This window comes from Syzygium oleosum, unplaced genomic scaffold (assembly GCF_021117445.2).
Source record: "Syzygium oleosum isolate NSW1041296 unplaced genomic scaffold, Sole_v2.1 Sole_v2.27, whole genome shotgun sequence".
NCBI lineage: Eukaryota > Viridiplantae > Streptophyta > Magnoliopsida > Myrtales > Myrtaceae > Syzygium > Syzygium oleosum.
The window spans coordinates 3,627,653-3,755,576 of record NW_026607511.1 but is presented as its reverse complement, the minus strand read 5'-3'; the positions used below and the strand labels follow the sequence as shown (position 1 = coordinate 3,755,576).

General features: G+C 40.1%; 5 protein-coding genes, 1 long non-coding RNA gene and 1 pseudogene across 6 annotated transcripts; 4 read left to right on the top strand and 3 right to left on the bottom strand.

Moving 5' to 3' along the window:
- The first annotated feature begins 21,397 nt into the window (after positions 1-21,397).
- On the top strand, positions 21,398-105,623 carry LOC115693170 (uncharacterized). Its single transcript, XM_056303332.1, is given in 25 exon segments — positions 21,398-22,116; positions 22,119-24,547; positions 28,572-28,824; positions 28,931-28,995; positions 31,477-32,065; positions 32,175-32,239; positions 33,137-33,389; positions 33,498-33,562; positions 89,135-89,387; positions 89,496-89,560; positions 91,537-91,789; positions 91,898-91,962; positions 92,933-93,185; positions 93,292-93,356; positions 94,806-94,873; positions 94,955-95,330; positions 96,038-96,760; positions 96,868-97,584; positions 99,297-99,782; positions 100,727-101,581; positions 101,717-102,042; positions 102,679-102,837; positions 104,387-104,901; positions 105,312-105,451; positions 105,582-105,623. Coding segments are annotated over 20 exon segments (8,331 nt in total). The 5' UTR covers positions 21,398-21,662; the 3' UTR covers positions 101,561-101,581; positions 101,717-102,042; positions 102,679-102,837; positions 104,387-104,901; positions 105,312-105,451; positions 105,582-105,623.
- Positions 52,094-53,495, bottom strand: LOC130135079 (uncharacterized; annotated as a pseudogene).
- On the top strand, positions 54,300-111,549 carry LOC130135061 (septin and tuftelin-interacting protein 1 homolog 1-like). Its single transcript, XM_056303308.1, has 2 exons — positions 54,300-54,337; positions 110,778-111,549. Exon 2 carries the CDS (start codon positions 111,004-111,006, stop codon positions 111,547-111,549), a length of 546 nt encoding a protein of 181 aa, XP_056159283.1. The 5' UTR covers positions 54,300-54,337; positions 110,778-111,003.
- LOC130135078 (probable disease resistance protein At4g27220) lies at positions 83,786-88,206 on the top strand. Its single transcript, XM_056303333.1, has 2 exons — positions 83,786-86,690; positions 87,365-88,206. Exons 1-2 carry the CDS (start codon positions 83,802-83,804, stop codon positions 87,383-87,385), a joined length of 2,910 nt encoding a protein of 969 aa, XP_056159308.1. The 5' UTR covers positions 83,786-83,801; the 3' UTR covers positions 87,386-88,206.
- An 838-nt stretch (positions 111,550-112,387) lies between the features above and the next one.
- Positions 112,388-113,948, bottom strand: LOC115668791 (uncharacterized). The gene has a single exon (XM_030590180.2). It carries the CDS (start codon positions 113,579-113,581, stop codon positions 112,547-112,549), a length of 1,035 nt encoding a protein of 344 aa, XP_030446040.2. The 5' UTR covers positions 113,582-113,948; the 3' UTR covers positions 112,388-112,546.
- A 1,490-nt stretch (positions 113,949-115,438) lies between these two features.
- On the top strand, positions 115,439-116,343 carry LOC115693174 (septin and tuftelin-interacting protein 1 homolog 1-like). Its single transcript, XM_056303307.1, has 2 exons — positions 115,439-115,513; positions 115,562-116,343. The coding sequence occupies exon 2, from the start codon at positions 115,585-115,587 to the stop codon at positions 116,341-116,343; it is 759 nt and encodes a 252-aa protein (XP_056159282.1). The 5' UTR covers positions 115,439-115,513; positions 115,562-115,584.
- A 1,131-nt stretch (positions 116,344-117,474) lies between these two features.
- Positions 117,475-119,370, bottom strand: LOC130135080 (uncharacterized). Its single transcript, XR_008814546.1, has 2 exons — positions 117,978-119,370; positions 117,475-117,807 (listed from the first exon to the last, which is right to left on the bottom strand). It is a non-coding gene; the product is annotated as an uncharacterized LOC130135080 (long non-coding RNA).
- Between the last annotated feature and the right edge of the window lie 8,554 nt (positions 119,371-127,924).

Genomic DNA, 127,924 nt, shown 5'->3' with positions numbered 1-127,924 from the left:
ACGCGGATTGAAGGCATAGACCGTTGGAGTTTCAAGTTGGCGACCATGTATTTCTTAAGGTCTCGCCGATGAGAGGACTATCTAGGTTTGGCAAGAAAGGGAAACTAAGTCCAAGGTATATAGGCCCGTTCGAGATTTTGGAAAGGATTGGGACGTTGGCCTATCGTCTCGCCTTGCCGCCGAATTTGTCGCAGGTTCATAACGTCTTCCACGTGTCGATGTTGAGGAAATACGAACCGGACCCGACCCACGTGCTAAATCATAAGGTGGTAGACGTGGACGACAGGGTGTCGTACGTGGAAAAGCCAGTGCGAATCGAGGACAGAAAGGAGCAAGTTTTGAGAAACAAGACGATCTCGTTAGTCAAAGTTGTCTGGGAACATCACGGGACGGAAGACGCCGCATGGGAAAGCGAGGAAGTGATGCGACACCAATACCCCCATTTGTTCGAGTAGTCGGGTTTGGATTGTAAATTTCGAGGACGAAATTTTTATAAGGGGGGAAGAGTTGTGACATCCCAAATTTCGGCCCATTTTTGGGATTTATAAAACGCGTAATTTGTCAGTGTGCTTATAGTAAAATCTCGCCCGGGAACTGATCACTCCCGGTTATCATTTTAAATTAGAGATTTCGCTAGAATCGCACTCGATCAAATTTGGCCGTTATTTGGATCCCGAACTTGGCAGTCGATTTCCGGGAGTTTCGGGACAAAATAAATTGGACGGTGTCAATATTATGGTAGCCAACGTTGAGATTGTCAGGAATGATGGAAAAATGGGAGTTTTTGACCACGTGCGAATTTGGACTAGTAGACCTCCCTCGTTATGATTTGGTCTAATTAATTTGGCCTTTGTCCCTTTTTATGTGCGATGCTTATTTTGGACCGGTAGACCACTTTCGGTTTTTAATTTGGGCCATCGGATTGCAAATAATAGTTGAATGTTAAAATAATTTTCTTTTATTTTCTCTCTCTCTCTCTCTCCTCCCTCTGCCGTGTCTGCGCACGTCTGCCCATGCCTCAGACACCCCCCTCCCCTACTTTTCGCTCACGTTTCCTTCTCTCTCTCTCTTCTTTTCTTTTCTTTCTTTCTTTTTCCTTTCTTCCTCTGTTCTTCTTCTTCTTCTTCCTCCTTCTTCGCCCGCGACTGGTTCTGCTCCGTTCTACCCAGTCGCCGTCCGCCGCTCGGCCGCCCTCCGCCTCCGCCCGACGCTGCTCCGCCAGTCGCCGCCGCCAGCAAGCCCGACCACTGTCGCGTTGACCCTCAGCCGCACCACCCGTCTCAGCCCACTTCTTCTCCTCCCCTGTTCTGGCCGAATCTTCGTCGCCCTAGCTCGCCGCTGCCGGTGCCACCGCCCCACGCCTCACCACCATCACCACTCCGTCTCCTTCCCTCTCCCTCTTGCCGTGTCTCTCCCCCTCCTGCTTTCTCTCTTTCTCGGCCGCTCTAGGGCTTCGCCGGAGCCACCGCTCGCCTTTACTGTTCCGGCGCGGATCCGCCGCTGTCCAGCCGCCATTGCCACTTGCTCGGCCCTATTTGGAGCCTAGGAATCCAGGTGAGTACAACCCTAAACCCTAATTAGACTAATGTGTGTTTCTAGATGGGTTTTAGGGTTTAATTAGGTTAATTTGGGGGTTAAATTGTGGAGGTGATTAGGGGTTGTCATTGTGGCGGATTCGGTGAATTAGTGTGATGAATTAATGGAGGCTTAGTGGCCCGAGAGGCGCTGTACATTGGCTGGACAGGTTTTGTGACATCCCGAATTTCGGCCCATTTTTGGGATTTATAAAACGCGTAATTTGTCAGTGTGCTTATAGTAAAATCTCGCCCGGGAACTGATCACTCCCGGTTATCATTTTAAATTAGAGATTTCGCTAGAATCACACTCGATCAAATTTGGCCGTTATTTAGACCTCGAACTTGGCAGTCGATTTTCGGGAGTTTCAGGACGAAATAAATTGTACGATGTCAATATTATCGTAGCCAGCATTGAGATTTGCCAGGAATAGTGGAAAATTGAAATTTCGACCGGGTGCGGATTTGGACTAGCAGACCTCTCTCGTAGTGTGTTTTGAGTTATTTTATTTTGACCAATTGCCCTATAATATTAATTAGGCTTTTTGTGGGCCGTTAGATTGTTTTTGGGTTCGAACCGTGTCCGTTGGATCGCATTCGAGTGCGTGGACTTTCTTTTTTCTCTCTCTTTCTCTCTCTTCCCCTTTTTCCCGCTCGCGTTCCCCCGTCCCGTCTACTCTCTCTCTCTCTCTCTCTCCCCTCGTCGCGCCGAGCCCCGGACCGCACGTTTCCTTTTCCCGTGCGTCGCCCTCTCTCTCCTTCCTTCTCTCTCTCTCTCTCTCTTTTTCCCCCTTGCATGCACACGTCCATCACGCATGCACGCACGCCCATTCCCCCCTCTGACACCCCACCCTCTCTCTCTCTCTCCTCTTCCTTCTTCTTATCTTTCTTCTTCCTTCTCTTCTCTTCTGCTCTTCTTCTTTAGTCTTCTTTCTTCCTCCCCCGACGAGCCTGCGTGTGGCCCTGCTCCGCCCAGCCCGACCCAGCTAACCAATCGCCGCTCGCCGGACTGACCTCCGTCGCTCGTCACCACCGCACACCATCCGACCGCCACCTCCGCCTAGCCGCCCCGACGCTGCCTTCCTCCCCTCCCGAGCGCGCGAGCTCGGCTCGCCGCCGTGCTCGACGAGTCCCGGCCGCTGTCCAGCCAGCTCCCCAGCATCGCCCCGACGCCTGAGCGTCTACGTCGCCGCCGCCGCCGAACGCCCCCAGCCGCGCCACCCGCCTCGGCCACCTTCCTCTTCTTCTTCCTTCGTTCCCATCGTCGTCGGGGAGCAGCTCGCCGCTGCCTGCCTCCGTCGCTACCTCGTCCACCACCACCCGGCGTCCCTTTTGCCACCGACCACCGCCATGCCGCCCGAGCATCGCCGGCTCCGAGCCCTCACCGCCCCAGCTCTCTCTCTCCCTCGCCACCCCACTCCGGCCGACTCTCTTCTCTCCCTCCGAGCTGGTCGTCGGAGAGCCGCCCTGCTAGCCGTCGCGTCGCCGCTACCGCCAGCTGCCGGAGCAAGCCCAGCCGGCTAGCCGACCAGCCATTGCCCGCGCCCGTGCCCTTGCCCACGCCCGCGCCCGCGCCCGTGCCCGTGCCGCGCCTTGTGCCCGTGGCCGAGAGTGCCCATGGCCGAGCCTCGCGCCCGTCGCGCCCTTGCCCGTGCCGAGTGAGACACTGTTCACCCGGGCCATTTTAGGCCCGAGCCGACTTTTCCCGGGCCAAACTTAGGTAAGTAACTTCCTAAACCCTACCTAGTACTTTGGATATTTTTAGACTTGTTTAGGATGTGATTAGTATCGGGTTAGGAATTAATTTAGGCGTGGGCTAATTAGATTGAGTGTGCCCGATTTATGAATTATTGTGGTGATAATTGTGTGGCTAATTTAGTGATTGACTGAGGTAAATAGCATGACTGAATTGTCGTGGCGCTTGTGGGTGAATTGGAATCAATTGAATGTGTTGACTTGAATGTCGGAATCGTGAGCTTGTGATTTGGAATTGAGATGATTGTAAGTGCATAATTATGGCTATTGTTGGTGGGTCAATGATTGGCCTATCGTGGCGTTTGTGAGTGGAGTTGATAGCTGAATGTGACCGACTTGAAGGTTGGATTGATGGAATATTGTGGTGAGCATGCCTTGAGTTTGATTGGTACGATTTGTGAGAATTGCGAATTGTGTTGTGGTGCATGTGCATGAGAAAAGCCTGGATTGATCGGAGGGCTGCCAACCTGAGGCGTAGGTTACGCGGGTGTGGCGAGAAAGGCATGACCAGACCTGAGGCGTAGGTTACGCGGGTCAATGGAAGGGGAAAAATGTCCTGAGGCGTGGTTACGCGGGACCGAGCCCGGCTTGATCTGAGGGCTGAGCCTGAGGCGCAGTGGCGCGGGCAGTGTGAAAGGACCTGGGAGGTCGTGGAAAGTTGTTCGACCACGCATGCGAGTTGTGTGTGATTGAATTGATTGAACTGATTGGACTGGCTAATTGAATGTGTGATTGAATTGGTGTGATTGATTGAGTGTCAGTATGGTTGGCGTTTGATTGATCGTGATATGTTATTGAGTTAGTATTATTGTCTTGTCGCGATTTGACTAACGTGCAGAGTTTACATGGGTTCGATGGTGAGGTAAGTATAAGGATGCGATTTTATTTTATATGTTATGGGGTAGATTGCATGTACGACTTGTCTGGGTACGCATTGGCCTACGTGGGATTTAGGGTGTTGCTTATTGAGACTCGTTCTCACGGTTATTATATAACCATTTCAGATTCGCAACCGTGAGTGATTGGAGACACTGCAAGGGTATCTCGGAGATCGAGGACGGGTCAAGTATATTGTATTTTGAGTCCCCCTTTGTAGAGGAGTTAAGTTTGTAAACCTTTGTCCCTTTTGAGGAATGTGGTTCTGTTGTTGTGGCCTAGCTTAGGAATTGTCTTTTTGTAGACGTCGTATGTATCGCAAGTGTAGGAATTACGATTATTGTTTTGTGCTATTGTTACCCCTTGTCATTATTAATTGTCCGGGTTGTTTCTATTTGTTTCCGCACGTGCCTAATCTCCGATGTTTGGGTTGGGTCGGCGACGTGTCTGGGACGTCGCATTCAATGATCGACCATCGCGGGATGATCGCGCGCTCGTAGGGTGCGGGGCGTGACATCCCCGTTGATTTGGTATCAGAGCAAGGTCAGCTCGAACCAAGATGGTCGAAGCCTGGAGTGATAAGGAGCGATGACTTTGGGGTAGCCAGTTAGGGAGATTTGTGTGCCATGCGTACCTCAGACTGTGTGATTGTGATTTGCTAAGTGATTTTTATGCAATAATGTGTGAAGTGCAGATGCGTCTGGACTTGAGGTAAGTGCGCAATACCTGTTGTGATCGAGTGATGTTGGTGACTTGCTGGCTGCTTTGTGAATTGTGGTTGTGATTTGGTGTCATGGATGATTGGCTATCTGCTAAGTGAATTGTTGTGATTCACTGCCTAGGGCTTTAGACTGGTATAGTTGGCCTAGGTCTCTAATTCCTGAGTGGAATTATAGCAGGTAAGTGGGTGGTGTGAACCCTGTGAGTATGAGTAGTCAAGGAAGAGGTCGAGGTCGAGGTCGAGGTCGTGTAGGTCCGCAAGTTGGAGTTGCAGAGGATCCCAGAGTGAATGGAATTTTGAGGGCACTCGAGGAAGTTGGAATTTTAATGGGAAGGTAGACTGAGGAGCGAAATGCGACTGTTGCTACTGATGTTGAGGCCGCTGTTGCCGCCGCTAATGGAAATGACGAGAATCATGGGTATAATGGAAATGTCGGGGATCAAGGTCAATGGCAAGTTAATGCAGTCAGATAGATGCGTCAGCTGGTTAGAAAATTTTTGAAATTTAAACCTGCAAGGTTCGATGGGAAAAGTGACCCTGAGGGTACATCACTTTGGATAAAAGAGTTGGAAAAAGGCTCTAAGGTATTGGGGTGCCTTGGTCGAGGCTTTCAATGAGAAGTACATTCAGAGAGTGCGCGATGACAGAAAATGATATAGTTTCTTTGGCTTCGCTAGATTCGGATGTAATCGATCAATACGAGGTCGAGTTTATAAGGTTGCCTAAGTACGAACCAAGGATGGTCAAGGACCATGTGGATAGGACAAGGAGGTTTCGGGATGGATTGGAACTGGAATTCCGCAATCAGTTAGTACTTTTGAGTCTTAAGGGATGGTAATAAGCTATATGACAAGGCTTAAACGGTTGAAAGGGATATGAATGAGAGGGTTAACGTATATGGATCGCGGTACACGCCAGCTAGGGACAATGGGAACTTTGGGAAGAAGCTTATGACCGAGAACAAGAAACTTGTCCCTTCGTTAAGAAAGAACTTTAGAAAGCCGAACTACTACTCCAACGCCACATGTCGGTCTTGTGGAAAGGGGCATAGGAATGACTATTGCCGAGGTAGAAGTGGAACATGTTGTGGATGTGGTCAGCAAGGTCATTAAGTGAGAAATTGCGGAGCCGACGGGTTAGACCACTAATGCAATCATAGCGATCGCAAGTAGGATATTAAGCGGGAGCTTCCTCGCAGAATAATCAGAATTGACCATTGACGTAAGGAAAGATGTACGCTGTGGTGGGGAAGGAATCAGAGGATGTGCCGCGAAAGTCTAAAGGCGTTACGTGTTGATATTGGGTGCAATAGGCAATGATTTTGAAGTTATAACTCTAATGGTCATGTACGACTTATAATTACTTATGGTGGATAGGCGCAATCGATTTATGGACTTCTGATTTACTAATGACATTCTTGGACAAGTTTGGAAGGATGAGTAATGCTTGGAAATTTCAGATTTTATAAAGAACCGGGGTGATTTGTTTTGGGAGACTGTGGGATTGAAATTGGATGGATTGAGCTTGTCTTTGAGGTGTATAAAGATAATTAAATTGTGGCTGATTAGTTGGTTGAGGAATCAAGGCTAAAGGGACATAGCCGAGGTGTGTAATCTTCTCGATGTCTTTCCTTAGGAAATTGCCGGGATTGCCACCTAATAGGAGAGTCGAGGTTGTGGTTGAGTTGGCCCCAGGGACAAAACCGACTTTGGGAGTACTCTACAAGATGTCACTGTCGGAATTGAAGTAATCGAAAGTCCAAATGCGGGAGTTATTGGATGAAGGTTTTATTCGTCTATGTAAGTCTCCATGGGGAGCGCCGGTTTTATTCGTGATGAAGAAGGACAGATCGTTAAGGTTATGTAGTGACTACAAACAGTTGAATCAGGTGACTATTAAGGATAAACGCCTGTTGCCAAGGGTAAATGACCTGTTCGACCAGTTATAAGGGACATCAATATTTTCTAAGATTGACTTGAGGACTGGTTTCTACCAATTGAGGATCAAGAAGGAGGACGTGCCGAAGTCGGCATTTAGGACGAGGTATGGACACTATGAGTTTACGGTGATGCCGTTTGGACTGACGAACGCCCCTGCAGCCTTTATGGATTTAATGAATCGGGTATTTAAGGAATTTATGGATCAATTCGTAATCGTATTCATAGATGGTATTTTGGTGTATACAAAGAGTCCCGCTAAGCATGAGTTACATTGGAAAAGGGTTCTACGGGCTTTAAAAAGGAACATGCACTCTACGCCAAGTTTAGTAAGTGCGAATTCTAACTTTACCGAGTAGCGTTCTTAGGACATGTGGTATCTGGTGAAGGGATCGCAGTGGATCCGGTAAAGATTGAAACCGTCATAAATTGGCCAAGACTGACAACGGTAATCGAGGTTCGGAGCTTCTTAGATCTGGCAGGTTATTACAGACGTTTCATGGAAAGTTTTTAGCGTTAGCGACGCCGTGGACGCGTTTGCTAAAGAAGGAAACGAAATTTAAGTAGACGGATGAGTGAAAAAGGAGTTTTCAGAAATTAAAACAGAGTTTGGCGACCACGTCAGTGTTAACGATCCCGTCAGGTTCAGGAGGACATGAGATTTACAGTGATGCGTCGTTAAGGGGGATTGGGATGCGTGTTAATGCAACACGGGAAAGTAGTGGCATACGCATCGCGGCAATTGAGGCCACATGAGCAGAATTATCCGACGCATGACTTGAAGTTAGCCGCGATTATTTTCGCTCTTAAGATTTGGAGACATTACCTGTGTGGGGAGAAATTTCAGATTTATACGGACCATCAAAGTCTATGGTACTTGTTTTCTCAAAAGGAATTAAACATGAGACAGCACCGTTAGATGGAACTCCTTAAGGACTACGATTGCGATATTTATATTACCCCGGAAAGGCTAATAAGGTAGCGGATGCACTGAGTGGGAAATCGAGCATCGTGCATATGATGGTCAAAGAATGGACCTTGTTGGAGGGAGTCCGGGATTTAGAGTTTAAGTTTGAAGTGAGCCATGTTTTAAAGTCTACTTGCCGCATTGAGGATTGAACCAAAAATTCAGACTAAAATTAAGACTTTACAATATACGGACCCGGAGATTCAGAAGATTTTGATGTATGGATGCCACAAAAAGGAAATCGGATTTTCAGATATCCGAGGATGGGATTCTAAAGTTCCGTGGATGGTTATGTGTGCCAAGTGATACAGAACTGAAGGAAGAGATTCTGTTTGAAGCACACCGTAGTACGTATAGTATTCACCCGGGGAGTACAAAAATGTATCAGAATTTACAGCAGCATTATTGGTGGAAAGGCAAGAAAGTAGATGTAGCCAAGCACGTGACCGAGTATCTAACATGCCAACAAGTGAAGGCACGGCATTGTAAGCCGGGTGGATTGTTGCAGTCATTGGAAATCACCGAATAGAAATGAGAGCATAACGCGATGGACTTTGTTATGAAACTACCAAGAAGCCAAATGGGCCATGATTCAATTTGGGTTATAGTAGATCGGCTGATAAGATCAGCACATTTTCTGGCAATGCGAAAGGACTTCGCGTTAGGAAGGTACGCAAGATGGTGCGTGCAACAGATAGTTCATCTTCATGGAGTACTAGTGACGATCACTTCAGACCGTGATCCTAAGTTTACTGCCGTTTATTGGAAAAGTCTTTATACGGCATTAGGAACAAGGTTACAATTTAGCACAGCCTATTAGTCGCAGACGAATGGCTAGTCTGAGAGGACGATTCAGACTTTGGAAGATATGCTGCGACCATGTGCATTGGATTTTAGGGGAAGTTGGAAAGAATAATTGCCCTTGGTTGAGTTTGCCTATAACAATAGCTATCAGCAGAGTTTTAGAATGGCACCGTTTGGGGCATGGTATGGCAGGGTTTGCAGAACACCGGTTTGTTGGGATGAGTGGGTGAGAGGAGCATCACGGGTCCCAAGTTGGTTCAAGATCAATTGAAACATGTCAGTGATTTGGGAACACCATGGAACCGAAGGTGCGACGTGGGAAAGTGAAGAGTTGATGCGACACCAATACCCCAATTTGTTTGAATAGTTGGGTTGGATTGTAAATTTCGAGGACGAAATTTTTGTAAGGGGGGAAGAGTTGTGACATCCCGAATTTCGGCCCATTTTTGGGATTTATAAAACGCGTAATTTGTCAGTGTGCTTATAGTAAAATCTCGCCCGGGAACTGATCACTCCCGGTTATCATTTTAAATTAGAGATTTCGCTAGAATCGCACTCGATCAAATTTTGCCGTTATTTAGACCTCGAACTTGGCAGTCGATTTTCGGGAGTTTCAGGACGAAATAAATTAGACGGTGTCAATATTATCGTAGCCAGCGTTGAGATTTGCCAGGACTAGTGGAAAAGTGAAATTTCGACCGGGTGCGGATTTGGACTAGCAGACCTCTCTCGTAGTGTGTTTTGAGTTATTTTTTTTTTACCAATTGCCCTATAATATTAATTAGGCTTTTTGTGGGCCGTTAGATTGTTTTTGGGTTCGAACCGTGTCCGTTGGATCGCATTCGAGTGCGTGGACTTTCTTTTTTCTCTCTCTTTCTCTCTCCTCCCCTTTTTCTCGCTTGCGTTCCCCCTGTCCCGTCTACTCTCTCTCTCTCTTTTCTCTCTCTCCCCTCTGTCGCGCCGAGCCCCAGACCTGCACGTTTCCTTTTCCCGTGCGTTTGCCCCTCTCTCCTTCCTTCTCTCTCTCTCTCTCTCTCTCTCTCTCTTTTTCCCCCTTGCATGCACACGTCCATCACGCATGCACGCACGCCCATTCCCCCCTCTAACACCCCACCCTCTCTCTCTCTCTCTCTCTCTCCTTCTTCTTCTCTTTCTTCTTCCTTCTCTTCTCTTCCTCGCTCTTCTTCTTCGCCTTCTTTCTTCCTCCCCCGACTAGCCTGCGTGTGGCCCTGCTCCGCCCAGCGCCGACCCAGCTCGCCAATCGCCGCTCGCCGGACCGACCTCCGTCGCTCGTCACCACCGCACACCATCCGACCGCCACCTCCGCCTAACCGCCCCGACGCTGCCTTCCTCCCCTCCCTAGCGCGCGAGCTCGGCTCGCCGCCGTGCTCGACGAGTCCCGGCCGCTGTCCAGCCAGCTCCCCAGCATCGCCCCGACGCCTGAGCGTCTACATCGCCGCCGCCGCCGAACGCCCCCAGCCGCGCCACCCGCCTCGGCCACCTTTCTCTTTTTCTTCCTTCATTCCCATCGTCGTCGGGGAGCAGCTCGCCGCTGCCTGCCTCCGTCGCTACCTCGTCCACCACCACCCGGCATCCCTTCTGCCACCGACCACCGCCATGCCGCCCGAGCATTGCCGGCTCCGAGCCCTCACCGCCCCAGCTCTCTCTCTCCCTCGCCACCCCACTCCGGCCGACTCTCTTCTCTCCCTCCGAGCTGGTCGTCGGAGAGCCGCCCTGCTCGCCGCCGCATCGCCGCCATCGCAAATTGCCGGAGCAAGCCCAAGCTAGGCCAACCCGGCCAGCCATTGCCCGCGCCCGTGCCCTTGCCCGCGCCCGCGCCCGCGCCGTGCCGTGCCGTGCCGCGCCTTGTGCCCGTGGCCGAGGGCTGTGCCCATGGCCGAGCGCCATGGCCGAGCCCCCGCGCCCGTCGCGCCCTTGCCCGTGCCGAGTGAGACACTGTTCACCCGGGCCATTTTAGGCCCGAGCCGACTTTTCCCGGGCCAAACTTAGGTAAGTAACTTCCTAAACCCTACCTAGTACTTTGGGTATTTTTAGACTTGTTTAGGATGTGATTAGTATCGGGTTAGGAATTAATTTAGGCGTGGGCTAATTAGATTGAGTGTGCCCGATTTATGAATTATTGTGGTGATAATTGTGTGGCTAATTTAGTGATTGACTGAGGTAAATAGCATGACTGAATTGTCGTGGCGCTTGTGGGTGAATTGGAATCAATTGAATGTGTTGACTTGAATGTCGGAATCGTGAGCTTGTGATTTGGAATTGAGATGATTGTAAGTGCATAATTGTGGCTATTGTTGGTGGGTCAATGATTGGCCTATCGTGGTGTTTGTGAGTGGAGTTGATAGCTGAATGTGACCGACTTGAAGGTCGGATTGATGGAATATTGTGGTGAGCATGCCTTGAGTTTGATTGGTACGATTTGTGAGAATTGCGAATTGTGTTGTGGTGCATGTGCATGAGAAAAGCCCGGATTGATCGGAGGGCTGCCAACCTGAGGCGTAGGTTACGCGGGTGTGGCGAGAAAGGCATGACCAGACCTGAGGCGTAGGTTACGCGGGTCAATGGAAGGGGAAAAATGTCCTGAGGCGTGGTTACGCGGGACCGAGCCCGGCTTGATTTGAGGGCGAGCTTTGGCGCAATGGCGCGCGGCCGTGAGATTGGGCCCGAGCGCGCGTGGCGCGGGCAGTGTGAAAGGACCGGGAGGTCGTGGAAAGTTGTTCGACCACGCATGCGAGTTGTGTGTGATTGAATTGATTGAACCGATTGGGTGGCTAATTGAATGTGTGATTGAATTGGTGTGATTGATTGAGTGCCAGTGTGGTTGGCGTTTGATTGATCGTGATATGTTATTGAGTTAGTATTATTGTCTTGTCGCGATTTGACTAACGTGCAGAGTTTACATGGGTTCGATGGTGAGGTAAGTATAAGGATGCGATTTTATTTTATATGTTATGGGGTAGATTGCATGTAAGACTTGTCTGGGTACGCATTGGCCTACGTGGGGTTTAGGGTGTTGCTTATTGAGACTCGTTCTCACGGTTATTATATAACCATTTCAGATTCGCAACCGTGAGTGATTGGAGACACTGCAAGGGTATCTCGGAGATCGAGGACGGGTCAAGTATATTGTATTTTGAGTCCCCCTTTGTAGAGGAGTTAAGTTTGTAAACCTTTGTCCCTTTTGAGGAATGTGGTTCTGTTGTTGTGGCCTAGCTTAGGAATTGTCTTTTTGTAGACGTCGTATGTATCTGCCAAGTGTAGGAATTACAGTTATTGTTTTGTGCTATTGTTACCCCTTGTCATTATTAATTGTCCGGGTTGTTTCTATTTGTTTCCGCGCGTGCCTAATCTCTGATGTTTGGGTTGGGTCGGCGGCGTGTCTAGGACGTCACATTCAATGATCGACCATCGCGGGATGATCGCGCGCTCGCAGGGTGCGGGGCGTGACAGGTTTGAATCGGAATGGCCCGAGTTCGGGAAAGTTCGGGTTTGAAATGGGGATTATAGTACGCACCTTATTCGATCTTGTGGTGGCTGACTAGAATGGTGTTTTGGGGAGTCTAATGGAGCAGTTTGAGGATATTTAGTGGCCTAGAGTGATTGGTGTGGGGGCTGTCCATATCGGGTTTGAATCGGACAAGGCGCGATCAATTTGGGGGTTAGTTTGTGGAGGCTGTTAAGGGCTGATGTTGTGGCGCATTCGGTGGGTTAGCATGATGTTCTAATCGAGGTTTAGTGGTCTGTGGTGTGCTGGATAGTGGCTGAGCGTTGACGCCTTGGTTCGGGTACAAATTGTAAATTTGGCGGGTGTAAATTGAAGACCGAATAGCGGGTGTTTTCATGGCGGTTTTGGTGGTCTAACGGGATCATTTTAATGAGGTGTAATGACTTGGAATGTGCTGCATGAAGGCTGAACGTATTGGAATGATTCGGCCCGAGTTTGGGGTTAATTTCGGGTTCAAATGTGGATTATAGTGCACGCCTCATTTGGTCCTCATGGTGGCTGATTTGAGTGATATTTTGGGAAGTCAAATGGAGTGTTTTGAGAACATTTGTTGGCCTAGGACAATTTGTTTGGTGGCTGTCCATACCGGGTTTGAATTGGTCTATGAGCGATCAATTTGGAGGTTAATTGTGTGATTATCGGGAATGTTTAGGTTGGCGGGCTAAGTGGCTGATTTGTACTGGGTTGTGATCAATTTTGTGGTGCCGTGTCACGTGCCTAGTGTGACTAAGAATAGAGTCTCTTGCCGGGCCTCGAGTGCGTGAATTGATGTTGACTCAATTGTGTGATTTGTATGCGTAAATTATGTGCCAAGTTTGTGCCATGGCTGGAATGGATGGTTGATTACTTGGGCTTGTGATTTATTGAATTGAGCATATTATGTGGTGAATTGAATAAGCGGCGTTGTACAATTGAATGCTCATTGTGAAAATCGTGAATGCCCGAGTGTGAGGTTTATGGCCATGAGTTTGCATCACGAGCATTGGCACGGCATGTGCATTTACAAGTGTGCTCGAGTGACATGTGCATTGTGATTACCTAAAATGCCTTGATGCGTTTAACGCGGGGTTCAGATGAAAATTGGTGCTTGTGAATGTGTGATCACAATAAACCCTGATGCGTTTTACGCGGGGTTGTGAACCCGTCCTGAGGCGTGTTACGTTGGACGATACCCGGTCTACCGGAAGATGGCCAAACCTGATGCGTTTTACGCGGGTGTTGTGCCATGAGCCTGATGCGTTTTACGCGGGCTAGAGATCGATCTCGAAGTGATGGACCTGATGCGTTTTACGCGGGTCGGACCTGATGCGTTTAACGCGGGTCGGAGGAGAAATTGATAAATGGCAAGTGTGCTGAGTGCAAGCGTGCGAAAATGCATTGATGAGGCGTGAGCACGCGTATGAGCACGAGCATAAGCATGACATGCGTTGTGACCAAGTAATGTGCGCATGTGTTGCGTTTGGGTCCTATGTTTTATTCTTGAATTGTAAGTGCCTAACTTGCTGGGCAAGGTGAGTATTGGATTTGGGCCCGAGGGCCTAAGTCATTTATAGTTTGATTGGTGTGTTGATTAGTGCTCGTCAGGAGGTGCATGTTAGCCTAGCTTAGGTTTAGGGAACCTACTCTCTGAGATTTATTCTCACTGTTGTTGAAAACCAATTTTTCAGACCCCCGGCCTTGAGGATGGCAAGTGTACTGATATGCTTTGGGAGATGCCCCGGTTAGATATAGCACTTGATCGCCGAGCCACGTACCCCCCCTTTTTGACGTTGGTGGCTATTGACCCGCTTTTGATTTTTTGAGGTTCATGTTGTATATGAATACTGTAAAGGTTCTCCCTGGCAATGCAAGTATGTATTTGTTTATACTGATGGGGGTGTGGCTATCCTTGGTTATGTGAGTTATTGTTCGGGTGTTTGCTATTTCTGCTGTGCTTTAAATCTCTGTGTTGTGTGTTGGGTCGGCGACGCGTCCTGGGACGTCGCACACGAATCGACCTTTGCGAGAGATGTGGCGCGCCGAGGAGTGCGGGGCGTGACAAGTAATAAAGTAGAAAAACCATCCATTTCTAGAAGAGGGACTTGTCGCGTTAAAGGCGATATCTCTACTCCCACAGCTATCCTCAATTGCTCTCTCTTTCTCTCTCTCCCTGTCCCTCTCCCACAACTACCCTCAATCAAAGCAATCTCTCGGATATTTTAGACGGTAGTTGTCCATGAGCGGTGGAAGAAAGGATGTGGAGACTTGGACATTAGCGATGGCGGCTGATTAAGGAATAGTCAAATGCAAAAAAATAGACTATTTAAAAGTCATCGTTCTTATCTTGATGGAGGCAACCATAGTCTTCTTGTATTTTAATTTTAGGCCAGTGACGGCGTGGGGCAGTCTGCTCGCCATTCAATTCCCCAAGTGTAGCTCCATCCATACGCTATCTCCTCTTTCTTCCTTGCAGTTTGTGAGTCATTCTCAAATTTTTAAATAGCTGAATAGCTAGTATTAAAACTCAACCGTTTATAATAAACTTTTCCAGCAAAATGCCCCAGAAGTCTGTATTATGGAGTCCACCATGCATTATTGTTGTGAGACTCATTCTTTCTTTCTTGGAAGAAAAGTCAAAGAAAATTGTGGGATCCATGTTGCAGTTTGAGAATAATAGGAAAAATTACATTAAACTCATATCAATAAGTAATTTTGTAAAAGGGAAAGAATAGAGAGACATTAACAAAATTCCAACCATATCATCATATAGCAATTTTATGATAATTATTTCACATTCTAATCTAATAATTATGGTTGGCATAAAATATTAAACAACTTCAATTTTATTTAGTGAATCGAGTTTTTTCATTTTTCACATAAAGGGATGCCTAGACACACTTTCTGTCGACACATCTGCGAAACATAGTACATGAAAGGTCAAGACTTGTTTTCAGTTAATGGTTAATATTAGTTAGACATAAGGGTCTAAGTTAGCCCAAATCAAATATTTCAATAAGGAGAACATTATCAAAAACCGCTATTCAATATATAATCTCTACAATGGCAAATCATCTAGATTGCCCATCTCTTAAACTTTTAATGGGACATCACAACTCCTCACGCAATTAAGGGTTAATTGAAGTGAAGGGAAAGTTTGTTCATTTGGGCCTCATCAAGAGAGTTTTTCAGTTCGACCTTGACAATTGAAGAATTTTTTTACTTAATTGATCGTTGCCTCGGGAGGGGTGAAGTGGGAAAGCACCCGGTCAATTGTCTTACATTCATGAAGATGCCTAAATGTTTGTCCAGTAGCAATGGACGAAAGGATGTGGATATAGACATTGGTGATGGTGACAGGTCAAGTAAACGAATAGTAATAATATGGAAAAACCATCCATTTCTAGAAGTGGGACTTGTCGCGTTAAAGGCGATATCTCTGCTCCCGCAGCTATCCTCAATTGCTCTCTCGTTCTCTCCCCATCCCTCTCCCACAACTACCAACAATCAAAGCAATCTCTCAGATATTCTAGACGGTAGTTGTCCATGAGCGGTGGAAGAAGGGACGTGGAGACTTGGACATTAGCGATGGCGGTTGACCAAGGAACAATCAAATGCAGAAAAGTAGATTGTTTAAAAGTCATCGTTCTTATCTTGATGGAGGCTACCGTTGTCTTCTTGTATTTTAATTTTAGGCCAGTGATGGCGTGGCGCAGTATGCTTGCTATTCAATTCCCCTAGTGTAGCTCCATCCATACCCTATCTGCTCTTTCTTCCTTGGGGTTTGTGAGTCATTCTCAAATTTTTAAATAGCTGAATAGCTAATATTAAAACTCAACCGTTTATAATAAACTTTTCCAGCAAAATGCCCCATAAGTCTGTATTATGGAGTCCACCATGCATTGTTGGTGTAAGACTCATTCTTTCTTTCTTAGAAGAAAAGTCAAAGAAAATTGTGGGATCCATGTTGCAGTTTGAGAATAATAAGAAAAATTACATTAAACTCATATCAATAAGTAATTTTGTAAAAGAGAAAGAACATAGAGACATTAACAAAATTCCAACCATATCATCGTATGGCAATTTTATGATAGTTATTTCACAGTCTAATCTAATAATTATGATTGGCATAAATATTAAACAACTTCAATTTTATTTAGTGAATCGAGTTTTTTTCATTTTTCACATAAAGGGACGCCTAGACACGCTTTCTATCGACACATCTGCTTAAGATAGTACATGAAAGGTCAAGACTTGTTTTCAATTAATGGTTAATATTAGTTAGACATAAGGGTCTAAGTTAACCCAAATCAAATGTTTCGATAAAGAGAACATTATCAAAAACCGCTATTCAAAATATAATCTCTACTATGGCAAATCATCGAGATTGCCCATTTCTTAAACTCTTAATGGGACATCACAACTCCCCACGCAACTAAGGGTTAATTGAAGTGAAGGGAAGCTTGTTTATTTGGGCCTCATCAAGAGAGTCAATAATTGGCGACTTTTTTACTTAATTGATCATTGCCTCGGGAGGGGTGAAGTGGGAAAGCACCCGGTCAATTGTCATACATTCATGAAGATGCCTAAATGTTTGTCGAGTAGCAATGGACGAAAGGATCTGGATGTAGACATTGGTGATGGTGACAGGTCAAGTAAATGAACAATAATAATGCAGAAAAACCATCCATTTCTAGAAGAGGGACTTGTCGCGCAAAAGGCGATATCTCTGCTCCCACAGCTATCCTCCATTGCTCTCTCTTTCTCTCCCCATCCCTCTCCCACGACTACCCTCAATCAAAGCAATCTCTCAGATATTTTAGACAGTGGTTGTCCATGAGCGGTGGAATAAAGGACGTGGAGACTTGGACATTAGCGATGGCGGCTGATCAAGGAACAGTCAAATACAGAAAAATAGATTGTTTAAAAGTCATTGTTCTTATCTTGATGAAGGTGACCGTTGTCTTCTTGTATTTTAATTTTAGGCCAGTGACGACGTGGCGCAGTCTGCTCGCCATTCAATTCCCCAAGTGTAGCTCCATCCATACCCATCTCCTCTTTCTTCCTTGGGGTTTGTGAGTCATTCTCAAATTTTTAAATAGCTGGATAGCTAGTATTAAAACTCAGCCGTTTATTATAAACTTTTCCAGCAAAATGTTGCTGTTTTTCGATGCTCCGTCCTTCGGAAAAAGGTAGAAGTGAAACAAAAATTAGGTTTACAAATTATGAAAACCCACATAACTTTACTCGTCAATAATCGTATGTTTTTGAAAAATTTTAAAAATCGATTTGTGATAACCCCAACATTTGAAAAATATAATGTTAAAAAAAGAAGACTCTAAACCGAACCAAGCATTTGAAAGAAAAGGGAAAAACTCCAATCGAAATGAGAGACCACAAAACAATGTTGGTGGTGACTCGGAATCGTTTTGTATATAAATTTTGTCCCGTAAGAGTAGCGGTATTCAAGAAAGTAAACTGGTTTAAAATGTTAATAAAGAATGGCGAAAGTTTAATTTAATTAGAAGTTGAGGTCTAACAATTCTATATGAAGTTACATCTAATGTAAAAATTGTAGATGACATTCTAATTTAACAATTTGCTTGCTTATAATGTTGTTGTATATTTTAAACATGATTTCATTGATCCACACAAAGAGCGGATTTTGGACTAGTACCTAATCGGTGTTTGTCCATTAACGTAGGAGGAAAGGATGAAAGGATGGTTAAGGACTAGGACATTAAATGTGGAAAAGGATGAAAGGACCATTTAAGGTGGCAAAGGATGAAAGGATGGATAACTCATCAATATCTTACCATTAGCGGCGGAGGAAAGGATGGAGATGTGGACATTGGTGACGGTGATTGGTCCAATGAAGGAACAATAATGCAGAAAACCATCCATTTCTATGCCCAAGGAATTGACCGGTGTTTTGTCGAGGCCTAGCTAAGCTTAGGTTAGCGAGCTCCATAGTCTGTACCCATCTTCTCCGTTTTCCTCGTGGTTTTGGTCTTTGCTGAAAAATCATCTACTTTTTATGTCTATTGGCTGGCCTCTCCATCTAAAAAATATAGACTTGAATATAAATTTTTTAAGACTTTCATCTCAATTACTAAAAATCTGCTATGGCATGGTATTTGAGATGAATATTTTTAAAAAGTTACGATGTTAAAGTGATCGATATAAATTCATGGTACGTAAGTGATTACCATATAAAAGTTATAATATTTGTGATGTTATTTTTTTTAGATCTTTAGCAGCAAAATATGAAAGAAATCATGAAAGTTTGATTGTTAGGTCCAGCATGCCTCATGCAACGTGCAACCACTCAGACTAATTATCAACTTTTCCCGCAAAAAGTTGCTATGTTTTGATGCTACCCTTCCTTCATCCTCGTTTGCACTTAAATCTCTTCACCTTCTTCGTCTCTCATCGTTCTTGCTTTGTTTCGCTCTTTCTTCTCTTTGGCACAACCATTCTTCCTCTTCCCCCGCCTCTTCTATCATTTTCTCATTCTTTCTTTCTTAGAAGAAAAATCAAAGAAATTAATCAACCGATGCTGCCACTGAGAATAATAGGGGAAATTACATTAAACTCATATCAATAAGTAATTTTTAAAAGAGCAAGAACAAAGGGACATCAACAAAATCCCAACCATATAAACATATGGCAGTTTTACGATAATTATTCTACTTGGACTATGAGTACATCTACCTCAAACAATCCATCTCTCTTTGGGTTCCATCAATTTGTCTTTTGAGTGGAAGACTTGATGTTTTTTTCTTGGGTTGCTACAAAATTTAACAGTGAGTAGAGTTGGCCTCTGACACATAATCAATGATGATATTTATATTTATCTCTAATCTTCCATTCAATTACTTCATTGGATGGACAGCTAAAACTTACTAGACTATAAAAGAAAATTTACCTCTAGTGGGCCTTCTATTTCACCTGAACCTTTGAAAATTAGTTAGGAAGATCAAGTCATTGTGACTATCTAGAAAACAAATTTGTGTTGAGTAAAGATAAGTCAACATTTTCCAGAATATGTATTTTATATATTAAAAAAAATGTTGCCACCTAGGCTCCCCCTATGCTAATGTTATGCACTACTAACTAGATAGATTACTCATATAAGATGATATTCTTATATCAGCTAATTCCTTATTAACTAGATAAAGCTTCTACTCTATCTAATTACAAGGAGAGTGTCCCTCATTACTTTAATTTGTTTTTGTTAGTCAGAATTTTCAAACTCTCGTAATGCATATAGGGATGTAGGGGTAGATTGACATATCCAACCTAACAATTTTGATAGGTAAGTTTGTCATGTGGAACTAAGAGAGAGAGAGAGAGAGAGAGAGAGAGAGAGAGAGAGAGAGAGAGAGAGAGAGAGAGAGAGAGAGAGAGAGAGAGAGAGAGAGAGAGAGAGAGAGAGAGAGAGAGAGAGAGAGAGAGAGATTTAGACAGCTTAATATTCAAAGTAGATTTGAGGCCAATACTATTAATATCTAGCATATGATACTATAATTATAACGTTATATTACTTAGCATCTCTATCTTGCAATTATTGAATATTAATAATGTGATAATTTTATGTTAACGTTGTCATTTCTTAAGTAATGACACTGTATGAAAAATACACTTACTCCCTATAAAACAAAATTATGCTTATTTAACTCCATAATTTGCGCAATTGATAGGGGCATAGGGGATAGCTCATGAATTGGAGTTGCTTGTTCGAATCCTAAACACTAAGTGCGTACTATTCTGCTATCTTCTCGGTCTAGAAGCCTGAGCAGTCCACAACGTCCCAAGAATCGGTTAGATTAAATTATTCAGATGACTCAACCGGTCTAACACTTAAATATAATGATGATGCAATAGCCTTTAATTTACTTAGGCCAGCCACAAATTTTGAACATTATGGTTTTCACACGAGATCAAAATAATCAAACTGTGAGATTCGATCAATCCAAGCAAGTAACTTGCCTAGTAAAAGATCTTAACATACTTTAGAAAAGCAATTTCTCAGGTAGAGAATATTATTGTATTGCATTTTAGTCAAAAAGAATTGTCAATCCGTCCATCTTCCCTATCACTAAAAACACAAGTGACATAATTGTGGAGGATGTTCCTAAAAAGTCCCTACAAGGAGTCACTTTTTTGGTAGTATGCATGCTCTAAAGGGGCAACTGTTGGGCTCGGAGAATTTGCACACCAATAATGTCGAGAGTAACATCTGTAGAACCATCCATATTAAATCATATTTCGTCTTATTCAAGTGTTCTGATATATGACATTTAGTAGCATGAGAAAACACAATTTATTGGACCTAATTTCATAACAAAAAACCCCAACTTTAAATTTAGTCCCAATTCTACCTTGAATTTTTTTTATTTTAAAAAAACTCCAACTTTTACTCTAATCCCAAATCTGCTCAAGCGTCCAAAAATCGTCACTAGTTTCTTCAAAATTATGAATATTAGGGCCAATTAGAGGTCATTATCAGAACTTGCGTATTCATCAACACCCTCACTTTCATATAGAACAATATTAGTCTTTTGATGTTGATAATTTTGAAGAAATCAATAGGGATTTTTGGACACAAGAGCAAATTCGGGATTAGAATGAAAGTTGGGGATTTTTAGATAAAAAAATTCGGAGCAAAATTGAGATTTTTAAGAAATTTAAGTTGGGTTTTTTTTTTTAAGAAATTAGCCTCAATTTAGCACGAGTTGTATGTATATATTTGAAACAATCTAGACCTTAGTTTGTCTGAAGTTATGGTAATGCTACTAGCACCAATCAGAATTTCTATTGCTAAACGCTTTCATGTTTGATCAACCAGGTATTACAATTAGTCGTCGTAGGTGTTATATACATCTCAAAATCAAATTCAAAATCACGCAAGCGAGCACATGCTGATATCGAAGAAAAATGTTAATATTATGAGAAAGAATAAAGATGCCTCTTCATGTTTTTTATCGAGTACTCTGAGAGTTCCAAGGGTCCACTTGTGCTTTTCTGCCTTGGTATTGTGGTCCACATTAAAAATTGAGTTAATGGCAGACCGTTCAAAGTTACATGTCACGTGTTCTCTTTGTCAAAACAGTACAATGTGGTGGTAAGTGTTGGAGCTCCATGTCACGTGGGTGTGGCCAGTCCTTGTCTCTTTAACCATTACCTTTTATTATATTATATTCTAGATATTCCGAGGGCGATGGTTTAAGTCGAACCGTTGTTGTTTACTTTAAGAGCCGATAGTCATCTCTTTCGTTCTGCATTGATTGTGCTATTCGTCACTCCCCTCCGACTTCATCCTTTTTTTGTGCACTCAAATCTCTTGGCCTTGTTCGTCTCTCGTCTGTTTCGCTCTTTCTTCTCCTCGGCTCAACCATTCTTCTTCCTCCTCCTCCTCCTCCTCTTCTTCTTCAGCATCTGCTCCTCCTTTTCATCATTCTCCCTCTTTTTCTCTCTTTTTTCTCGCTCCTTCTTTTTCGGGATAAAAAAAAATCAAAGAAAAATGTCGGCAGATTCTGTCGTTGCTATTGCGTGGGATGTCTTCAAGAGATGTGTACTTGTTCCCATCGAGCGTGGGTTCGGATACGTGATCTCCTCCAAGAGCTTCGCCGACGGTCTTCGGGAGGAAGTCCGGACTCTGGAGAACGAGGATCGGAGGGTCAAAGTTCTTGTGGAACGGGCCAGAAACAATGTTCGGAACTTCCACGATGTCTTCACGACGTGGCAGCAAAATGCTGACGAGGCCTTGGAGGAGGCGCGAGAGCTGTTGGACGTCTTCGAAAAGGCGACCAAGACTTGCTGCTATGGGACTCTTCCCGACCCCAAATGTCGCTATCAGTTCAGCACGAAGGCCGAGGGCAAGATCAAGGTCATTAAGCAACTCGCTCATGAATGCAGCGGATTCAAGGAATTGAACGACATCTCCTTCAGCGATTCTGCTCCAGGAAATGTCACTGCTCCGAACCTGGCCAAGAAGGCAAAGAAGTCGTCCAGTCGACCACCGCGATGGCTTCCATTTTTTCTGCCTCAATGTCGATTAAGCTTAGGGATGATGGCATCTTCGAATCCAGAGCTCAAATCATACAGGACATCATGGACGCTCTTGCCGATAACAGCAATAGCGTAGTCGGGGTTTACGGGATGGGTGGGGTCGGCAAGTCCACCCTTTTGGTGGAAGTCAAAAGGATTATAAGCAAAGAGAAGTCGTTTGATTGGGTCGCTAAGGCCGACGTGTCGGAAAATCCAGACATCAAGATGATTCAAGGAGAGATTGCCGATGCGTTGGGCCATAGTGAGATTAAGGACAAAGAGTCCATCAGCGGGCGAGCGGAACTTCTACACAGGAGGTTGGATGAAGAGGAGAGGAGCAAAAAGAAGGTCCTCATAATACTGGACAACCTGTGGAAGGGGCTCGACTTAAAATCAGTCGGCATTCCTTGCAGATATGACAACAAAGTCATAGGATGCAAGTTGTTGTTGACGTCAAGATTTCAAGATGTTTTGCGAAGGGAAATGGGCTGCGACAAGGACTTCCATCTTGATGCGCTGAAGGAGGAAGAGGCAAAAAGATTGTTTGAGAGGACGGTGGGAGACAAAGTTCACGATGTCACGTTCAAATCCTTGGTGGATGAAGCACTCCACAAATGTGCAGGTTTGCCTTTTCTAATTGTCAATTTGGCAAAACATTATAAACACGCTGGTTTATCCGAATGGAAGAATGTTTTGAAACAAATCAAGTTGTCTAAAAACGAAGGACTCGGTGAGGTGATAAATAACATGTTGCAGTTGCGTTATGATCATTTAAAAGACGCAGATAGGTCATTGTTAGCACTCTGTGTTGCTTATGGCATCTCTCAGCCCTCTCTTGAAAACTTGGTGAGGTTCGGTGTGGGTTGGGGGTTATTTCGAGAAGATAACAACATGGAAGACGCTAGAGATAGTTTGAGATCAGGGATTCGTGCTCTTCAAGCCTCCTCCCTCTTGTTAGAGGATGGAGGCGCTTATGGTTTCAAGATACATGACTTGGTTCGTGAGTTTGTTGCCTCGGTCGCTTCAAGTGATCATCCGCTTCTCGTGTTGAAAGATAATGATAAGTCGGTAACAAAGTTGCAGCTCAAAAGTTGTAAGGCGATATGCTTTCCCTATGTTGACGTGGAGGATTTTCTCCAAGAATTAGATTGCCCTGAATTGCAGATCCTTTTGTTGTTCACAAACAATGAATCTCTTGAGATCCCAGATTCATTATTTTACTCAATGAGGAAACTCATGGTCTTAAATCTTGTTGGGATACATCTCGCTCCTTTGCCATCGCTGTTTCAGTTCCAAAAGAACTTACAAACTTTGTGTCTTCATAGTTGTTTATTAGAGGATGCAGCCATTCTTGGGGAGCTAAAAGGGCTACGAATTCTCAGCCTTGTGAACTCCAATATTCAGCGATTGCCGAAAGAAATTGGGCAATTAGTAGAGCTGAGGTTGTTAGACTTGAATTATTGTTCCAATCTTCAGATAATTGAACCAGGTGTGCTTGGAAGCTTGATCAAATTGGAGGAGTTGTACATGGAGGGTAGCTTTGATCGATGGAATGCCGTGGATCAAACTCCACGAACTAATGCCAGTCTGATTGAGTTGAATCACATGAAGAATCTTTGCACTTTGCATGTTTCCATTCCCGACCAGAGCGTGCTCCCAGGGGATCTAAATATCGAGAAATTGACCAAGTACAAACTCAAAATCGGTCATCTTTATGACTTCAATGACTGGCGCTGGTTAAACAAGTACGAACGATCAAGGACATTGGAGCTCAAGTTGAATCCAACAAGTAATATTCTTCAAAAAGGATGCATACGAACTACTTTACACATAATTGACGATTTGTGGTTGGATGGGTTGAGCGGAATAGAGCAAAGCATTTGCCAGTTATCCCTAGAAGGTTTTCCACAATTAAAGCGTTTACATGTTCAGGAAAGTCCTTCCATCCGTTACATCCTCAAACGGTCTTCCCTTCCCACTTTTAATACATTGGAGTTTTTATTTCTAGGGAATTTGATCAACTTGGAGAAGTTATGCCACAATGATATCTCCTCCAAGTCCTTCAGTGCATTAAAAGTCCTACGAGTTGATAGATGTGACAAGATGAAACATCTGTTTCCCCTTTCATTACTAAGAGAACTTCCACAGCTAAAAGAGATCGAAGTCATCGGATGCAAGGTAATGAAGGGGATTGTAAAAGATGATGATTGTGGTCAAGTTGAGTTGCATAACTTGCACGTATTGAAATTGCGTGACTTGCCAAGTATCAAGAACTTTGTTGCTGTCCGGACAGCTCCTTCGAGCAGTACATCGGACGACCAAGTTGGCACTCAAGTTGCGTTCTTCAATAGGCAACAGGTAACTTTCTATCAAAGGAAATTATAATTATCTTTCCTTCTTTTGCTAATTAGATGTGACATGGATTATAATGCTTAATCATTTCTTTATTTTCGGTTCATTTTCTTCCTAAGTACCTTATCCGATGATGCCTTCTCTGCGATCATGTGAAGCAATCTTCCGTTATTATCCAACTAATTGTATGAAATCCATGCAAATTTAGATTGTGATAGGTTCTGAGTTATTTTCAACTTACATGCTGAAAGCATATTTTATATTAATAGGGTTCGATAAAGCAACTTTAAAGGGAATTTTGGCATTAAAGTAATTCCGTAATAAAGTAATTTTGAATCTTGTGAAATGGATTCCATTGAATTTAGTCATTGAACTTTGTTATTATCCATCAAAGTATATACTATAGGTGACTCATAAAAACCAATATGAAGAATGGGAAGGAGGACCGGGTCTATAGATAAAAGCAACTATATCAACCTAATTGATGCGCGTCTTTCATGCGTCGTGTTTAAATAAGCACTTAATCATTTTATAGGCCCCATAATTATAAGAGTGCAGAATTTTGTGCATGTTCATGCACGCGTACAATACATATAGGTATATTTGTGCACACTTTTGGCATCACAAGCGCCCCCAATTTATGTTTAATATCTCGTGGTTGTAGGCATTAGTGAGCAACTTTTAGGAAATATTACACGAAATCCCCCATGGAAGTTTTAGAGCGGTACACATTTACTCTTGGACTTTCAACCTTCACCCAAAATCCCTTGAGCCATCAACCCTTCGTCAATTTTTCCGTTTGCGAGTGCCCATTATGTGATTTTTCAAGGGTAGAATTGTAATCTTCTCTATTTTTTAGATGACTCTTTCGCTGGGTTCAAAAGGAAATTACTCTTTCGCCCCCAGCTTGAGGCACTTGTTGAGAAACTAATTAAGAAAAATTTACAGTTTCCAATCAATTAATCGTCTTCATGTTATGCAAAATTTGTGCCTTGAAAACTGAATTATTCAGTTACGCGGTGCCCTAGGAGTACTTATTAACATAATAACTACTACTACAACTATCATCATCATCATTTAATTATTATTTCTTGTCGTCATACTATTTTTTAGATCTACATCTTTTCAATTCTAGGAAAAGAATAGTATGATGACAAAAAAATAGCAATCCTTCATTTATTTTCTATTTTTTTGTCGAGTTTAATTAGTTTGCTTTAATAGAGCTGTTTATCTTGTTTCGCATTTTTTTATTGAAAATACCCCACGGCCCTGGCAAAGTGGGTGTTGCTCGCCTTGGTAACTTGTGGTTTGATTTATCCATGTTATGTAAATTATTTTCTTCTTAATTGAATAAAAGCCCAATTTGATTTTTTTTGTGATTTCCCGTTTTCTAGTTACTTAAGCCCTCATTTAATTATTTAGTTTTTTCTTAACTCTTCTTTTTTTAAATTTTCTTTTCCGTTTAGATAAATTATGGTACTTGTTGTTGAAGATTACGATAGAGCATATATAGCTATGTGGTTTTATCATCCATGGTCCTTTTAAATAGCTAATTGTGGAGGCCCATATGCAAAATGAAATACAATATTTTGACATTTCTATGATAGTTTTAAATGCTTGGGATATATTTGAAAGCCTACTAAAATTTTAGCTCTTCATGAAGTCAACCATATTATTATAAATTTTTGTCTTAATTTTTTTAAGATTGTTACTTTTCTTTTACCTTATTTTTCTGTATATATTTTGGACTTTAACTAATTAAGCGCATTGGGAGGCCAAAGCGTGATTTGACTAATACAAATACAGAAGAATTGCAACTTTACTGGTTAAAAATCACATGTAAAGCACATACCAATGGTAAAATGCACAAAGGGTTGACATCCACAATAAAATCAAAGTTTAAGGAATTTATGTAATAAGTAAAAGTTTAGGAGTAACAGTGTATTGAAATTGCCTGACTTGCCAAACATCAAGAATTTTTTCACGACTGGGTCGGCTCCTTCGGGTAGTACATCAGACGACCAAGTTGCCACTCAAATTGCATTCTTCAATGGACAACAAGTAACTTTCTATTAAAAGAGTATTAATTATTTATTTCCTTTGCTAATTGGATGTAACACAGATTATGTTGCTTATTCAATTTATTATTTTCTATTTATTTTCTTCCTCATTGCATGGTCCATTCATGCCTTCCCTGTAATTAAAAGAAGCAATCTCCTGTTTCTGCTAATTGAGTAGAAATCCAACTAATTGTATGAAATCCTTGTAAATTTAGTTTGTGATAGGTTCCAAGCTACTTTAAATTTACATTCTGCAAGTATATCTATATTGATAGGGCTTCATAAAGCAAAATTGAAGGGAATTTTTTGGCATTAAAGTAATATCATAAGTAAAGTTATTTCTAATCTTTTAAAATGGATTCCATTGAATTTAGTTATGAAACTTAGTTATTATCCCCAAAATGTGCAATATAGGTGACTCTTAAAAACCAGTGCCAAAAATGGGAAGGACGATCGGGTTTTGAAATAAAATCAACTATGCTAATCTAATTGATGCACGTTTTTGTGTATCATGCTTAAAGAAGCACTTAGTCATTGCATATACCTCATAATTATAACAGTACATAGTTGTGTGCATGTTCGTGCACCCATATAGTATGTATAGATATATTTGTAAGTACATTTGGCGTCACAAACACAAAATCCACAAAGTTGTGTTTGATATCCTGTTAAATTGGTTATTGAGAGTGATTTACTAACATTAAAGAGAAGTTTGTAAACTATAGGCAAACAATTGCGCAGTTAAGGAAAGCGCACGACTATTTTGTCCAGCAAAAATTGCCACGGCTATTTCGTTGACTAGACAAGATTATCCTTTTCTATGTCGTGATTATCACTGAAGTTGACGGTGAATCTCAAGACTCCTGCAATATGGTAGGTTCTCCATCAATCAATAAAGGGTCGTCGACATATAAGTTGTGGGTCCCATAAGTTAATGTGTCTAAGTATGACTTTCTTCTTCCCAGTTGTGGCTCGCTTCCGAAGATAATAGAACTAGATTGGGGAAATTTTGCAAAGCGCCTTTGCAGCTTTACTTTCTTTTTTTTTTTTTTGTCGTAATCTTGTTGGAGATGACAATAGTCCAATGAATGAAATACAAAAAAGTTAAAACTTGTTGTATCGATGGTAGCGATGGGTGATGGCGAGGTAGATGGTTGATCAACTTTGCAGATGAAGGATTTTCTTAAGAGTTGTAGCAATGAAATTTTGGAAAAAGCTATCGACTCTTTATAAAAAAATATATATATATAAAAAACAAAAAATAAACCTTTCCATTGTAATCAGGGACAATTGGGTCTTTTTACCTAAAATGTTATGGTCTGCGGATTTAGACTCGCCCTTCTATAATGACGCGGTTGTCACTAAAGTTCATGGTGGGGCCCAAGACGCATGCAATATCACAGTTTCCTCCCGTCAGTCAAGGGATCGTGGACCATAAGTTGTGGATCCCACGAGGTAGTGAGTCTGAGTATGTCTGTTCCTCTTCCCAGTCTTTGGGGCTTTTTAAACTTTCGCCTTGGTTCTCCTTAGACAGAGGCCTTGCATATTGTTTGAACTTTTGGGCGTCAAAAGTTAAGGTTGAAAAGTATTGTTGGGTTTGCTTTATCATATACAGAGAGAGATAAGTAATGTACCACTTGCTAGCCCATTTCTGAAGGAGAAAATCTTCAGATTGAATAAAATTGGTTCACTAATCAAATTAACCTCTACAATTCAAAGTTATTTGCCCAAGAAAAGACTGGAGAAATATTTCGTATCTTTTTTTTAGTGTTTACTTATGGATAACTTCCTGTAATTCTATGAAATACTCTAGGAAATTAGAAACGGTATTTAATATGGAGATTTTTTTACTCCTTTTTTTACCTTTTGCGCAACTTAATAATCGCCATCTCTTCTTCTCACTCATCTATATTTACATCTTGGAAGTTCATGGATTCGAGATTTAACAGAATTACCAATTCCGTGAGCAGGTTGCCTTGCCGAGATTGGAGACATTAGAAATCACTCGCTTGGATAACCTTGGGTTTATGTTTTCCCCATCCATGGTTGAATCTCTTGCACAACTAAAAAAAATAACAATAGGGTATTGCAAGAAGATGGAGGCAATCATTACGGAGGAAGAAGGGTTGGGAATGGAAACATTAGGAACTCTGGCATTCCCGATGTTAACTGATCTATCCTTAACATATTTGGAAAGTTTGACGTGCTTCTCTCGCGTAAAGTGTGAGATTATTTGTTGTTTTCATCAATTAAGTTCTTATTGTAGACAGATTCATCCCTACAATACAAATGGTGACATTTTTTTCATCCAATGAAAAATCGATGACAGGTTACCGAGAAGCTCAGAGTCAGAACCGCATCAAATCACCCTCCACTACACTCTTCAATCGAGAGGTACGCGGTTAACATTACGTCAAAATATTAAACATAGCCAAAATAAAAACTAAATCACTTACGAAGTATACTTTGGATAAAATATCTTAAAAGAAAATAAGTGTTCACAGTTGCCTACATGCACGAATTGCAATTTTTTACTTTTAATTTCTCTGGAAGTAGTTTCCATAAAAGATGGCCAAACATCTCTTATGGTACCTGTACAAAGCTTGAACGGGTAATTCAAATGCGGAACAGGATTTCTAAAAGCTTTCCGATTCTCACAAGAAACTTAAAACTCTCAGCAACCTCACATGTACGGCTCAAGACATTGCACGCATGAAGATTGAAAGAAAATGAAAAAACAATTGAGAGGAAAGTGAGCACTAAGGTTCAAGAGGCTGGAGATGAAGGGCCTTTGAGACGTGCACTTGACTTAATTCGCACTCACAAGATCTCACTTTTTTTTCTTGATCGAAGGGAGCTTTACTCTCTCTTAATTGCACCAGCAAAAGGAATCTGAGCCCTCTCCATCGCCAAACTGAGCGACATCTCTAGGGTCCAGGGCTTCGGAAATCACCCTTTATAGTTTTTACATGAATTGCTTGACTATTTAATGAGATATTGAGGACTATCTTCGACAATTTGGCTCGAGTAAATGTATGATTTATGGTTTTTAAATTAAACAATATTGGATCATCCGGCACTCTTACGAAAAATTAATGAATCTTAGAAAGAAAATTTCATCAATTTAAGTATGCTCAATTCTTTCAAGTGTGGAATGATGTAAATAAGAATTGTTCATTTGACCCAGGCAATCCCCTTTTCAAGTGCTTTCTCTTAGCCCAACTTTTTAATTGCTTTAGAGTGATATAATATTGATTTGAGGCCCTCGGCAGTAGATAAAATCACACCTCCTTCTGTAGTGGGCCATTTGATGGTTGATTGGGTCGCCTCTCTTTAATCTCAATCTCTCCATCATCTTCTTTCTCTTAGCTGCACTTTTCTTCATCAATTTACTAGCTATTTGATTCTTGGGCTGGGAAAAAAAGCACAAAGTGTGATTTGATTATTTTAGGAAATGAACTAAATTGAAGAGAGGAAGAGATTTTATTTACGTTTGGGATTAATGAGAGACTAATGTGGTGATTATAAAATTGTTATTTGAGCATATCCAAATTACCATTTTGCCCATTGTCAACATAATCAAGTCAGAATTCCTACTTTTTATTTTGTCTCTAGTAATACCAATAGCCTTCTCGTCCTAGAGTCATCGACATAAGTATGGAGATTTTTTTTACTAACTTTTCCTATTTTATTCTTTTTATTTCCTTTAATGCAACTTAAGAAAAAAACACCAATTCCGTAAATTCATAATTTACATCTTGGCACTCATCAATATTTGCATCTTGAAAGTTCATGAATTCGTAATTTAATAGAATCACCAATTCTATGAAAGGTTAAAATGAAACAATTTTTCCGGCGAATGCTTGGAGCCCTTAGCAAAATCTCAATCCACAGTTAGAAGCATCATGCCAATATGCAGTCGAGACTAGATAAGATTGCCCTTTTTATAATGGCACGATTATCATTGGAGTTGATGGTGGGGCCCAAGACTCTTGCAATATGTTAGTTTCCCCTGCCAATAAAGAGCCGTGGAAATTTAAGCAGTGGGTCCCACATGCCAGTGAGTCTGAGAACGACTTATCTTCTTCCCATGCTTTGAGCTTCCATGAAGAGAGCTCGCTTTCAGAGATAATGGAACTAGATCGAGGAAACTTTGCAAAGAGCCTTTGCTGCTTTGCTCTTTTTATTTTTTTTCATCATAATATAGCTGGGGATGACAATAGTCCAAATGAACGAAACAAAAAAAAAAATTAAAACTTGTTGTATGTATGGGAGCGATGGGTGATGTCGCGGTAGATGGGGACATTGCGAGCAACTTTGCAGATGAAGGATATTCTAGAGTTATAACAATGAGCTTTTGGAAAAGACTAATTACTCTTTACAAAAAAAAAGAAAAAGAAAAACAGAAAGTAAAACTTTCCCCCGTTCTTAGGGACAATTGCGTCTTTTCACCGAAAATTTTATGGTTGATATGTAGGCTGCGGATTTCGACTCACCCTTAAGGAAATTACAACAAGAAGGACGATTAATTGGGGATAGGTTATATGAGCTTACCTTACAGGAAGTGATTTAGCTTGAAAGTACTTTTTGATTTATGGGTAACTAATTTCATTGTCATGAGTAAACTGAATGAGTGCTAATTCTTGGTGACTATAATTTCCCTCATTGTTAGGTAACTACAAATAAAATCTAATCGGTACATCCCTTGTTACATTGTAAATAAATGGTAAAGTCCACTAGTTGCCTTTTGGGGTCGTAAAATTCCCTTTTTGTATTGTAAACAAGCTTTTGTTTATCATAACCCACTATAGCATGTAAATTTCCTACCCGTCCTTTGTAATTGTAAATTCTGTAGCTAATGGTTTTGTCTGTCAGGTTTCAATCCCATCCTTGGAGTCCTTGACAATTGAAGGACTTCCCAATCTGAAAGAGATATGGAGCGATGAATCTCCATTGGAGCTGAGCAATCTCCAATCTCTCAAAGTGGTGCGGTGCGAATCTCTTTTGAAGGTTGTCAGCTCCAGGTCGCTGGTAAAACTACATAAGTTGCACACTTTAACTGTCGAAGATTGCATCTCGGTGCAAGATATTTTTGACCTTGACGGAGCAAGTGGTAGTGGAAATGTTGAGACTGTCTCTGAGTTAACCACCTTGGAATTAAATAAAATGCGGAGCTTGAGGCGCATATGGAACAAGAGTCCTTGTGGAATAGTGAGTTTCCATTATTTAAAGAAGTTAAAGGTGGATCTCTGTGACAACCTCAGGTTTATGTTTTTCCCATCCATGATTAAAACTCTCACACAATTGAGAGATCTAACGGTGCGACATTGTGATAATATGGAGGCGATCATCACAGAGGAAGAAGGGTTTGGAATGGAAATATTAGAAACTTTGGCATTCCCGATGTTAACCGATTTGTGCTTAGAATGGTTGAAAAGTCTAACGTGCTTCTCTCGCGAAAAGTGTAAGATTGATTTTTTTGTTTTCATTGGCGAAGATCTTCGTGTAGATAGAAATCATCCCTACAATACAAATGATGACTTTTTTTTCATCCAATGACATACTAATGACAGGTTCACGAGAAGCTCAGAGTCCAGACCACGTCCAATCACGCTCCGCTATACTCTTCAATCAAGAGGTACGTAAAATGTCAAAATATTAAATATAACAGAGATAAAGCATAGCCAAAATAAATAAATAAAAACTAACCAAATTGCTTAGAGAGTATACTTTGTTTAAAAAACTTTAAAAGAAAATGAGCGGGGTACAAGGCATTAGTGTTCAGAGTTGCCGACATGCAGGAGTTGCAATTTCTTACTTTTAATTTCTCTAGAAATAGTTTGCACAAAGATGATTGAACGTCTCTTATGGTTCCTACACGAAGCATGAACCAAAATTGGCCAGTCATGGAAAACGCACGGCTATTTTGTCCAGCAAAAATTGCCGCAGCTATTTCGTTGACCTGACAAAATTGCCCTCCTATAATGACGCGGTTGTCACTAAAGTTTATGGTGGGGCCCAAGACGCATGCAATATCTTAGTTTCCCCATCAGTCAAGGGACCATAAGTTGTGGGTCCCACGAGGTAGTGAGTCTGAGTACGTCTGTTCCTCTTCCCAGTCTTTGGCCCAAAAAGTTAAGGTTGAAACTATTATTGGGTTTGCTTTATTATATATAGAGAGAGATAAGTAATGCACCACTTGCTAACGCATTTTTGAAGGAGAAATCTTCAAATTGGCTGGCTCACTAATTAGATTAAGCTTTGCAATTCAAAGTTATTTGCCCAACAAAAGACTGGAGAAAGATTTCTTATCTTTGTTTTAGTGATTAATTTAGATAACTTTCTGTTGTTCTATAAAAAATATTGTAGGAAATTAGAAATGGTATTAGTATGGAGATTTTCTAAGTCCTTTTTTTTTCCTTTTGTGCAACTTAATAATCCCCCTCTCCCCTTCGCACTCATCTATATTTACATCTCGAAAGTTCGTGGATTCGAGATTTAACCAAATCACCGATTCCGTGGGCGAATTCCGCAGGTTGCCTTTCCGAGATTGGAGACATTAGAAATCACTCAATTGGATAATCTCGGGTTTATGTTTTTCCCATCCATGGTTAAATCTCTCGAACAACTAAAAAAACTAAGTGTACAGTCCTGCAAGAAGATGGAGGCGATCATCACGGAGGAAGAAGGGTTGGGAATGGAAACATCAGAAACTTTGTTATTCCCGATGTTAACCGATTTAAGCTTAGAATGGTTGGAGAGTCTGACGTGCTTCTCTCGCGGAAAGTGTAAGATTGATTTTTTGTTTTTATCAGTGAAAATTTTTGTGTAGATAGAAATCACCCCTACAATACAAATGGTGACATTCTTTTCATCCAATGACAAACTGATGATAGATTCACGAGAAGCTCGGAGTCAGGATCGCGTCCAATCATGCTCCACTGTACTCTTCAATCGAGAGGTACGTGAAATGTCAAATTATTAAATACAACGGAGACAAAACATAGCCAAAATAAAAACGGACCAAATTAATTATACAGTATAGTTTGGTTAAAAATTTTTAGAAGAAAATGAGTGGCATGCAAGCATAAGTGTTTTAGAGTTGCTGACATGTATGAGTTCGCAATTTCTTACTTTTAATTTCTTCAGAAATAGTTTCCATAAAGATGGTTGAAAATTTGTCAGGATAGCTGCACAAAGCCGTAACAGAGATTGGGCACTTAAGGATAGGGCACGGCTATTTTGTCCAACAAAAATTGCCGCAGCTATTTCGTTGACCATACAAGATTGCCCTTCATATGTGGGGATTGTCACTTAAGTTCATGGTGGGGCCCAAGACGGATGCAATGTTTAGTTTCCCCGTTATTCTAGGGATCTTGGACTATATAAGCTGTGGGTCCCACGACCTTGTTTGTTTGACTACGTCTATTCCTCCTCCTAGTCTTTGGGGCTTTTAACTTTCCCTGTAGTTCTCATTGGACACTGGCCTTGCATATTATTTGAGCTTTTGGGGTCAAAAGTTAAGGTTGAAAAGTAGTGTTGGGTTTGCTTTATTATATACAGAGAGAGATAAGTAATGCATCACTTGCTAGCCCATTTCTGAAGGAGAAAATCTTCAGATTGAATAAAATTGGTTCACTAATCAAATTAACCTCTACAATTCAAAGTTATTTGCCCAAGAAAAGACTGAAGAAATATTTCGTATCTTTTTTCTAGTGATTACTGTAGATAACTTTAGAAATATTTCTCTTACAGTACCTGCACGAAGCATGAACGGGTAATATAGCTGCGGAACAGGATTTCTAGAAGGCTTTCCGATATTCACAAGAAACTTAAAACTCTCAGCGACCTGGCATGTACGGCTTAGACATTGCACGCATGTAGATTGAAAGCAATTGAAAATCCAATAGAGTGGAAAGTGAGCTGTAAGGTTCAAGAGGCTGGAGATGAAGGGCCTTTAAGACGCGCACTCGACTTAATTCGCACTTACAAGATCTCACTTTTTTTTCTTAATCGAAGGAAGCTTTACTCTCTCTTAATTGCACCATCAAAAGGAATCCGAGCCCTCTCCATCGCCAAACTGAGCAAGATCTCTTGCGTCCAGGGCTTTAGAAATCACCCTTTTTAGTTTTTACACGAATTGCTTGACTATTTAGTGAGATATTGAGGACTATCTTCGACAATTTGGCTCGAGTAAATGTATGATTTATGGTTTTTAAATTAAACAATTGGATCATCCGGCACTGTTACAAAAAATTAACGAATCTTAAAAAGAAAATTTCATCAATTTAAGTATATTCAATTCTTTCAAAGTGTGGAATGATGTAAATAAGAATTGCTCATTTGACCCAGGCAATTCCCTTTTTAAGTGCTTTCTCTTAGCCCAACTTTTTAATTGCTTTAGAGTGATATAATATTGATTTGAGGCCCTCGGCAGTAGATAAAATCACACCTCCTTCTGTAGTGGGCCATTTGATGGTTGATTGGGTCGCCTCTCTTTAATCTCAATCTCTCCATCATCTTCTTTCTCTTAGCTGCACTTTTCTTCATCAATTTACTAGCTATTTGATTCTTGGGCTGGCAAGAAAAGCACAAAGTGTGATTTGATTATTTTAGGAAATGAACTAAATTGAAGAGAGGAAGAGATTTTATTTACGTTCGGGATTAATGAGAGACTACTGTGGTGATTATAAAATTGTTATTTGAGCATATCCAAATTACCATTTTGCCCATTGTCAACAGAATCAAGTCAGAATTCCTACTTTTTATTTTGTCTCTAGTAATACCAATAGCCTTCTCGTCCTAGAGTCATCGACGTAAGTATGGAGATTTTTTTTGCTAACTTTTCCTATTTTATTCTTTTTATTTCCTTTAATGCAACTTAAGACAAAAACACCAATTCCGTGAATTCATAATTTACATCTTGGCACTCATCAATATTTGCATCTTGAAAGTTCATGAATTCGTAATTTAACAGAATCACCAATTCTATGAAAGGTTAAAATGAAACAATTTTCAGGCGAATGCTTGGAGCCTTTAGCAAAATTTCAACCCACAGTCAGAAGCATCATGCTAAGATGCAGTCGAGACTAGACAAGATTGCCCTTTTTATAATGGCGCGATTATCATTGAAGTTGATGGTGGGGCCCAAGACTCTTGCAATATGTTAGTTTTCCCCTGCCAATAAAGGGCCGTGGAAATTTAAGTAGCGGGTCCCACATGCCAGTGAGTCTGAGTACGACTTTATCTTCTTCCCATGCTTTGAGCTTCCATGAAGAGAGCTCGCTTTCAAAGATAATGGAACTAGATCGAGGAAACTTTGCAAAGAGCCTTTGCTGCTTTGCTTTTTTTTTTTTTTCATCGTAATATAGCTAGGGATGACAATAGTCCAAATGAACGAAACATAAAAAAATTAAAACTTGTTGTATGGATGAGAGCGATGGGTGATGGCGAGGTAGACGGGGACATTGCGAGCAACTTTACAGATGAAGGATATTCTAGAGTTATAAAAATGAGCTTTTGGAAAAGACTAGTTACTCTTTACAAAAAAAAAAGAAAGAAAAGAAAAAAAGAAAAACAGAAAGTAAAACTTTCCATTGTAATTAGGGATACATGCAATGTCTTAGTTTCCCCGTCAGTTGGATTATAAGTTGTGGGTCCCATGACGTAGTGTGTTTGAGTACATCTGTTCCTCTTCCGAGTTGTGTGGCAAAGATAATGGAACTAGAACGGGAAATTTTCATAAAGAGCCCTTGCTGCTTCGCTTTTTCTTAATCGCCCTAGTCTTTAGGGCTTTTAACTTTAGCCGTAGTTCTCGTTAGACAGTGGCCTTGAATCATATTATTTGAACTTTTGGGGCCAAAAGTTAAGGTCGAAAGTATTGTTGAGTTTGCTTTATTATATGCAGAGAGAGAGAGATAAGTAATGCACCGCTCGCTAACCCATTTCTGAAGGAGAAAATCTTCAGATTGAATAAAACTGGTTCACTAATCAAAATAAGCTCTGCTAATTCAAAGTTATTTGCCCAAGAAAAGACTAGAGAAAGATTCCTTATCCTTTTTTTTAGTGATTACTTTATATAGATAACTTTCTGTAATTCTATGAAATACTCTTGGAAACTAGAAACAGTATTTAGTATGGAGATTTTTTTTTACTTCCTTTTTTTTTTCCTTTTGTGCAACTTAATAATCCCCCTCTCCCCTTCACACTCATCTATATTTACATCTTGGAAATTCATGGATTCGAGATTTAACAAAATTACCAATTCCGTGAGTGAATTCCGCAGGTTGCCTTCCCGAGATTGGAGACGTTAGAAATCACTCGCTTGGATAACCTCGGGTTTATGTTTTCCCCATCCATGGTTGAATCTCTCGCACAACTAAAGAAAATAACGGTAGGGTATTGCAAGAAGATGGAGGCAATCATTACGGAGGAAGAAGGGTTGGGAATGGAAACATTAGGAACTCTGGCATTCCCGATGTTAACTGATTTATCCTTAACATATTTGAAAAGTTTGACATGCTTCTCTCGCGTAAAGTGTGAGAATGGATACACTTTGATGTTCCCTCTCCTGGAAGATGTCATTGTGACCGGATGTTTCCACATGAATTTCTTCTCTATAGGACCAATAGAGGCGCCAAAGCTAAAGAGAGTACGAGTAGCTAGAGATGCAGCAGCAGCGTGGTTTTGGAACGAAGACCTCAACATCACCATCCAAAATATGTTTGAAGAAATGGTACGCATCGTTGACCAAATTCTGTGCAATTGAATGGTTTTGACCATGAATAGAATAATCGATTTTTGCTAACCAGAAGTTTACGTTTAATGATGCAATTTTTTGACAGGGTATGTTTGCTGGAGTAAAGAAAATGCTGCTATCTGAGCTCCCCGATCTAATTGGAAAATGGCATAGCGAACTTAATCCCATCAAGTCATCTTGGCAATTAGAATCATTGACGGTGGATAAATGTCCATCATTTATTAAGGCAATTCCATCCAAATTGATGCTCGTTTTAGACAATTTGCGCTTTTTGCAAGTGCGCGATTGCAAGTCACTAGAAGAAATATTCAATCAGGAAGGGCTAGAGGCTATGGAAAGCACTTGGGTGCTGCCTCGGCTACGGGAATTGAACTTGGTCAATCTACCAAAGTTGAGGCGACTATGGAACAAAGATCTTCAAGAATGGTTGCGCTTCGATTCTCTACATGTTCTCAAGATTTATAATTGCAGCAACTTGGGACATGCTTTCACTCCATCGATGGCTCGGTGCCTTGCCCATCTATGGAGAATTGAAATAAAGGAGTGTGGTCAGATGGAAGGAGTGATCACAGACGGAGAAGGGCAGGGAAGCGCCGTGGAGAAGATTACATTCCCGAATTTGGAATACTTGACGCTGGAATGCTTGCCCAATTTGACTGGTTTCCTCTTGGGAAAGAATCATACGCTGGAATGTCCCGAATTGGAAGAGTTGACCATTGCCCACTGCCCCAAGATAAAAAGTTTGACTTGGCAATCTTTGATGGAGATTGGCCACGGCACCCCTTCGCTTTTCACTCCACAGGTCAGTTTTTTCAAGCTAATGCATTTTTGGCATTTCATATGTAACATATTCTCGTAGAATTGGACAAAAATGATAGATATAAATGTTCGTAATATCAGTCATCGGTGCTTTGCTCAAATTTAGTCGGGACTCGTGTTTTGTACCTGAACAAAGACGTATAGAATATTTACCTCCCCACAGGAGTCCATGATCACATCCGTAAATTTTTAATGCCAAACAATTCAGACATTTGGTACATATCTACGGATTCAAAATCATCTAATTATAAGTAAATGTCTAATAACTAGCAGCATTCCCGTGCTTTCTACGGATTTATGTACATAATCTTTAAATCTTTAGTACATAGATAAACAATTCTCTTATCCTCAGCAAATATAACTATTAATTGTACATCTCCATATCTTTTTTAGAAGTGTTAGTCTTGTGTCGGCTCATAAAATCATATCGTGCGCAATACTCTAGAATTAATTAACGAGGTTCTTATAAAGCTATCACAATAACCACATAAAAACATTTACATTTTACAATTTGAACTATAAAGTACTGAACATAGAATAGCATCTAAAAATGGCAAAAAAAGATGTCCGTATTGCCACTTCGTATTTTCTTGCGCAGAAGCGAACTCGCGTCGTTCTATCGAACATGAAGAAAGGGGGAAAAGAAAGCTTCATAACTGTAAAAACCCAGTTTCACAAATTGCTTAGCTATTACAGCTCATTGTACCATAATCATCTTCCCAATCGATAAATTTGGAGGAATTAGAGAGAGTGGCTCTTTTTAATTGGAGTGCTCTAGACTTCGATAATGATCGATGCAATCAACTTTTTATTTCTTAATATTCACCCATGCTTGACCGGGTCTTGATAAATAAAATAAATAAATAAAAAAGGTCGATATGCGTGAAGCACTTCGTCTTTTACATTCGTAAATCGTACTTGAATCACTGTACTTGAATAGCCTATCAAATTATGAAACTGTGTTTTACAATAATTAGTAATTCTGGATTATTGTATTTAGTGATAATTAGTGTGATAATGCGGACAATCTATGTTTGGGAAGAGAAAAGGCAGATTACTTTTTCTAGAAAAGTAAAAAGGAAAAAATAAAAGAGAGAAAATGACAGCTGGATAATATTTAGTAGACATTCAGTGGGCGGTTCAACACTACCATTCTGTCTCACAAATACTAAACGCAATAAATGACGACCCCTCAAGCACCTGAAATGCATGATATTAACCTAAGTTGTTAATAAGGATTGTTAATCGAGACACTTGTTAAATATATTGTATGATAATTTCTTTATAAAATAAATACAATTTTAAAATCCTATGATTAATAGGCATCCCCACATTTTGAGGATATTTCAAAAAGTCATCATAATCTCAATCAAGAATACTAATGAATTTGGGAAGGTATGAAAATAGTCATCTGATTTTTTGGTCGTGACAAGTTGTCATAGCGTTAATTTCGTTTTGTGTCAAATATGAGCCGTCATGTAATAAGAGATATCTCCCACATGGTTAGATAATTTCAAAAACTCATCAAAATCCTCAATTAAGAACATTAATAAATTTAGGCTCCGTTCGTTTGGCGGAAAATATTCTCCCGGAAAATATTTTCCGGGTTTTCCGGTGTTTGGGGGGCGGAAAACGTTTTCCGTGGGAAAATATTTTCCTTCCCCCCTCACAAAATAGCTTAAGTCTATGGAAAATGACTTCCGCTTCTTCAAAAGCGGAAATCATTTTCCGGAGTTTCTTCTTCTTTTTCTTCACTAAGGTCGTCGACCGCCGTTGGTCGCCGGCCGCCGCCGCCGGTCGCCCGTCGGCCGCCGGCCGCCGACGCCGCCGGTCACCCGCCGCCGACGCCGCCGGCCGACGCCGCCGCCGCGCCGGCCGGCCACGCACCGCCACCGCCACGGCCGCTTGGCAAAAAATATTTTCCAAAACTTTTTCATATTGGTCGCCGAATACCGGAAAATTATGTTCCGGAAAAACATTTTCCAGGAAAATGATTTCCGGGAAAATATTTTCCAAAAGAAAAATATTTTCCGCCAAACGAACAGAGCCTTAGGGAAGTGTGGAAAGTCATTCTGTTTTTTCGGTTGTGACAAATCGTAACTGCGTTAATATTATTGTAACCAAATGAATAATATCAATACTTGCTTCTCAATGGACATTTCGTCAAGGCCATTACACGGTAAAAAAAGCAGAGTTGGTTTTCTCCAAACAAGCATAATATGGTCATCCACTTTCGTTTTTTCTTTCTTCTGGTTTTGCCTCCACGCAAATTGGTTACCTATTATGCACCCACTTTTTGCCAGCAGTTGGATCACTGGCCCACCGTAAGATTCTGTTTTCACTTTTCCACCCCAAAAATGAATAAATATTATTTCAAGCAAGTTATTAATTTGCTTTTCCTGAGACCTTAACATACGTTATTTATTGAAGTCATTACGTTGTCCGTGCCTCTTACGAATTTATTTTCTTTCAATACAAAAATTCAGTACATAATAAAGAAAAAACTTGTAAAATCTTGTAAACAATTGAAGTTAGTTTTGTTTTTACTCTTGTTTGCCATCAAATTTGCAAGACGCTTCTCATTAGTGAACTTGACTGATTAGAAGATTTGTAAGTAATGTTCGCAATTAGTATTAGTGTTGAATAAGTAGCGGTGCTCCTAGTAAATAGAGGAAATAATGTGGAGCCGTGCTTTGGTTTCATTCATTCCTTCATCAATATATACGCTGCTTAAATTCTCTGCACACGTTATTCATGGCTCGTCATCACCTTGCCCTTGCTTTTTCTCCATTTGTGATGCATGTTCACCTTGAAGCAATTAAATCTAATAGATTCTCACCTTATCTAATGTTGAATTATCAAAAGTCAGTTCAAGCAACTTTAAAAATGACCGCTCCAAACAAATCTGACAAATTGGATGTTCATCTAGGAGTGCTCTAAACTTTGATAATGATCAGTGCAAGCACCTTTCTATTTCTTAATATTCACCTAAGCACTCAAGTAAAATGGCCTTCTTCTATTTGTGATTGGCAAACATGAAAGTTCGAGAATCCAAGAAGTCATCATGGCAACTTTCCGAGAATTAAAGGGATAACTGATAAGGCATTGCTAGTATTAAATGTCAATCAAGCCACTCAAAAGCTAATGCTCAATGTACTATTGATTATAAATGCATTTATCATTTCATGCTTGTTGTAATGCAATATACTTGGCCTTATTCATCAATCAACTGAATGAAATGAAAGCATCAATTAGCCCCTCCTTGTTTATATCACTAAGAAGCTCTTGCATTCTCATGTTTTGTGAGAGCGAGGAAAGTTTTGAAAATTCCTTCTTTGAGGTCATAACTCAATGTAATCACATTCATTGTGTCATTTTTTTCAATATGGCAGGTACAATTTCCTCAACTTAAGTCAATGGTTCTCTCCCACATGGACAATTTAAGCAAAATATGGACCGACGGTCCTCAAGAAACTCTCACTTTTGACTTTTTAGGGGAAGTGGAGGTTCAAAATTGTAAGAGCCTTGAAAATTTGTTTCCGCATTGGGTGGCTACAAGTCTTACCCAACTTAAGAAACTTCGAGTGGAGTGTTGTGGGATCGAGGAAATGGTCGCTAGTGGAGATGACACTCCACACTCCAATATTGCTCAAGTTCTTTTCCCAAAACTAATCTCTCTAGTGTTACACGATATGTCACGGCTCAAGAGCTTTTGCCCTAATTTGCCCACTTTGAATTGGCCATTCATGGAGGAATTGCGAGTGACTCACTGTGACAAACTAAACACGTTGTCCTTTGTAGCATCCATGAACAATTGGGCTCAAAGAGATGATCAACAGGACCTTTCATACCGAGAAGCAGAGTATTCATTGGAGAGGGTATGTTTACAGTTGCTCTCCCTCAGTTTCTACTTTGTTCTTTAAATTGCTCACTAATCTTATATCCACTGCATAATCATGTCACGTTATAATGCTATAGAAAATATGATCTCCCTTGCTTATTAGTTTGTCGACAACATTAAGATATTATTAATATCTTAAGTATACTTTTCATTTGCAGACACCCATAAGATATTCCATTACCTAGAATTACAAACATATTTACAAATTTTTGTTGACAACACAATATATTCCTAATCTAATCTAATGGTGCTCCTTAGGCAAATCAATGAGAATTTGACATGAGGTCCTCCCCATTGTTGACACGTGTTTCTTCTCTAATTCATCTTCTACAAACTCTAAAAAATCAATTCAAACAATTTTTTCAAAACAAAAATAACATTAGTACCTTAATGCACTATTTTCTATTGTTTTCGTTAATTCCCCTGTCCACTGCATAGTCGTCATATTATAATACTATAGAAAACCTGAAACCCCTTACCTATGAGTTTGAAGACAACATAAGACATGTCTTATATCTTAAGCACATTTTTCAGTTTATGGACCTTATATGTTTTAGAAACATTATGAGTGCGTCCCATTACATAAAGTTCCAAAGATGACAAATTTTTGTTGACAAGATGCGATATTTCTAATAAAAGATAAATTTGATGAGTTGGAGGGCTCTTGAATTTAGATTTACTCTACCAACATAGCCATACCAACCTCTACTTGAGACTTGTATGCAAGGATCTTTAGATTTGATGAAATGTAAAAGACGGCCACCTTCCATGCAAATCATTTGAATTAGGTTTACCTTTTATTAACACATGATTTATGGCCCAATCTTTGCTGAATTTACTTCTCTGGTTGTATTGGCAATTTGACAGGACTTTCCCAACTTAGAGAGACTTTTATTAGTCAATAAAGATGTTCAGATGATACAGGATGGAAAACTTCCCGATGACATCTTTGGCAAGCCAAAAGCATTAACATTGGCATGCTTTCATGATGAAAAGGCCGTCTTTCCTCTCATGTTCCTCCTAGAGAAATTTCAGAATTTACTAAGTCTTGAGGTCTTTTGTAGCTCCTTTGAACATATATTCCCCGATGAAGGGCTTGTTGACGAGGGAAAACATCTGGTGTTTGAAAATCTAAGAGAACTTAAGTTGAGCAAGTTGCATAATCTAAAACGTGTATGGAGAGAAGACTATTTAATGGCAAAAATTCTTCAGAGTATCAAAACATTTGAGGTTTGGGATTGTCCTTGTTTGACAACAATATTTCCAACCGCGATATCCTTCCAGAATTTGACAAAGTTAGTGGTGAAGAATTCTTCTGGATTGATACATCTGGTAACAGTTTCAGTGATTACAAATTTGGTGCATCTCACTGATATGACTATAATAGGATGTGAAAGAATGAAAGAAGTAGTGGCAAACGATGAAAATGGAGAAGGAAAAGTGATATCTCTTGGGAAGTTATTTAGTTTGACACTCCAAAATCTGCCAAGCCTAGAATGCTTCTCCTCCGCCACAAGTTGCATCTTCATATTTCCATCCTTGTTGAAGATTGAAGTGGAAGAGTGCCCGCAAATGAAGATCTTTTCCAAGGGTACGCTAAGCACACCAAAATTATATTGGGTGACACTATTTAGATACCAGCGGATAGGGAACTGGGAGGAGCGTGATCTCAATACAACCATACAAAAGTTATCGGCATGAACAAATACGCACATGAAATTGGTAAGATCCAATTAATGTCTTTTTTTTTCTCGCGTATTTTGCTTTTTTCGCTCGCCTTTTGCTTCTCAAATTGTTCGGCCCCTAAAACTTTTCTTCTTTTTTTTTTTTAAACCTTGCCTAACCATTGATGAAGGGAAGGGCAGGACAGGCGGTGCAAATGAAGAGAAAGAGGGATTTTTCTCTCGCGAGAAGTTGAACAGTGCGCACTCCAGGCCACCATTCCCTAAAGATCATCACGGTTTCTGGTCGCCGCCGCCGCCGTCGCCGTCGCCGTCGTCGGCACTGGAGAGAAGACGAAAGTACGACGCCGGAGATGGCACCACCGAGCCTCCACAGTCCTCCCCACTTCATCAGAGAAAATCGTGAGTTCACGCTTCTTCACGCATCATTTCTCCCGATTTTCGTGTCTTATTGCAGGTGAGTTTCTCCAGATTTTCGTGAACCTTCCTCGATCGTCGTCTTCTTCAGCTAGGGGCTCTGCCTTTTAAATTCGTTCCGCATTCGAGTCTTGTCCGTGTTTGAAAACGTGCATTGGCAGAATACTCCTTGCGTCTTCATCTAGTAGTTTGAAACATATTCATGAATACTAAGAAGTTGTGATTAGGGCTCCGTTTCATGTAAAAATATCTGATAAGGTTGCTTTAGGGATAGATGTCTCTCAACAGACATCAAGGGTTAAATTTCTATTATTATTGGAAGAGGGAATAAATCATGGAACTTGAAAATTTAGAGAATGTCCGTGCCTAGTCGAAATATGAGGAGTCACTTTTACGCCTTGTTCTCGATAAACTCCGGACTGCTCATCCTCATGAGGATTTGGAGGGTGACTTGCGATTTAACATGTCTTGTTTCTGCTTCCACAACTCTCTTTCCGTTGTTCTTTTCAAACTCTAGAATAGTTTTTAAGAAGCCCTTGTTTTTAATCTTGATTGATTACGTAATGATTGTGGGGATAATATTAACTTCCAATCTATGTTGAATTTTTTTCATAGCAAGTCGAATTAATGAAGTTTACATGAACCGCCACTAAAGTTGTCGTTTTTCGAGTACAGGGAGGACCAAACAGTCAGCAGATTGAGGCACCCTGAGCTGGTCTTTTATGGTCCCACGCACCCAAGGCCTCTCACTGCTCTTAAATCAGCCAACAAATTTCAAACGGAGCATCCCTTTTTCAAGTTGGTGATGAGGCCATCTTACGTTAAGTATGGCTTGGTAAGATCCCAAGCTTATTTACTCAGACTGGCATGTCGGAAAATCAAATATATGAATGTTGTTTATATCTTTGCTTATACTCTAGCGTAATTCCAAGTTTACTTCATTGTGTAGTAAACCTCATGACATGTTATTATCCTTGAAGTGTTCATGGGTATATGTTTAAAACCAGGTATATATCTTAACAATGGAGTAATTGAAGCAGGGAAAAGAATGAAAGGACAGTTATGGGGACATAAGCTGGTGGTCGGAGGTTCAAAAAGATAACAATAATCTTCTTTTTTGTGGTTAGATGTGTTGGAAAAGCAATTGCTGAGGCATCTTATGAATTAGAATCTAAGTCCTCTTATATGGAGAAATTTGACCATGTTATTAAATGTCGTAGAAGTAGAATATATATTTAAATCGCACAAGGAGACTACGTTGATATGAACAAGCAAATTGCAAAGAATGTTGCTGCCTCCGTAACTAAAGAGAAAGACCTAAAAAAATAAGTGGTTGGCTTGTTATGAATCTGAAATTTCATTGTAGATCTAACGACTAATAAATTTGTTGTCAAATAAAAGATATTGTTGTATTTTGTTAGATTGATCAGATTTGGAGGAAAAAAAGATGACTTTACTTTGTCAAATTGAACCAATAGTTTGACAAAACCTTATTAGAGTTGCAGTTGAAAGAATCGAACCGCTTAACTTTAAATTTTCAATTCCATCCATGTTCCAGTTGTTGATGTTTTTGCTTTTTCCCCTGTGATTGTGGTCTGTGTGGCTGAAATTCATATGTTTTAAATATATATATAAGACATGGAAGGCTTCTTCTGAATGTGTACCCTTTTGCACTCAAGGAGCATAGATTTTGACATTTGACTTTGGATTGATGACTTTCATTATATGGTTCGCTGTCTATTAAAACTCCTGAAACTAGCAACTACTGCCTTAAACTCACGCTGTGTGTGATTTGATTTTACCATATATTGGTTTTTCAACCATGTACATGGGCAATCTACTTCTATTCAATTCATCACACAACATATTCAAGAAATCAAGCAAATTGCTACCCTCAGGTATTCAGTTGTTTTGGTTTGGTTTGAGGGGGGGGGGGGGGGGGGGAGGGGGTTGTTCTTTTCTGCTGATTGGCCCACATTTGCAAGAGAAAGTCATCTGCATGTGGAAACTAATTGATAAGGATGATTGTGTGTTCAGAGTCTACATATTCACTAATGCTGGCTAGGACTTGATTTACAATGATCAAGATTAACTCTAGAAGTGTCACTTTGGCTAGTCCAAAAGGAATTCAGTGTTCCAACTAATAACTCCTTTATATAGTCTTGATGAATCAAGGAAGTGTACTTCTATGCCGATTGGGTTTATGATGTTGATAGGGGTGTTCTTTTCTGCTGATTGGCCCACATTTGCAAGAGAAAGTCATCTGCATGTGGAAACTAATTGATAAGGATGATTGTGTGTTCAGAGTCTACATATTCACTAATGCTGGCTAGGACTTGATTTACAATGATCAAGATTAACTCTAGAAGTGTCACTTTGGCTAGTCCAAAAGGAATTCAGTGTTCCAACTAATAACTCCTTTATATAGTCTTGATGAATCAAGGAAGTGTACTTCTATGCCGATTGGGTTTATGATGTTGATAATAATCCAGATGCACTCATTAATGCCACATTCCAAATCTGAATGAACCGAAAAGGATGTGCTTCAAGATGTCCGTTTTGGTTTATGCATTCTTGTATTTTGTTCTTCATTTTGAATTTGAAATCAAGTCTCATAGGCTTATTAAGATTATGGGTTTTATTTTTCCTACAGGTAATACCAAAGAGGTTCATGAGAAAATATGTGAGAATCTCTCAAAAGTGGTCACAAGAAATTATGGTGAGAATCTCTCGAAAGGATGCTTCAGAGAGTTTAGTGCAATTATTTGGCCTGTGAAATTGGAAAAATGTGATGAGATGGTTTGGCTATCAAATGGTTGGAACCGAGCCTCAGCGATTGTGGAATTGTCTTGCTAAAAGTGGAAGATGCCAGCGATTGCCGTGATGTTTCGGTCAAGCTTTAAGTCTTTAGGGACAAATTGCATTCAGCCAAGTGTCCTCGGCTTTATATGGCAATGGAATTTGATCAGGTTTACGAAGTTCATGGCGGTTCCTATGCACATTCATCAGCACAGAGTTTGGGGAGGGACAGAAGTTCGAATTGCTCATCATTAGATTTTCCAGGTGTGAATCTTAATATATTAACTACTTCCCTTGACTATGTTGTTCTTGTGCTTGATTTGAATTCCTTATAGGAACTCTCCACTTTGTTAGGCTAAGAGAAACTGTGTTAGAGTTAATTCATTCTCGTAGTGTTTCTCTGTCTTTAGTCCTCCTGTGTGTGCATATGTATGTGTTGTGGGATCTCATAAATGTCAAGCCAATGGAAACAAGTCGAACCGGTCATATCGGATTTGATTGTGCTGAGAATCGTATTGGTGTGCATATAGGCCTCAGGAATCTAGACCATTAGTAATACTCAGATCTATTGATTTAGGGTTGCTATGTCAGTAGATATGAGTTTCACATACAATAATAGAATATGCCTAGAAAGCAAAAGCTTTCTTCATGTTCTTTTGCGATTGCTGCAAGTAAGCTGAAAGAACCAAGCTTGTGCAGCGCTCTTGAACGGGCCAGCAAATATAAACCCGAGTATCCTTTCTCCGAAATTGTGGTGAGGTGAATACATCTGAAGAAAAACAATGCGGTGAGATCCTCATGACAATGACAACTCTTGGATTTAAATCACGTAGAGTCACTAGACTATGTTAGCTCTAGGTTAATCGTGCATAGCGTCAATAGTTTCTGTTATCCTTCACATGCTTTGAAAAGGATCCTCATACTGTCTTCCTCAGAAATCATTGGTTGTTATCTTCTTTCTGATGACAAAATCTTGAAATGTCTACTTGAGCAGAGAGTTCCCGGTTCTTTCCCAAAGACGCACATTAAGAAAAGCCCGCAGACCATGGCTCTCACATTTCAAGACAAATTATGGCCATTAAAGCTCATCAGCCACGACATTATGGAAAGTTATCTGCCTGTTGGGCCGCATTCATGAGAGAAACTTCTCTGAAGGTGGAAGACGTGTGTGTTCGAGCTTTATTAAAAGGGACGATATTGTGTTCAGAGTATCCATCTTCAGAACCATTGATAAAAGTTGGGTGAACAATATAATATGCAATACAATACAGCAAAGGAAGCATCGCTTTAGCTCAATTTTGGTGAGAACAGAACTTACAGAATTGCTGGGGTGAATTCTGCTTCTGATTCGGCAAAATGGATAAAAGCATGAGTTTTGTTCTAATGAATGCAATGGTCCTCCTGAATGTGTAAGATACCTTTCCTTGATCCTAGACTTAATAATCACTATGTGAGCAGGAGTCATAAGTCAGAGGAAGCTGATTTGCCAAATGTCGATTCTATAACTTCCGTCTCTGGAAATTCTTTAGGGTTTCCGGTTGCTGAACCTGACCTCTAGAAGACCTTTAGAATTGTAAAGTGTAGTAATGTCGAATACACTTCCCTTAAGCCATATACTAGCTCTGAATTTCGAGGCACAACCCATGGTTTTATGAGCTCCAGGGAACTTACCTCAGATTCTTTTCATTGTCTTTTTTCGAATTCTTAAAAATTTTACGAGTAGTCCTTTCGCATGTGGGCTGCGCAAATTGAAGTTTTATTATTTTCTTCTCATGCAAAGAGCGTTCAGACTTCTCTGTGTCAAATTGACTGAATCATGATATGAATGGCGAAGCAATTTCCAATCTATGCTACATCTTGTCATGGTTAGTCAATTAAAGAAAGTTCTACACCAATTTCTACTAAATTCTCTCATTGTTCAACCATGCAAAAAGGATTTCAAGTCACCCACCTTACCCTCGGCCATGCCCTCAACTAATATGATTATGGCAGGATATATGGATAAAGAAGGTCCCCCGGCGTGGAAGGAGTGGCTTTGCTATTTCTATTTATAGTAATGGGAAGTGGGTTAATTGAACTGATCCCTATCCCTACTGGTCTTGGAACTAAACAGGAACCTGGCCTGAAGGACCACATCCGTCTCAAGCTCGAGCTCACTTGACATATCGGATCTAATATGATATGTCCGTTAGAAAATTCGAAAGGCGTTAACTGAAATGAAAGATAACGTCGATAATTTGGACATGCAAGCATCCATGTGGAGTCTGCGTTTCATCGACATGACAACTATATTAACAATATACTCGTCACATAATCGTATTATCTTTTGTACATGGAAAAGAGATTTATCACGAAAATATGCATAAGAATTAGAGATGCAGAATCAAAGATTTGCTAGGTTTAGAGATTTCTTAGAGTGACCATAAAAGGCAAATTGTTTGGCCTTCAACTGACATTGCCGGGTTTGACTCCCCGATCGTACGGACGTACCCTTACCATCCGTTGGACTTTGGTCAACCATGGTACGCCTCATATGACTCTCGGTCCTAAACATACTCCATCGAAACGACACCAGAAGCTCCTCACACGTGCTCGGACCGTCCGTAGCATACCTTTTTTGGACCCTCGCTTTGATGCCTGTGGTCCGAGGAAAGTGCCGATGCTATATGAAGGGTGGTCATGATTTGGCCCTTTCTCCAGACCTTGGGCCGTGACCAGGATTCCAGCGTAGATCTCTTCGTGCTTTCTCTGGTTTGGTTGTTTAGCTGTTAGTTCTAACCTTACTAAACTTCATGGCATTATTGCCTTGCTTATTATATAGATTTGGAACACGTCAAATTTCAATTCGAAAGCTACAAATATTTGGTACGTTTGCTAACAACGGGATTTTTGCTGCAATTTTTGTTGCGATGTACCCTTTAATTTGGAACCACTATCTGATAATACTTTCGGTTTTTTCATAAATTAACTCAAAGAGCACACATAAAAAAAAATCCTTGATAATTTCAGGTTTTGAGCTTAATTGGGAAGATTATTAGGTTTGCGCCGTGTTACTCCCTCGTCCTTTATAATATCCAACATATACTTCCTACTATTAAAGGAAAGTTCTGCTTTTATATCTTGCGACTTAAATTCTTAAAAAATGTTTTTTCAATCTCCTTAGGTCTATAATTGAAAATTTTACCCAATTTCATTCTTGATTATCAACATATCACCAACATAAATTTAAAAAAAAATCACGAGAAATGAATTTTCCTCTCCATAAAGTAAAATAGGGAATTATCAAAAAAATCAAGAATAATTGTTAACATCCGAGAAATTAAAAACGGAAGAAGAAGGAGAAGAAGATCGGTTAGGTGTTCCGTTTCTCAGCGTTTCTTCTTGCATCGGTCACTTTTGCTTCTTCTCGATCTCTCTCTCTCTCCACCCTCGAGCCGAGCTGCACCGCCCATCTCCGCCTCCGACCGCCGCCGTGTCCCCGCCGCCGGTCACCTCGGCATCTGGCGTCGGCGCCGCCCCGTTTCTCTCTCCCCGCCTCCGAAGCCCCTCGAACCCTAAGGCTCCTTGCTTCGGTTCGGTTTAACCGGGATTGTGGAAGATGGAGGAGGACCAGGAGATGGAAAGGTTCGGGATGGACAACGATTACGACGACGGGCAGTGGATCGACGGGGAGTTCTACTACCGGCGGCGGTGGGAGAAGCGGGCGCAGACCAAGGACGACGTGCTCTACGGCGTCTTCGCGTCGGGGGACTCCGATTCGGACTACGACGAGTCCTCCAAGAGGAAGCGGAGGAAGAACAAGGACCTCCTAGGTAAGGCCGATCTGTCGAAACCCGTGAATTTCGTGTCCACCGGCACGGTCATGCCGAACAGAGAGATCGATGAGAATTCGAAGAGAGAGAATGAGGATGACGAGTCTGCTGCCATGGACGAGGATAGGCCGGGAGAAGGAGGGGGAGAAGGAGAGTTTCTTGCCAACCGCATTTGGTCGGAAGATCAAGGAGGGAGCAATCCAAATTGGAGAAGAAAGCGCAGCAAGGAGGGGGGGGGGGGGGGGGGGGGGGTGTTCTAAGAGGGATTCTTTATGATTTGGGGAATGTGGGCGGCTTCGAGAAGTACACACCAAGGGAATTGGAATGAAGTTGCTCTGAGAAAATGGGTTACAAAGGGGGCGGTCTTGGGAAGAACGGCAGGAGATTGTGTGACCCTGCACCAATGGTTGCACGATCGATCAACATTAATCCAAACACGTAAGGTAATCGATGCATCAGAGCAAGAAAAAGAGAAATATCAAATCGAGATAGAGTATGAAAGTAGAGGCTATGAAAGTTAAAGGTTCGGGATAGTAAAACCCCACACACTTTCGGGCAAGGAATATATACATCACCTTGTTATTAAACCCTGAGGTAGGAACCCGGTGAGCTAAGTTTGAATCTTCTTATTGTTAATGTAACACTAGACAAACATGGGGAAGGTAATTTTAGGTGGATTAAGTTAACCTGTGCATTGAAAAGCTTGAATTCAGTCTGTGGTTGCAAATGGGATATGGTTGCCTTGCCTCCTTGGTGTTGGAGGGAATGAACTTAACTGAGTCGCATGAATTTGTTTAGGAAGTCAAAGTTGGAGTTTTGGGATGAAAATATTCAAAAGGGAGGAGATTTCTTGCTTATCCGGAATGGTGTTTGCAGGAATCATGAGATAACTGACATCTTCTCTGCAAAAAATGAACATGTCATGAGATAGATGTATTGATTTGGCATACAAGTTATTATCGACAAGAATTTCTCTCAAAAAGTTTCTTGGCTTATGGACATAAACCTTCATTGGTAAAACAAACTTGTCTATCAACGGAAGGACTAGAAACCTTATACTTGTACAAGAGGTTTGTTCTACATCTGTCTGTGACAGCTTTCACAGGATATTCTTGTTCAATAGTCCATCCCTAAAAAATGAGCAGATATTACTCTCGCCTCTCTCTGCAAAAACTCATCTCCAGGAGAACAGTGATGCCTTACAATGTCATGCAACATTCTCTAGATCATATAAGCAAAAGTTGCATTTACCCATAAACAGTCGCCACCAGCACAGCAGAATTCCCTTCTAATGTGCACGCAACTAGAGAGCTGATGACTCCGCCTTTAAATTGTGGCTTGATGGTTGGCTTTCTTTGTTTTCCGTTGCTTTAGTCTCACCTTCACGTTAACCCCATTATCAATAACAACCTGAAGCACAATCATAAGCTTTCCCTCCAATTTCTCCCCCATCCTCGGCGTGTAAATTACGTCATGAATGTCATCAGCCAACGCTTGCTGAGCCAGAATTTCGCCAACTGCAGCGCAAGCAGTTGTATTTCTAGTCGAAGCCAGATCGAACTTCATGTCTTTCGAAATAGAATGTGCCACAGTGACGACTTTGCCTGTCGCCCTGTGAACTATACATGCACGAACAGAGGCCCTTGATATGTAAATATCCAGGCAAAACGGTTCATGGTAAGGACCTGTGAGTTGATTAAATGTCGGAGTCCTCAGCCTCTTTTTGCTTGAAGTGCAATCGACTTCGGCTTCATCCAGCAGAAAAGGCACATTCTTTTTCTTTGCAGCTTTGGGAAGTTTTTCATCTCTGGTGACTAAACCTCGGTCTTCCTTCTTCTCGCTTTCCTTTGGTTCTTCTCGCCGCTTTGGGGATTTCTTCCTAGGGAAGTCAAAACTGTACTCTTTGAACTCCTTGGATGCCTTGTCAATTTTGTAAAAGAGATTGCCTCTTATCCGCGTGTTATCAATCTCGTCGAAGTCGGCCTCTTCCTCAACAGATGAAGAATGATCCTCATACTCATCTGTTGTTTCGGTCAATTTTCTGTTCCCGCCGACCTCCTTGAACCCTGCCGTGCCTGCGCCAACCCAGCCGAGACCCACCACTGGTCGTCATCGACAACCTCAATGGCACAACCATCTAATGAAGGCCTGCTATCAGCAAACAATGGAGAAAGCTGCACTCTGTTCGAACCTCGAGCAGCTGTTTTAGGCCCATTATCGACCAACTCAGACCGACCCTTTTCGATTCCCTTATCAGCAACTTCGGACGAACTCGACCAAACACTGACCAACCTCGGCAGAAAACAAGAGTTGACCCCTGATGTTACTGCGACGCCTCTTCTCAAGAAAGTAAATGCCATTGCGTGTGCCTCGGAGATGTCGCGGAATCGCGGAGTTAGACCCACCTCGACAAATCATCGAAATCGTAAAAATGAAATGATCACAAGGAGCTCTACGTAAAAACCCATTAGTTGTGGCGCACGAGCTGAAAGATCTTCAATGGAGCAATTCATCGAACACCTCATATGCAGGCTACTCTTCCTCGTTCGCTTCTCGCCAAGTAGAGCGACAGAAATAGTGGGCTTAGCTCGACGTGCTGGGTCTGCTGACTGCTGGGGCTTTTGCAAGTGCAAAAGGTGTTGATCCCTTCTTATCTCCTGATTCGGGGATCGATGGAACGACTTGATTTCCGCAGGGGTTAAGGGACAATAATATGGACACCCTATGGTGCCATTATGAGCAGCTTGTAAGCAAACAAGAGTTGAAGATCGTCAAAAATTGGTACTTAGGGGGCCAATGATATTATTCTATTTCCCTATTTTTCTATTTTTTTTGTTATCGAAAACAAATTTGGAACATAAATTCATTTGGTAAAATAATTTCATTTTTCTATTTTCGAGACAAAATTTTAGCCTAAAAATAGATTTGGAACCTAAACGAAAAGTTAAAATTTTATACTTTCTATTTATGAAACAAAAATATAAATAATAACTCTCTTTTATTGCTCGCCCTTACTGTCGGTTGCCGCCCACCAATCGTCCGCCGTTGCCCGCCACTGGCTGTCCGCCGGCCGCCACTGGCCATCCAACACCGCCCGCCGATCGCCGCCGTCGTCCGACACCTGCTCGCCCTCTGCCACCAGGAGCAAAAATTTAAGAATAGCCTATCAAATGAATTTTTATTCTGCGAATAGAAATTTTGTAGCTTTATCAAATGCTACTTTTTACTCAGAAACTTATCCGGAGGATAGAAATAGATGTTTATAGCCAAAAATAGGGCTGGGAAGAGAAATTCTATCATCACGCCCTTAAATTTCTAAGAAATGTTTCTTTCAATATCCTTATGTCTATAAATGAAAATCTACCCAATTTCATTCCCGATTATCGACATCTCATCAACCTAAATTTAAAAAAAAAATCACGATAAATGAATTTTTTCTCCTTAAAAAAATAGGGAATTATAAAAAAATCAAGAATTGTTGTTAACATCCGAGATATTAAAAACGGAAGAAGAAGGAGAAGATCCGTTAGGTTTTCCATTTCTCAGCGTTTCTTCTTGCATCGGTCACAATTGCTTCTTCTCGTTCTCTCTCTCTCCACCCTCGACCCGAGCTGCACAGCCCATCTCCGCCTCCGACCGCCGCCGCCGCCGCATCCGCGCCGCCGGTCGCCTCGGCATCCGGCAATCAGCGCCGCCCCGCCTCCGGAGCCCCCCGAAACCTAAGGCGCCTTGCTTCGGTTCGGTTTAACCGGGATAGTGGAAGATGGAGGAGGACCAGGAGATGGAGAGGTTCGGGATGGACAACGATTAAGATGACGGGCAGTGGATCGACGGGGAGTTCTACTACCGGCGGCGGAGGGAGAAGCGGGCGCAGACCAAGGAGGACGTGCTCTACGGCGTCGTCGCGTCGGGGGACTCCGATTCGGACTACGACGAGTCCTCCAAGAGGAAGCGGAGGAAGAACAAGGACCTCCTAGGTAAGGCCGATCTGTCGAGACCCGTGAATTTCGTGTCCACCGGCACGGTCATGCCGAACAGAGAGATCGATGAGAATTCGAAGAGGGAGAATGAGGATGACGAGTCTGCTGCCATGGACGACGATAGGACGGGCTTGGGGGCTGGCGCTGGTGTGGGTTTGGGGTTTAAGAAGAGGAGAGGATGGTTTTGATGAGAAGGGCGAGGAGGGGGAGGAGGAGAGTTTCTTGCCGACCGCATTTGCTCGAGAAAATGCGTTACAAAGGGGGCGGTCTTGGGAAGAACCGGCAGGGGATTGTGACACCCATTGAAGCAAAGTTGCGTCCTAAGAATATGGGTATGGGTTTCAACGACTACAAAGAAACTCCTGCAAAGGCACCTGTTGCCTCGCTGGAGCCAGAGGAAAAGAAGCCATTACCTGATGTGCCCAGCCGTAAGGAGAGGCTTTGGTCTAAGCAAGCGAAGAAGGCGACACTGAAGAACAAAGCGAAATATGTTACAGCAGAGGAGCTGTTGGCGAAGAAGCAGGAACAGGGGGGTGTTGAAGTTGTGCGAAAGGTACTTGACATGGGCGGACCTCAGGTTAGGGTATTAGCAAACTTGGAGAATCTGAATGCAGAAGAGAAGGTGAGGGGGAGCGGCGTTCCGATGCCCGAGCTCCGGCACAATGTAAGGTCAATTGTGGACCCGGTCGAGTTGGATATTCAGAAGATCGATAGGGATCCGAGGAATGAGAAGGAGACTGCTCTGAGCTTGCAAGAGGAAAAAGAGAAGTTGCAAGCCGATGCAGAACTCCAGAAGAAACAGCTGAATTATACTCTGTTTATCAGAGTATTTCAGGGCTGGGATCCTCTTCGGAACCCCTCACATGGGTTGGAAGTTGTTTCACAGTGGAAATCTCTATTGCGCGGGCAGTATCTTCTGGAGTTGCCAGTGACTTATCGCGGCAGGTTAGACCAAGTGAACACGAACCGGGCAGTATCTTCTGGAGTTGCCACTGACTTATCGCGGCAGGTTAGACCAAGTGAACACGAACCGGAGACCTATTGGGGACTTAGTTATGCTAATATTTAATTAGCACCTTTTCGGTTCCTATTCTTATTTTATTTTAGGGTTAATACCACGAAAAATCCTAAACTGGTACACTTGTGATACATTTACCCCAAATTATTTTTTTGACCATAAAAAACCCCAAACTGGTACACCTGTGACAATTTTACCCCGAACTATTTTTTTGACCATCAAAAACCCCAAACTGGTATATCTGTGACAATTTTACCCTAAACTTACTACAAAAAACCCCAAACTGGTACATATGTGATAATTTTACCATGAATTAAAATTTTAATATTATTTTTTATTTTTTTCGAATATTTATTTATTTATTTATTTTTTTCCTTATATATATTTTTTCTTTATCTTTAACCTCTGACCGGTCGCCGGTCCGGCGACCGGCCAGAGGCGGAAGCCGGCGAGGGCGACCCTCGTCGGTATCGGGCGAGGGCTGCCCTTGCCTGCGTCGGGTGAGGGCAGCCCTCGCCCGATACCGGCGAGGGTCGCCCTTGCCCGCCCAGGGCAAGGGCAATCCTCGCCCGACTTAGCAGCCCTCGCCGGTATTGGGCAAGGGCGACCCTCGCCTACGTCGGGCGAGGGTTGCCCTCGCCGGCGTCGGACGAGGGCTGTCCTCGCCCGACTCAGGCGAGGGCGACCCTCGCCCGACTCAAGCGAGGGCGACCCTCGCCCGACTCAGGCGACCCTCGCCCGACTCAGGCGAGGGCGACCCTCGCCTGCATCGGGCTTCGGGCCGCCCTCGCTGGCTTCGGGCAAGGCAACCCTCGCTTGGGCGGGCGAGGACGGCCTCGCTAGATCCGGCGAGGGTCGCCCTTGCTTAGAGTCGAGCGAGGGCGACCCTCGCCGGCCGCGCGAGGCGGCCCTCGCGGCCGGCCTAGGGCGGCCCTCGCCGGCTTCCGCCTTTGGCCGGTCGCCGGACCGGCGACCAGCCAGAGGTTGAAGTGAAGAAAAAAGGAAAGAAAAGAAAAAATTCAAAAAAATAATATTAAAAATTAATTGGGGTAAAATTGTCACATGTGTACCAGTTTGGGGTTTTTTGTGGTATGTTCGAGGTAAAATTGTCACAGGTGTACCAGTTTGGGGTTTTTTATGGTCAAAAAAATAGTTTGGGGTAAATGTGTTACAAGTGTATCAGTTTAGGGTTTTTCGTGGTATTAACCCTTTATTTTATTTCAAAGATGTGAATCGTGCGGTATTTGTCTATTTTTATTTCAAAAGCGTGCTTCACTAAGTGACCCTGCACCAATGGTTGCACAATCGAGCAACATTAATCCAAACACATAAGGTAATCGACGTATCAGAGCAAGATAAGAGAAACATCAAATCAGATAAGAGTATGAAAGTAGAGGCTATGAAAGTTAAAGTGCAGGATAGTAAAACCCCATACACTTTCGGGCAAGGAATATATACATCACCTTGTTTTTAAATCCTGAGGTAAGAACCACGTGAGCTAAGTTTGAATCTAAACATGAAAATTTTCTACCTTAAACAATGATAATGGGACACTATTAAAAAAAGGATGCGGTGAAACGTAATACTCAATTTTAAATATGAATCCAACTTCCATTTTTGGTCATTTTCTCATTTATCATTTTTTCGTTGATAATAAAGAGTATTTTCCTTGTTATGATACACAATAACGGTTAATATGCAATTAACTAGCTATGGGGTTCGAAAAGAATACACAAACTACACGTCTTATTTATAAGTTCATAACATATATATGAGTAGAATAACATCAAAATGGACGAGCCATTTATTCAAGTCAGAGTCGAGACAACTAAACCAAACTCTACCTTTGGATCCCCTTGAATGAACGAATGGGACTGATTGAATGCATAATTTTTTTTCCTGAGAGGTCCATACCTAGGCCCAAAAAAGATAGTCACACATCAGTCACAAATAATACCTCTAATGGCTTATCAACTACTCGTGACTTGAATATCTTATGTAGTGTCGAAAAATCCACAAAGATACTTCCTCACATCTCCATGATTTGTATTTCAAGAGAGTCTTTATGCTTATTTGCTGTCGCTAAATACATGTATACAAGAGAAACAAATGCAGCAAATGGCCTATAATAAACGACCACATTGCCCAGGAGTGAGCTTAAGGAGTTCACCATTTTCATACACTGCACTATTACAGAAGGAAACAACATATAAGATTGATACCAATAACCATGAAGCAAAGCATATCCAAATAAAAATTCATTCAACCGCTAGAACAGCAGAGCACATGATTAACAGATCGAATTTGACAAGACCGAATCATCGACCAATTACCCTCATTACCAAATGGAACAACAAGTTAGAGAATAGCAGTTAAGCTACGCAACAATTTGTCAACAATCAAAGTTAATGAGGGTGAAGAGTGTCATTGAATAGCAAAAGCAATTACTACTTCATATCAAGACGAGCATGCCCAGAATCTACGAATGATTGCTTACCCTTTCGAACGAAAGAAGGCAGGAAAACGACGAAGGAGATGGTGAAGCTTTTTGCGGCTAATACCAAACATTACAAGCTGCGTTAATCAAAGTAGTAACAGTGGTCCCATCCCGCACCTACGATATTATACTGGAGCATATGTGTCATGTATACCTCATTTTTCTGTGCTTAGGTTGATACCGTCATGATATCAACTGAACAGGAGACTTGAGCAAACACCAACTAGATTTGCGACCATGCAAACTATCCACTCCTTGACAACAACGCATTCAAATAATGCAACTAACGCGCTGCATAAAAAACAACAGGAAACCTTTAAGAAACCTTGGAGGCCCCTTGGTATTCTCCGACCTCCTCACCACCCATTAGGAAAGACTCTTAGGATCTGCAGACAATTCCTCATCAAGCGCAGTATTTTGGAGCCTCTCTCAGGGTCATCTCTTTCGCCGCAGTAGCATAACCATGTAACGAACTGCGTCGCTGCGGCACAACTGCTCTGCAACCTCCCTCCCAACAACACAGCATCCGAGTCTCCGGCAGTGGCTTTTCATCTTAGAAATCGACAACATCGTGCGCTCTCGGACTTGAACTTGCTCTCGCCGCCAGATAAAGCCCGCTGATTCTCTCTCTCTCTCTCTCTCTCTCTCTCTCTCTCTCTCTCTCTCTCTCGAACAGGTATTCTTCAAAACAGAGTCCGGCTTCGTCATTCCATCGAACGCCCTTCCATGCAAACTCGATTCCTCCTCCATAGTGCAACCAACGGCAATGGAATTTCGGAAGACGGCGAGAGAATGGGAGAAAACAAAACGAAACAGGAATCAACAGACAAATCTGGAATATATTGAAATTAATTCCAGAGTTCAATCGGAGATGGAAACAACCTGACTGTTCATTGACAATTCCATCATCGCCTGAATGTCGCGAGGAACCGGCCGTCTGTGGAGATTTCTCTAGGCCGTATCTTCCTCTCCGCTTGTTGTTTCGGAATCATTTCGCCCTCTGTTTCTCTCCAGCGCAATTCACCGAACACCTTCTCCTTAGAGGACGCGGCACATTCAACGACCGGGAAACTCTGTGGTCAAGTTCGAACGTCGTGCTGGCTAAACATCTTCGAACCGGTAGCGACGGCTTTTGTGCTTGGGTGGGTGCTGGAAGCAACAATCGTCAGAGAGAGTTCGGTCTCGACGAATTGCAGGTGGTGCTCCATTCGCGGTTGCTGTGAATCGTCATCAGCTAGAGGGATCAATCCCCCCTTCATTCCACTGGAGTCGAGTCATCTCTCTCCCTCCATTTCTCTCCGTCCATCCTCATTTTCCACCGAGTCTTCCTCCATTTCTTTTTCTCTCTCGCGTCGTTTCATATCCGATTGAACTTCCCAGTTAATTTTCGATTCATTCCAAAACATGCTCATCGATTTCGGCCTTGCTCTGCTCTCTTCCACTTCATCGCCGCCTTTTGGATTCCATTGCCGCCATCAGCTGGCGTCCTTCCTTTCGCCCCGCCTACGCCACGTGCAAAGTAGGGCGATGCGGGCTGGTGTTGACAAGAGCTTCATCCGATTGCCAAAGCTGAGGTGGGATGGATCATCCTCAACATCATCTGGATTACGATACGATACGATCTGCCGTGATACGAAGGACGAGATTTTTCCGGTTTCGCTCTCGGCCACCCCCACCGGGTCTGGCGCCGCTTCATCGACCGGCGACGGCATCCGACCGAGGCCAATCTGAGGGGGTCATCGTCGGAGACGATGGGCGGAGCGTGAAGATTGGCGGCGGCGAGCTTCAAGAGAGAACGACGAGAATACAGTTCGGATTTTGTGCGGAATTTTTGGGAAAACGGGGGGGCAAAAAGGTCAAGCGAGTGTGAAAGAAAAAAAAAAGAAAAAAAGAGAAAAAAAAAGAAAATAGAGAGCCCGTAAGAAAAAAGAATGAATTCGTGGCTGGGAATTCGCTTTCGTAAATCGCATGCGCTTGCCGTCCGCTGGTCTGTTCTCGCTTGAATGAGCAGTGCTTGATGTCATTTGCGAAAAGGAAATTTCCACTTTTATTTGTCGCAACTTCGATTCAGTAGAAGCATCATGATTTTTCCGGGTCTCTCAATTTGAGATTTCTATTTAAATTTCCTTTAATTTGGAAAATTAACCTAATGTCATTTGAGATTACCGAGACGTCATCAGCATAAATTAACATCATCGTGATAAATGAATCTCCTCTCGTTAAAAGTAAACAGGGAGTTATCAGCAATTGATTGCTTAAATCCTAATTTAAACAATGTTTCAGTCAATGTGTGTTTTATATCTTTATATTGTTTATAAAGTATACAATAACACATTAAAGGACTATGTTGCCTAGTACTCACACTGGTCACATGTTCCTTCTATATCAATGAAGGAAACAGCTAGTTAGCAAGGCTTCATGGATATATGTTCTTGTCCAAGGGTCCAGATATTCTTCACAGCAAACACCTCATCATTTTGAAAATAAGTTTTTCTCGTACCTAATTCAACAATCTTGGAGTTGGATTTGGGCACCGACACTGTGTCCACATCCATTTTTTGATTCGATCCTGAGCATTACTCCCGATTGCACGCTCCATGGCCGTAACAGGAGTCTTTGCAGTCTTCCAATTTAGTGTAGTAATTATATTGATTATTCGTCATTTTGGCACTCAGGTCATTCAGGACGTTGCGTCGGGCGGTCGTAAAACCATCCCATGGCATGTACTCATCATCATTGCAGATTTCGTTGGTCATGGTTGTATCCGGAGCACCTCCAACGACATAGCAAGTAGATGACAACCCTAGGACAAAGACTTTGATACTCTGTAAAGTAGTCTGAGAGAATATAGATTTCGTGTCTCTGTCTTTATTTGATTTATCGCTTGGATGCACATTCAGCAACATATATTATATAGAGTTTACTGTCATGGATTTCTTCGCTAATCTCATGTCCAATGACGTTTGGTTGAAGATTCGGTTTTTGTTTTGATCCTATTGAACAATATTATTTATTTATTTTATTTTATTTTCACCCAAAGACTTCGAGAGACCAAAAATCTCAACTTGAGGAAACCTCGGAACATCAGTTTTGCACTTCGTCAAGTAACTTCAGTATGTCTCGATATTTCCTGTACTAAGCTAGTTACGCATTCAGTATGCAATATGGTATCTATGTAGAACATCATAATAATCTCTCCTACTATTGGTGGGATTATTTTACGGTTGCATTGTACTTGATGGTCGATGTGTTTGATGGTTATTGATGGCAGTAGGAGTATTTTGAGCAGAGTATATTGCAATTCGTCTATCAAATTGGTATGCAAATGACGTAATAAAGAAAAGCAAGTAGTTTGTTACATAAGTGGGTAATATTTCATATGGAGTCGTTTTTTACAATTAGATCACTAAATTTTAATTTCAATGTCCGATGCACTAACTTCGATTGTGTTTTTTTTTTTTTTGCAATCAATCCACTATGGCGATTTTTCGATTAATTTTTTGACGTGACACTAATATGGCGCTTTACATGTCTAATTGATGATGTGACAGCGATAATATGGCCCCAAATGGGCACCATGTGACGCTTAACTAAGAAATTAGCCCAAAAAGAAAGGCCAAAAGAAATTATATTAAGTTTTCGATGGTGAAACAATGCCTACATATTTTTCTTTATAAATTTTTTGAAATCGTAAGTAACTCACGTTTCCGTCGATAAAATATTAGGTTTTTTCAATTTATAATTTTCATTAATTTGTAAAATATGTTCTATCTAAAGTTTACTTTATTATGAGAAATTCTTCAAGGCCTATTGGATCCATATAATGCTGAAACTCCTTGAAAAGCTCATTCAAGAACTTACTATAATTCTCAATTTAAAGTATTTTCTCGGCAATTTAGAGAGATATGAATCATCTTCATCAATTATAAAGTGATATTTTCTATAATTCACTTAATCATATCTTAACAATTTGGAATTTTAAAGTAACAGACCCTTGCTTTTGTTTTACGTGGTAGTAGAAGCATAATTCTCAAATATGAATATTAAAAAACTATATCATTAGAGTTATCAATGAATTCATTCTCCAGCGGACTCCATTTAAAATATTCTGATGAATCCCTTGCAATTTCATTTTTTTCATTTTATGATCTCATTAGTAGATTTTGGAATTGCAACCAAAACAGTAAATGCTTATTTCACATAAGTATCCAAATTGCGCATATACCAAGTGCTAATGATCATCTTCTTGGCTTCTTCTTTTTTAACCAAATGGGCACTTTTCGAAAAGCCACATATAAAAATAGCTCCTGATTCCTGCTCACTGCTTTTGGCTTCCTCGATCTCTGGATCGATTCAATTTCAAGAGCAAGAGCCGAGCAATGTTTGCTTCATTTGGAAGCTCCTCCTCGTCGCCGTAGACAGGATGAAGTTGTTGCCGAGCAGGAGACTCCTCCAAGTAGTAGTCCTCACTTCTTCAGGATCATACTCCCTAACCTGCTAACTTGGGAACAAAGACACTAGAAGTGTCAAAAGTTGTGTATGGCACTCACTTTAGTGCCAAAAGTTTTTTTTTGGATCACTTAAGTATCAACTTAAAAATAAAAAAGATCACTTAAGTGCCAACTCCGGTTTGGATTGTCGAAAATCCGACATTGCCATATTTTATTAATTTCTCAGTCCTACGTGGCTCGCGCAGCGTGCCTAGCCAGCATATAACCCTTAAACGACGTTATCTAAAAGTTGTAATTAGTAATCATTTGAGTGTCATTTTTTTTTAAAGCAATCACTTCAGCGCCAGTCGTTGTTAAAAAGTAATCACTTCAGTGCCATGCCAGTTGTTGTTCAAAAGTGATAATTTCAGTGCCAAGCACGCAACAGCACAAATATGACATTAATGTCGTCTCACTCTCGATCCGTCACCTTGGCTTGTAATTGTTCTTTTCATTTTTCTCTATCAGGTTCATTCATAAAACGGGGGTTCTAAATTATTGAATCAAAACAACTACGTTAAGTGCTTGTCTTTTGCGCAAGGAAAACTGTGTTGCGGATGCCATGGCAGTAGCATTCAGGTATTGGTTTTTTTTTCTGCTCCGTAGCTCTATTACTGGTGTTTTTGCATACATATAAATTTGTTTGTCGCTTTGTGGCTATATTTTTTGCTCTTGTTGGAGCACTGACCGTCAAAATTCGGTTGAACCTAGGAAATCAATTTGGCATCAGGGATAGTCAACAACATTCAGAGTAGTTCTCCAAAATTACTTGGACAAGGAAATCCGATCCAACATTAATTTTAAATGGCCTTGGCAACGGTGGATTTGCCTATGCCTCCAATTCCATAGAAGCCAATCATACGAACATCGTCCAGGCCAATTCCAAGAATTGGATTAATTCCATCTAAGGGTGTCATCTATGCCAACTGGGTGAGTTGCAACATTCAAAGAGGGGCGATTTAATTTACTCGAGACTTGTTCAACGATTGTCTGGATGAGCTTTGATTCAACCCTGCAAAGTTCCATTGCATCAGCTCAGAAAAAGAAAAGGAAAAGGTCCCACTGTACCAAGAACAGAAAGCTAGTTAGTTTCAAGTTTCGGCAAGAGACATGAAATAAATTTATAATGAAGATTCAACTGCAGCTTATTGCTACGTCAATATACTTGTCATATTGACATTACCATCAATCTGTACATGAGTAGGTTATATAGTAGTGATAGAGAATCATTATAATCTTCAGTATAAGGAGATAACTTCAAAAGGAGTCACTGTATATGTATATTTCAACACTGAAAAACTTAGAAAACCCCAAGCATAGGAAAAAGTGTATCCAACCTACTCTGTCAAACTTAAAGAGGGAGGAAGTAGTGGTACCCTTTTGAGAAGTGCCACCCAACCAAATTAGCCAAATCCTCAAGAGATTTCCTCCATTTCATGACCCTGTCAGAATCTTTCCCAAACCTATCCTTATGTTTGGCTAGATAATCCCCTGTTTTGCCAGTTTGCTTTCGCAATCAGAAGGATCCACCCTATAAAAGATTGGCCTAACCATATGACCCTTTGTCTCTTTACAAATCTAGATCAATCTTCTCGGCGACAAAACAGGACCTAAGAAAGAAGAAAGCCACTGCCTTTGGTGTTGATAAATCACAACACTGCCTCCATTTACTTTCCCGATTCACGACTTCGTAGCTCCGATCTAAACAGATGTGAAATCTCTGAACACAGTTCGTCCAAAAAAATCTCACAAAACAAGACAATCAAGGCACGCCTAATGATTCGATTCACGTGATAAGACGCTCGAAGCCAACCGGAAGCTCAGAATCAAAGAGAAAACGCAAATTTAAATAAACAAACGCAAGGCCGTGAATACATAGAAATGCACACCAACCTCGAGCTCAAAATCAAAGAGGAAAATACGCAAGACCCAAATCAACCCACACCCGTGGGACATACGCGTCCGCAAGCAAGCACGCGGGGTACAGCTCGGCAGAGATGTACCTAAATGGCGGCGGGCTGGGCGCGAACCTCGACGGCGACGATCGCAGCAGCGGCGGCGTTTACAGTGTCGATGCTGTTGTTGTTGTGATTGTTGATGTTGTTGTGGTGATTATGGTGGTGAACGCCTCTCATTTTGTGGGAAAGCAGAGAGGCTCTCTGAACATGAAGAAGAAGAGGATGAAGGAAGGAGGAAGAAGGAAGGAGGAGCGTGTTGGGTTCCGATCTGGAAATGGACGATCGCAGAGAGAATGTGCAGACAGGAAGAACTCAGGCATTTTGTCGAACAAGCGGCGGGCGTCCATCCTCAGTGCCACTGTCACAAACCCCAGTCCCCAGAACTCGGCCCCGACGAAGTAGCCGACGCGGGCGGCACCGCTCGTCGCCGGACCCGAGCTTGACGGAGACATACCTCATGGAGCGGTCGCCGATGTAGATGGAGCGACGCCATAGGTGGGGAATGGTGACGGCCCGGAGATACGACTCGGTAGCCTCCAAGGAGGCGACGGAGTCCCAGCGGAGGTAGAGGGTGACTCTGTCGTCGCCGGCCCACGAGAGGAAATCACCGGCGTCCGAGGGTCGGAGAGTGATTGCGGAGGGCTAGGGTTCCACGGAAACGGGAGAGGGAAGGTAGAATTTGGACTTTGGAAGGAGGGTGGACGTAAAGGGAGAGAAGGGACAAATATGCCATGGAAATGTCACGTGGACTGATTTTTTTTTAAAAAAAGCCAACTCAAACTAAAATTTTAATTATAAAAGCCACGTAATCAATTTGATCAGAATTTCTCGCCGGTGACACTTAAGTAATCGTTTTTTCTCCGATAACACTTAAGTGAGCCGGCGAAAACTTTTGGCATTAAAGTGAGCGCCGTACACAACTTTTGACACTTCTAATATCCTTGTTCCCGCTAACTTGCTAAGTTTAGTAGTTTTAATCAACAGCCTTAAGAGGCTCATGAAAGTCAATTAACCAGCAATCTAAAGCATTCTTTAGGAAGTGAATTGTCCATTAATGGCTATATTCAGTTAGTTTACCATTCATGTGATTGTCCATCCTCTCACTTGGGCTTGGGGAGAACACTCAAGCGACTGCATTTACTTCCTTCTTCTTTTCCTGGTTTCACGTTACTCAGTCATTAGGATTCCCCCATGGGCACATTGAGAAAAATTGACGTCATATAGTTTCCGATCCAAACCATATCAACTTGGGACAACAAAATATCGTGGCTTCATCCTGATCTTACTTGTAAGTTCACTCTTCACGTTTCTCACACTCTCTCTCTCTCCTCTTCTGATTTTGTGTAAGGATGAAGGAGTCTCCTCTTTATTATTTTGCCCCCTTTGGGAGGAACCGAGTAGCCAAAGATTGAGTAATTACAATATACAAATTTAGGGCGGAAGATATCACTGTAAAATTTTCTTTACACTAGCGCTGAATGGTCTATTTTCCTTACCTTTTTTTTTGGGTGGTAAAAGATGCGGAAGCCTAATATGCAAAGCCGTTGGCAATGGGTATATTTTTTGTGTAAACTTGGTCCACTATAGACTCGATGAGTCTTAACAATTGATGCATTAGGGAATTTCTTGCTTGTACTGGGTCCATCAACTTAACTCCATGTTAGTCGTTGATTGTCTAAGCCTATATGTGACACACGTGAGACTTACCTGTGCAATTATCATAACGGACCCAATCTCGTAAAGTGTAAATCCAAGCCCAAACATGCAAGTACTCTGTATGGTAAGTCCCACACAAGTGGCCATGATGGACCCAGGGTACCAATTGCACCATTCCTTATCTTTGCCTCTCTCTTTTTGTTTTTAGTGATATTTGGGTTCAACACATAACTTTTGGATCTCATGTGAAAATCACGTTATATAATGAGTGAGAGCATTTGGGTTCATGCAAACCGGGTCATTGCAATAAAAAAAGCCTCTTTGTTTCTTCAAAATTTGGCTCTGATGGCAACAAGGAACATCCTTCACTGCATGCGTGATGGATTTTTCTAAGCCATGGGTATGGTTGAGTTCAAGTTGATCTTTTCTATTCTTCTTATCTTTACAATTGTTTGAGTCAAAATAGCTCATCTTTTTCGAGTAATCCTATTTTTCAAAGTGTAACGTTTTCTCGTTCTGGAGTTTAGAGTAAGGTTGCGTCTGGTCAGGCACCAATCAAAGTAAAATGTTTCAATTTTTTACACACATGTCGTATGAATATTATCAAGTAAGAGTAACACTGCAACTAAAAGAGTTAATTCATAGAATTGCTATATAAAACTGCGGGAAAGACTATCACATCTTTTTTTCAATCATTTCCAAACGCATTACTCTTATGAAAACGAGCAACGGTTGTTCACATTCAAATCTGCACTTGCACGGAACCACATTGTGGAACCTATTCTTCAAATGACTGCGTAAAATGTAAAAGTTCTTAATTCTATGCCTTTTTTGTGCTTTTGCACTTTGGATCTAGCTGTGATGAATGAGTGCCCTGAACTTACTTTGAGTTGGGTTCTTAATAGGGAACTCCGAAAAGGTTCTTCAAGGAGATATGGAAATAATCTCTCCAATTCGATGCTTCTCAAGGTCCCAAACGGTTCGACCTGGGCAGTAGAACTAGAAAAGAGTAACAACAACGAGGTTCGGTTTGTGGAAATCTATGGAGCGTTACTCCATTGGTCGGGGTCATCTCAACCTTTTCAAATATGGAGGCAACTCTATTTTTCAGGTGATGACATTCGATAAAAGTGCTCCCAAGGTAGATTATTCCTCGAGCATTGGCAAAATACCGAACCCCTACGATCGATTTCTCTCACGTGAAAGGGGAAGACATTTGTCGAACTTGAAGATTTAGAGAGCTTCGCACCATGTCGAAAACGAGGGATCTATCACTTTTACCCTGAACTAGCCAAGTATCCGAACTCCTCATCCCTCGCTCATCATGAGAATTTGATGGTATGATTTGTAGTCTCATTTAGTCATGTTTCTGCATTTATTACTATCTTTTCTTTGTCCCTTCCAAATTCGTTAATGCTTTTCAACGAGCTTTTCGTATGTTAATTGATAACGTAATATTTCTACGGTGCAAATTGTGGTCAATTTGTTTGGTAACTAGCTCTAATGTGAAGGGGATGTAAATTCATTTCATCAATCTTTTTCTGATTCTCCGTGGTAATACTAATTACCAATCTATGCTAAATCATTTATGCTAAGTCAACTAATGGGACATATATACCATGGTCCATTAAAGCTTTCATCTACAGGCATGATCAAACGGTGGAATTCTTGATTCAGTCTATGTTCGAGTTTTCCATTTGCTTGCTTTTCACTGACACCTGTGGCTAAAGACTTCAGATTATATTACGTACCCTATGCATAGTCTAAGAGCACAAATTTCGACGGGTTAAGAGTAATGACTTTCAGATTGTTCACCCTATCATATAGTTAAGGCTGCTGATTATAACTCTTGAAACTGGCTAATACTACCAAATGCCATGAAATATACATTCGGGTGTTCTTGCATTTTGGACGCGAATGATAACTATTATATTCCAGAAATAGATTTTTTGCTAGAAATAGATTTTTCTATTTCTATTCTTTGGATGAGTTTCTGAGCAGAGATAGCGTTTAACAACGACACATACTGAAATTCGTTTGATAACAACACAAAAATTCTCTTTTATAAGCCCTTTTTCATTCATCAACGGGTGGTGGGAGGTGGCAGGCGGCATCCAACCGGGGGTGGCGGTGGCCAGCGGGGGGTGACGATGGCCGGTGGGTGGTGGCGGTTAGTAGGCGATCGGCGGGGGGTGGCAACGGCAGTCAGCCAGTGGGAGGCGCCGAGCGGCCGGCAAGGGGGGGTGGTTGGCTAACAGCCGATGATGGGAGGCGAGCGACGAGCGGCCAGTGGCCACGAGGAGTGGCAGCGATCGACAGCCAGCTGGGGGGGAGGGTGGCGGTAGGAGACGAGGGCGAGCAATAAGAAGAGTTTTTATTTCTCTTTTCGTTCCAAAAATAGAAAAGTAAAAAAATTTTACTTTTTATTTATGTTCCAAATCTATTTCTGAATTAAAAATTTGTTCCAAAAATAGAAAAATGAAATTGTATTACCAAAAGGGATTTTTGTTCCAAACCGATTTTCGGGAACAGAAAAAGATCCGGAGCTTAATCCATCCCTGGCATATCTCAAATTGCAATGTTGATGCTATTTATACTGCCATGTATTCTGAGTGGTCTTGCTAAGTTGATTTGGTTTGTGTAGGAAAGCATGTGACATGTTTTTTCTTCAGAGTTTTCAGCTTAATCCAAGGTGCACCTTTGCCTAGCTTGAGGTAGCTTCCTAGCTATGCCTCCGTTATGCAGTTGTGATGAACGATGAAAAGAGCAAGTCTTTCGGCTTTTGTTTTCTTCCTTTTTGAGCTAGTTTCAATTTATTCGTTCTTCTTCTTTTTTTTATCTTTCTTTCTTTTATATCTTATATTTTTGAAATGGTTCTCTCAAAATCGGTGCTTCTCGTGTTTTTATTAGTTATTATTTTTTTTTTTTGGGCAATCTCTATTCCAATTCGTGGCAATTTCATGATAGGCCTTTTGGATGTTGGTTGATGACATGATGATTCGGGAGTTGCAAATTGTTGTTAGTTAGTTACTTCTAATTTGAGGGACAGGTAAATGTTTAGTTATTTTGATATGCAAACAACATCTTTGATGTTTTCATGCTAAATGAATGATGAAAATTAAGACCATTGTTCCTTTCTTTGTGTAGTAGGCCGGATCAATCTAAATGGCGAGAGGCCTTTTGAAACGTAACTTTTGTGATGTGGTAACTTTTCATTTATTTGTAGCATTTGCATGTGATTAGTGATTTTCTTATACATCAAAATAACTTTCAAGATGCTTAGTAAATTTTTTGAATAAATATTATATGGTCAGTAAATTTTATTATGCTTGGATAAGTTGCGTGTGTATTTGGAGTTAATTTGGCCGTTGAATTCTTCCACATGTCACCCATCCAATAATGAATGTGTAAATTATATTTTAGATTGACGGTGGGCCTAATAAAAACCAAGAAAGTTACTAAAATTAATATGGATAGCGCATTTCCAGCTAAATTATAAACTCCATCTCAAATTTAAGATCAATTCTGAATATGTTGACCTAATGTGTTGGGCCGACAAACATTACAAAAGTCCTAAAAAACGAATATGGGCTTATTCTGGACACTTAATTGAGATGACGGTCCAACTTTAGTCTTAAGGTATCATTATGTGACTCCTTTTTGCTTTTTCATTTAGGTTTCTGGCCCACTCGGAACTCTGAGAAAAATAAGTGCGGTCACTCTTTGCTTTCTAACAAGAGCCTTCGAGTAGGATAAACTAAGGTGCAAAAAGGGAATCTTTCATTTGATTATAATTATCATGATTTCCAAAGCAGAGTTTAATAAACAAAAAAAGCCTTAAAAGGCACAAAGAAATAAAGATCAAAGCAGGGCTCGACTAACAACATAAAGTTTAAGCAAAGTTAATGCGCTACTAAGTAGATCCGCATTTCACGGTTAATGACAAACGAAATCACGCAAAGAGGAATATCATTTGGTACCATGCACTCGCTCACGTTACTAGTAGTAATGGAACCGCAACTTGTTAACTATTTGAGAGACCCAAGGCCACACTCATTACTCTTGTCCATTCGTTGCATGGGGTCTAATACTATATTTTTCATGTATTATTCTAAATGTCAGTTTTAACCTATGTTGCCCTTGTTCATACTTCAAGTTAATTATTTACATTTTTAATTGAAGGTATTAAATACATTTGAAATCCTAATCTGTCACCTTATGTTGATTCCCGCGAGCCCCCACATGCACATATCGATGAAAATATTAACTTTGCGACAAAGCTTAATGATTCTACTCATCACGTGTTTGTGGGGTGTGTGGCCTGTCCTTGTCCATTTGTCTCCTTTATTAATTACATTTTGTTATATCGATAATGACGGACTATAAACAAGCGATAATGCTAGCCGAATCATCTTCTTACTTTAGCGTCCGGTAATCATTTGTTTTTTTTTTTTTGTTTTTTTAGGCCACTTGATGGAATTGCCATTTAGATTTTATAAAGCGGAGAAATCAATTAAAGTTCACAAATTTTGTCTCGATCGAGAAGACCGAGAGCAGTCATTTTCTATTCTTTTTTTTGGCCAATGACAAACTTGAAAAGAGTGCAACCAAGTTTTGCTTCCCAAGGATTTGATAGTGCTTAGTTCTAACTTAACTAAGGTTACATTACGGAACTCCATAGTTGATACCCATCTCCTCTTTTCTGGTGGTTTGAATCTTCATTTAAGATTTTGAATCGTTGGAGCTCTAATACTAAATCTCGACCATCGATAAGTAAAACATTATCAACAATTGCTATTCAATATACAAATAAAAAACATGGCCATTTTTTGTTTTAGAGATCGATGTTTCGAACTATATACCATTTCGAAAATTAAACTTCAATCTTTTTCTTGTTCAATTAGGTTAATTATAATGTTACTCCTATATTTTTAATATGGTTCCATTGAACCACACAAGCAGCGGGTTTAGCACTACTACCTAATCAATATTTGTCCATTAGTGGTGGAGGTAAGGATGTCGAGACTTGGACATTGGTGATGGTCCCTAGTCAAGTAAAGAAACAATAAAACCATCTATATATAATCTAGCGAAGCATATTATTATTACCAAGTTCAACTTTTAATTAAAAAGTATGGGGATACATCAAAAGGAGATCTCTTCCACCACGATAGTAGTAATAGATTATTTGCTCATTTTACGTTATAATTTGGTTGGATATGAGACTGGTGCAAACCCACATGGAGTTGGCTTTGATTTTTAGTCTCATTTCGATCTGTTGTTAAAATATTTAGTGTCCTGTAACCACTTGGTACACTAAAATTGAGTTAAAATTTGAATTCTGACACATTTTGCCACCTCTATTTAGAACTCTGTGTCACATGGATCTGAATTATCCTTGACCGTTTGTTTTCTTTATTAATTACATTTGTTATGTTGATGATGACAGACTGTATAAAGTACTTATTACAGCGGGGATGATTTAAACGAATCATTTTATTTATTAGATCTTGATTCACACAAGCCCCCACATACAAATATCGATGAAAATATTAATATAATTAGAAGGATTAAAGATGCTACTTGCAACGTGCGTGTGTGGGTGTGGCCTGTGCTCGTCCATTTCTTCTATTAATTACAATTTGTTACACATACAATGACAGACTATAATAAGTCCTTATTAAACAAGCTAATCCAAGTCGAGTCATTTTCTTACAATAACAGATAGTAATAATTTTTTTTTGATTTTTTTTAACCCACTTGATGGACCTACGGCTTAATTTTTAGGGTTAATATTACGAAAAATCTCAAACTGGTACATATACGATAAATTCACCCAAAACTAATTTTTTGACTACGAAAAACCCCAAACTGGTATACCTGTAACAATTTTACCCTCCGTTAGTTTCCGTTAAATTTTACCGTCAAATTTCTGAGTTGGATGACACGTGGCAGTTGGCGAGTGTATCACTTTGGGGTTTTACTTTCTGTTTATTATAGGTGTGCCAGTTTATGATTTTTTGTGGTATTAATTCAATTTAACCGAGGGTAAATTTATCACAAATGTACAAATTTGGGGTTTTTGGTTGTCAAAAATTAGTTTGAAATAAAATTATTACGTGTGTATCAATTTGGGACTTTTGGTAGTTAAAAAATTAATTTTTGATAAATTTATCATACATATATTAATTTGAGATTTTTCGTAATTTTAATTTTAATTTTTATAATATGAAGAAATCAAACAAAAAAATCAATTTAAGTCCCCAGTTGATTGAGAAGATCGAGAGTGGTCATTTTTTATTTCTATGTTAGATCAGTGAGGACTTGGAGCAGTGTGCTATCAAGTTTTCAGCTTCCCAAGGATTTGACTAGAGCTTTGTTAAGGCCTCAATTAATTAAGGTGATACTATCGATGTGCATAGTCCATACCCCTTTCCTCTTTCTTTCTCGTGATGTGGGTCTTTGTGAAGGTCCTAAATCATTGAATCTCGGCCGTCTATAATCACGTATGTCAGCAAAAAGTTGCTGTGTTCCTACCTATCACCAGAATCTGAAGATTATCGACCTGTCAAGGACCAAAATCCGACTGAATGGAAAAAGAAGAAGTAATGCTTATGTATAAAGACTCATCACGTATCTATCTCTATCACCCTCGATTAAAAATAACAAATATTATTGTAGCCTTAGTAGAGGCTTCGTGTTCAGAAAGAAGTCACAGTACTATCCCACCATTAAGGGCGCGCATGGAATCCATTCTGGAGCATAAATTCTGCTCCAGAATGCATTCCGGAATAGAAACGCGTTTGTTAAAAAATTTCTAAAATGCATTCTGGAGCAATTTTTGCATTCTGGATAAAAACGCGTTTGGTAAAACTTCATTCTTTTTTTAGCTCCGGAATGAATTTTTGCTTCCAGAATGAGTTTTGGCCCAAAAAAGAGAAGCTACTTTTTGTAGCTTCTCTATTCCAGAATGCATTCTAGCACAAATTTCCTTCTTTACAAGAAATCAAAATTTTCAAAAAAAAAAATTTCAAAATTTCACAGAATGACTTAGAATACCTGTGGCCATCCACTTTGCGTGAAATTTTAATTTTTTTAGGTGCTCAAAAAAATCAAAAAATCAAAAATTTAAAAAATTTTACAGAATAACTTAGAATACATGTGACCATCCACTTTGAGTGAAATTTAAATTTTTTGAGGTGCCAAAAAAAATAAAAAAATTTCAAAATTTCACAGAATGGCTTAGAATACGTGTGGCCACCCACTTTGAGTGAAATTTAAATTTTTTTAGGTGCCAAAAAAATAAAAAAATAAAAAATAAAAAAGTTTACAGAATGGCTTAGAATACTTGTGGCCACCCACTTTGAGTGAAATTTAAATTTTTTGAGGTGCCCAAAAAAAATCAAAAATTTTAAAACTTCACATAATGGCTTAAAATACCTGTGGCTACCTACTTTGAGTGAAATTTAAATTTTTTGAGGTGCAAAAAAAAAGAAAAATAATAATAAAATAAAAATTTTCAAAACTTCACAAAATGGCTTAAAATACCTGTGGCCACCCACTTTGAGTGAAATTTAAATTTTTTTAGGTGCCCAAAAAATAAAAAAAATTAAAAAAAAATTTCAAAACTTTACAAAATGGCTTAGAATACCTGTAGCCACCCACTTTGAGTAAAATTTAAATTTTTTGAGATGCCTAAAAAAATAAAAAATAAAAAATTCAAAACTTCACAAAATGGCTTAGAATACATGTGGCCACCCACTTTAAGTGAAATTTAAATTTTTTTAGGTGTCCAAAAAAAATTAAAAAAATCAAAAATTTCAAAAATTTACAGAATGGCTTATAATACATGTGGCCACCCACTTTGAGTAAAATTTTAATTTTTTTAGGTGCAAAAAAAATCAACAAATCAAAACAGATTTCTGTTCCAGAAATCAATTTCTGGAGCAGAATTAGTCATGTTTTACCAAACATATGTCTCATCCAGAAATCAATTTCTGGCAAGAATTCCATAAATCAATTTCTGACAAGAATTTGATTTCTGGAGCAGAATGGTTACCATTCGCACCCTAATATTCACTGCGGAGGAAGGGCGTGAAAAAGACTTCAAGTCACCGCTTAATGCAATTGGCATCTCCCCACCAAGAGCCGAGTTACACTTCGGAACAGTGTGTCCATCTGCACTCACCACTACCAGACTTTGACTCCGTAAAAACATGATTCAAGCTAACCAGCATTTCTCTCTCGCTCGTGTGCGCGTGCGCGCGTGCACAGAGAGAGAGAGAGAGAGAGAGATATGAAAGCTGTCCATCAAAATGAAATCAACTTTTTATCTTGCAAAAAGGGCAGCTGTCAAGGGAAATCAATGTACGCAGGTTCCGAAGAAGAGATCTCGTGAACACTGTACAGGAATATATATATATAAAAAGTTGTGTAGAGCTAGGAATATCACGAAAAATTTTAAATTAGTATAGTTATAACAAATTTATTTTAAACTAATTTTTTGATAACTGATAACTTCAAACTGATATATCTGTAACAAATTTATCCCAAATTAATTTTTTCACTACCAAAATTCTAAACTGGTACATTTGTGATAAATTTACCCTCATTTAGTTTCCGTTCAATTTAATTAATATCACAAAAAATCACAAATATGATAACCCAAAAATGGTATATCCATCAATCGTTGCATGTCATTTAACAAAGCAATTTAACAGTAAAATTTAACGGAAACTAACGGAAGGTAAATTTATACAAATTTGGAGTTTTTTGTGGTCAAAAATTAATTTGGGGTAAAATTATCATAGACGTACCAATTTAAGATTTTTAGTAATCAAAAAATTAATTTTTGATAAATTTATTATATGTATATTAATTTAAAATTTTTCGTAATATTAATCTTAATTTTTATAATACGAAGAAATCAAACAAAGAAAATCAATTTAAGTCCCCAGTTGATTGAGAAGATCGAGAGCGGTCATTTTGTATTTCTATGTTAGATCAGTGAGGATTTGGAGCAGTGTGCTATCAACTTTTCAGCTTCCCAAGGATTTGACTAGTGCTTTATTAAGGCCTTAACTAAACTAGGGTGAGGCTACCGATGTGCAGAGTCAATACCCTTTTCCTCTTTCTTTCTCGTGATGTGGGTCTTTGTGGAGGTTCTATATCATCGAATCTCGACCGTCGATAATCACATATGTCAGCAAAAAAGTTGCTGTGTTCCTACCTATCACCAGAAGATGAAGATTATTGGCCAGTCAAGGACCAAAAGAAAAAAATCCGACCAAAAAAATAAATGACCAAAATCTGACCGAATGGAAAAAGAAAAAGTAATGCTTAGGTATAAAGACTCATCACATGTCTCTCTCTATCACCCTCCATTAAAAATAACAAAAATTATCATAGCTTCTTTACTCTAACAAATCTAGAATTAGACCCCTTGGCAGAGGCTCGGTGTTCAGAAAAAAGTCATGGTACTGTCCCACCATCAATACGCACCACAGAGGAAGAGCGTGAAGGAGACTCCAAGTCACCACTAATGCAACTGGGATCTCACACCGAGAGCCAAGTTACACTTCGTATCAATGCGTCCAGCTTCGCTTGCCACTACTGGACTTTGACTCTGTAAAAATATGATTGAATTAATATCACAAAAAATTATATAATAAATTTATTAAAATTATCTTTTAATTATAAAAAATCTCAAAATGGTATATTTGTGATAATTTTATCCTAAATTAATTTTTTGATCACCATAAATGCCAAACTGGTATATTTGTGACAATTTTACCATGAACTAATTTTTTGATCATCAAAAACTCCAAGCTTGTACACTTGTGATAAATTTACCCTCCGTTAGTTTCCGTTAAATTTTATTGTCAAATTGCTAAATTTGATAATACGTGGTAGTTGACGGGTGTACCAATTTGGAGTTTTACCCCTCTGTTTGTCACAAATTTATCAATTTGTAATTTTCCGTGATATTAATTCAATTTAACATATACTAACGGATGGTAAATTTGTTACAAATCTACCAGTTTTGGATTTTTAGTGGTCAAAAATTTAATTTTGGGTAAAATTATCACAGGTGTACCGATTTAAAATTTTTTGTGATAAAAAAATTAGTTCGGAGTAAAATTATCATAAGTATATCAATTTAGAATTTTTCGTGATATTAACTCAATATGATTCAAGCTAATCAGCGTTTTGCTCGCACGCGCGTGTGTATGTGTAGAGAAACAGAGAGATCAAATCTGTCAATCAAAATGAAATCAACTTTTTATTTGCAAAAAGGGGCAGATGTCAACGAAAATCATTGTATGCAAGCTCCGAAGAAGGGATCTCATGTTCACTGTACAGTAATATAAATAAAAAAATTGTGTAGAGCTCGAAAGAGAAGATAGATATTGCTAACTTAAACCATAGTATATAATAGAGACAGATATTGGGACACATACACCAAAGGCCATACTATTGTAGTCTCCCCACCTGGCATAAACTTAACTAAAAGTTCTTGAATCTCAATTGTTTTCTTTTTTGGAATTTTTTTTGGTCGAAAGAAAAGTGTTCTTTCTTGGAATTTAAATTGCCGAGAATTGGAATTTAAGCACACTCTACCTTCATATTACCGTAAAAGCTGCCCCATGCCCCAAAATATCTTTTTATCCTACAATATTTTTATTTATCCTTTTTTTGGCTTTTCTTTTTATTAGCCATTATTTGATTCGGTTTATTGTAATTTTGTTGATATTACACTGATGAAAAGGAAATATTACTAAAAATAACATGTTACTACTTATGAGAGATTTTACAACATACGAAATATCTTACCATGAAATCCGTTTACACTATGATAGATACGTTTACTCAATACATCAGGAGTAATGTGCAATCTTATAAATAGGTTAAAAATTGAATGGTACAGATTATTTGTTAAACATTAAGAAATCTTTTCTTATTGTTAGGTCACTTGAGAATAGAAGCCCTTCTTGAAATATAAAAAAAATTCGTGAGGAGGTAGAGACCAATCATAAAGGGGCCTTGCTTTTTCGGGATGCCACGAGAAAATTGAATTTTATACGTAAAATTTTGATGGGGATATTCCAAATCTGTTCCTAGGAAATATTTCCTTAAGCGAAGAAAAAAGACAAAATGCTAAACTACACATCTCTTAGAGTTTTCTTCCTACATTCCACATTGTTAGATTGCCTTACCTTTCTTGTCTCTATTATTTTTCTGTTATTACCTACATAATCTCTCTGTATGGAAAGCGCTCTGAATTTAACTATGCTTATCATTGTGTTTGTTGGGTGTGAATTTTCTTTTTGACAAATTATACTTGTTGAAACAAAATTATGCACCCACTTCAGACACACAGTTAATGTGAGGATCTCTATCTACACGATTACATGAAAACAATCTTTTCCTTAAGAGCTGCCTTTAAGGTTAGTACGTAGCACTCTACACATTGGTGATGGTGACTGGTAAAGTAAAGAATCAAGAAAACCATTTCTATTACCATGTAAACTTTTAATTAAAAGTATTGGGGGACACCGAAAGGAGATCTCCCCCACCATAGTAGTAATAATTTATTTGCTCATTTTGCTAGACTCACAGTGGGTTGAAAATGAGTTTGGTGCAAACCCACGTAGACTCACATGGAATTGGCTATGCTCTTTTAATCTCATTTCGACTGGTTTAAAAATTATAAGTGTCTTATATACAACCCGTCACACTCAACTTGAGTTGAAAATGGGTTTTTGACACATATTGCCACGTCCGGATAGAACTACATGTCACGTGGGTTAGATCTATCCACGTCATTTTGTTCTTTTATTAATTATATTTGTTATATCGAAAAATGACAAACTATATAAGGTACTGATTACATGAGCGATGATATAAGTCGAATCATTTTAATAATTGCGTTTTGATTGAAGGTATTATTTACGTTTAAGATTTAAATTGTCACTCCGTGTTGATTCACACAAGTGCCCACATACAAAAATCAATGAAGATATTAATATTATGAAAAAGATTAAAGATGCTTACTTATCACGTGCTTGGGTGAGTGGGTGTGGCCTGTCCTTTATCACGTGGGTGTCGCCTATCTTTCCATTTGTTCTCTTTATTAATTGCATTTTGTTAACGTATTCATATAATTCAAGTCGAATTATTTTATTAGTGTAACAGCTGGTAATCATTTGTATTTTATTTTTTTTAAGCCACTTGATGCGCGTGCAATTTAAATAAGAGTTAATATTATGAAAAACCTCAAACTGGCATGTCTGTGACAAATTTATTCAAAACTAATTTTTTGACCACAAAAAACTCTAAACCAGTACACCTTTAATAAGTTTATTCCAAATTAATTTTTTGACCACAAAAAATCCCTAAATTGATACACATGTGACAAATTTACCCTACGTTAGTTTCTGTTAAATTTGATTAATACCACAAAAAATCCCAAACTGAAACTTCAAATCGGTACACCTGTCAACTGCCACGTGCCATCCAACTCAGCAAATTGATGATAAAATTTAACAGAAACAAATGTGGGGTAAATTTGTCACAGGTTTACTAGTTTGCGATTTTTCATGATTAAAAAATTAATTTAAAGTAAATTTATCATAAATGTATCAATTTTGTATTTTTCGGGGTATTAATGTAAAGAAGTTAATTTAAGTCCACAATTATTGTCTTGAGGCGATGGACAATGGTCCTTGTTTATTTGTACTTTTCGCCAGTGATGACTTGGAGCAATGTGTTGCCAAGTTTTCAGCTTCCTAAGAAATTGATTGGTGTTTTGTGAAGGCCTTAACTAAGGTCAGGTTTTACTAAGCTTCATAGTCCAATGCCCATGTGACGAGAGGACCATGCATGAGCCTTGCGAGTTGGGTTTTCCTTCCCAGTAAAACATTAATGCACAAAATGATATATGGACTCCTATTTATTGTTGATACAACGAGCAATGACTTTTGCAGCTTTTCATATTTCTTTAAAAATCAATTCTATAAATGAACTGCATGTCCTAGGATTAGTCTACTACCAATATCATCAAATAATGTTAGAAACCATCATCCACGAATTATATTATTGTTTAACTCGAAATGGATTTTGACCCAAGTAATGAACTAGCTTTCACCAAAGGACATATCTTTGAATTTTATGAAAGGGTTCAGTGGCAATCTTAAATAGGAGTTGCAACTAGCGTAACGATGAAGATGAACAACGAATTTAAAGGTAAAAGGTGATTGTAAATGCTGGAAATTAACATGACATTAAAACTGATGAAAGTACATAGGGAAAAAATAAGTAATCATGATGATCCTTTGTAATAATTGCACGGCGCCGTTTTATACTCCACTAATCATAACTGCTTATTAAGACTTAACTTTTCTATGTAACCGCATTCTCGAGATTTTAGACCTCCTATCCACACATTGATCCTATCCACAAACTGTTACAACTTTTAAAGTGCCATTGGGTTAAACGTTGGTCGGTGCCCTTGTCTTCAGTCGACATCTACACTATCTCCTTTCTTCTCTTCCCTTAGTCCAAAACTTAGCCAAATTTGGTAGTTGATAACCTTTGACCCATAATCGTTGTATATTGACAGCTGTATCTCTTAGTCATCTATAATTACTGTTCATGGTCATCGATGAGCGCTTCTATTATTGTTAAACTTACCAAAAACCATATCAATTTTCACAAACTCTACACCCACTTAACTTGACGTTATGCCGTTTACTTAGATTTGATCATTTTTCAGTGTAAACAATTATACATTTGGCTAAACAAAATCGTGTTCTATAATTAAGCAACTATAATGTGATTAAAATACAATCTTTATTCTAACAACTATGGTACAACATGTATCTATGTAGGCTAAACTCTCGTCATGGAAGGTTGTAGAACTGTCATGCATTGTATTCCGTGATGCTACTTGACTTCTATCCCATAAGTATGGCATCGTCAACAATTATGTATTCAGCCATATGTACTTATAACATAAGCATAACCGTGTAATATAACCCTTTAAAAATCTATTATTTTCGTTCTATAGAAATTTTGTAATAATGGATAGTTTTTCTCCTATTGATTTGCTATCAGTTGTTTCTTTTACTTTTAAATATTTATTTATTTGTAAAGCATGTACCATAATTTTGTTTTTATGATGATAGATACTTTTTTTTAATTCTATAATATAATTTATTTGTCAAATATCGATAATTATGCCATAAAAGATATTACTACGTCAAGCATCTTATTTATCAAAGATCTGATTAATATTTATATCACCGACTTGTTAAATATGGGCCATCGCGTTATGTATTTTCTCTATCGAATGTTTATGATTTACCTATAAAATACAACAAAATATTTTGTCATAATGAGTAACCACATAATTATTTAATTATAAAATTCAAAATTTATTACACACTTAGTTATATCTTTCGAAATATCTACAGTCACGTAGTGAACCCTATAATATATATGTATATATATGTATATATACACCCTATATTACATTTTTTAATGACATGATACATGCATTGGGGATAATTACCTAATCAATCTTAAACTTATTGTATAAATGCCAATTCAGTCACAACCTTTTTTAATTTTGCCAATTTAGTTTAAAACCTTGGCGTGAAATTCCAAGGTAGTCATTTCGGTTAATTTTAACCAGAAATCATTAGTGTGGTGGGATAGTCATTGTTGGCCATCATTCGTGGCACATTGTTATGTCAGCGATTTCTAAGAAAAGTTAGCCGGAATGATTACATTGGCATTTCGGGCAAAGATATATGAATAGATTGGCAAAATTGAAAAGTTTATTACTGAATTGGCATACAATCAATAAATTTAGGATTGATTTGACAATTTCCCTCCATGCATTGTTAAGCTCTTTCAAGAACTATCTATAGAGATATGTTAAAATGCTCTTCAAAACTGATATGCTGAAGTGCAAAATACAATTGGTATACAAATAAACAACATATGCTTAAGAATAAAAGATGTGCTAAAGTGCAAAATAGAATACATAAACAATATAAGCTAAAGAATTAGGTTTTTGTTAAAGTGCCTTTCACAATCAAACTGCTTTTAGATTATATTTTCTTTTAGATAAAAGGATCAAAATAAAAAGAAAAAGATAAAAAAATTCTCATTTGCGTTTATATTAGGATTACTTTTAGGGATTATTGTGATGGATGTTTTCGTGTTGAATATCGTTAGAGATTCTTTTTAGTAGGTAATTCTCTTTAGCCAACATTATACTTTGGCTTTGATTTTTAGCTCACAAGAGATTCATGTCCCGAGGCATAAATAACAAGATAGTGTATATTCTTTGCCCAACTCATATCGGGTTACTTTACCGCATTTTATATTGTGTTGTTCTTTTATTATGTTTGAGTGACATGAGGTTTTAATTTTAGCTTATGGGGGTTCCTGTCTTGGGGCTTAATAACAATGCCATGTAATATTTTTTGCTCAACTTGTATCAGATTTACTTTCCATACTTTACTCTTACTTGTCTTTCATTATCTTTTTTATGTATTGTTTTGAATTCCTTATATGGTTTTTACGTTTCGATTTCTTTAGCTTCTCTCGATGATTACGACCCACTTTAGGAACAACTCAAATTGAATAAGCTTGCAGGAACACTCAATGTAAAGAACCTTACGATTCTATAATTTGACAAGACCACATGAATCAATTTATAGGCAAACAAATCGGGTTCAAGGATCGAAAGGGCATACATTAGATGATTAGTGTTATCGAGTTCCTAAACTTAGAGTCTCTATTTTGCAAAAAGTAGAACATTCTCTCATGTTCTACTTAGCTCCTAGCCAATCCCAATAGGTTAGCGACCACTCTCTTAGATTATGGAATTCTATCTCTAAATCAATCGAATTTAAATTTCCTAATGCCCTGAATGACAAGAGTTTGGGAGAACATGCGCAGAGCGAAATCAAGTAAACCTCAAGTAGAGGTAATGCTAGTTCCCGCTTGACAATCCACTAAGCCCGCTCCCCCTTGGGAAGACCCCACTCGGGAGCGTTGCTACAAATCTCAAGAGAGTTTTACCATTTGCATAGATGTTTTCCTAGTTAAATTAATCTATTTAAAATGACTCAACTTGTCTACCATCTAAATACAACGAGGATGCTCAATAGCAGATAACATAATATACATTCGGGTCAATCACAAATTTTGAACATGGTGAGTCTTATGGGAGATCAAAACAATCAAATCATGAGATTCGCTTTGATCTTACAATACTTCAAGAAAGAGATTTTTTCAGTCGGAGGATATTATGTAGTGCATTTTAGTTCGAAAGAATTGCTAATCCGTCCATCTTCCTTATCACTAAAAACACATCCGACATAATCACGTAGGGTGTTCCTAAAAAGTCCCTACATGGACTCACTTGTTTTTGCTAGTGTGCATGCTCTGAAGAGGTAACTATCGGGCTCGGAGAATTTGCTCATCAACAATGTTCAGAGCAACATATATAGAACCATCCATATCAATCGTAGCTTTCATCTTATCGAAGTGTTCTGATACACGTCATTGAGTAGCATGAGAAGTCCCAATTTACTACGAGTTATACGAATATATTTAAAATCATCTCGACGTTAGTTTGACCAAAGGTGTGGTACTATCATTGGCACCAATAAGAATTTCTATTGCTGAATGCTTTCTTGGCTAATCAACCTGGTATTGCTATCAGTCATTGTAGGTGTTATATACATTTTAAATTCAAATACAAATTCACGCAAGCGAGCACATATAGATGAAAATCTTATTATCAGAAAGGGTAAAGATGCCTTTTCATGTATTTTCATAAGTACTCTAGAAGTTCCAAGGGTCCACCTGTGCTTTTCTGCCTTGGTCTATGGTTCACATTAAAAATTGAGTTGATGGCAGACTGTACAAAGTTACATGTCCCGTGTTCTCTTGGTCAAAACAGTACAATGTGGTAAGAGTTAAAACTCCATGTCACGTGAGTGTGGCCAGTCGGCCCAGTCCTTGTCCATTCATTCTCTTTATTAATTACCTTTTATTATATCGGTGCTGACTCACTTTGTAAAAGTACATATTCCGAAGGCGATGGTTTAAGTCCAATCAATTGTTTACTACTTTAACAGCTGATAATCATCATCTCTTTTCCTTCTCCATTGATTGCATTTCGACGCTCCCATTCCTTCATCCTTTCTGTGCACTCCAATCTCTTCGCCTTGTTCGCCTCTCGCTCTGTTTCGCTCTTTCTTCTCCTCAGCACAACCATTCTTCCTCCTCTTCCTCTTCTTCTTCTTCTTCAGTGTCTCCTCCTCCTTTTCATCGTTCTCTGTCTCTCTTTTTCTCGCTCTTTCTTTCCCGGAAAAAAAAAATCAAAGAAAAATGTCCGCCGATTCTGTCATTGCTATTGCATGGGATGTCTTGAAGAGCTATGTAGTTGTTCCCATCAAGCGTCGATTCAATTATGTGATCTCCTCCAAGAGCTTCGCCGACTGTCTTCGGGAGGAAGTCCGGAATCTGGAGAACGAGGCTCAGAGGGTCCGCATTTTGGCAGAAGTGGCCAGAAACAATCTTCGGAATTTCTATGATGACTTCACGGAGTGGCAGCAAAATGCTAACGAGGCCTTGGAAGAGGCGGGAGACCTGTTGGGCGACTTCGAAAAGGCGACCAAGACTTGCTGCTACGGGACTCTTCCCGACCCCAAATGTCGCTATCAGTTCAGCAGGAAGGCCGAGGGCAGGATTGGGGTCATTAAGCAACTCGCTCAAAAATGCCGCGGATTCAAGGAATTGAACGACATCTCCTTCAGCAATCCTGCTCCGGGAGATGTCACTGCTCCGAATCCAGCCAGGAGAGAAGGCAAAGGTGTCGTCCAGTCGACCACCGCAACGGCCTCCGCTTCTTCTGCCTCGACGTCAAATGAGCTTAGTGACGATGGCCTCTTCAAATCCAGAGCTGCGATCATAAGGGACATCATGGTCGCTCTTGCCGATCACAGCAATAGCGTGGTAGGGATTCACGGGATGGGCGGGCTCGGCAAGTCCACCCTTTTGGTCGATGCGGAGAGGAGAATAAGAGAAGAAAAGCAGTTCGATCTGATCGCTAAGGCTGATGTGTCGCAAAATCCTGACATCAAGATGATTCAAGGAGTGATTGCGCATGCGTTGGGCCTGGACATGAAGGGTTATGATTATGAGAGCGTGCGAGCGGATCGTCTGCGCGAGAGGTTGGGAAATGAGAAAAAGAAGGTCCTCATAATACTGGACAACCTGTGGGAGGGGCTCGACTTGAAATCAGTGGGCATTCCTTGCGGACATGACAACAAAGTCATGGGATGCAAGTTGTTGTTAACGTCGAGAGACCGAAATGTTTTGCAAAGGGAAATGGGCTGCGACAGGGACTTCTTCCTCAATAGGCTGGAGGAGAAAGAGGCAAAAATATTGTTCGAGAGGATAATGGGAGAAAAAGTTCATAATGACGAGTTCAGACCCTTGGTGGATGAAGCACTCCGCAAATGTGCAGGTTTGCCTTTGCTAATTGTCACAATGGCGAAACATTTCAAAGACGCTACTCCACCTGAATGGAGGGATGCCTTAAATCAAATTGGGCGGTCTACAAACAAAGGAATAAGTGCAGTGATAAATACGTCGTTGCAATTAAGTTATGATCATTTAGCAAGCGAGGAAGCGAAAAGTTTGTTACAACTCTGTGTTGCTTATGGCGTCTCTAATCCCTCTGTTGAAAACTTGGTGAGGTACAGCTATGGTTTGGGGATATTTCCAAAAGAGAGCAGCATGAAAGAAGCCAGAGATGGGTTGAGAACACTTATCTGCACTCTTCAAGCCTCCTCCCTTCTGTTAGACAATGGAGGCGCATATGGTTTCAAGATACATGACTTGGTTCGTGACTTTGTTGCCCAGTTTATTTTAAGAGATCGCCCTCTTCTCTTGTTGAAAGATAAAGATATGTTGGCAACACAATTGCAGAAGGAGAGGCTCAAAAGTTGTATGGCGATATGCTTTCCCTATATTGACATGAAGGAGCTTCCCGAAGAATTAGATTGCCCTGAATTGCGCATCTTTCTGCTTTTCACCAACAATGAATCTCTTGAGGTTCCAGATTCTTATTTCAACTCTATGAAGAAACTTGCGGTCTTAAATCTTACTAGAGTACGTCTCACTCGTTCGCCAACTCCATTTCAGTTCTTGGAGAACTTACATACACTGTGTTTTCATAGTTGTTCGCTAGAGGATGTGGCCATTCTCGGTGAGCTAAAAGGGTTACAAATTCTTAGCTTTGTGAACTCCAAAATTCAGCGATTGCCAAAAGAAATTGGGCAACTGGTAGAGCTGAGGTTGTTAGACTTGAACTCTTGTCCAGAACTCCAGATAATTGAACCAGGTGTGCTTGGAAGCTTGATCAAATTGGAGGAGTTGTACATGGAGAATAGCTTTCATCAATGGAATGCCGTGGAGCAAACTCCCCGAACTAATGCCAGTTTGATTGAGTTGAATCACATGAAGAATCTCTGTACTTTGCATGTTTCCATTCCCGACCTGAGTGTGCTCCCAGGGGATCTAAATATCGAGAAATTAACTGAGTACAAAATCCAAATAGGTCATCTTATTGACTTCCATCTTTGGCGCGGGTTAAGCAACTACAAAGGATCAAGGACATTGGAGCTCAAGTTGAATCCAACAAACGATATTCTTCATAAAGGATGCATACGAACTACTTTACACATAATTGACGATTTGTGGTTGGATGGGTTGAACGGAATCGAGCAAAGCATTTGCCAGTTATCCCCAGAAGGTTTTCCACAATTAAAGCGTTTACATGTTCAGGAAAGTCCTTCCATCCGTTACATCCTCAAATGGTCTTCCCTTCCCACTTTTAAGACCTTGGAGTTTTTATTTCTACGGAATCTCATCAACTTGGAGAAGTTATGCCACAACGATATCTCCTCCAAGTCCTTCAGTGCATTAAAAGTCCTACGAGTTGATAGCTGTGACAAGATGGAACATCTATTTCCCCTTTCATTACTAAGAGAACTTCCACAGCTAAAAGAGATTGAAGTTGTTAGTTGCAAGGTAATGAAGGGGATTGTAAAAGATGATGATTGTGGTCAAGTTGAGTTGCGTAATTTGCACGTATTGAAATTGCGTGACTTGCCAAGTATCAAGAACTTTGTTGTTGTCGGGACAGCTCCTTCGAGTAGTACATCGGACGACCAAGTTGGCACTCAACTTGCATTCTTCAATATGCAACAGGTAACTTTCTATCAATAGAAATTATAATTATCTTTCCTTCTTTTGCTAATTAGATGTGACATGGATTATAATGCTTAATCATTTCTTTATTTTCGGTTCATTTTCTTCCTAAGTACCATATCCGATGATGCCTTCTCTGTGATCATGTGAAGCAATCTTCCGTTTCTCTTAATTGTGTAGAATTCCAACTAATTGTATGAAATCCATGCAAATTTAGATTGTGATAGGTTCTGAGTTATTTTCAACTTAGATGCTGCAAGTATATTTTATATTAATAGGGTTAGATAAAGCAACATTAAACGGAATTTTGGCATTAAAGTAATTCTGTAATAAAGTAATTTCTAATCTTGTGAAATGGATTCCATTGAATTTAGTCATCGAACTTTGTTATTATCCATCAAGTATATACTATAGGTGACTCTCGTAAAAACCAATATGAAGAATGGGAAGGAGGACTGGGTCTATAGATAAAAGCAACTATATCAACCTAATTGATGCGCGTCTTTCATGCGCCATGTTTAAATAAGCACTTAATCGTTGTATAGGCCCCATAATTATAAGAGTGCAGAATTTTGTGCATGTTCATGCACGCGTACAATGCATATAGGTATATTTGTGCACACTTTTGGCATCACAAGCGCCCCCAATTTATGTTTAATATCTCGTGGTTGTAGGCATTAGTGAGCAACTTTTAGGAAAAATTACACGAAATCCCCCATGGAAGTTTTAGAGCGGTACACATTTACTCTTGGACTTTCAACCTTCACAAAAAATCCCTTGAGCCATCAACCCTTCGTCAATTTTTCCGTTTGCGAGTGCCCATTATGTGATTTTTCAAGGGTAAAATTGTAATTTTTTCCATTTTTTAGATGACTCTTTTGCTGGGTTCAAAAGGAAATTACTCTTTCGCCCCCAACTTGAGGCACTTGTTGAGAAACTAATAAAGAAAAATTTACAGTTTCCAATCAATTAATCTTCTTCATGTTATGCAAAATTTGTGCCTTGAAAACTGAATTATTCAGTTACGCGGTGCCCTAGGAGTTCTTGTTAACATAATAACTACTACTACGACTATCATCATCATAATCATTATTTAATTATTATTTCTTGTCATCATACTATTTTTTAGATCATTACATCTTTTCAATTCTAGCAAAAGAATAGTATGATGACAAAAAAATAGCAATCCTTCTTTTATTTTCTATTTTTTCGTTGAGTTTAATTAGTTTCCTTTAATAGAGCTGTTTATCTTGTTTCGCATTTTTTATTGAAAATGCCCCACTGCCCCTGGCAAAGTGGGTGTTGCTTGCCTTAGTAACTTGCGGTTTGATTTATCCATGTTATGTAAATTATTTTCTTCTTAATTGAATAAAAGCCCAATTTGACTTTTTTTTCGTGATTTCCCATTTTCTAGTTACTTAAGCCCTCATTTAATTATTTAGTTTTTTCTTAACTCTTCTTTTTTTAAATTTTCTTTTCCATTTAGATAAATTATGGTACTTGGTGTTGAAGATTACGATAGAGCATAGCTATGTGGTTTTATTATCCATGGTCCTTTTAAATAGCTAATTATGGAGGCCATATGCACAATGAAATACAATATTTTGACATTTCTATGATAGTTTTAAATGCTTGGGATATATTTGAAAGCCTACTAAAATTTTAGCTCTTCATGAAGTCAACCATATTATTATAAATTTTTGTCTTAATTTTTTTAAGATTGTTGCTTTTCTTTTACCTTATTTTTCTGTATATATTTTGAACTTTAATTAATTTAAGCGCATTCGGAGGCCAAAGCATGATTTGACTAATACAAATACAGAAGAATTGCAACTTTACTAGACAAGAATACTTTTTTATGGTGGCGAGGCCCAAGGCTCATGCAATACGTTAGTTTCCCTGTCAATAAAGAGTAGTAGAAATATAAGCTGTGGATCCCACAAGGTTGTGTGCCTGAGTACGACTTATCGTCTTCCCATGCTTTGAGCTTCCATGTGGAAAGATCTCTCTTTCAAATATAATGGAACTAGATCGGGGAAATTTTGCAAAGAGCCTTCACGGCTTTTTTTTTTTTTCGTCTTATTCTTGTCGAGGATAACAATAATCCAGTGAACGAAACCCAAAAAAGTTATACTTGTTATATGGATGGGAGCGAATGATGATGGCCAGGTAGATGGGAGATTCTGAGCAACTTTGCAAATGAAGGATTTTCTAGAGTTATAGCAATTAACTTTTTGAGAAGACTAGTTACTCTTTACAAAAAGAAAACAAAAAGAAAAACACAAAACAAAGCTTTCCATTGTAGGCTGCGGATTTAGACTCACCCTCTTCCCTTGGCACTTGTCTATATTTTTTTTTTTGGTAAGGGCACTTGTCTATATTTACATCTTGAAAGTTCATGAATTCGAGATTTAATTGAAAGATCAATTTTGTGAGTTCCGCAGATTACCTTTCCAAGATTGGAGACATTAGAAATCAATGGCTTGGACAATCTTGGGTTTATGTTTTTCCCATCCATGATTAAATCTCTCGTGCAACTACAAAAACTAACCGTAGCAAATTGCAAGAAGATGGAGGTGATCATCATGGAGGAAGAGGGGTTGGGGATGGAAACATCGGAAAGTCTAGCATTCCCGATGTTAACCAATTTACGCTTGGATGGGTTGAAAAGTCTGACGTGCTTCTCTTGCGGAAAGTGTAAGATTGATTTTTTTGTTTTCGTCACTGAAGATCTTCATGTAGATGGATTCACCCATGCAATACAAATGATGACATTCTTTTCATCCAATGACCAATTGATGATAGGTTCACAAGAAGCTCAGAGTCAAGACCACGTCCAATCACGCTCCACTGCACTCTTCAATCGAGAGGTACGTGAAAAGTCGAAATATTAAATATATCGGAGACAAAGCATAGCCAAAATGAAAACTAACTAAATTATGTACAAAGTATACTTTGGTTAAGAAATTTTAAAAGAAAACGTGCGGCGTGCAAGCATAAGTGTTCAGAGTCGCCCGACTTGTATGAGTTGCAATTTCTTACTTTTAATTTGCCGACATGTATGGTACTTGCGCAAAGCATAAGCCAAAATTGGCCAGTTAAGGAAAGCGCACGGTTATCTTGTCTAGCAAAATTTGCCGTAGTTATTTCGTTGACTAGACGGGATTGCCTTTTATATGCCGTGACTATTGTCACTAAAGTTCATGATGGGGCCCAAGACGCATTAGTGAGCAACTTTATGTTTAAGATCTCGTGGTTGTAGGCATTAGTGAGCAACTTTTAGGAAAAATTACACGAAATCCCCCATGGAAGTTTTAGAGCGGTACACATTTACTCTTGGACTTTCAACCTTCACAAAAAATCCCGTGAGCCATCAGCCCTTCGTCAATTTTTCCGTTTGCGAGTGCCCATTATGTGATTTTTCAAGGGTAAAATTGTAATTTTTTCCATTTTTTAGATGACTCTTTTGCTGGGTTCAAAAGGAAATTACTCTTTCGCTCCCAACTTGAGGCACTTGTTGAGAAACTAATTAAGAAAAATGTACAGTTTCCGATCAATTAATCGTCTTCATGTTATGCAAAATTTGTGCCTTGAAAACTGAATTATTCAGTTACGCGGTGCCCTAGGAGTACTGGTTAACATAATAACTACTACTACGACCATCATCATCATCATCATCATCATTATTTAATTATTATTTCTTGTCATCATACTATTTTTTAGATCATTACATCTTTTCAATTCTAGCAAAAGAATAGTATGATGACAAAAAAATAGCAATCCTTTTTTTATTTTCTATTTTTTCGTTGAGTTTAATTAGTTTCCTTTAATAGAGCTGTTTATCTTGTTTCGCATTTTTTATTGAAAATGCCCCACTGCCCCTGGCAAAGTGGGTGTTGCTTGCCTTAGTAACTTGTGGTTTGATTTATCCATGTCATATAAATTATTTTCTTCTTAATTGAATAAAAGTCCAATTTGATTTTTTTTTGTGATTTTCCGTTTTCTAGTTACTTAAGCCCTCATTTAATTATTTAGTTTTTTCTTAACTCTTCTTTTTTTAAATTTTCTTTTCCGTTTAGATAAATTATGGTACTTGGTGTTGAAGATTACGATAGAGCATAGCTATGTGGTTTTATCATCCATGGTCCTTTTAAATAGCTAATTGTGGAGGCCCATATGCAAAATGAAATACAATATTTTGACATTTCTATGATAGTTTTAAATGCTTGGGATATATTTGAAAGCCTACTAAAATTTTAGCTCTTCATGAAGTCAACCATATTATTATAAATTTTTGTCTTAATTTTTTTAAGATTGTTGCTTTTCTTTTACCTTATTTTTCTGTATATATTTTGGACTTTAATTAATTAAGCGTATTCGGAGGCCAAAGCATGATTTGACTAATACAAATACAGAAGAATTGCAACTTTACCGGTTAAAAATCACATGTAAAGCACATACCAATGGTAAAATGCACAAAGGGTTGACATCCACAATAAAATCAAAGTTTACCATTTCTAAAGGAGAAAATCTTCGGATTGAATAAAATTGGTTCACTAATTAGATTAAGCTTTGCAATTCAAAGTTATTTGCCCAAGAAAAGACCGGAGAACGATTCCTTATCTTTGTTTTAGTGATTACTTTAGATAACTTTCTGTTATTCTATAAAAAATACTGTAGGAAATTAGAAACGGCATTAGTATGGAGATTTTTTAACTCATTTTTTTTTCCTTTTGGGCAACTTAATAATCCCCCTCTCCCCTTCGCACTCATCTATATTTACATCTTGAAAGTTTGTGGATTCGAGATTTAACCAAATCACCAATTCCGTGAGCGAATTCCGCAGGTTGCCTTTCCGAGATTGGAGGCATTAGAAATCACTCGATTGGATAATCTCGGGTTTATGTTTTCCCCATCCACGGTTAAATCTTTCGCACAACTAAAAAAACTAAGTGTACAGTACTGCAAGAAGATGGAGGCGATCATTACAGAGGAAGAAGAGTTGGGAATGGAAACATCAGAAACTTTGTTATTCCCGATGTTAACCGATTTAAGCTTAGAATGGTTGGAGAGTCTGACGTGCTTCTCTCGCAAAAAGTGTAAGATTGATTTTTTGTTTTCATAAGTGGAAATTTTTATGTAGATAGAAATCGTCCCTACAATACAAATGGTGACATTCTTTTCATCCAATGACAAACTGATGATAGGTTCACGAGAAGCTCGGAGTCAGGATCGCATCCAATCATGCTCCACTGTACTCTTCAATCGAGAGGTACGTGAAATGTCAAATTATTAAATACAACGGAGACAAAGCATAGCTAAAATAAAAACGAACCAAATTAATTATACAGTATGATTTGGTTAAAATTTTTTAGAAGAAAATGAGTGGCGTGCAAGCATAAGTGTTTAGAGTTGCTGACGTGTATGAGTCGTAATTTCTTACTTTTAATTTCTTCGGAAATAGTTTCCATAAAGATGGTTGAAAATCTCTCATGGTACATGCACAAAGCATCAATAGAGATTGGGCACTTAAGGATAGCGCACGACTATTTTGTCCAACAAAAATTGCCACGGCTATTTCGTTGACCAGACAAGATTGCCCTTCATATGTCGGGATTGTCACTTAAGTTCATGGTGGGGCCCAAGACGGATGCAATATTTAGTTTCCCCTTTATTCTAGGGATCGTGGACTATATAAGCTGTGGGTCCCACGACGTAGTTTGTTTGAGTACGTCTGTTCCTCCTCTTAGTCTTTGGTGCTTTTAACTTTCGCTGTAGTCCTCATTAGACAGAGGCCTTGCATATTATTTGAACTTTTGGGGTCAAAAGTTAAGGTTGAAAAGTATTGTTGGGTTTGCTTTATTATATACAGAGAGAGATATAAGTAATGTATCACTCGCTAGCCCATTTCTGAAGGAGAAAATCTTCAGATTGAATAAAATTGGTTCACTAATCAAATTAACCTCTACAATTCAAAGTTATTTGCCCAAGAAAAGACTGGAGAAAGATTCCTTATCCTTTTTTTTAGTGATTACTTTAGATAACTTTCTGTAATTCTATGAAATACTCTTGGAAACTAGAAACGGTATTTAGTATGGAGATTTTTTTTACTTCCTTTTTTTTTTCCTTTTGTGCAACTTAATAATCCCCCTCTCCCCTTCACACTCATCTATATTTACATCTTGGAAGTTCATGAATTCGAGATTTAACCGAATCACCAATTCCGTGAGCGAATTTCGCAGGTTGCCTTACCGAGATTGGAGACATTAGAAATCGCTGGCTTGGATAACTTCGGGTTTATGTTTTCCCCATCCATGGTTGAATCTCTTGCACAACTAAAAAAAATAAGAGTAGGGTATTGCAAGAGGATGGAGGCAATCATTACGGAGGAAGAAGGGTTGGGAATGGAAACATCGGAAACTTTGTTATTCCCTATGTTAACTGATTTATCCTTAAGACATTTGGAAAGTTTGACGTGCTTCTCTCGCGTAAAGTGTGAGATTATTTTTTGTTTTCATCACTTAAGTTCTTATTGTAGACAGATTCATCCCTGCAATACAAATGGTGACATTTTTTTCATCCAATGAAAAATCGATGACAGGTTACCGAGAAGCTCAGAGTGAGAACTGCATCAAATCACGCTCTACTGCACTCTTCAATCAAGAGGTACGCGATTAACATTACGTCAAAATATTAAACATTGCCAAAATAAAAACTAACTAAGTCACTTACGAAGTATACTTTGGATAAAATATCTTAAAAGAAAGTAAGTGTTCAGAGTTGCCTACATGCATGAGTTGCAATTTTTTATTTTTAATTTCTCTAGAAATAGTTTCCATAGAAGATGGTTGAACATCTCTTATGGTACCTGCATGAAGCATGAACGGGCAATACAATTGCAGAACAGGATTTCTAAAAGCTTTCCGATTTTCACAAGAAACGTAAAACTCTCAGCAACCTCACATGTACGGCTCAAGACATTGCACGCATGAAGATTGAAAGAAAATGAAAAAAAACAATTGAGAGGAAAGTGAGCAGTAAGGTTCAAGAGGTTAGAGATGAAGGGCCTTTAAGACGCGCACTTGACTTAATTTGCACTTACAAGATCTCACTTTTTTTTCTTGATTGAAGGGAGCTTTACTCTCTCTTAATTGCACCAGCAAAAGGAATCTGAGCCCTCTCCATCGCCAAGCTGAGCAACATCTCTTGGGTCCAGGGCTTCAGAAATCACCCTTTTTAGTTTTTACACGAATTGCTTGACTTTTTAATCAGATATCGAGGACTATCTTTGACAATTTGGCTTGAGTAAATGCATGATTTATGGTTTTTAAATTAAACAATTGGATCATCCGGCACTCTCACAAAAAAATTAACGAATCTTAAAAAGAAAATTTCATCGATTAAATATATTTAATTCTTTCAAAGTGTGAAATGATGTAAATAAGAATTGTTCATTTGACCCAGGCAATTCCTTTTTTAAGTGCTTTCTCTTAGCCTAACTTTTTAATTGCTCTAGAGTGACACAATATTGATTTGAGGCCCTCGGTAGTAGATAAAATCACACCTCCTTCTGTAGTGGACCATTTGATGGTTGATTGGGTCGCCTCTCTTTAATCTCAATCTCTCCATCATTTTCTTTCTCTTAGCTGCACTTTTCTTAATCAATTTACTAGCTATTTGATTCTTGGGCTGGCAAAAAAAGCACAAAGTGTGATTTGATTATTTTATGAAATTAACTAAATTGAAGAGAGGGAGAGGTTTTATTTACGTTTGGGATTAATGAGAGACTAATGCGATTATAGGATTGTTATTTGAGCATATCCAAATTACCATTTTGCCCATTGTCAACAGAATCAAGTCAGAATTCCTACTTTTTATTTTGTCTCTAGTAATTCCAATAGCCTTCTCGTCCTAGAGTCATCGACATAAGTATGGAGATTTTTTTTACCAACTTTCCTATTTTATTATTATTTTTTCCTTTAATGCAACTTAAGACAAAAACACCAATTCCGTGAATTCATAATTTACATCTTGGCACTCATCAATATTTGCATCTTGAAAGTTCATGAATTTGTAATTTAACAGAATCACCAATTCTATGAGCAAATACCGCAGGTTGCTTTTCCTAACTTGGAGACGTTATCTATTGATGGCATGGATAACATCGAGATGATATGGGATAATCAAGTTATTATGGATTCTTTCCATAATCTAAAATCGTTTGATGTGAAGGCGTGCAATAAGCTAAAGTGTATATGGGATAAGGAACTCCACTATCAAGTTAAACTCCATTGCCTGCGTTTCGTCAACATTTCCAGATGCGAGAGCCTCACCTCTCTGTTTCCAGCCTCAGTAGCCAGAGGTCTAATGCATCTTGAGGAGTTGAAGATCGATGAATGTGGCATTGCGGAACTCATTGAGAAGGAAGAAGGACTAGTTCCTAGGTTTGTATTCCCAAATTTAACCTCCCTCGAGCTTAAGCATCTGACAAAGTTGAAGTGCCTCTACACCGGAACACATACTTCCCATTGGCCGGCATTGAAGACCTTGAAAGTGGATGGCTGTAACGAGGTGGAGATACTTGCCCAAACTAAGAATGAGATGCCATGTCATAAACAACCTCTCTTCTTGATAGAAAAGGTACGACCCAAGATTATTTGTTTTGCTTCAATGGAGAATATTTGAAGTGATCCTTAAGGCCACAACCAAGCATCTCATACAAGTAGCTCTATGTATGAAGATGTAAACTGTACTGACTCACCTTGAATCCATAAAAATATCTCAACATTAAAACATCACATGTTCTTCAAGTATTGACTGGGCACTCTTGGCAATGACTGATGTATCAAATGCATCCTCGTTGATCCCCCTTTTGAAAAAGGTTTAGGCTAATTCCGATGGTTTAGCTCTCTCCTAAGGACCACAAAGATTGAAAGCACGTGGCATGTGGTGTGATCTTACCATGGCAAAGTGTGTTGTCTAATTTGAACTCTATAAAGATGACTGATATTATTCTAAAAACGAAGAGATGGGACATTATTGTTGACATTAAGCACCGACATTTGTGCAATTGTGACTGTAATTGATGCAGAAGTTATTTTCACAAGGGATATATCTTTAGAAACGTGGATGTAAGGAGTTACTTAAGTTCAATATGGATACAAGTCAAATATATATGAATAGCGATTTTGTCTATTTGATGTGGGAACATTTCCTTCCATTGAAACACATGAGACTCAACATTTTAAAATGCAGTAATTGTGTGCGATAGGCAGGACTAAAATCATAATATATGTATACTCTTTTAACTAAGATGGCATTAAGTTCTGATTTGACTATTTTCTTAGGGCGCATTCCCTAATCTTCAGGAGTTAAAATTGGATTTATTGGAACGGATGGAGATATGGCATGGGCATTTTCATGATGAAGAATTCTTCTGCAAGCTTAGAGTTCTTAAGCTTCATCATCTCGCCAAGGAATCTCTAGTATCCACATATCGTTTTGTTGAGAGTTTAACCAACTTGGAAGAGCTAGTTGTATGCGAATCTTATCTAGAAAGGCCAAGCAGTAATGAAGGAGCCATAGAAGGCACAAGTCATGAGCTAAAACTAATATCACCCTTTTTGAGATATATTCGACATTTACAGACTTTAGATGTGTCGTATTGTGATGGGTTATCATATATGTTCACACCGACGTTAGCTGAAAATTTGGTGGTACTCACAAAATTGAGGATAAGTAATTGTAGAATATTGACAGAAGTCCTTCAGGATGAGGAAGGTGAGGAGGGGCATGTAGTGGCTTTCAATCAATTGAAGTATATGGAGCTTGATGGGTTGATAGAATTGAGATGTTTCAGTTCAAGTGGATACATTTTGATGTTTCCCCTCTTAGAAGATGTCATTGTGATTGGATGTCCCAAAATGAAGTTTTTCTCCGAGGGACCAATAGAGGCGCCAAAGCTAGAGAGAGTACAAGTAAGTTTGAAGGGATCGTATGGACCAACAGAGCACCAGCATTTTTGGAAGGGAAACCTCAACATCACCATCCAAAATATGTTTGAAGAAATGGTATGCATTGGTTACTAAATTGTGTTATTGGATGCTTTTGATTACCAACCAAGTAATTGCTTTTCTGCTAACTAGAATTTTCCGTTTAATGATGCATTTTCTAACAGGTTACAGTTGCTAGTGCTAAGTTTATGCGGTTGTTTGAGTTTCCCGAGCTGATTGGAAAGTGGCACAGCGAACTTAATCCCATCAAGTCATCTTGGCAATTAGAAACACTGGCGATGGATAAATGTCCATCATTTATTAGTGCTATTCCATCCAAATTGATGCTTGTTTTAGAGAAAATGACTAGCTTGCAAGTGCTCGAGTGTGAGTCTATGGAAGAAATATTCGATCTTGAAGGGCTTGAAGCTATGGAAAGCACTCGGGTGCTGCCTTGCTTAAAGAATCTGGACTTGGCCAACCTACCAAAGTTGAGGCAACTATGGAACAAAGATCTTCAAGGAAAGATGTGCTTTGATTCTCTAAGTAATTTGACCCTTTATAAATGCAGCAACTTGAGACTTGCTTTCACTCCATCGATGGCTCGGTGCCTTGCCAATCTTGAATGGATGAAAATAAAGGAGTGTGGTCAGATGGAAGGAGTGATTGTAGAGGAAGAAGGGCAGGGAAGCACGGTGGAGAAGATTACATTCCCGAAGCTCTGGTTGATGGAACTGGAATGCTTGCCCAATTTGACTACTTTCCTATCGGGGAAGAGTCATACGTTGGATTGTCACGAAATGAAATATTTGACCATTGCCCATTGCCCCAAGATGCGAAGTTTGGCTTGGCAGTCTTCGATGGATATTGACCATGGCACCCTTTCACTTTTCACTCCACAGGTTAGTCTTCTTTTTTCTTAATCCAAAGATTTTGTTTTTTTTTTAATTTAGAGAAATCATCTTGTCAAATGAATGGAATGCCAGTAATTGAGACTAGGAAATAGAATGGTGCTTTGCACGCATAACGCGAAACAATTTTAGTTTAAGTGCAGTACAACATCCACTATTTCCACTTATCTTACCAAAAAAAAAACCATCCACTATTGTTTTTTTTTTATTTTGGACAAAAACAAAATCCTCAAAACACGGCATCAATCAAGGATAAGAAATTGGTTTCCTCTTACACACCCAATTTTTGCCAACGGTTGGATCACTGGTGCACCTCGAAAGGTAATAAATATTATTCAAGCAAGTTATTAATATCCCACCGAATCTTGATTTGGAGCCGAATCGTTTCAATGCAGAACTAGTAAATTGACCCAATTTGCTTTTCCTAAGATCATAACATACGTTATTTATTGAAGTCATTATGTTGCTCGTGCCTGTTACGAATTTATTTTTTTTCACTACAAAAATTTCTGTACATAATAAAAACAAAACTTGTAAACAATCGAAGTTATTTTTTTTTTTATCTTGTTTGCCATCAAATTTTCATGACACTTCTCATTAGTAAACTTTACAAATTTAACGTTTCATAAGTAATACTTGCAATTAGTATTAGTGTTGAATAAGTAGCTGTGCTCATAGTTAACAGAGCAAACAATCTCTATCGAGAGAAGACACGTTGAATAGCGTCAGACTCGGGTTGCAAATTAATTATAAGTGAAGATGCTCAACTCTCATTTGTGCTCCCGTTCCGTGGCTTGTTGATCTCAGCCGTTGACCTATAAAAAAAATTAGTTCTGGAATTTATCACTCAATGCATCAATGATTGATGATGATCGAGGCACCATACGGCGAAGAAACGGGGGTAGTGGATCTCCATCCTTTCCATATATACATGGACATGGTTATATAATCATCTTCCGAGTCCATGCTATAACGAGCCAATAAACATCACAGTACAAGAGTAATTTTACCTCCGTTCTCATATAATACTCAGAAAATGTTATTGATTCCCTTTTGCTCATAATTTTTGGATTTTTCTAAATCTACTAGGGATGAAAATGAGAAGTTAATTTCTTTCAATTGACAAGAAAGATATGTAGAACTGGCTTATACCTATCGCTGGAGCATCGTAATCTTGCACCCACCAGCATGGCATTAGAGCCAACATTAGGGAGAGAGAAGAATGTATATATAGATATATACATATATATCCCGAACGGATTGAAGCGCGTGCGTCAAAGCTGCTTCGAACTGTGCTTCAGCTTCATTCATTCCTTGAAGCAAACAAATCTAAGAAATTTTTTCTTTGTCTAATGTTGCATTATCAAAAGATTAGTGCAAGCAACTTTGATAATGATCAGTGCAAAAAAATCTGACAAAACTCATGCTTCTAAATTCTATTTCTTAAAATCCGATGCTCAATGTACTATTGATCATAAATGGATTTATCATTTCATGCTTGTTGCAATGCAATATACATGGCCTTAAGTCACCTGTCAACTGAAATGAAATGAAAGCATCAATCTGCCCTCCCTTGTTTATGTCACTAAGAAGCTCTTGCATTCTCATGATTTGTGAGAGCGACGAAAGTTTTGGAAATTCCTTCATTGAGTTCATAACTCAATGTAATCACGTTCATTATGTCATTGTTTTCAATATGGCAGGTACAATTTCCTCAGCTTGGGTCGGTGGTTCTCTCCCACATGGACAACTTAAGCAAAATATGGACCGACAATCCTCAAGAAATTCTCACTTTTGAACATTTATGGGAAGTGGAGGCTCAAAATTGTAAGAGCCTTAAAAATTTGTTTCCGCATTGGGTGGCTACAAGTCTAACCCAACCTATGAAACTTCGAGTGGAATCTTGTGAGATCGAGGAAATAGTCGCTAGTGGAGATGACACTCCACACTCCAATATCGCTCAAGTTCTTTTCCCGAAACTAGCCTCTCTGGTGTTACATGATATGTCACAACTCAAGAGCTTCTGTCCTAACTTGCCCAATTTGAACTGGCCATTCTTAGAGGAGTTGCAAGTTACTCATTGTGACAAACTAGACATCTTGTCTGTTGCGGCATCCATGAACAAGTGGATTCAGAGAGATGATCAATGGGACCTTTCGACTCAAGAAGCACACTCTTCAATTGAGAGGGTATGATTAAAATTGCTCTTTCCAAGTTTCTACTTCGTTCTTTAGTGCACCCGCTAATCACATGTCCACTACATAATCACGTCACGTTATGATACTATAGACAAATGATATCCCTTGCCTATCAGTTTGTCGACAACATAAGATATTTCTAATATCTCAAGTATACTTTTCATTTGTGGACATTCATAAGATGTTCCATTAACTATAATTACAAAAAAAAAGTTACAAATTTTTGTTGACAACACAATATGTTCATAATCTAATCTAATCTAATCTAATCTAATCTAATCTAATGGTGCTCCTTAGGGAAGTCAATGAGGATTTGACACGAGATCCTCTTCATTGTTGACACACGTTGCACATTTGAACTTTTCTTCTCTATTTATTTTCTACAGACTCTAAAAAAATAAACGCAAACAGTTTTCTTTTTTAAAAAAATAACATCAGAACCTTAATTCACTATATTCTACTTTTTTCTTTAATTCTCTCATTATATTTCATCTCCACTGCAAAATCACACCACCTTATAATACCATAGAAATCCCGAACCCCTTAACTATAAGTTTGTGGATGATATAAGATATCTCTTATATCTTAAGCACATTTTTCAGTTTATGGACCCTATATGTTTTAGAAACATTATGAGTGCATCCCGTTACATAAAGTTCCAAAGATGATAAATTTTTGTTGACAAGATAAGATATTTCTAATAAAAGATAAATTTGGTGAGTTGGAGGGCTCTTGAATTTAGATTCACTCTACCAACATAACCATACCAGCCTCTACTTGAGATTTGTATGCAAGGATCTTTAGATTTGATGAAATGTAAAAGATGGCCACGTTCCATGTGAATCATCTGAATTACATTTACCTTTTATTAACACATGATTTATTGCCCAACCTTTGCTGAATTTACTTCCCTTGTTGTATTGGCAATTTGACAGGACTTTCCCAACTTAGAGAAACTTTTATTAGTCGATGAAGATGTTCAAAGAATCCAAGATGGAAAATTTCCCGATGATATCTTTGGCGAGCCTAAAGCACTAACATTGGCATGCTTTCATGGTGAAAAGGCCGTCTTTCCTCTCAGATTCCTTCTAGAGAGATTTCAGAATTTACAAAGCCTTGAGGTCTTTTGTAGCTCCTTTGAAGATATATTCCCCGACGAAGGGCTTGCTGACGTGGGAAAACATCCGGTGCTTGAAAATCTAAGAGAACTTAAGTTAAGCAAACTGCATAACCTAAAACGTGTATGGAGAGAAGACCACTTAATGGCGAAAATTCTTCGAGGTATCGAAACATTTGAGGTTTGGAATTGTCCCTATTTGACGACAATATTTCCAGCCGCAATATCCTTCAAGAATTTGACGACGTTAGTGGTGAAGGATTCCCCTGGATTGGTACATCTGGTAACAGCTTCAGCGATCACAAATTTGGTGCATCTCACTTGGATGACTATAATAGGATGTGAAAAAATGAAAGAAGTAGTGGCAAACGATGAAAATGGAGAAGGAAAAGTGATTTCTCTTGAGAAGTTAGGTGGTTTGACACTCCAAAATCTGCCAAGCCTAGAATGCTTCTCCTCCACCACAAGTTGCATCTTCATATTTCCATCCTTGTTGAAGATTGAAGTGGAAGAGTGCCCGCAAATGAAGATCTTTTCCAAAGGTAGGCTAAGCACACCAAATTTATATTCCGTGACACTATTTAGATACGAGTGGCTAGGGACCTGGGAGGATTGTGATCTCAATACAACCATACAAAAGTTATCGGCATGAACAAATATGCACATGAAATTGGTAAGATCCAATTAATGTCTTTTTTTTTCTCGCGTATTTTGCTTTTTTGGCTCACCTTTTGCTTCTCAAATTGCTCGGCCCCTAAAACTTTTCTTCTTTTTTTTTTTAAAAAAACTTGCCTAACCACTGATGAAGGGAAGAGCAGGGCAGGCGGTGCAAATGAAGAGAAAGAGGGATTTTTCTCTCGCGAGAAGTTGAACAGTGCGCACTCCAGGCCACCATTCCCTAAAGATCATCACGGTTTCTGGTCGCCGCCGCCGCCACCGTCGCCGTCGTCGGCACTGGAGAGAAGACGAAAGTACGACGCCAGAGATGGCACCGCCGAGCCTCCACAGTCCTCCCCACTTCATCAGAGAAGATCTTGCTCTCTCTCTCTCTCTCTCCCGCATCCGTATCCGACAAAATCGTGAGTTCACACTTCTTCACGCATCATTTCTCCCGATTTTCGTGTCTTATTGCGGGTGAGTTTCTCCAGATTTTCGTGAACCTTACTCGATCGTCGTCTTCTTCAGCTAGGGGCTCTGCCTTTTAAATTCGTTCCGCATTCGAGTTTTGTCCGTGTTTGAAAACGTGCATTGGCAGAGTACTCCTTGCGGCTTCATCTAGTAGTTCGAAACATATTCATGAGTACTAAGAAGTTGTGATTAGGGCTCCGTTTCGTGTAAAAATATCTGATAAGGTTGCTTTAGCGATAGATGTCTCTCAACAAACATCAAGGGTTAAATTTCTATTATTATTGAAAGAGGGAATAAATCATGGAACTTGAAAATTCAGAGAAAATCCATGCCTTGTCGAAATATGAGGTGTCACTTTTACGCCTTGTTCTCGATAAACTGCGGACTGCTCATCCTCATGAGGATTTGGAGGGGTGACTTGTGGTTCAACATGTCTTGTTTCTGTTTCCACAACTCTATTTCCCTTGTTCTTTTCAAATTCTAGAATAGTTTTTAAGAAGCCCTTGTTTTTAATCTTGGTTGATTACGTAATGATTGTGGGGATAATATTAACTTCCAATCTATGTTGAAATTTTCTCATAGCAAGTCAAATTAATGAAGTTTACATGAACCGCCACTAAAGTTGTCGTTTTTCAAGTACAGGGAGGACCAAACAGTTAGCAGATTAAGGCACCCTGAGCTGTCTTTTATGGTCCCACGCACCCAAGGCCTCTCACTGCTCCTAAATTGGCCAACAAATTTCAAATGGAGCATCCCTTTTTCAAGGTGGTGATGAGGCCTTCTTATGTTAAGTATGGCTTGGTAAGATCCCAAGCTTATTTACTCAGACTGGCATGTCTAAAAATCAAATTTATTAATGCTATTTATAACTTTAATTATACTCTAGAGTATTTCCAAGTTTACTTCATTGTGTAGTAAACCACATGACATGTTATTTTTCTTGAAGTATTCATGGGTATATGTTTAAAACCAGGTATATATCTTAACAATGTAGTAATTGAAGCAAGGAAAAGAATGAAAGGACACTTATTGGGACATAAGCTGGTGGCTGAGGTTCCAAAAGATAACAATCGTCTTCTTTTTTGTGGATAGATGTGTTGGCAAAGCAATTGCTGAGGCGTCTTAAGAATTAGAATCCAAGTCCTCTTTTATGGAGAAATTTGACAATGTTATCCAATGTCGTAGAAGAAGAATATATATGTAAATCGCACAAGGAGACTATGTTGATATGAACAAGCAAATTGCAAAGAATGTTGCTGCCTCCATAACTAAAGAGAAAGACCTAAAAAATAAGTGGTTGGCTTGTTATGAATCTAAAATTTCATCGAAGATCTAATGACTAATAATTTTGTTTTCAAATAAAAGATATTGTTGTATTTTGTTATATTGATCAGATTTGGAGGAAAAAAAGATGACTTTACTTTGTCAAATTGAACCAATAGTTTGACAAAACCTTATTAGAGTTGCAGTTGAAAGAATCGAACCGCTTAACTTTAAATTTTCAATTCCATCCATGTTCCAGTTGTTGATGTTTTTGCTTTTTCCCCTGTGATTGTGGTCTGTGTGGCTGAAATTCATATGTTTTAAATATATATATATATATATAAGACATGGAAGGCTTCTTCTGAATGTGTACCCTTTTGCACTCAAGGAGCATAGATTTTGACATTTGACTTTGGATTGATGACTTTCATTATATGGTTAGCTGTCTATTAAAACTCCTGAAACTAGCAACTACTGCCTTAAACTCACGCTGTGTCATTTGATTTCACCATATATTGGTTTTTCAACCATGTACATGGGCAATCTGCTTCTATTCAATTCATCACGCAACATATTCAAGAAATCAAGCAAATTGCTACCCTCAGGTATTCAGTTGTTTTGGTTTGGTTTAAGGGGAGGGGGGGGGGGGGGGGTGTTCTTTTCTGCTGGTTGGCCCACATTTGCAAGAGAAAGTCATCTGCATGTGGAAACTAATTGATAAGGATGATTGTGTGTTCAGAGTCTACATATTCACTAATGCTGGCTAGGACTTGATTTACAATGATCAAGATGAACTCTAGAAGTGTCACTTTGGCTGGTCCAAAAGGAATTCAGTATTCCAACTAATAACTCCTTTATATAGTCTTGATGAATCAAGGAGGTGTACTTCTATGCTGATTGGGTTTATGAGGTTGATAATAATCCAGATGCACTCATTAATGCCACATTCCAAATCTGAATGAACTGAAAAGGATGTGCTTCAAGATGTCCGTTTTGGTTTATGCATTCTTGTATTTTGTTCTTCATTTTGAATTTGAAATCAAGTTTCATAGGCTTATTAAGATTATGGGTTTTATTTTTCCTACAGGGAATACCGAAGAGGTTCACGAGAAAATATGGTGAGAATCTCTCGAAAGGATGCTTCTGAGAGAATGGTGCAATTATTGGCCTGTGGAATTGGAAAAAATGTGGTGAGATGGTTTGGCTATCAAAGGATTGGAATTAATTTGCAGAGCATTACTCTATCTGTGAGGGCCAATTTTTGGTCTTTAAATCTGAAGAGGACTCCATTTTCCATGTAATCATATTTGATAAAAGCACGTCTGAGATAGAATATCCACCAATCAATGCCGATGTGACGAACCGAGCCTCGGCGATTGTGGAATTGTCTTGCTGAAAGTGGAAGATGCTGGAGATTGCTGTGATGTTTTGGTCGAGCTTTAAGTTTTGAGGGATGAATTGCATTCAGCCAAGTGTCCTCAGCTTTGTATGGCAAGGGAATTGATCAGGTTTGCGAAGTTCATGGCTGTTCCTATGCACATTCATCAGCACATAGTTTGGGGAGGGACAGAAGTTCAAATTGCTCATCATTAGATTTTCCTGGTGTGAATCTTAATACATAAACTAATTCTCCCCTTGACTATGTTGTTCTTGTGTTTGATTTGAATTCCTTACAGGAACTCTCCACGTTGTCCGGCTAAGAGAAATTGTGTTAGAGCTAATTCATTCTCGTTGTGTTTCTCTGTCTCTAGTCCTCCCATGTGTGCATATGTATGTGTTGTGGGATCTCGTAAATGTCAAGCCAATGGAAACAAGTCTTACTGGTCATATTGGATTTGATTGTGCTGAGAATTGTATTGGTGTGCGTATAGGCCTCAGGAATCTAGACCATTAGTAATACTCAGATCTATTGATTTAGGGTTGCTATGTCAGTAGATTTGAGTTTCACATACAAGAATAGAATATGCCTGGAAAGCAAAAGCTTTCTTCATGTTCTTTTGCGATTGCTGCAGGTAAGCTGAAAGAGCCAGGCACACCAGAACTTGGACATGTGAGTCTGTTTAGATACGAGTGGGTAAGGGACTGGAAGGGGTGTGATCTCAATACAACGATACAAAAGTTATCGGCATGAACAAATATGCACATGAAATTGGTAAGAGATCCAATTAATGACTTTTTCTCGTGTATTTTTGCTTTTATCGCTCACCTCTTGCTTCTCAAATTGCTCGACCCCTAAAACTTTTCATCCTTTTGTTTTTAAACTTGCCTAACCACTGATGTAGGGCAGGGCAGGCGGTGCAAATGAAGAGAGAGAGAGAGAGAGAGAGAGAGAGAGAGAGAGTCCATCACTAAACTGTGTGGACTCCCACCATTCCCTGAAGATCATCACAGTTTCTGGTCGCCATCGTCATCGTCGTGGCTGCAAAGAAGACAAAACTGTGACACCGGAGATGGCACCGCCGAGACTGGACAGTCCTCTCCACTTCATAAGAGAAGATCATGCTCTCTCTCTCTCTCTCCCGCATCTGTATCCGATGAATCGTAAGTTCACGCTTCTTCACACATCATTTCTCCTAATTTTCGCGTCTTATTGCGCGTGAGTTTCTCCCGATTTTCGTGAACCTTCCTCGATCGTCGTCTTCTTCAACTAAGGCTATGCTTTTAGTAATTGAAGCGGGGAAAAGAATGAAAGGACAGTTATTGGGATATGAGCTGGTGGTCTGAGGTTCGAAAAGATAACAATCGTCTTCTCTTTTTGTGGTTAGATGTGTTGCAAAAGCAATTGCTGAGGCGTCTTATGAATTAGAATCCAAGTCCTCTTATATGGAGAAATTTGACAATGTTTTTCAAGGTCGTGGAAGTAGAATAAGTATGTAAATCGCGCAAGGAGACAATGTTGATATGGACAAGCAAATTGCAAAGAATCTTGCTGCCTCCATAACTAAAGAGAAAGACCTAAAAGATAAGGGGGTGGCTTGTTATGATTCTGAAATTTCATTGTAGATCTAATGACTCATAATTTTATTGCCAAATAGCAGATATTGTTGTATTTTGTTATATTAATCAGATTTGGGGAAAAAAAGATGATTTTACTTCGTCAAATTGAACGAATAGTTTCATCAAACCTATTTGAGCTGCGCTTGAAAGAATCAAACAGCTTAAGTTTAAATTCTCAATTCCATCCATGCTCCAGTCATCGATGTAATGTAGGACATGGAAGGCTTCTTCTGAATGTGTACCCTATTGCACTCTAGGAGCATAGATTTTGACATTTGACTTTGGATTGATGACTTCCATTATATGGTTTACTGTCTATTAAAACTCATGAAACTAGCAACTACTGCCTTAAACTCATGCTGTGTGTGATTTGATTCTATCATTAGGGTATGCTTATGTTGTGGTCTGTTTTTCACCATATATTGGTTTTTTAACCATGTACACGAGTAGTCTGCTCATGTTCAATTGATCACGCAACATATTCAAGAAATCAAGCAAATTGCTACCCTCAGGTATTCAGTTGTTTTGGTTTAATTTCTTTCTTTTTTTTTTGGGGGGGGGGGGGGGGGGTGGTTGGGGGGGTTTCTGCTGGTTGGCCCACTTTTGCTAGAGAAATTCATCTGCATGTGGAAACTGATTGATAAGGATGATGTTGTGTTCAGAGTCTACATGTTCACTAGTGCTGGTTAGGACTTGATTTACATTGATCGAGATGAACTCTAGAAGTGTCACTTTGGCTAGTCCAAAAGGAATTCAGTATTCCAAATAATAACTCCTTTATATAGTCTTGATGGATCAAGGAAGTGTACTTCTATGCCGATTGGGTTTATGAGGTTGATAAGAATCCAGATGCACACTCATTAATGCCACATTCCAAATCTGAATGAACGGAAAAGGATGTGCTTCAAGATGTCCATATTGGTTTATGCATTCTTGTATGTTGTTCTTCATTTTGAATTTGAAATCAAGTCTCATAGGCTTATTAAGATTAGGGGTTTTATTTTTCCTACAGGTAATACCAAAGAGGTTCATGAGAAAATATGTGAGAATCTCTCAAAAGGGGTCACAAGAAAATATGGTGAGAATCTCTCGAAAGGATGCTTCTGAGAGTTTAGTGCAATTATTTGGCTTGTGAATTTGGAAAAATGTGATGAGATGGTTTGGCTATCAAATGGTTGGAACCGAGCCTCAGCGATTGTGGAATTGTCTTGCTAAAAGTGGAAGATGCCGGCGATTGCCGTGATGTTTCGGTTAAGCTTTAAGTCTTTAGGGATAAATTGCATTCAGCCAAGTGTCCTCGGCTTTATATGGCAATGGAATTTGATCAGGTTTACGAAGTTCATGGCGGTTCCTATGCACATTCATCAGCACAGAGTTTGGGGAGGGACAGAAGTTCGAATTGCTCATCATTAGATTTTCCAGGTGTGAATCTTAATACATTAACTACTCCCCTTGACTATGTTGTTCTTGTGTTTGATTTGAATTCCTTATAGGAACTCTCCACTTTGTTAGGCTAAGAGAAACTGTGTTAGAAGCTAATTCATTCTCATAGTGTTTCTCTGTCTTTTGTCCTCCTGTGTGTGCATATGTATGTGTTGTGGGATCTCATAAATGTCAAGCCAATGGAAACAAGTCGAACCGGTCATATCGGATTTGATTCTGCTGAGAATCATATTGGTGTGCATATAGGCCTCAGGAATCTAGACCATTAGTAATACTCAGATCTTTTGATTTAGGGTTGTTATGTCAGTAGATATGAATTTCACATACAATAATAGAATATGCCTAGAAAGCAAAAGCTTTCTTCATGTTCTTTTGCGATTGCTGCAAGTAAGCTGAAAGAACCAAGCTTGTGCAGCGCTCTTGAACGGGCCAGTAAATATAAACCCGAGTATCCTTTCTCCGAAATTGTGGTGAGGTGAATACATCTGAAGAAAAACAATGCGGTGAGATCCTCATGACAATGACAACTCTTGGATTTAAATCACGTAGAGTAACTAGACTATGTTAGCTCTAGGTTAATCGTGCATCGCGTCAATAGTTTCTGTTATCCTTCACATGCTTTGAAAAGGATCCTCGTACTGTCTTCCTCAGAAATCATTGGTTGTTATCTTCTTTCTGATGGCAAAATCTTGAAATGTCTACTTGAGCAGAGAGTTCCCGGTTCTTTCCCAAAGACGCACATTAAGAAAAGCCCGCAGACCATGGCTCTCACATTTCAAGACAAATTATGGCCATTGAAAGCTCATCAGCCACGAACATTATGGAAAGTTATCTGCCTGTTGGGCCGCATTCATGAGAGAAACTTCTCTGAAGGTGGAAGACGTGTGTGTTCGAGCTTTATTAAAAGGGACGATATTGTGTTCAGAGTATCCATCTTCAGAACCATTGATAAAACTTGGGTGAACAATATAATATGCAATACAATACAGCAAAGGAAGCATTGCTTTAGCTCACTTTTGGTGAGAACAGAACTTACAGAATTGCTAGGGTGAATTCTGCTTCTGATTTGGCAAAATGGATAAAAGCATGAGTTTTGTTCTAATGAATGCAATGGTCCTCCTGAATGTGTAAGATACCTTTCCTTGATCCTAGACTTAATAATCACTATGTGAGCAGGAGTCATAAGTCAGAGGAAGCTGATTTGCCAATGTCGATTCTATAACTTCCGTCTCTGGAAATTCTTTAGGGTTTCCGGTTGCTCAACCTGACCTCTAGAAGACCTTTAGAACTGTAAAGTGTAGTAATGTCGAATACACTTCCCTTAAGCCATATACTAGCTCTGAATTTCGAGGCACAACCCATGGCTTTATGAGCTCTAGGGAACTTACCTCAGATTCTTTTCATTGTCTTTTTTCGAATTCTCAAAAATTTTACGAGTAGTCCTTTCGCATGTGGGCTGCGCAAATTGAAGTTTTATTATTTTCTTCTCATGCAAAGAGCGTTCAGAATTCTGTGTCAAATTGACTGAATCATGATATGAATGGCAAAGCAATTTCCAATCTGTGCTACATCTTGTCATGGTTAGTCAATTAAAGAAAGTTCTACACCAATGTCTACTAAATTCTCTCATTGTTCAACTGATATGATTATGGCAGGATATATGGATAAAGAAGGTCCCCCGGCGTGGAAGGAGTGGCTTTGCTATTTCTATTTATAGTAATGGGAAGTGGGTTAATTGAATTGATCCCTATCCCTACTGGTCTTGGAACTAAACAGGAACCTGGCCTGAAGGACCACATCCGTCTCAAGCTCGAGCTCACTTGACATATCGGATCTAATATGCTATGTCCGTTAGAAAATTCGAAAGGCGTTAACTGAAATGAAAGATAACGTCGATAATTTGGACATGCAAGCATTCATGTGGAGTCTGCATTTCATCGACATGATAACTATATTAACAATATACTCGTCACATAATCGTATTATCTTTTGTACGTGGAAAAGAGATTTATCGCGAAAATATGCATAAGAATTAGAGATGCAGAATCAAAGATTTGCTAGGTTTAGAGATTTCTTAGAGTGACCATAAAAGGCAAATTGTTTGGCCTTCAACTGACATTGCCGGGTTTGACTCCCCGATCGTACGGACGTACCCTTACCATCAGTTGGACTTTGGTCAACCATGGTACGCCTCATATGACTCTCGGTCCTAAACATACTCCATCGAAACAACACCAGAAGCTCCTCACACGTGCTCAGACCGTCCGTAGCATACCTTTTTCGGACCCTCGCTTTGATGCCTGTGGTCCGAGGAAAGTGCCGATGCTATATGAAGGGTGGTCATGATTTGGCCCTTTCTCCAGACCTTGGGCCGTGACCAGGATTCCAGCGTAGATCTCTTCGTGCTTTCTCTGGTTTGGTTGTTTAGCTGTTAGTTCTAACCTTACTAAACTTCATGGCATTCTTGCCTTGCTTATTATATAGATTCGGAACACGTCAAATTTCAATTCGAAAGCTACAAATATTTGGTACGTTTGCTGACAACGGGATTTTTGCTGCAATTTTTGTTGCGATGTACCCTTTAATTTGGAACCACTATCTGATGATACTTTCGGTTTTTTCATAAATTAACTCGAAGAGCACACATAAAAAAAAATCCTTGATAATTTCAGGTTTTGAGCTTAATTGGGAAGATTATTAGGTTTGCGCCGTGTTACTCCCTCGTCCTTTATAATATCCAACATATACTTCCTACTATTAAAGGAAAGTTCTGCTTTTATATCTTGCGACTTAAATTCTTAAAAAAATGTTTTTTCAATCTCCTTAGGTCTATAATTGAAAATTTTACCCAATTTCATTCTTGATTATCAACATATCACCAACATAAATTAAAAAAAAAAAATCACGAGAAATGAATTTTCCTCTCCATAAAGTAAAATAGGGAATTATCAAAAAAATCAAGAATAATTGTTAACATCCGAGAAATTAAAAACGGAAGAAGAAGAAGAAGAAGATCGGTTAGGTGTTCCGTTTCTCAGCGTTTCTTCTTGCATCGGTCACTTTTGCTTCTTCTCGATCTCTCTCTCTCTCCACCCTCGAGCCGAGCTGCACCGCCCATCTCCGCCTCCGACCGCCGCCGTGTCCCCGCCGCCGGTCACCTCGGCATCTGGCGTCGGCGCCGCCCCGTTTCTCTCTCCCCGCCTCCGAAGCCCCCCGAACCCTAAGACTCCTTGCTTCGGTTCGGTTTAACCGGGATTGTGGAAGATGGAGGAGGACCAGGAGATGGAAAGGTTCGGGATGGACAACGATTACGACGACGGGCAGTGGATCGACGGGGAGTTCTACTACCGGCGGCGGTGGGAGAAGCGGGCGCAGACCAAGGACGACGTGCTCTACGGCGTCTTCGCGTCGGGGGACTCCGATTCGGACTACGACGAGTCCTCCAAGAGGAAGCGGAGGAAGAACAAGGACCTCCTAGGTAAGGCCGATCTGTCGAAACCCGTGAATTTCGTGTCCACCGGCACGGTCATGCCGAACAGAGAGATCGATGAGAATTCGAAGAGAGAGAATGTGAGGATGACGAGTCTGCTGCCATGGACGAGGATAGGCCGGGAGAAGGAGGGGGAGAAGGAGAGTTTCTTGCCAACCGCATTTGGTCGGAAGATCAAGGAGGGAGCAATCCAAATTGGAGAAGAAAGCGCAGCAAGGAGGGGGGGGGGGGGGGGAGGGGAGAGTGTTCTAAGAGGGATTCTTTATGATTTGGGGAATGTGGGCGGCTTCGAGAAGTACACACCAAGGGAATTGGAATGAAGTTGCTCTGAGAAAATGGGTTACAAAGGGGGCGGTCTTGGGAAGAACGGCAGGAGATTGTGTGACCCTGCACCAATGGTTGCACGATCGATCAACATTAATCCAAACACGTAAGGTAATCGATGCATCAGAGCAAGATAAAGAGAAATATCAAATCGAGATAGAGTATGAAAGTAGAGGCTATGAAAGTTAAAGTGCGGGATAGTAAAACCCCACACACTTTCGGGCAAGGAATATATACATCACCTTGTTATTAAACCCTGAGGTAGGAACCCGGTGAGCTAAGTTTGAATCTTCTTATTGTTAATGTAACACTAGACAAACATGGGGAAGGTAATTTTGGGTGGATTAAGTTAACCTGTGCATTGAAAAGCTTGAATTCAGTCTGTGGTTGCAAATGGGATATGGTTGCCTTGCCTCCTTGGTGTTGGAGGGAATGAACTTAACTGAGTCACATGAATTTGTTTAGGAAGTCAAAGTTGGAGTTTTGGGATGAAAATATTCAAAAGGGAGGAGATTTCTTGCTTATCCGGAATGGTGTTTGCAGGAATCATGAGATAACTGACATCTTCTCTGCAAAAAATGAACATGTCATGAGATAGATGTATTGATTTGGCATACAAGTTATTATCGACAAGAATTTCTCTCAAAAAGTTTCTTGGCTTATGGACATAAACCTTCATTGGTAAAACAAACTTGTCTATCAACGGAAGGACTAGAAACCTTATACTTGTACAAGAGGTTTGTTCTACATCTGTCTGTGACAGCTTTCACAGGATATTCTTGTTCAATAGTCCATCCCTAAAAAATGAGCAGATATTACTCTCGCCTCTCTCTGCAAAAACTCATCTCCAGGAGAATAGTGATGCCTTACAATGTCATGCAACATTCTCTAGATCATATAAGCAAAAGTTGCATCTACCCATAAACAGTCGCCACCAGCACAGCAGAATTCCATTCTAATGTGCACGCAACTAGAGAGCTGATGACTCCGCCTTTAAATTGTGGCTTGATGGTTGGCTTTCTTTGTTTTCCGTTGCTTTAGTCTCACCTTCACGTTAACCCCATTATCAATAACAACCTGAAGCACAATCATAAGCTTTCCCTCCAATTTCTCCCCTATCCTCGGCGTGTAAATTATGTCATGAATGTCATCAGCCAACGCTCGCTGAGCCAGAATTTCGCCAACTGCAGCGCAAGCAGCTGTATTTCTAGTCGAAGCCAGATCGAACTTCATGTCTTTCGAAATAGAATGTGCCACAGTGACGACTTTGCCCGTCGCCCTGTGAACTATACATGCACGAACAGAGGCCCTTGATATGTAAATATCCAGGCAAAACGGTTCATGGTAAGGACCTGTGAGTTGATTAAATGTCGGAGTCCTCAGCCTCTTTTTGCTTGAAGTGCAATCGACTTCGGCTTCATCCAGCAGAAAAGGCACATTCTTTTTCTTTGCAGCTTTGGGAAGTTTTTCATCTCTGGTGACTAAACCTCGGTCTTCCTTCTTCTCGCTTTCCTTTGGATCTTCTCGCCGCTTTGGGGATTTCTTCCTATGGAAGTCAAAACTGTACTCTTCGAACTCCTTGGACGCCTTGTCAATTTTGTAAAAGAGATTGCCTCTTATCCGCGTGTTATCAATCTCGTCGAAGTCGGCCTCTTCCTCAACAGATGAAGAATGATCCTCATACTCATCTGTTGTTTCGGTCAAATTTTCTGTTCCCGCCGACCTCCTCGAACCCTGCCGTGCCTGCGCCAACCCAGCCGAGACCCGCCACTGGTCGTCATCGACAACCTCAATGGCACAACCATCTAATGAAGGCCTGCTATCAGCAAACAATGGAGAAAGCTGCACTCTGTTCGAACCGCGAGCAGCTGTTTTAGGCCCATTATCGACCAACTCAGACCGACCCTTTTCGATTCCCTTATCAGCAACTTCGGACGCACTCGACCAAACACTGACCAACCTCGGCAGAAAACGAGAGTTGACCCCTGATGTTACTGCGACGGCTCTTCTCAAGAAAGTAAATGCCATTGTGTGTGCCTCGGAGATGTCGAGGGATCGCAGAGTTAGACCCGCCTCGACAAATCATCGAAATTGTAAAAATGAAATGATCACAAGGAGCTCTACGTAAAAACCCATTAGTTGTGGCGCACGACCTGAAAGATCTTCAATGGAGCAATTCATCGAACACCTCATATGCAGGCTACTCTTCCTCGTTCGCTTCTCGCCAAGTAGAGCGACAGAAATAGTGGGCTTAGCTCGACGTGCTGGGTCTGCTGACTGCTGGGGCTTTTGCAAGTGCAAAAGGTGTTGATCCCTTCTGATCTCCTGATTCGGGGATCGATGGAATGACTTGATTTCCGCAGGGGTTAAGGGACAATATGGGGACCCCGTGGTGCCATTAAAATTTGGTACTGGGGGAGCGTATGAAAATCATTCCATTTCGCTGATTTTCTATTTTTTTTGTTTTCGAAAATAAATTTGAAACATAAATTTGTTTGGTAAAATAATTTCATTTTTCTATTTTCGAAATAAAATTTTAGCCTAGAAATAAATTTAGAACATAAATAAAAAGTTAAAGTTTTCTACTTTTTTATTTATGAAACAAAATCATAAATAACAACTCTCTTTTATTGTTCACCCTCGCCATCTGTTGCGGCCCATCGGCCGTCCGCCGCTGGCCGCCGGCTGACCACCGCCGGCCATCCACCACCGCCAGTTGCTCGCCACCGCCCGCCGCTCGCCGCTGTCGTTCGCCACCTACTCGCCCGCTACCACCAGACGGCCGCCAGGAGCAAAAATTTAAAAATATCCTATCAAATGAATTTTTATTCTAGGAACATAGTTCTATGGCGTTATCAAATGCTACTTTTTATTCAGAAACTCGTTCACAAAATAAAAATAGATATTTCTAACTAAAAATAAGGCTGGGAAGAGAAATTTTATCATTCGCGCCCTTAAATTCCTAAAGAAATGTTTTTTTTAATCTCCCTAGGTCTATAGTTGGAAAATTTATCCAATTTCATTCCCGATTATCGACATCTCATCAACCCAAATTTTTAAAAAAATCATGATAAATTAATTTCCTCTCCTTAAAATAAAATAGGGAATTATCAAAAAAATCAAGAATTGTTGTTGACATCCGAGAAATTAAAAACGGCAGAAGAAGGAGAAGAAGATCCGTTAGGTTTTCCATTTCTCAGCATTTCTTCTTGCATCGGTCACTTTTGCTTCTTCTCGATCTCTCTCTCTCTCCACCCTCGAGCCGAGCCGCACCACCCATCTCCGCCTCCGATCTCCGTCGTGTCCCCGCCGCCGGCCGCCTCGGCATCTGGAGTCGGCGCCGCCCCCCTCTCTCTCCCCGCCTCCGGAGCCCCCCAAACCCTAGGGCTCCTTGCTTCGGTTCGGTTTAACCGGGATTGTGGAAGATGGAGGAGGACCAGGAGATGGAGAGGTTCGGGATGGACAACGATTACGACGACGGCCAGTGGATCGGCGGGGAGTTCTACTACCGGCGGCGGAGGGAGAAGCGGGCGCAGACTAAGGACGACGTGCTCTACGGCGTCTTCGCGTCGGCGGACTCCGATTCGGATTACGACGAGTCCTCCAAGAGGAAGCGGAGGAAGAACAAGGACCTCCTAGGTAAGGCCGATCTGTCGAAACCCATGAATTTCGTGTCCACCGGCACGGTCATGCCGAACAGAGAGATCGATGAGAATTCGAAGAGGGAGAATGAGGCTGACGAGTCTGCTGCCGTGGATGAGGATAGGCCGGGCTTGGGGGCTGGCGCTGGTGTGGGTTTGGGGTTTAAGAAGCGGAGAGGATGGTTTCGATGAGAAGGACGAGGAGGGGGAGAACGAGAGTTTCTTGCCGACGGCATTTGGGCGGAAGATCAAGGAGGGAGCGGAGAGGAGGAGAGAGCAATCCAAATTGGAGAAGAAAGCGCAGCAAAGGAGGGGGGGGGTGCTAAGAGGGATTCTTTATGATGCGGGGAATGTGGGTGGCTTCGAGAAGTACACACCAAGGGAATTGGAATGAAGTTGCTCGAGAAAATGGGTTACAAAGGGGGCGGTCTTGGGAAGAACCGACAGGGGATTGTGACGCCCATTGAAGCGAAGTTGCGTCCTGAGAATATGGGTATGGTTTTCAACGACTACAAAGAAACTCCTGCAAAGGCACCTGTTGCCTCGCTGGAGCCCGAGGAAAAGAAGACATTACCTGATGTGCCCGGCAGTAAGGAGAGGCTTTGGTCTAAGCAAGCGAAGAAGGCAACGCTGAAGAACAAAGCGAAATATGTTACAGCAGAAGAGCTGTTGGCGAAGAAGCAGGAACAGGGGGGTGTTGAAGTTGTGCAAAAGGTACTTGACATGCGCGGACCTCAGGTTAGGGTATTAGCAAACTTGGAGAATCTGAATGCGGAAGAGAAGGCGAGGGAGAGCGGCATTCCGATGCCCGAGCTCCGGCACGATGTAAGGTCGATTGTGGGCCCGGCCAAGTTGGATATTCAGAAGGTCGATAGGGATCCGAGGAATGAGAAGGAGACTGCTCTGAGCTTGCAAAACGAAAAAGAGAAGTTACAAGCCGAGGCAGAACTCCAGAAGAAACAGCTGAATTATACTCTGTTTATCAGAGTATTTCAGGGATGGGATCGTCTGCGGAATCCCTCACCTGTGTTTGGAAGTTGTTTCGCGGTGGAAATCTCTATTGCACGGGCAGCTTATCGCGGCCGGTTGGACCAAGTGAATACGAACCAGATACCTATTGGGGACTTAGTTACGCTAACATTTAATTAGCGCCTTTATGGTCCTTATTCTTATTTTATTTTGAAGATGTGAATCGTTCGGTATTGTCGATTTTTATTTCAAAAGCATGCTTAAACTAAGTGACCCTGCACAAATGGTTACACGATCAACATTAATTCAAACACATAAGGTAATCGACGCATCAGAGCAAGATAAGAGAAACATCCAATCGAGATGAGATAAGAGTACGAAAGTAGAGACTATGAAAGTTAAAAGTGCAAGATAGTAAAACCCCATACATTTTCGGGCAAAGAATATAGACATCACCTTGTTATTAAACCCTGAGGTACGAACCCCGTGAGCTAAGTTTGAATCTAAACATGAAAATTTTCTACCTTAAACAATGATAATGAGACACTAATTAAAATAGGATGCGGTGAAACGGAATACTCAATTTTAAATCTGAATGCAACTTCCATTTTTGGTCATTTTCTCGTTTATCATTTTTTCGTCATTTTTTGTTGACAATGAAGAGTAGTATCCTTGTTAGGATATACAATAACAGTTAATATGCAATTAACTAGCAATGGGGATCAAAAAGAATACACAAAATACACGTCTTATTTATAAGTTCATAACAAATATATGAGTAGAATAATATCAAAATTGTCGAGCCATTTATCCACGTCAGAGTCGAGACAACTAAACCAAACCCGATCATCGGATCCCCTTGAAGGAATGGGACTATTTGAACGCATGATTCTTTTCGGAAGAGATCCATACCTAGGCCGACAAAGATAGTCACCCATCAGTCACAAATAATACCACTAATGGCTTATCGACTACTCGTGACTCGGATATCTCTACATTATGTAGTGTCGAAAAATCCACAAGGATACTTCCTCAGGTCTCCATGATTTGTAATTCCAGAGTCTTTATGCTAATCTGTTGTCACAAGATACATGTATACAAGAGAAACAAATGCATCAAATGGCCTATAATCAATAACGACGTTGCCCAGGAGTGAGCTTTAGGAGCTCACTAATTTCCTACACCGCATTATAACAGAACGAAACAATGCATAATATCAATACAAATAACCACGAAGCGAAGCAGATCCAAATAAAAATTTATTCGACTGAATCATTGACCAATTACCCTCGTTACCAAATGGAACAACAATTTAGAGAACAACGGTTAAGCTACGCAACAATAGGTCGCCGATCAAAGTTTATGAGGGCAAAGAGTGTCATTGAATAGCAAAAGCAATTACAACTTTGAAACAAGACGATCATGTCCAGATTTTTCGAATGATTGCTTACCCTTTCAGACAAAAGAAGGCAGGGAAAGGACGAAGGAGACATGAAGCTTTCTGAGGCTAATACCAAACATTACAAGCTGAGTTAATCAGAGTAATAACAATGGTCCCATCCTGCGCCTACGACATTATATTGAGCATATGTGTCATGTATACCTCATTTTTCTGTGCTTATGTTGACACCGCAGTGATAGTACCTGAAAAGGAGACTTGAGTAAACACCAATTAAATTTGCGACCACGCAAACTATCCACTCCTTGACGACAACGCATTCAAATAATGCAACCAACACACTGCATTAAGAAATTAGTGACTGCAAATCTGAAAAAGCAGAGGATGAGGGAGCACTTTGGTTGGAGGAACATACCCGAGATGTTACACAGTTCATGAGCAACTCTCATTTCGTACAGCGATGGACGATTCTCGTGTCCAATAGATCCTGAGGGCGATGAGCAATTTAACGAGGCCGAATCAGTAAAGCTTCCTCCCGGTGGGATGGGGATGCCGGCATAGCGAAATTGAATGTCATGAACTCCACGACAGGCCTGAGACCACAGAAAGCAGCGCCGACTACAACTCCAGCGAAACCAGCCTCTGTGATTGGAGTATCAACAACCCTCTCAGGTCCATACTTCTCCAGAAAAAAAAAAAGAACCTTTAAGACACCTTGTAGGCTCCTTGGTATTCTCCGGCCACCTCCTCACCCATTAGAAAGACTTGACTTCTGGATCTGCAGGCATATCCTCATCCAGCGCTGTATTCAGATCCTCTCTCACAGTCAGTCTCGTTCGCTGCGGTAGCATAACTCTGTAACCATGTCCCTGCGACAACAACTCTTCCACAACCTCTCTCTTGACGACACAGCATCTGAGCTGCCTCCGGCAGTGGCTTTTCGTCTTAGAATCTTGCGCTCTCGAAGTTGAACTGGCTCCCACCACCAGGTTAAGCTCGCTGATTTACTGTGCCTCTTGAACAGGTATTCTTTGAAACCAGCTTCGTCATTCCATGGAACACCTTCCTTGCGAGCTCGATACCTCCTCCACAGTGCAACTGACAGCAATTCCGAAATTTCTGGAAGACGGCAAGAGGATGGGAGAAAACAAAAGCGAAACATAAATCAAAAGACAAAGTTGGAATGTATCGAAATGAATTCTAGAGTTCAATCGGAGATGGAAATGACCTGGTAAGCGTGACTGTTGATCGACGAATTACGTCATCGCCTGAATGTCGTGAGGAACTATAAAGATTTCTCTAGGCGTATCTTCCTCTGTTTGTTGTTTCAAAATCGTCTCACCCTCTGTTTCTCTATTGCGCAATTCACTGAACACCTTCTGCTCAGAGGACTAAGCACATTCAATGACCAGGAAACTCCAGTGGTCAAGTTCGACCGTCGTGGTGGCGGCTAAACAATGAAGGACGATCCTTTCAAAGATAGGCGACGTGGTGGGAAGGGGAAGGTGATCTTCATCTCTCTGTCCATCTTCATTTTATTTTCTTCTCTCAAGCTCACCGTCTCCACCATCACTATCCTCAAGCTCTCTCTAAGCTGCAATCGAAGGCATCTCGGACTCTCCCTCTCCAGATTGAGGTTTCAAGTTAATTTTCGACTCGTTCCAAAACATGCTCGTCGATTTCTGCCTTGCTCCGTTCGCTTCCACTCCATCGCCGCCTTTTAGATTCCATTGCCGCCATCAGCTTGCATCCTCCGTTTCGCACCGTCTACGCCGGGCGCAAAGTGGGGGGATGTGGGATGGGGTCGACAAGAGCTTCATCCGATTGCAAAGGCTGAGGTGGGATGGATCTGTTGGAGGATGAAGCCAAATATTGTTATTAAGGGCTTTTTTGTCTTTTCTATTAATTTTGCTTTTAGGTTAAAAGCTGCGCTTATATCAGCTATTGATAGAGGTTAGCCGTCAAGCGCTGAGAAGAAAATAGAGAGAAAAGAAAAGAGAGAAGAAAAAAGTGAGTTTTTTTTTCTTTGTGAGTGTTCTCAATCTCTTTGTGCTCCGATCTTGAGAGAAGATCATAATTGTATCCCTACTTTCTTCGAAGTCTAATGGATTCGCAGAGTGCCTCTGCGCGGAGATGTAGCCCAGGTTTGGGTGAACTTCGATAACAAATTCTCTGGTGTGTTCTTTTGATTATGTTCTTTTATTATTATATTATGCTAGTAAGGATCGTTTGTTTGGGTTATTTTTCTGGAATCGGTGCTCGATTCCCAACAACTGGTATCAAAGCTTGGTTGATTAATCGAGAACATCGAGGGGTTTTTTGGTGACTTTTGATTGAAAGCAAACGATATGGCAGAAGATAAAATCAGGATCGATAAGTTTGACGGGCAGGATTTCGGATGGTGGAAACTCCAAATCGAGGATTATCTTTATCAGAAAGATCTCTATGCACCACTTGAGGGTTGGAAACCTGAAATAGCGGAAGTGGATCCGACAGCAGAATCAGGATGGAAAATTCTTGATCGAAAGGCATTAGGTGCGATTCGTCTAGGGTTGACGAAAAAGACAGGGTACCACATCGCGAAAGCAAAAACTGCAAAAGAAGCCATGGATATTCTTACGAATATATATGAGAAGCCATCCACATCAAATCAGGTATTTTTGCTGAAGAAGTTGGTTAATATGAAGTTATCTGATAGAGGTTCCGTAGCAGAGCATATTAATAGTTTCACGCAAGTCACAGGTCAGTTGGAATCCGCAGGCATAAATCTGGATATGAAGCTTCAAGCTTTATTATTTTTATGTTCTCTTCCAGAAAGCTACAACACCGCAGTGCAGGGAATTTCAAGCACCATGAAGGATGATTTGACTCTGGATGATGCTGTGAGTAGTATCATGGATGAAGAGATGCGAAGAAAAGTCTCAGGTGGAAATAATTTTTCGCCATCTACATCTTCCACGGCACTAGCAGTGGAGAACCGTGGGAGAAGTAAAAGCAGAGAAAAATTCAGCGGGCGCGATAGATCACAGTCAAGGGGAAAGAGAGAGGTCGCAAAAGATGAGTGTTGGTTTTGTCACCAGATTGGACATCGGAGGTTTCAATGTGAGGCCTACAAAAAGAAGCAGCGGGATGAGAATCAAGGAGCTAATGTGGTTAGCGATGAACCTTCGCTAGAGAACTTGTGTTTATCTGCAGGGTATGACTTGACAACAGACAAGTGGTTTATTGACTCCGGTGCTTCTTTCCATTGCACCTCGCAAAGAGACATATTCGCTGATTATGCCAGTGGAGATTTTGGGCAAGTGGTTGTGGGAAACGGCCATATGTGTCCAATTGTTGGAAAAGGAACTGTGATTGTGAACATCTCAGGTGGAGGACGTCTAGTTTTGCATGAAACTAGACATATCCCATAATTAAAGAAAAATCTGATCTCAACTAGTAAACTTGATCAAGAAGGTTTGGTAACAACCTTTGGATGCGGAGAGTGGAAGATAACCTCAGGGGCAAGAGTAGTAGCAAAGGGAAAACGTCCAGGTATGCTTTACCTTCTCCAGGGAGATAATATTAGTGATATGGTTGCAACTACAGTGGCTACAGGTAATTTGTCTACTCTTTGGCATTATCATTTGGGACATCTTGGTGAAAAGGGTGTAAAGCAGTTACACTCAAGGAAGTTACTTCCAGGTTTGCAGAAAGTTGAATTAGATTTTTGTGAGAGTTGCATTTATGGAAAACAAAAGGCAATCAGTTTTCAGTTGAATGAGCGACAGAATAAAGGTAAAAAATTAGAGTTGGTTCATACGGATGTGTAGGGACCGGCTCAGGAACTCTCTTATGGTGGTAAGAGATATTTTGTCACATTCATTGATGATGCAACAAGAAAGACTTGGGTCTATGCTCTCAGAGAAAAATCAGAAGTATTCGGGATGTTCAAAATGTGGAAGGCCATGGTAGAAAAAGAGACAGGTTATCAGATTAAAGCTCTAAAGTTTGATAATGGTGGTGAATACACGAGCAAGGAATTTGCTGAATACTTGAGCCGGAAAGGCATACATGGGTTGAAAACTGTTCCTAGAACTCCTCAAGAGAACGGTGTAGCTGAGAGGATGAATAGAACCATTCTGGAACGTGCGAGATGCATGAGGCTACATGCGGGTCTTCCGCTACACTTATGGGCTGCTACAGTTGATGCAGCTGTTTATCTAATTAATAGGAGTCCATCTAGTGCGCTTGATGGAGAAATACCGCAAGAGCAGTGGTCAGGTAAAAAGATTGATTATTCATATTTAAAAGTTTTTGGTTGTATTTCATATGCTCTGATTGATAGAGAGGATAGGAAGAAGCTTGATGCTAAATCCCAGAAGTGCGTCTTTATCGGATATGGTAGTGATGAGTATGGCTATAGGCTTTGGGATTATGAAAATAACAAAGTCATCCGCAGTCGGAATGTGGTATTCCATGAAGAAAAGATGTACAAGGATCATCAGATGGAGCATGAGAAGGCAATAGAACCAGAATATGTTGAGCTGGACACAATACCTGTGAAAATAGTTCCAGCAAATCAAAATGTACCTGAAGGGGATGAACCTATTATCAATGAACAGGGAGTTCAAGAGGAACGCGGTGATCCTGAACATACTGACGACCCTGAAGTACCTATCTTAAGGAGGTCTACACGAGTTAGAAAGCCAAAGGTAATTTTTGATCCATCAACTAATATTGTTCTGAACCATGTCTTATATACAGATTCGGGAGAATCAGAGACTTATGATGAGGCAAAGAAAGACACATCTCACATTCAGTGGGAGCGTGCTATGAAAGACGAGATGAGCTCGTTACTTCAAAACAAAACTTGGGAGTTAACAGAGTTGCCTGCAGGTAAAAAGGCTTTGTTAAATAAGTGGATGTACATGATAAAAAATGAAGCAGATGGTAGTATCAGATACAAAGCGAGACTTGTGGTCAAGGGCTTTTCTCAGAAAGAAGGAATCGACTACTCTGGAATATTTTCACCAGTAGTAAAGATGACATCAATCAGAGTTTTGCTGAGTATAGTTGCAGTGGAGGATCTTCATCTCGAGCAATTGGATGTGAAAATGGCGTTTTTGCATGGGGACCTAGATGAAGAGTTATACATGGCGCAACCTAAAGGTTTTGAGGTCAAAGGTAAAGAGCACATGGTATGTCGCTTGAAGAAAAGCTTGTATGGCCTGAAGCAAGCTCGGCGGCAATGGTACTTAAAGTTTGATGGTTTCATGGAAGAAAAAGGTTTTGCACACTGTGAAGCTGATCATTGTGTTTATTTTCGCAAGTATAGCGATGGTGATATCGTATATCTCTCTTTATATGTGGATGATATGCTGGTGGCTAGTTCCAATATGAAGAGAATCACAGAAGTGAAGAAGATGTTGGCATCGCAGTTTGCTATGAAAGACTTGGGAGAGGCCAAGAATATCTTAGGCATGAAAATCATCAGAGACAGGAAAAATAAGAAATTATGGTTGTCGCAAGAAGACTATGTGAAGAAGGTGTTAAAGAGATTTAACATGGATAAGGCAAAACCGGTTGTCACTCCTCTAGCGAGTCACTTCAAACTTTCTAAGGATATGTGTCTGAGTACTCAAGCTTTGAAAGATGAGATGGCGGCAATCCCATATGCATCAGCAGTGGGAAGTTTAATGTATGCCATGGTGAGCACGAGACCAAACATTGCACAGGTAGTGGGAGTTGTGAGTCGATATTTACAGAACCCGGGCAAAGAGCATTGGAATGCAGTAAAATGGATATTGAGATATCTAGCAGGTACATCAAATTACTCTCTTTGTTATGGAGAGACATCTCTGGAGTTGCAGGGTTATGTGGATGCAGATCATTCGGGTGATCGAGATAGTGGTAAAAGTACCACTGGATATGTCTTTACAGTTGCAGGTACAGCAGTGAGTTGGGTATCTCAACTTCAGAAAGTAGTGGCTCTATCGACGACAGATGCAGAGTACGTGGCGATCACGGAAGCCTCCAAGGAAATCAGAACCTAACTCAAAAAATATAATTGTTATAAGATAAGAAATAGACATCCTTAGCCACGCTCATGTATATGTAACATCTCTACTTTTTATTTGAGTCAAGCTCCAACATGAAATTAATATTTGGTCGAGTTAAAATTGAGTTTTGAACATCGAGTATGGAGTTGAATAGATCTCAAGTTAGGCATTATAACGGCTCGATTAGACCCCTAAGCCGGGCCATGTTGACACTTGAATTTCGCTATCAAATTCCATATTCATAGAAAATCATTTTAGAGATTAGACTCGTTGTCAACAGCAAAATTTCATCCCTCATAAAAAAAATTATAACAGGATTCCTCGCCGTATTCAGATTTGCTGCAGTAACTGTATCCATTATTTGCCGTTTTGGCACTCAAGTCATTCGGGTCGTTACATTGGGTGGTCATGAAACCATCCCATGCCATGCATCGTTATTGTAGATTTCGTTGGTCATGGTTGTATCTGAATCGCCGCTGACGGCATAGCAAGTAGATAAGAACCCTATGACAAAGACTCTGATACTCTTGTGATTCTTCGCTCATCTCACGTCTGAGGACGTTGGCTTGAAGATTCAGGTTTTCGTTTTGATTCTATTGGAAAATAATATTTTATTTTAATTTCACTCGAGGACTCCAAGAGACAAAAATCTCCACTTGAGGAAACCTCCGGAACATGAGTTTTTGCAATTCCTCAAACAACTTCGGCTTGTCTCGATATTTTTTGTGCTGAGCTAGTTTCGCATTCAGTATGGAATCTATCTACAATGGTAATGGTCTCTCCTGATGTACGTGGGAATATCTTAGAGTTACATTGTACCTGATGATCGATGTGGTTGATGGTAGGAAAAGTGCTCGATATAACCAATCGGTCTACCAAAATTGGTGCACGAACGATTTCCATAAGAGGAATAATTTCACACGTAGTCATTCTGTACAATCAAGTCGCTAAACTTTGATTTCGATCGCCCCGTGCACTATTATTATTCTTATTTTTGTCTTTGCAATCAATGCAATATGAATACTTTTCGAACAATTTTTTGCACGTAAAATTTACGTGGCATCTCACATGTCTAATCAGAAATGTTATAGCGATGACGTGATGTCAGTTGAGCGTGTTACGTGACCCCTTGCATTACAAGGGGAAGGTTCTCAAGGCATATAACCCGATCAAGAGGCAGCTAAAGCAATCATGAGTATCTAAATCCTTCGTGTACTGTCAAATACCAAGTGAGGATCTTCATCTAGCGCACAGCTCGTAGCAGATGATCTTCATTCCTCCTGGGGTGTATGCCAATGTCGTGGACTTGAACTAGCAATTCCATATCAAGTATTATGACTTTTTATTTGTTTTTTAAAATAATGATATTTTAGATGTGATTATTGACTTAATTGGACCGGAGGTTTCGCGCTCTAGGGACAGAAGTGCCTGAATATGAAATTTCTCTCAATTATAATGAAATTGAACACTTGATATGAAATTTTTCTCAATTATAATGACACCAAACACTTAATAAAAGAAATCTAGCTGGCTTTATTATTTGGGGATTTTCACTTTGTGCTATACTAGCGAAGGAGCACGCCCGTCTGCCCGTTTGCAAAAAGAGAAATTGAAATGTGTGTGAAGAGGGGGTAAATGTTCAAAAAGACAAATTCGGAAAAGTAATATATTTGACGTAATTATAACATACGATGTCCATGTAATAATAATTTTGCGCGAATGTCTTATACACTATTGATTTAAGAGTAATGTATGCTTTATTTTTCAGTATATTTATGCAATTAGTTGTCAGTTGTCTTGAGTTTTTTAAGTTACGATTTCGTTCTTTTTGTTATACCATATTCCGTTGTTACATCTTAACAACAGACGTCGGCATTTCACGAAATTCGTTAATAAAAAGTTCGAGATTGAAATCCACCTCTTCCAATTTAATTATTTTCTATTTATTTGAGGTACCTTTGTACATGTCAAGAGGAATACACAAACCAGAGCTCAGCAGAGAAAATTCTCTTATCAGATAAACCAATTTCCAAAAGCTTCTCCATCTTCCCTACCTCTCCATCGCCGGCTACGACAACTCTCATACACTCAGCACAGAGCACACGGGGTGGGAAGACTCAGAGATTTCTGAACGTCTAGAAAATTATCTCTCTCGGCTTCTTGCTTCGTGCGGTGACCTCCAGCAGACCTCTCCGCGCCGCTAGCATCATCTCCGATCATCGCTCCACCGGCAGGCCGTAGCTCTGTTAGCACCTGTTCTGCGGTCAGTTTGCTCGGAGTGCTCTGAACTTGTTCGTTTCTACTTCCGCTGGCTCCGATCCTCAGGGTCATTGTCTCGGACGATCTCTCCCTCTGATCCAATCGTCCTTCGTGGTCGGTTGTCTTGTCGCTCTTCTTTGAGGTATCACCTTTGCTCTGTTTCTGTTGCTTTGTACACTGAAACGTGAATGCCGAGAGCTCTAGCTGCTTCTTGTGTGAAGATCGTTTGTACTCGAGGCTCTATTAATTTTCTTAACTTGCTGCATTGCCTTTGTGATGATATGGATGTGAATCATTGCAATGCGTCTTTGTCCGTTGGATAGTCGATACTTGTTTAGTTCTTCCTGCAAAATGTCTTGCAAAGATGATTCCGGCTACGTGTAGGTTACTTTGAGATCGCTGAGTGCAGGTTGCTCTCTTCGGCAAATTCTGGATTAATGTTCCATAAACTGTACAATCTGTTCTATTGGGAGGAGAAAGAAATTCTCAGCATTATCTCCCGGATGCTGAAAATTTATTCTCATGTTGTTTACATTGGATCACCTGACCAATTAGATTAATATGATTTCTTTTCTATTGATTTGTGCATTAATACTTCATTTGCCTTGATGAATCGGACAGACAATCCAAGGTAAGTTTCGATTGTCTGGAATGTGAATTTGGCGGTTGGGGAGGTTCCTCTGTGAAACGTTGGCCTTAGTTGTTTCGAGTGAAAGGATACGTTTGCTTGAATTGTTAGCTTACTAAGGACGAGAGTGAGGCGGGCTGCAGTTTGTTGTGTATAAGAAATGTCACGCCCCGTACCCCACGAAGCATGAACATCCGCGTATAGGTCGAAATAAGGTGCGACGCTCCCAGGTTACGTCACCGACCCGAAAACCCAAATCAGAGAAAACACGCCACATGCGGAAACGACGTATATATATTATATATATACACCCAGACAATTTAAAAGCAACCATGAGTAGCACAAGCCAACAAAATTCAAACGATTAAAAACAACATATACATTCATTATAACACTTATATATACAATATCCATTAAAACCAGAGCTACAACAAAAGGGCTACGAGTACAAAAAGGGATCGGTGGCCTAGGGGGATCAATTAACCACTAGAGGCTACAGTCAAAAAGTATCGGCCCTCGCCCCTAAAAACTGAGGTCTGCCCTAGGATATCCAGTTGGGGTCAGACCCAGACGTCTCGGAAGAATTCTCGGACTGCTCTGGTTCCTCCTCTGAACTCATAGCCTCAAACTCTATCTCGGGCTCGGGGTCCTGCTCCTCGGCATTCTATGGACGGGGGTCTGAAAATGTCGGTTTTACCACAATCGTGAGAAAACTCAGCAAATACAAACCACTAATCCTAAACTAGGCTAATGTGCACCTCCAGAAGGTAAATAAAACGCATCAACCAATGAACCGGTAAAACAACGTTAATACATTCCCGGCTCACCGCCTTATACATTATCTTAGCCCTGCAGGTTAGGCATTTGATATCAATATAAGTCAAGTGCAATTATACTGACCCGAAGGCCCACAGTTGGATATAACGACCCGTAGGCCCGACCCGAAGGCCACAGTTGATAAAACGACCCGTAGGCCCGACCCGAAGGCCACAATTGATTATAACGACCCGTAGGCCCGACCCGAAGGCCACAATTGATAAAACGACCAGTAGGCCCGACCCGAAGGCCAACAGTTGATAAATCGACCCGTAGGCCCGACCCGAAGGCCACAATTGATTATAACTCAGGCAAGTACATCGTTTCACTCAATTTCAACCAATCGCCACTTGATATGCAAAACATATGCTCGGGAATTTAAGGTTAAATACCAATGTCAAATTACCAAGCATAACTAAGCCCAAATCAAACCTATTCCACTCATTCTTGGCATGTCCAAGCATTTTCCATTCTAATCCAATCCATTTCAAGTTCATTCCGCGCATTCGTTACAATTTAGTTTCATGCGCCTCGGGCCCGGCTTGGGCAAACCAATTCCGATGGTCGTTCTCACCACTTCGGGGTCCTTCAATAGGAATTTATACAAGTCCTAACCAA

Coding starts and splice junctions, on each gene's coding strand:
- LOC130135078 (XM_056303333.1), top strand. CDS start 83,802: ATGTCCGCCGATTCTGTCATTGCTATTGCATGGGATGTCTTGAAGAGC. Junction 86,691..87,364: donor CATTCTTCAATATGCAACAG/GTAACTTTCTAT, acceptor TCGTGGTTGTAG/GCATTAGTGAGCAACTTTTA.
- LOC130135061 (XM_056303308.1), top strand. CDS start 111,004: ATGGAGGAGGACCAGGAGATGGAAAGGTTCGGGATGGACAACGATTAC.
- LOC115668791 (XM_030590180.2), bottom strand. CDS start 113,581: ATGGCATTTACTTTCTTGAGAAGAGCCGTCGCAGTAACATCAGGGGTC.
- LOC115693174 (XM_056303307.1), top strand. CDS start 115,585: ATGAAGTTGCTCGAGAAAATGGGTTACAAAGGGGGCGGTCTTGGGAAG.